This window comes from Lissotriton vulgaris, chromosome 4_1 (genome assembly GCF_964263255.1).
Source record: "Lissotriton vulgaris chromosome 4_1, aLisVul1.2, whole genome shotgun sequence".
NCBI classification, from domain to species: Eukaryota; Metazoa; Chordata; class Amphibia; order Caudata; family Salamandridae; genus Lissotriton; species Lissotriton vulgaris.
In genome coordinates, this window is record NC_141691.1 from 2,091,234,266 (window position 1) to 2,091,378,444 (window position 144,179).

At 47.8% G+C, this 144,179-nt stretch overlaps 2 pseudogenes across 1 annotated transcript; one reads left to right on the forward strand and one right to left on the reverse strand.

The window, feature by feature from the left end:
- Positions 1-11,206: 11,206 nt before the first annotated feature.
- On the forward strand, positions 11,207-101,967 carry LOC147725101 (indolethylamine N-methyltransferase-like; annotated as a pseudogene). The gene is made up of 3 exons (XR_015309956.1): positions 11,207-11,417; positions 66,381-66,588; positions 101,366-101,967. The product of XR_015309956.1 is annotated as an indolethylamine N-methyltransferase-like (transcript).
- A 39,455-nt stretch (positions 101,968-141,422) lies between these two features.
- On the reverse strand, positions 141,423-142,314 carry LOC147725102 (vomeronasal type-2 receptor 116-like; annotated as a pseudogene).
- Positions 142,315-144,179: the final 1,865 nt, after the last annotated feature.

Below are 144,179 nucleotides of genomic sequence, written 5' to 3' on the forward strand. Positions count from 1 at the left end.
GAGGGTAGTATGCTCAGTTCACATGGGTCAGATTTAGGCCCTAAATGTCAACAGTTTATCTATTTTTGTGTGACAAGTATTAGGATCAGCATCCGGAGCTCACAGGCGCTGAATGTAAGTTCCTGCTTAGCACTAGGCTACAACCTGCATTTTGAATTTATTTTCTATCACCTGATGTTTTCCAGCTCAAGGGCCATCTCACGACACTCAGCCCAGAGCATACAAAATGTAATCTGAATGTGAATGTGCAAACAGGTGCACCATGGTCTTGAAAATAGCTTAAAGTTGATTGTCCTTGAGAATGGATTTTTTCCGGGTGCTCTCAATAATTCACAGTTCTTACCCGCTAGTCTGAAAAAAGAGTTCATCCCTCATTGTTCAAGTAAAACAATTCAGAAATGTTATACATGAGAGAGATCGTATGTTTGCCCTAGAGAACCAGAAGAAAGTGATGTCAAGAAATATGGCTTAAGACATAAGTGATTGATGTGCTGAATGTCTCCCTGAGACTCCAAAGGCTGAGGGTCTGATGGTTTCCACAGGGTTTGGACTCTCAGACTCAACATTCCAGAGGCCTTGGAATGGTCTCCGGTGGCAGGTTGGTCTTGTGGCCTGAGGGGGTTATAAGTTTGATAGTCTTAGTGTTTGTGGCTCTGATGGTCTTCAGAGACCAATGATTCAATGATCTCCAGAGGCTATGAGTCCAATAGATTATGTAGTTGAATCCACAGCTGGACTGGGTACAGACAGTGGTCACAGTAAAGCAATGATTCAGGGCATGGGAAAGAGCTTGAGCAAAAAGACCCCAATCAGGTGAACAGAAGAAATAACTCTAACACTTAAGTCTCCTGAAGAATGTTCTATACTTTTTAAATTAAGTGGTTGCTCCTGTTACTGCATACATAACAATTATACGATTTGGGTTTTGTATCTTCTGATACATAAAAGGAACAGTTAAAAGATTTATCACCCACTAAATGTTTTCAAATCAAAGATGATGGATTCTAAAGGGAGGAGAAGGACCTGCAAAATACTGTGACATTGAGAGTTTGATAGAGTAGGTATCACAATGTGCATGTAATGTCCCATTTTAGGGGACAGTCCCATAATGCATCAACATAGTGGGGTCAATTCACCAAAGGCCTTTGTACTCATGGTAGAGGCTCTGTGGTTGTGGTGAGGGCCCCTTTCTCATGGGGGTGGCCTTGTACTCATGATGTGACCTCCAACCTCCTCAATGGGTAACTAAAGTACGGAGGTCCCGGCTGGAATGAGGAACCTCTAACATCAGCGAAGCCCACCCTCATGTCTGTGGGGCCTCACCACGAGTGGGGTGGTGATTTATGAATCAGGCCCTGTATTGTTAATTATCTGGTGTGATAATCATCACTCCTAACTGAGCAGCTCACAATGAAGAAGGCCTTATATGGAAAATTAAATCTTTTTGGATTCTATGTTGACAAACTAAATCTTATTGATGGCAAAATGATGCTGAAAACAATACATTTGAACCTATACTAGGATCTTTTGAAGATAGGAAACATTCGATCGTATAGCTTCCAAGTGCAAATGCCAAACCCATACAGGAATTTGCTCCTATAAATCATGGTCCACATGTTTCATGTGAACTAGCTACACCATTTGCTCCTTTGAGTGGGTATATAAACCACACTCAATGCTGGGGTGTGGCATGGTCTCGCTTTCTGTGGAACTTTCTTCACCATTCTCACTAACCTAAAAAATCTAGTTGGAATCAAGAAGCGCTTTAGTCTCCTTCAAGTCCAAGTTGAGGCAGTGGTTCCCGTGGGTCCAGCACCCTTGACACCTCCTTCATCTCTTCCTCCAGCACAAAAACATCTGTTCCTCTGCATCTCCCTGAGTCAAAGCCATGAGACATTCTTCAAACTCCATACAAGTGGAAAAGCAATGCTAAATACAGGTTAGTATGCACTATTCCTCCTATAGTAGAAAGCAAGATTGAGTATCTGCATCTTCAAAGACTTTTCCTCCTTGCCCTCTACGTGATATCCTCCAGCGCTTCTTGTGTGTTCATGCTCTAGACACTCCTTCCAACTGTGGTGCTTGAACTGTGATTTTGCAATAACTTAACAGTTTAGCTCTTTGTTCCTCTGATAAACAGTAGTTCCAACATAAAGCACTTCAGAGAGTGTGATATGTGTATGAACCTTGTACCAAAATGTGTGTTCCAAGTTTAATCCTCAAGAGTGCCAGTAACTCCAATTTGTGTTCCAAGTTTAATCCTTGGGAGTGCTAGTAACTCCAATCTGTGTTCTGATTTTAATAATGGGCACTACAAATAACTGCAATCTGTGTTCTGAGTCTCTTCTTGGGATTTTGGTTATTCTGCTCTGAAGCCGTGCTGCTGGTGAAACTTGTACGTGTATGCCATTGCATGACAATTGTATATAGAGGCTTGCTAGTAACTGCCTCCTCTTGTTATTTCCAATTCTAGAAATGGGTGTCTCTAGTTCGCAATGGTTTGCAAATGTATCCATATTGGAACCCTTCTTTCTAGTCAGGATAAGGAGGGTTACACTGCTGCAATAACCCCTGCTCACCCCCTTGGTAGCTGGGCACGAACAGTCAGGCTTATCTCAGAGGCAGTGTGTGATACATTTGCATATATCAAAATCAATAAGGACTAGCTATGTTTGGGGGAGGGAGACTCAATGAAGTACGTGTGCTGGCAAACCCATTGGTTTGTTCATGAAGCCCTCACCCACCAACCTAGTTGGTGGCATGCTTCATCATCGGGCCCACCGAGTGTGTCCTGGGTGTGCTTTGACGCCAGTGTTACTGCGGAGCTGGTATGTTCGCTGAGTGTGCAGTGTGGTGAGTGAGAAAGTGAAAGTTTAAAAGCTATACAGTGGGTCCCAGTACCCGAGAGAAAATAGATCAACTTTAATCACTGGGCCCCTGTTAGCAACTAAAAAGGCAGATGGACGTGTTGGAGTGAGAATTATGACCTCCTGCGTCCTGTGTGGTCTACATGTTTCAGCCAGGCCTTTTAATTTAAAACTGGCTTTCCTCAGGACCAAATGAGTATGTGAAAAAGGTGCAGATAAATAATAAAATTATAGTGATTGTGTTATTTTACTAATTTTCGCACTCCCTAAGGTGCGTTATATGTTAGAGGGGGATTCCCTCTTGCTTTACTACACATAACATATAGGACATAGACAGACGTACATGGTAGAGTCATGTTAGCATGATATGATGCTTTTCACATCCCTTGCCGACTTGTAAGGTGGGTGCTCGACCTATATTTGGCTAGGGTGTGGTCATGTCAGAGACATAACCTGCATGGGTTTTATCATAGAACCGATTGTAGTGGTGGTGAGCTAAACAGCGGATATTAGCATGGTGAGGTACAGGTAAGTAAAGTACATTATCCTCACTCAGGCTATTTGCTGTAAAATGCTTCCTTGGGTCACCTGGCAGAGAAAGAGACCCTGAAAAAAGGTTTTGAGAGTATTTGGTTACATCCGACTTGTAGGGAAAAAGATATCAACAGCTTACCCCATTTGTTGCAGTCGTGTGCTAGATTTACTCACGAAATTGCCGGTCTAGATCCTCCTTGGACCTGTCGTCCTTCTGCGGTGCCCGAATGAAAAGCGGGGGGCCGTCGGTCGTGATTAAATAGCCCCGTTTATTGCTTTCACCTGGGTAAGTGTGGAAATAGAATGAGGGATGCGCTGGTGCTAAGTGCCTCATCATGCAGCCGCGGTGCGCATGTATGAGGGAACAGTGGTTGTCGCGCATGCGCACTATGGTGTAGTACGGCCAAAGAGTGCCTCTGGGTCTGCGCATGTGCGTTGATGCATTGGAAGTCTATTGCTGGCAAGGTCGGGGGCAGAGAATACCCATTATTAAGATGTTAGCGCTATGTTGCGCCGGCAGCAAGGTGGCTTGCTCGAAAAATGTACATGACATGCAGTAGCATACCATCACTATAAAACATCTATATGTATATAATGTTTGATATAGTATGCTGTTGTTGGTATTGTACACAGAGGTGCCTACATGTATGCTAGAGCGCTGGTATTATGCACGGAGGTGCCTAACTGTATATTAGAGCACTGGTCTAGTAGTTTGGTGGTAAGCTATGCTGGGTTCCACGGTGGGTAGAGAAGAGTACGGAGGTTGGTAGGGGCACATGGCATGGTGTTCGCATTTGAGAGCTCCCGCAGGTATGACTAGTGGAAGGCTGTTTATACATGAGTGGATTGCTCAAAGAGTTAGTGAATTCCACGGAATTGAGTCGTTCAAACCCACTGTGTGGGTAGAAAGTCTGTATCTCCAGCGTTGTTCTTTTTGGAGGAGGTACTTTTCATTGGTTTCTGTTACATCAAACTGTTCAATGACAGTCCATGTGAAGCTGTTAGGGGTGTGGTTGTGGGACAAGAAGTGGTCGGTCAGTTTACTTATGTTCTTGCCGCACCGAATGGTGCTCCTGTGTTCTGTCATTCTAGTTTTGACTTTGCAGGTAGTCATCCCGATGTACCTTAGGCCACATCTGCAGGTTATCAGGTATACCAGGTTGGATGAGTTGCAGTTTATGAACTGGCGTTGCATCCATGTTTTGCCCGGTTCCAAACTGAGGGTTTTGGACGGTGATGTCAAGTGGCATACGCTGCAGTTGTTACATGGCTGGTGGCCTGTGAGTTTAGGTAGGCCCCAGGCGTTGAGGATTGTGTTATCGGCCGGGGCGGGGTTGGTCCTGGGCCTTGTCCTGACAAGCTGGTCTTTTAGGTTTTTTGCTCTTTTGTACGCAAAACGTGGTTTTTCCCAGTTTCTGGTGCCTAAGTTGATGATCTTCCAGTTTCTTTGGATAATGTTGGAAACCTGGTTTGACGCAGTATTGTATGTAGTCACACAGGTGAGAATGGGTTCCTCAGGTTGTTTGACGGTGGTTTCAAGCAGTGCCTCCCTATTTTGGTTTTGTGCTCTTTTACAGGTAGTTCTAATGATCCTGGCGGGGTACCCTCTGTCCTCCAGTTTGTGAACTAGGGCGGTGGATTGTTGCTTGTAGTCCTGGATGTTACTGCAGTTGCGCCGTAGGGAAGGTTTTCCCTCAGGGGTCTTGGGTGGAAGCTGTCAAACCTGAGGAGGGAGTTCCTTGCTGTGGGTTTGTAAAAGGTAGTGGTAGTTAAGCCGTCTTGCTCTGCTTTAATGTTGAGGTCCAAAAAAGCTAGTTCAGTTGGGCTGCTAATGCTTGTGAAGCGTTGGTAGGTATCCCGGCTGTTGATCCAGAGTAGGAAATTGTCCAGAGTATCCTGGTTGCCTTCCCAGATGATGAAGATATTGTCGATGTAGCGTTTTTATGTTGGTTGAGAACGGGTTGATAGGAGGTTGTATGTGGTTCTGTTCAGGAGTCTTGGTGTGGGCACACTGCTCAGGAGTCTTGGTGTTGTCACACTGCTCAGGAGTCTTGGTTTTGGAACACTTCTTAGGAGTCTTATATTGGACATAATCTGCTCAGAAGTCTTGGCTTGGGCTTACTGCTCAGGAGTCTTGGCTTGGACACACTGCTCAGGAGTCTTGGCTTGCACACACTGCTCAGGAGTCTTGGCTTGGACACTCTGCTCAGGAGTCTTGGCTTGGACACTCTGCTCAGGAGTCTTGGTTTGGGCACACTGCTCGGGAGTCTTGGCTTGGACACACTGCTAAGGAGTCTTGGAATGGACTAACTGCTCTGCAGTCTTGGCTTGGACACACAGCTCAGGAGCATGGGCTTGGACACACTGTTCTGGAGTCTTGGCTTGGGGACACTGCTCGGAAGTCTTGGCTTGGTCACACAGCTCAGGAGTCTTGGCGTGGGCACACTGCTCAGGAGTCTAGGCGTGGGCACACTGCTCGGGAGTCTTGGCTTGGACACACAGCTCAAGAATCTAGGCTTGGACACCCTGCTCGGGAGTCTTGGCTTGGGCACACTGCTCAGGAGTCTTGGCTTGGACACACTGCTCGGGAGTCTTGGCATGGACACAGTGCTCAGGAGTCATGGTTTGGGCACACTGCTCCGGAGTCTTGGCTTGGACACACTGCTTGGGAGTCTTGGCTTTGCACACTGCAGAGGAGTCTTGGCATGGGCACACTGGTCAGGAGTCTTGACTTGGACACACAGCTCAGGAGTCTGGGCTTGGACACACTGCTCAGGAGTCGGGGCTTGGACACACTGCTCAGGAGTCGTGGCGTGGGCACAATGCTCAGTAGCGTTGGCGTGGGAACACTGCTCATGGGTCTTGACTTGGACACACTGCTCAGTAGTCTTGGCTTGGGCTCAGTGCTCGGGAGTCTTGGCTTGGACACACTGCTCAGGAGTCTTGGCGTGGGCACTCTCCTCAGGAGTCTCGGCTTGGGCACACTGCTCAGGAGTCTTGGCTTGGACACACTGCTCAGGAGTCTTGGCTTGCACACACTGCTCAGGAGTCTTGGCTTGGACACTCTGCTCAGGAGTCTTGGCTTGGACACTCTGCTCAGGAGTCTTGGTTTGGGCACACTGCTCGGGAGTCTTGGCTTGGACACACTGCTAAGGAGTCTTGGAATGGACTAACTGCTCTGCAGTCTTGGCTTGGACACACTGTGCTGGAGTCTTGGCTTGGGGACACTGCTCGGAAGTCTTGGCTTGGTCACACAGCTCAGGAGTCTTGGCGTGGGCACACTGCTCAGGAGTCTAGGCGTGGGCACACTGCTCGGGAGTCTTGGCTTGGACACACAGCTCAAGAATCTAGGCTTGGACACCCTGCTCGGGAGTCTTGGCTTGGGCACACTGCTCAGGAGTCTTGGCTTGGACACACTGCTCGGGAGTCTTGGCATGGACACAGTGCTCAGGAGTCATGGTTTGGGCACACTGCTCCGGAGTCATGGCTTGGACACACTGCTTGGCTTTGACACACTGCAGAGGAGTCTTGGCATGGGCACACTGGTCAGGAGTCTTGACTTGGACACACAGCTCAGGAGTCTGGGCTTGGACACACTGCTCAGGAGTCGGGGCTTGGACACACTGCTCAGGAGTCGTGGCGTGGGCACAATGCTCAGTAGCGTTGGCGTGGGAACACTGCTCAGGGGTCTTGACTTGGACACACTGCTCAGTAGTCTTGGCTTGGGCTCAGTGCTCGGGAGTCTTGGCTTGGACACACTGCTCAGGAGTCTTGGCGTGGGCACTCTCCTCAGGAGTCTTGGCTTGGGCACACTGCTCGGGATTCTTGGCTTGGACATACTGCTCAGGAGTTTTGGCATCTGCACACTGCTCAGGAGTCTTGGCTTGGACACACTGCTTGGGAGTCTTGGCTTGGACACACTGCTCGGGAGTTTCGGCATCTGCACACTGCTCAGGAGTCTTGGCTTGGACACACAGCTCAAGAGTCTTGGCTTGGACACACTGCTCAGGAGTCTTGGCTTTGCCACACTGCTCTGGATTCTTGGCTTTGACACACTGCTCGGGAGTCTTTGCTTGGACACACTGCTCAGGAGTCTTGGCTTGGACACACAGCTCCGGAGTCTGGCTTGGATACACTACTCCGGAGTCTTGGCCTGGACACACTGCTCAGCCGTCTTGGCATGGACACACTGCTCAGGAGTCTTGGCTAGTGCACACTGCTTGGTAGTCTTGGCTTGGACACATTGCTTGGGAGTCTTGGCGTGGGCACACTACTCAGGAGTCTTATTTTGGACACACTGCTTGGGAGTCTTAATGTGGGCACACTCCTCTGGAGTCTTGGATTTGGGCGCAATGCTCAGGAGTCTTGGTTTGGGCATACAGCTCCGGAGTCTTGGATTGGGTACACTGCTCAGGAGTCTTAGCTTGGACACACTACTTTGGAGTCTTGGTTTGGGCACACTGCTCAGGAGTCTTGGTGTGTGCACACTGCTCAGGAGTCTTGGTGTGGGCACACTGCTCAGGAGTCTTGGTTTTGGCACACTTCTTAGGAGTCTTGGCTTGCACACACTGCTCAGGAGTCTTGGTTTGGAAACTCTGCTCAGGAGTCTTGGCTTGGACACTCTGCTCAGGAGTCTTGGTTTGGGCACACTGCTCGGGAGTCTTGGCTTGGACACACTGCTCGGGAGTCTTGGCTTGCACACACTGCTCAGGAGTCTTGGCTTGGAAACTCTGCTCAAGAGTCTTGGCTTGGACACTCCGCTCAGGAGTCTTGGTTTGGGCCCACTGCTCGGGAGTCGGCTTGGACACACTGCTCGGGAGTCTTGGCTTGCACACACTGCTCACGAGTCTTGGCTTGAAAACTCTGCTCAGGAGTCTTGGCTTGGACACTCTGCTCAGGAGTCTTGGTTTGGGCACACTGCTCGGGAGTCTTGGCTTGGACACACTAGTCAGGAGTCTTGGCATGGACACACAGCTCAGGAGTCTTGGCGTGGGCACACTGCTCAGGAGTCTTGGCGTGGGCACACTGCTCAGAGGTCTTGGCATGGGCACACTGCTCAGAGGTCTTGGCATGGGCACACTGCTCGGGAGTCTTGGCTTGGACACACAGCTCAAGAATCTAGGCTTGGACACACTGCTCGGGAGTCTTGGCTTGGGCACACTGCCCAGGAGTCTTGGCTTAGACTCACAGCTCAGGAGTCTGGACTCGGACACACTGATCGGGAGTCTTGGCTTGGGCACACTGCTCAGGAGTCTTGGCTTGGACACACTGCTCGGGAGTCTTGGCGTGGACACAGTGCTCGGGAGTCATGATTTGGGCACACTGCTCTGGAGTCTTGGCTTGGACACACTGCTTGGGAGTCTTGGCTTTGACACACTGCACAGGAGTCTTGACTTGGACACACAGCTCAGGAGTCCGGCTTGGATACTCTACTCCGGAGTCTTGGCCTGGACAAACTGCTCAGCCGTCTTGGGGTGGGCACACTGCTTAGGAGTCTTGGCTAGGACACACTGCTTGGTATTCTTGGCTTGGACACACTGCTTGGGAGTCTTGGCGTGGGCACACTGCTCAGGAGTCCTATTTTGGACACACTGCCTGGGAGTCTTGGCGTGGGCACACTGCTCAGGAGTCTTGGTGTGTGCACACTGCTCAGGAGTCTTGGCTTGCACACACTGCTCAGGAGTCTTGGTTTGGAAACTCTGCTCAGGAGTCTTGGCTTGGACACTCTGCTCAGGAGTCTTGGTTTGGGCACACTGCTCGGGAGTCTTGGCTTGGACACACTGCTCGGGAGTCTTGGCTTGCACACACTGCTCAGGAGTCTTGGCTTGGAAACTCTGCTCAAGAGTCTTGGCTTGGACACTCCGCTCAGGAGTCTTGGTTTGGGCCCACTGCTCGGGAGTCGGCTTGGACACACTGCTCGGGAGTCTTGGCTTGCACACACTGCTCACGAGTCTTGGCTTGAAAACTCTGCTCAGGAGTCTTGGCTTGGACACTCTGCTCAGGAGTCTTGGTTTGGGCACACTGCTCGGGAGTCTTGGCTTGGACACACTACTCAGGAGTCTTGGCATGGACACACAGCTCAGGAGTCTTGGCGTGGGCACACTGCTCAGGAGTCTAGGAGTGGGCACACTGCTCAGAAGTCTTGGCATGGGCACACTGCTCGGGAGTCTTGGCTTGGACACACAGCTCAAGAATCTAGGCTTGGACACACTGCTCGGGAGTCTTGGCTTGGGCACACTGCCCAGGAGTCTTGGCTTAGACACACAGCTCAGGAGTCTGGACTTGGACACACTGATCGGGAGTCTTGGCTTGGGCACACTGCTCAGGAGTCTTGGCTTGGACACACTGCTCGGGAGTCTTGGCGTGGACACAGTGCTCAGGAGTCATGGTTTGGGCACACTGCTCTGGAGTCTTGGCTTGGACACACTGCTTGGGAGTCTTGGCTTTGACACACTGCACAGGAGTCTTGACTTGGACACACAGCTCAGGAGTCCGGCTTGGATACTCTACTCCGGAGTCTTGGCCTGGACACACTGCTCAGCCGTCTTGGTGTGGGCACACTGCTTAGGAGTCTTGGCTAGGACACACTGCTCGGTATTCTTGGCTTTGGACACACTGCTTGGGAGTCTTGGCGTGGGCACACTGCTCAGGAGTCCTATTTTGGACACACTGCCTGGGAGTCTTGGCGTGGGAACACTGCTCAGGAGTTTTTGCTTGGGCACACTGCTCAGGAGTCTACGCTTGGACATACAGCTCAGGAGTCTGGGCTTGAACACACTACTGGGTAATCGGGGCTTGGACACACTGCTGGGAAAACTGGGCTTGGACACACTGCTTGGGAGTCTAGGCTTGGACACATTGCTTGGAAGTCTGGGCTTGGACACTCTGCTCAGGTGTCTGGGCTTGGACACTCTGCTCAGGTGTCTGGGCTTGGACACACTGCTCGGGAGTCTTGGCTTGGACACACTGCTCAGAAGTTTTATTTTGGAGACACTGATCAGGAGTCTTATTTTGGGCACACTGCTCAGGAGTTTTTGCTTGGACACACTGCTTGGAAATCCTGGCTTCAGCACACTGCTCAGGAGTTTTTGCTTGGGCACACTGCTTGGGAGTGTTTGCTTGGACACACTTCTCGGGGGTCTTGGCGTGGGCACACAATGCTCAGGAGTCTTGGCTTGGACACACTACTCGGTAGTCTTGGCTTGGTCACGCTGCTTGGGAGTCTGGGCTTGGACACACTGCTTTGGAGTCTGGGCTTGGACACACTGCTTGGGAGTGTTTGCTTGGACACACTGCTCTGGGGTCTTGGCTTGGACACACTACTCTGTAGTCTTGGCTTGGACACGCTGCTTGGGAGTCTGGGCTTGGACACACTGCTTGGGAGTCTGCGCTTGAACACACTGCTTGGGAGTCTGGGCTTGGACACACTGCTTGGGAGTCTGGGCTTGGACACACTGCTGGGGAGTTTGGGCTTGGACACTCCGCTCAGGAGTCTTGGCTTGGATACACTGCTCAGGAATCTTGGCTTGGATATGCAGCTCAGGAGTCTGGGCTTGGACACACTGCGTGGGAGTCTGGGCTAGGACACACTGTTCCGGAGTCAACATCCTGAAGGAGCATCACATGAAGCTCAGCACATACACAAGGAAGAGCAAACACAGCAGGATGTGACTGTGGAAACAGGTTTAGTCACGTAAACCAATGGGGAATTTGTTTTAGAAGGGAAAATGGAGAGCCCTGTGCATACATTGCCCAGGGCAAGATGCTAGCGTGTGAACTCCTCCACATATTTCAGGCACAGGTTTCTGGCTGAACAGTCTAAGTGCACATAGCACAGACAGAAGGTTGCCGAAGGCTGAGCCTGAGAAACGGACTCTGCTATGGACCTGAAGACATTCCACAACATGTATTCTCACGGCCGAAAGTTCAACGAAGAATACTTCAGCCAGTCATCCCCCTTTTTTAAGGGTGCTATTGATCTATTGTTTTCTCATTGCAACAAAAGCTTGTCATCAGGTATGTACTGGCCCCGGCGGCTGCCCCCAGAGTCAGCTCCTTGGTTATATTGTTGTTCTGAACTTTTTCACATGCTTCCGGCACTTGTGTTCATGCTTCTCTGGGCCCGAGTCATGGGTCCTCCATCTTGACGGTCCCTGACTCGCCTGTCGGACCTTTTCCCACTATTTCCTCCCCCTAGGTCCCCTTCACCCCTTCTCATTGTGTTCCATACTCCCCCCCCCCCCCCCCTCACCCCCACCTCCTTTTCCTCTTTTTTCTCCTTGGATTTGTTCTTTGTGTTTTGCTACTAATGTACTTGATGTAACTGGGACATTTTCTTGCTATGTTCCTCGTGTACAGCGCTCTGATACCTCCGGGTCTAGCCAGCGCTATATAAAAGTAAATAATACAAATGCATGTCCCTGCTCACCAGCTGAGAGTAGCTTTGTCTGTCATTCTGTTTGCAGCAGATACACTCTGGAGGAGTATCCAAATGTCCTCGAACAGTAATATTGTCTCCAAATCATTTTCAGTGAAAGGCGGGGTCTAATTGTTATGATAGAATTAATATGAAATAACCCTGGACATTGGTCGAGTGTCTCTATTTCAGATACAGGTGTTGCAGACACCACAGAGGAGGAGTACATGCCGCCCCATCAGCACACTAGTGCAAGTTCTTTTCAATATAAAGAGCAGTTATTTGGCCTGGTCACTCATAGCCATGGGTTTCAAAGAGCTTTACTGACTTCTCACACAGCGAGAATATCTGCCCTTCATCCTTCCTCTGGATTAAGAAGTGAAATGTTGCCTATGGCCCGTGTTAGGAGATCACCTCCCTGTGTATCAGGTGTATTGTGCTCAGAAATGCAAGAGAGCTCTTTAAAGATGCTTTTCTGATAGCTGAAGGATTGGACATGCATATTTAGAGCCTGAAAGGGATCTCCTGAGTTGCATCAGCACACATGACTGACCTCATGCAACTGTTAAGATTAGGCCTCGTTTTAACTGAGAGCCATTGAGCTAGATAGTCATTTAGGTAACATTAATTTGCATTGTAATGAATAAGTTCAATAACCATGAGATAATATCTCAAACGCAGCAGCTCCAAAATTAAAATTATAAAAGCAAAGGTCACACAGTCAAGTGACAATTACATTGAATTAGAATAAATTAAATGTATGCATTCATTACAGCAACACCCCCCCCCCCCCCCCGGCCACCCCCCAAAAAAATAATTGTTCTTTGGAGGAAGAACACAGAAGCTGCTTCATTACATTTGCACTCCTCCGATTCCCAGTCCAATAAGTGTTGGCTTTAGATGTGCAATGAATGCGAGGCAGAGAGAAGCAATCTGCTGTTGAGAGAGATGCTCCAATGTGGCAGCCAGGTGAAGTATCTTCATTAATACATTCAGGATACAATGTGGTTCTTGAAATGAAGTTTAATCCAGGAATATAAGATCCCATCCATATGCAAGACAAACAAGCATCAACTGACTAACATTAGAATCTTCTCATGTTTGCCTATTGCATGAGATACTAAATGACAGCCTTAATATTCTATATTAAAACATTTAAAGATACAGTGCTAAATATCGCACCAGGGTGTGTCCCAAGGAGTCAGAGCAGCAGGCCCTGCATGCAGGGAAGCCAGAACTGCACATGCAATACCTGCTCTCTCTGGAGCAAAGGAGCTATGAAGGAGCAGCTGGAGTTTATGACTCACTGCCCATCTATGGCAAGGACTGGAAAGGCAGCAGCAGGCTGGGTTGAAGACACATACAGCCCACAGCCACTGACAGCCACCAGAGTTCAGAAGACAAAGCAGGATTGGTAACACCTTGGAAAGTGTCACTAGCATCAGTGAGCATCACAAAAGAACAGCACAGCTCCCTCATTATCATCCCATCCTGGGTCTCACTGACATCACCCCAAAAGGCAGAAAAAGAAGCTGAGGATATGGCTGTTGATTTAAAGTAATTATTTACTGTATTCCTTTCTCAGATCAACAAATGTTACTGTTGATGACTTGCTCATTGGCGTTACATTTTTAATGTTATGTGTGTTTCACTTTTACATATCTCGTTCTTTCAAAAGTGATTTCTAAAGATAGCACTTCTTATGGCAGTCACATTCCTATTGTGTGGAAGCCTCTGGTTTGCCGATGGTGGTTCACTCCCAGGCAGCAGAAACCTTTGCTTGAATCATAGACAGAACCAACAACTGGACATAAACTGGGTGGGTCTTTGCCTGACTGGTGTACCTGGGCAACACTACAAAGATATGCTCTGATAAAGTAGTCTCCCCACTGAAGATAATGAAATCGCTGAAGTTGCACTGGACACTGGCATTGTCTTTTACTGGTTGATGCATTGGTCACAATCAACAAGATACTGACCCTGAACTTGGCAAACTGCTCCTCAGCTTTCTTCTTCCGCTGATCAATATCCGGATCTTGGCATGCAAATCACACATATGCCACTCCCCTTCACGGTTTGTTGCTGGACTTTGTTATCCTTTTATGACTAGTGAGATCAATTTGATATAGGATGCACCCTATGTTTCAGCAAACACTGGTGCTTAGGTTGTTGCAAGTACTACTTGTGTCTAATAACATGGAATGACAGATCGGAGCACCCTGATGCTTCCAAATAATTCTCTGAACTCTTGCATAGAAAGAGAACAATGCCATCAATGTCCCTTCCTGCACAAAAAGTATCATCCCTGCCATCCAGACACCCTTGCAAAATGGCGCATGACAGCCAATGATGTGCTAGCGATGGGGAAAGCACAGGGATGCGTCATATTTTTGTCAATATGATGCATCCCTGTGCTTTGGGAATGACACTGCATGGCACAGCTAAATGGCTGACAGCACTGAACCATTTTCTTGTAGATGAAGCCCTCAGTCTTGAGAAATGCAGATTCTGCCAGACTGCACTTAACCTATCGCCAGAATATGGGGCTGAGCCCACACATATCATCAGAGTATGTTTGCCTAATTCCTAGCTAGCTCACAGTGAACCATCCAAACCAAAAACCTTCCAGGGTACCAGATGGTATCTTCAACCTCAGAAATGACCACTCTCATTGCCCAAGGAAATTTCAGAACAGATCTACCCTTTCGTTGTCTACATTTGCATATACAAGAGACACACAAGAAAGATACAAACTGGCTTTTCAAACATTTATAGACACAATTGTATTTTTGTGTAAAAAGCGTGAGCTGCAATTATAAGTAGGATAAAATAAAGCATTGAAACAAGCATCACAAGAATGGCTTGAGAGTAGTGTGGCTCACTGGTTAGAGGCGGCAGACCCGAGAGCAGAGGACGGCCCGGGACCAGGGTTCGATTCCCGGCGCGGCAGGTTTCTGGACCAGGGTCAGCGGACTCGATAATTCTCTCGCCTCGGTGCCCACTCTGATCAGCGATCACACTCGGCAACTCTGGGCATTAGCTTGCCTCATCTTCACTAACGGCCCCACCAGACCGCCGGGGATGCCTGGTCTCACCCTGGAGATACCCATTAAGGGACCATCTCTCAGGGAAGCCAGGAAGGGTTTCGCAGCGGTCGAAGCGCCTTGGGACCCTACGGGTAAGTAGTGCGCTATATAAATGCCTATACATTTACATACATCAGGCAATAAGTTGTTATCAATATGACATGCAGCTGTGCTGGATGTGATGTAATGCCATGAGGTTGCTATGGCCAGGTCTGGGAAAATCATTAAAATGCTTCTAGGCCCACAGGTCTAGTACCTTGAAGGATCTGTTCGACCTGACTGTAATACTCCTGACTCATAAGCCTGTCTAAAATTGTGTGATCCTAGGCAAATATTTTATTTCACTGAGCCTTTCTTAGTCATTACATATAGGAGCATCTTCACAAAACAATTACAGTTATTTGATTTAATAAACTGAACGTTTGGCCCAAGGAGAATAAGACTCGATCCCACATACAGTGTACACATGACCCCCCACCTGTGTCGTAGTTAAGTAATAGCATTGCCATCAGGGCGGTGACCTGAATGCTTTTCAGTTTATTTTTGAAAACTCTCGATATAATATTGGTCTCAATACAATGATTTAATCTGAAGTGCTGAGAGGATACACTTTTGCATGTTAAATAAATACAATTTTGGGAATGCTGAAGGCCCTCTGTCATATTCTAAGATCATCTTTGGTGTGTAATTTAGATGTCAGTTCTTCTTTAAGGTTTAAGCTTGTGGACTCCGATGCAGATCTCTCTCTCTCTCTCTCTCTCTTACTCTCTCCTTTGCCACCTCTACAGTGCGGAAGGTGTGTTGGATGCAATAAAATACCAGCATCAGGGGTTGAAAAAACGCAGTTAATAGGAATTTATGGGTAGCCAAAAACAACTACATTGAGTATTTATGGGGCTGATGTATCAAGATTCTATTTTCTGATTTCTAAATAGCGATTTTTAAGGAATCACTATTTAGAAATCGCAAAATGGAATGTATGTAGAAAATCGTTATTTTTTTGCGATTTCTTAGTCTTCCTTATTTGCGAATTTGCAATTTGCGAATTCGCAATTAAGGAATCATTTCTCATGCATGGGCCAGAAGGCCAATAGGAATGATTGTGAAATATTTCTTAATTTGCGAATCTCAATTTGCGAATTCACAAATTGAGAATAATTTCAAGGGTGCAGGGGTGTCTCAAAGACACCCTGATGCACCCCTGAAATGTACATGGGTGTGCATATGGCGCACATACATGCCCTATGGGCATGTGTGTGCGTCACATGCCACCTTCAAAAATGCCAAATTGTGCGCCTTTTAAAAGAATTTGCAAATTAACATCAACTACAAGTTGGTGGTAATTTGCGATTTCTTAACCAAAATTCGCAATTGAAAAATGCTACATACATAGCATTTAAGGAATCGCAAAATTGCGATTCCTTAAATGCTATGGCAAAATAAGGAATCGCAAATTCTTGCGATTCCTTAATTTGCGAATTTTTGATGCATGCCAAAACATGCAAATAGACCGTTTGCGATTCGCAAAGGCCGAAATTCGCAGAATTTCGGCCTTTGAGAATCGCAAACGACTTGATACATCTAGGAATAAGACACATAATAGTTGTGCATCGTTATGTCACTCCATATAATAGATATTAATTTCTCTTACCCTAAACAGAGCCATGCATTGTATCCACTTCAGACGGATGAGTGGCTGTTCAGGCCACACAATATTCAGACTTGTGACTTGAAATTCGAATACTTGTCTAAAGTCTCCAGCCAGTTGTTTAACTGTAGCAGAAGGCCCTGGACACCTGTCATGTACATGCACTTTGTGTCACACCCAACATTAGAAATGTACCTAATTCTTGGGGGATGACCACAGTCAGCTCGATAGTTTTAGGACTTCACCTGCATGATTGCACTAGAGTATCCATCGCTACTCTTAGCCAGGACATACCTGTCCTGTTATTTATGTGCTATAAAAGATATTAATCTGGACCTGGCCTGGGTTCGAAGGCACAGCCATACCACTCTTATCCCCCAGGGTCTTTTATGTTCTCTTTCCCTCACTGGTGGGAGCAGAGGACGACACTCCTGGCTTGTGGCTGGACCCCCAATTCTACTCACTGTTATTCATACACAATGATGTTTCTAGTTCTCCTCCCTACTCAGCCCTTGTTGAATCACCTGTTACTGGCTACGGAGTTGTTACCATTAGTTGTTGTTTACATTTTGGTTTTGTTGGCTACCTGTATGAACGCATGGGAGAACATGCCCCGAATCACTGGACTGGGCGAGGCAGAATCTCCCATATCACATAGGGGGGGGGCTCGAAGAGGGGTGTGCACACTCTCTCTACAAACCCTCCCCTGTGTGAATGCATGGGAGAACTTGCACCCAATCACTGGACTGGGCGAGGGCAGCTTCGCCCATATCACAAAGTTAAGGGCTCGAAGAGGGACGTACACACTCTCTCTACAAACCCTCCCCTGTATAATTGCATGGAGAACATGCACACAATAACTGGGCGAGGGCAGGTTCACCCATATCACAAAGGGGGGGGGGGCTCGAAGAGGGATGTGCACACTCTCTTTACAAACCCTCTACTTTATGAATGCATGGGAGAACATGCACCCATTCACTGGACTGGGGGAGGGCAGCTTCACCAATATCACAAGGGGGGGGGGGGCTCGAAGAGGGGTGTGCACACTCTCTTTACAAACCCTCTACTTTATGAATGCATGGGAGAACATGCACCCATTCACTGGACTGGGGGAGGGCAGCTTCACCAATATCACAAAGGGGGGGGGGCTCGAAGAGGGGTGTGCACACTCTCTTTACAAACCCTCTACTTTATGAATGCATGGGAGAACATGCACCCATTCACTGGACTGGGGGAGGGCAGCTTCACCAATATCACAAAGGGGGGGGGGCTCGAAGAGGGGTGTGCACACTTTCCCCACAAACCCTCCAATGTATGAACGCAAGGTAGAACATGCTCCCAATATTTGGACTGGGCGAGGCAGCTTCACCCATATCACAAAAGGGGGGGTCAAAGAGGGGTGTGATCACTCTCTACACAAACCCTCCCGTGTATGAAAGCATGGGAGAATATGCACCCAATCATTGGACTGGGAGAGGGCAGCTTCACCCATATCACAAAAGGGAGGGGGCTTGAGGAGAGATGTGCACAGTCTCTCTACAAACCCTCCCCTGTATGAATGCATGGCAGAAAATATCCCCAATCACTTGACTGGGCGAGGCCGGCTTCACCCATATCAAAAAGGGAAGGGCTAAAAGAGGGGTTTGCACACTCTCTCTACAGACCATCCCCTGTATGAATGCATGGGAGAACATGCACCCAATCATTGGACTGAGCGAGGGCTACTTCACCCATATCACAAAGGGGGGGCTCGAAGAGGGGTGTGCACACTCTCTCTACAAACCCTCCCCTTTATGAATGCATGGGAGAAAATGCACCCAAGCACTGGACTGGGCGAGGGCAGCTTCACCCATTTCACACAGGGTAGCACACTCTCTCTACAAAACTTCTCCTGTATGAATGCATGGGAGAAAATATGCCCAATCACTTGACTGTGTGAGGCCAGCTTCACCCATATCACAAAGGGGAGCGGGCTCGAAGAGGGGTGTGCACACTCTCTGTACAAACCCTCCTCTGTATGAATGCATGGGAGAACATGCACCCAATAACTGGACTGGCCAAGGGCAGCTTCGCCCATATGTCAAAGGGAAGGGCTCGAAGAGGGGCGTACACACTCTCTCTCCAAACCCTACCCTGTTTGAATGCATGGGAGAACGTGCACCCAATCACTGGACAGGGCAAGGGCAGCTACACCGATATCACACAAGGGGAGGGCTTGAAGAGGGATGTGCACACTCTCTCTACAAACCCCACCTGTATGAATTCATCGGAGAACATGCGCCCAATCACTGGACTGTGCGAGGCCAGCTTCACCCATATCACAAAGAAGAAGGGCTCAAAGAGGTGTGTGTACACTCTGTCTATAAACCATCCAATGTATGAATGCATGGGATAACATGCACCCAATCATTGGACCGGGCAAGGGCAGCTTCACCCCTACCACAAAGGGGGAGAACAAAGAGGGGTGTGATCACTCTCTACACAAACCCTCTCCCGTATGAATGCATGGGAGAATATTCAACCTATCATTGGACTGGGCGAGGGCAGCTTCACCCATATCACAAAGGAAAGGGCTCAAAGAAGGGTGTGCACACTCTCTCTACAAACCCTCCCCTGTATGAATGTATGGGAGAACATGCACAAAATAACTGGGCGAGGGCAGGTTTGCCCATATCACAAAGGGAAGGGCTAGAAGAGGGGTGTGCACACTCTCTCTACAAACCCTGCCAGTATGAATGCAAGGGAGAACGTGCGCCAGATCATTGGACTGGGCGAGGGCAGCTTCATCCATATCACAAAGGTGGGGGCTTGAAGAGGGATATGCACACCCTCTCTACAAATCATCCTCTTTATGAATGCATGGGTGAAAATGCACCCAATCACTGGACTGGGCGAGGGTAGCTTCACCCATATCACAAAGGTGGGGGCTCGAAGAGAGGTGTGCACACTCTCTCTACAAACCCTCCCCTGTATGATTGCATGGGAGAACTTGCACCCAATCACTGGACTGGGGGAGGGCAGCTTCGCCCATATCACAAAGGGGAGGGATCGAAGAGGGATATGCACACCGTCTCTACAAACCATCCTCTTTATGAATGCATGGGAGAAAATGCACCCAATCACTGGACTGGGCGAGGGTAGCTTCACCCATATCACAAAGGTGGGGGCTCGAAGAGAGGTGTGCACACTCTCTCTACAAACCCTCTCCTGTATGAATACATGGGAGAACTTGCACCCAATCACTGGACTGGGCAAGGGCAGCTTCGCCCATATCAAAAAGGGGACGGATCGAAGAGGGGGGTGCACACTCTCTTTACAAACCCTCTCCTGTATGATTGCATGGGAGAACTTGCACAAAATTACTGGACTGGATAAGGGCAGCTTCACCCATACCACAAAGGGGTGGGATTGAAGAGGGATATGCGCATTCTCTCTACAAACCATCCCCTTTATGAATGCCTGGGAGAAAAGGCACCCAATCACTGGACTGGGCGAGGGCAGCTTCACCCATATCACAAAGGTGGGGGCTCAAACAGGGGTGTGCACACTCTCTCTACAAACCCTCCCCTGTATGAATGCATGGGAGAACATGCACCCAATAACTGGACAGGGCGAGGGCAGCTTCACCATTATCAAAAAGGGGAGGGATCGAAGAGGGGCGTGAACACTCTCTTTACAAACCCTCCCCTGTATGATTGCATGGGAGAACTTGCACCCAATCACTGGACTGGGCGAGGGCAGCTTCGCCCATATCACAAAGGGGAGGGATCGAAGAGGGGCGTGCACACTCTCTTTACAAACCCTCCCCTGTATGATTGCATGGGAGAACTTGCACCCAATCACTGGACTGGGCGAGGGCAGCTTCGCCCATATCAAAAAGGGGAGGGATCGTAGAGGGGTGTGCACACTCTCTTTACAAACCCTCCCCTGTATGAATCCATGAGAGAACATGCACCCAATCAATGGACTGGGGGAAGCCAGCTTAACCCATATCACAAAGGAAAGGGATCGAAGAGGGGTGTGCACACTCTCTCTACAAACCATCCCCTGTATGAATGCATGGGAGAACATGCACCCAATCATTGGACTGGGCGAGGGCTGCTTCACCCATGTCACAAAGGGTAGAGCTCGAAGATGGGTGTGCACACTCTCTCTACAAACCTTCCCATGTATGAATGCATGGGAGAAAATATGCCCAATCACTTGACTGTGGGAGGCCAGCTTCACCCATATCACAAAGGGGGCGGGCTCGAAGAGGGGTGTGCACACTCGCTCTACAAACCCTCCCCTGTATGAATGCATGGGAGAACATGCTCCCAATATTTCGACTGGTTGAGGGCAGCTCCACCCATATCACAAAGGGGGGGCTCAAAGAGGGGGGTGCACACTATGTACAAACCCTCCCGTGTATGATTGCATGGGAGAACTGTTAGACGGGAAACCTTAGGGTCTGCCGAGCAAGGGGGAGAGGCCTCCTGGCGAGGGTCCTCTCCTCAGATCGTACGGACGAGCAACCACCCCCCCCCCCCACAGATGGACACCACATAAAGATAGGTTCGTAACACTTTTATCTGTATTCTTTAGGCAGGTTATCTTCACGATACAGAAGGAACAGGATACTGGGATCCCTTCAATTCTAGTCTCTGGGGGAAGGGGGTAACGGGACAGTCTTAGTACCGGTCTGGTACAGGGATGCCTGACGCACAGCTCTCAATCCTCGAGCTGGAGGGTTCTCTGGTAGGGGCCGCGGCAGCGCCAGCAGGCCTTCAAGGATAGTTCACGAAGATGAGCCGCGGCAGCGCCAGCAGGACTCCAAGGATGGTTCACGAAGATGGGCCGCGGCAGCGCCAGCAGGACCCCAAGGATGGTTCACGAAGATGGGCCGCGGCAGCGCCAGCAGGCCTTCAAGGATGGTTCACGAAGGTGGGCCGCGGCAGCGCCAGCAGGACCCCAAGGATGGATCACGAAGATGAGCCGCGGCAGCGCCAGCAGGACTCCAAGGATTGTTCACGAAGATGAGCCGCGGCAGCGCCAGCAGGACTCCAAGGATGGTTCACGAAGATGAGCCGCGGCAGCTCCAGCAGGGCTCCAAGGATGGTTCACGAAGATGAGCCGCGGCAGCGCCAGCAGGGCTCCAAGGATGAGTTTGTCTCGGTGTCTCTCGACTCCAGGATACAACTGCCTTCCTGCTCTGGAGCTGCCCCAGTTATAGGTCTGGTGCCCTTTGATGTCCGGACCCTCGCACTTGGAGGTCGGGGGTCCGGGATGAGTGAGTCCAGACACCCAGCAGGGGGGTGGAGCCAGCGCCCAGGGAGGCCGAGGGCGATCAAAACCAGGCGGATGGGGGACCATCGAAACTCCTTCTCCCATTGACTTGCCAAGTGGTCTCTTTATCCCCTGGGTGGATGGTGGTGCCTCGATGTCGGGGCTTGGCTGGGCCTGAGGCTGAGGTCGACCCGAGGCCACGAGGCCTGGTCGTGGAGGGTCCAAGATGGCGGCTGGGCCGGGGACGATGGTCCGGGAAAGGGTCTGGGCCAGCCGAGTGGGTTAAGGAGATGAGGTCGAGTTCCGTCGGGGGAGAGCTGGGGGCGGCCCGGAGAGGCGGCACTCGTGGAAGGTGGAAGGTGCCGCTCTTGGCCGGGTAACAGGGGTCGAGGTAGTCCGGGACCCGCCATGCGGGAGGAGTGGGGCCACGCCACGAGGCCAGGTCCAACATGCGTCCCCCCCCAGCTGAAGGCAGGGAGAGTCACCCACCTTCTTGGGTATTCTCCTCGCCGAGGCGGAAGAAGCGAGACAGGCCGTCTGCGTTGGCGTGGTCGTTGCCTGGGCGATGCTCCACAGTGAAGTCCATCCCATGCAGGGAGATGGACCAACGCAACAGCTTCGGATTCTCTCCTCGCATCTGCATCAGCCATTGCAGAGGTCGGTAGTCCGTTTGCACCCGGAAGTGGGTACCGAAGAGATAGGGTCGGAGCTTCTTGAGGGCCCACACCACGGCGAAGGCCTCTCGCTCTATGGTGCTCCAGCGCTGTTCTCGGGCCAGCAGATGTCGGCTGATGAAGGCTACTGGCTGGTCAACTCCCTCTGCATTGATTTGGGAGAGAACGGCTCAGACGCCGTGATCGGAGGTATCAGTCTGTACTATGAATTCCTGGCTGTAGTCAGGGGCTTGGAGCACAGGGCGGTGCACATTGCTGTCTTGAGGGTCTCAAAGGCGGCCTGACACTCAGGGGTCCAGTGTACCTTCGGTGGGTGATTCTTTGACGTGAGTTCTGTGAGGGGGCCCACAATGCTGCCATAGTCTTTCACGAAGCGCCAGTAGTATCCAGTGAGCCCCAGGAAGGCCCGGACCTCTGTTTGGGTGACCGGAGGCTCCCAGGCCCGGATGGCGGTGATCTTGGGTTGGAGGGGGGCCACTTGGCCACTTCCCACCTGGTGCCCCAGGTAGGTCACGGACCCTTGGCCGATTTGGAACTTGCTGGCCTTGATTGTCAGTCCGGCCCACCGGAGGGCGGCCAAGACCTCCCGGAGATGTTGGAGGTGTTCGGCCCAGTGGAGACTGTACACGGCAATATCGTCCAGATAGGCGGCACTGAACTCCTCGAGCCCCGCCAGCACCTTGTTCATGAGTCTCTGGAACGTGGCGGGGGCGTTTTTCATCCCGAAGGGCATCACCTTGAAGTGGTAGTGGCCATCCGGGGTGGAGAAGGCAGATCGCTCCTGGGCACGCGGGGTGAGGCCGATCTGCCAGTAGCCCGTAGTCAGGTCAAAGGTGCTCAGGTAACGATCAGCTCATCAGCCCGAGGGATGGGGTGAGCGTCTGTTCGGGTGACGGCGTTCAAGCCCCGGTAGTCCACACAAAATCTGAGTTCTGGGGCGACGCCAGGGGCGGCGGCCTTAGGGACCAGCATGACCGTGCTGGCCCAGGGGCTGTTGGAGGGCTCGATCACTCCTAGAGCCATCATCTTGGACACCTCCGACTGGATGCAGGCGCGTACCCAATCGGGAACTCTGTAGGCCCGGTGCCGGATAGGGGGGCTATCCCCGGTGTCGACATCGTGGAGGCACCAGGGAGTGACCCCAGGGGTGAGGGAGAATAGATCGGCAAATTGCTGTAACAAGTCTTAGCAGCTTTGGCGTTGTGCCGGGGTCAGGGCGGAAGAGAGGTTGACTCCTTCCACGGAGCCGTCCTTTTCGAGGGTCTTCAGGAGGTCGGGGAGGGGCTCGGAGTCCTCTTCAGCCCCACTGTCGGTAGCCATCAGGAGGCTAAGTTCTAAGCGCACAAAGTGAGGCTTAAGTCGGTTGGCATGGAGGACCCTGAGGGGGTTCCTGGGGGACTCCAGGTCCACCAGGTAGGTGACGGGGCCCTTGCGCTCCACCACCTTGAAGGGTCCTGTCCATTTGTCCTGGAGGGCGCAAGGTTCGACCGGGGACATGACCTAGACCTGTTGTCCCGGCTTGAACTCAATGGACGAGGCGTTTTGATCGTACCAACGTTTCATGTCCTCTTGGCTGGCTTCGAGGTTGGCCTTGGCAAGTTCCCCGAACCGCCGAGTCTGGTTCCGGAGGGTCAAGAGGTACCTGTACACATCAGGAGGGGCCTTCTGGGGGGTCACCTCCCATCCCTCTTTGACTAGGCTTAGGGGACCCCGGACGGGGTGCCCATACAACAGTTCGAAGGGGCTGAATCCCAGGGACTTCTGTGGGACCTCCCGGTAGGCAAATAGGAGGCAGGGCAGCAACACGTCCCATTGGCGTCGTAAGGGCTCCTCCAGGCCCATTATCATACCCTTGAGGGTGCGATTGAAGCGTTCCACTAGTCCGTTTCCTTGCGGGTGATAGGGGGTCGTAAATTTGTAGGTGACCCCGCACTGTTGCCATAGGGACTTCATGTATCGGGAGATGAAGTTCGTGCCCGATCACTGACGACTTCTCGGGGGAAGCCCACCCGCGAGATGATCCCATTCAGGGCTCGGCCCACCACGGGCACTGTCACGGTCCGGAGAGGTATGGCTTCGGGATAGCGGGTGGCATGGTCCACCAGGACGAGTATGAACCGGTGACCTTGCGATGTCCGGGGCTCCAGGGGCCCCACAATGTCAATCCCCACCCGTTCAAAGGGAGTGTTGACGATTGGAAAGGGTTGCAGGGGGACCTTTAGTTTTTGGCCGCTCTTCCCGCTGGCCTGGCAGGTGGGGCAGGCTCGGCAGTGGTTGATCACATCGTTCCTCATCTTGGGCCAGTAGAAATGGGTCACCAGGCGGCTGTAAGTTTTGTCCTGCCCCAGGTGCCCAGCGAGAGGTACGTCATGAGCCAGGTTCAGGAGGAAGTCTCTGAATCGGAGGGGGACTACCAGCATCCGGCTGGCCCCTAGCTCGGCAATCTTCTGTTCGCTGTAGAGAAGCTCATTGTCCCAATAGACCCAGTGAGCTCCCGAGGCATCCCCTGCGCTCTGGGCTGCGGCTTGCTGTCGGATCCCCTCGAGGGAGGGGCAAGTTTTTTGTTCTGGTCACCCACACGCTCCTGGGCCTCCCGCCACCCCAGCCACCGAGGGCCGGCGAGCCCCCTGCCTCTCGCCACCCCAGCCACCGAGGGCCGCCGAGCCCCCTGCCTCCCGCCACCCCAGCCACCCGAGGACCGCGCCAGATTTTCCCGCCGCCCCAGCCCGAGGCCCCGCCCCCCCGCCAGCCGATTGGCTCCCGCTCCCGCCCCCCCCGCAGACCCTCCCTCCCGGCTCCCTCTTATGACGTCCCCAGAGCGACCGCGCAGCAGACGCGCGCAGCGGGAGCACCGACTGAGCGCCGAAGGTGCGCCAAAGGTAAGCCCGTCTGCGCCCATCCGCGCCTGGACTGCGCCCAGCGCCAGGACCCCTTGCCCCCGCAGACCCCAGCCCACCCGCCGAACGTACGCCGCCGCCACCCTCAACGCACTCAATGCCGGCCGAGTCCCGGGCTGCTACCGAGCCACCCCGAGACGCACCCACGGACCCTTCTGCTGCAACTCCTGCAAGTTCACCTGCATCCGGACCTGCACTACAACTACACCAACCAAGACGAGCAACAGCAGCAGCCACCTGAAATGCATCCTGCTCAACACCCGCTCCATTCACAGGCACGCCATCGAGGTCTGGAACCTGCTCAACACCACAGCCCCAGACGTCGCCTTCTTCACGGAAATCTGGATGAACGCCTCCTCAGCGCCTGACATCGCCATCGCCATCCCAGACGGCTACAAGATCATCCGAAGGGACGCATCAACCACACCGGAGGAGGCATCGCCATTGTCCACAGGAACACCATCCGCATCACGACCAACACCGATGACACCCTCGCAACCGCCGAGCACCTGCACTTCCAAGTCCACATCAACCCCAAGACCACCCTCAGAGGCACCCTCATCTACAGACCCCCTGGACAACGCACACAATTCAGCGAAGACATCGCCGACTTCATCAGCCCACACGCCCTCTGCTCCGCTGACTACATCCTCCTAGGGGACCTCAACTTCCACCTGGAGAACAACAACGACCGCAACACCACCACCCTGCTGGACAACCTCGCCAACCTGGGATTCAAGCAACTGGTGACCACCCCCACCCACTACGCCGGACACACACTCGACCCCGTCTTCTCATCCAGCAAGGACATCGCCTTCAGCCACGCCACCGGACTCCACTGGACGGACCACAGCTGCGTCCACTTCAGCTTCGCAAGGACCACGATCCACCACCACCAGCAACAGGCTGCACGCAGGAACTGGAACAAGATCACAGCCGACCAGCTCGCGTCCTCCCTGAGCATGAACCCTCCCACCAGCACAATGAACCCTAGCCAGGCGGCCACCAACCTCACGAAGTGGATCAGCGACTGCGCAGATGAGCTCGCCCCCCTGAGGACCCCGCCCAGCAGACCCGGCAGCAAGAAAGCCCCATGGTTAACTGACGAACTCAAGAGCTCCAAGAAGAACTGCCGAGCCCTCGAGAGAACCTGGCACAGAGACCCAACACCGGACAACATGACTGCCCTCAAGCTCGCCACCAGAAAACACCACCAACTCATCCGCGCCACCAAGAAAACTGCATTCAAGGAACGACTGGACAACAACGCACACAACAGCAAAGAACTCTTCAACATAGTCAAAGAGCTCTCCAACCCCAACGCCGGAAACAACGACATCACCCCTTTGCAAGACCTCTGCAACTCCCTCACCTCCTACTTCCACAACAAGATCGCGGACATACACAACAGCTTCAGCACTCAACCGACGAACACCACGACCGAACCACCGCCCCCCACCACCAACCTCCGCGCCTGGACTCCGATCAGCACCAAAGACACTGTCTGCACGATGAACTCCATCCACTCCGGATCTCCGACCGACCCCTGCCCTCACCACGTCTTCAACAAGGCCGACGCTGTCATCGCATCCCACCTGCGGGACATCATCAACACCTCCTTCGACACCGCCACCTTCCTGGAGAGCTGGAAGCACGCCGAACTCAGCGCTCTACTCAAGAAGCCATCGGCTGACCCCACCAACCTCAAAAACTACCGCCCCATCTCGCTGCTCCAGTTTCCTGCTAAAGTCATCGAGAAGACCGTCAACAAGCAGCTGGCCGCCTTCCTCGACACAAACGGATCCCTCGACCCCTCGCAGTCTGGCTTCCGGACCAACCACAGCACCGAGACCGCCCTGATCGCAGTCACCGATGACATCCGAGCGCTGCTGGACAACGGAGAAACAGCGGCCCTCATCCTCCTCGACCTCTCCGTGGCCTTCGACACTGTCTGCCATCGTACCCTAGTACAACGCCTCAGCAACGTCCAGGAGAAGGCACTGGAGTGGATCATCTCCTTCCTCGCCGGAAGGACACAGAGAGTCCGCCTCCCTCCGTTCAGATCTGAAGCCACCGAAGTCATCTGCGGCGTCCCTCAAGGCTCCTCGCTCAGTCCAACCCTCTTCAACATCTACATGAGCCCCCTCGCAGACATCGCACGCCAGCACCACCTCAACATCATCTCCTACGCCGACGACACCCAGCTGATCCTCTCCCTTACCAACGACCCCGCCACCGCCAGAGCCAACCTTCACGAAGGGATGAAAGAGGTAGCCGAATGGATGAAGAACAGCCGCCTGAAACTGAACTCAGATAAGACGGAAGTCCTCATCCTGGGATCCTCACCCGCCGCTTGGGACGACTCCTGGTGGCCCCCCGCCCTAGGCAGCGCACCCAAACCAACAGACCACGCACGCAACCTGGGCTTCATCCTGGACTCCTCCCTCTCCATGACCAGACAAGTCAACGCCGTCTCCTCGTCGTGCTTCAACATCCTGCGCATGCTACGTAAGATCTTCCGGTGGATCCCCACCGAGACCAGGAAGACGGTCACCCAGGCCCTCGTCACCAGCTGTCTGGACTACGGCAACACCCTCTACGCCGGAACCACCGCCAAACTCCAGAAGAGACTCCAGCGGATCCAGAATGCCACAGCACGACTCATCCTGGACATCCCCCGTCGCAGCCACATCTCCGGACACCTGAGAGATCTGCATTGGCTCCCGGTCAACAAGAGAATCACCTTCCGTCTCCTCACCCACGCACACAAAGCCCTACACAGCCAAGGCCCAGGATACCTCAACAGCCGCCTCAACTTCTACGCTCACAAACGCCAGCTTCGATCGACCAGCCACGCCCTCGCCGCTGTCCCCCGCATCCGTAGAGCCCCCACAGGGGGACGGTCCTTCACCTACCTCGCCACCAAGACATGGAACTCCCTCCCCACCCACCTCCGCCTGACCCAGGACCACCTCGCCTTCAGGAAGCAACTCAAGACCTGGTTGTTCGAGCAGTAGCAGATCCCCCCCCCCTAGCGCCTTGAGACCCTCTGGGTAAGTAGTGCGCTATATAAATGCAATGATTGATTGATTGATTGATTGAACTGTTCTTGAGTGGGGCCACCTTCCTGGTGCCACTGGGCCAGCTCCGGGAGGTCGCGGAGTGGCTCAGATGCTTAGTCGTTGGGCCCCGGTGGACCGGCCTCGGGGGTGGTGTCTTCAGTGATGACGGGCGGTGGAGGTTCGGGCCACTCGGGTTCTTCAGTGGAGGGGATGGCATGGGCGGCCATGGATCGGGTCATCGCACAGACCCATTCAGGAAGGCCAAGCATCCCCAGGTGCTCCCTTCGTTCAACGGCCGCCCAGGGGGAGCTCTCGAGGTCGTTCCCCAGGAGGCAGTCTACGGGGGCATCGTCTCGGACGGTCACTTTCAGCATGCCCGACACTCCCCCCCATTCGAAGGGGACGCGGGCCACCTGGCACAGGCTCTCAGAGTTGTCCGTAGACCGTACTGGGCATAGTACGTTGGGCAAGATTTGATCTGGGGTCACCAGATGGCAACGGACGGCCATCACACTGGCTCCCGTGTCGCGGAGGGCTTCGGCCCGGTGTCCATTAATGGTGACCCACTGGCTGTACTTCTGCGTGTTGGCCGGGATGGGGGCCCGTGGGACTATGTCTCTCTCCCCTAGACATACCAGGGACATGGCTGCGGGTTCCCACTCTGTCTGGTATTGTTCACAATCTTCGGCTTCTTCTTCGCCTTGTTCTTCTCCGAGGGCGACGGCGGTGATCTGGCGGTTCAGCGGACTCGGGGTATTGGCTGGCTGGTTTCTTGGACAGTTGGGGTCATTGGCGTAATGACCAGGTTGCTGGCATTTGTGGCAGACAACGTTGGAGCGGAATCCTGGCTGTGTCGGATGGCTTCCTCTTCCGGCCGGGGACGGGGGGTTGCTGGTGGGGGGCACCGTGGCGGTGTCCCTGCCCCGACCCTGGCCTCCTCCTCCTCCTCGTGGACGGTGGGACCTCTGGGAGGCTCGGCCTTGGTCGCCCGCCCAGTTCCGGGGGACCCGGGTGCTCTCCCATCGATCCGCTTCAATGGCGAGTTTCCGGGGCTCGGTCAGTTTGCTGTCGAGGAGATGCTGCCTTAGTTCCACGAAACAGTTATTGGAGAGGTGTTCCCACACAATGAGATCGACCAATTGTTCGTAGGTGGTGACCTGGCTGCCCTTGATCCACCCCTCTAAGGCTCTGCTAAAAAAGTTCACATATTCCACCCAGGTGGTACCGGGGATCCTTTTACAGTCTCGGAATCGCTGCCGGTACATCTCGGGGGTGAGCCCATAGCGAGTGAGAAGGGCGGCTTTCATATGCTCGTAGGAGGTCATCTCAGCATCGGGGAGCTGTAGCAGGGCATCTCTTCCTTCATTGACGAATCTCCCCCACAACCCGGCCCCCCAGTCTTTTCGCGGGACACAGTGGCAGGTCATGGCTACCTCGTAGGCCTTGAACCATTGCTGGATGTCGTCGTTCCGGTAGTACTCTCGGACGACATCTTTGGGAATGTGGACCTTGGTGTCCGTAGAGGGAGTGGAGCTCTGGTTCTCGGAGATATCAAAGTCCCTGTTTTGTTTCCTAATTTCTAGTTCTTTTAAACCGCACTCGTGTTCGTACGCGAGCTTCTTCTCCTCCAGCTCCCTCTGGCTTTTTTTTTCTTCCCATTCTCCCTGTAATCGTAAGTGTTCAAGGGCTATCTTCTTTTCCGCTAGTTTCAGTTCCCCATGTAAGCGGAGTCTAGCCAGTTCCAACTCGTGGAGCCGGCTCCTTTCTCGTTTTCGGGCCTCCTCGGGAGAGAGGCCTGCGCTTCTCTCCTCCTCAGGGGTTGCAATTGTTTCCGTGGTCGCGATGTTTTCGTTTTGGGGTGGTGACGCTCCCGTCTCCACCCAAGTCTGCAAAGCGTGTTTGAGATCGTCTTTGGTGCTTAGTCCCGTGGTAGCGATACCTAAGTCTATGCAGAATTGCTTCAATTCCTTGTGACTGTAATCTTCCAGCCGTTCCATCTGGAATTTCGCGGTTGTTCCGGTTTCTTTCGTCGACATGGTCGCTGTGTGTTTTTTCGTTTGTAGTGGGGTGAGTTACTCTCCGTACGATTTACGTCGGCTCGAATCGCGCCGCTGGCCACCAATGTTAGACGGGAAACCTGAGGGTCGGCCGAGCAAGGGGGAGAGGCCTCCTGGCGAGGGTCCTCTCCTCAGATCGTACGGACGAGCAACCACCCCCCCCACAGATGGACACCACACAAAGATAGGTTCGTAACACTTTTATCGGTATTCTTTAGGCAGGTTATCTTCACGATACAGAAGGAACAGGATACTGGGATCCCTTCAATTCTAGTCTCTGGGGGAAGGGGGTAGCGGGACAGTCTTAGTACCGGTCTGGTACAGGGATGCCTGACGCACAGCTCTCAATCCTCGAGCTGGAGGGTTCTCTGGTAGGGGCCGCGGCAGCGCCAGCAGGCCTTCAAGGACAGTTCACGAAGATGAGCCGCGGCAGCGCCAGCAGGACCCCAAGGATGGTTCACGAAGATGGGCCGCGGCAGCGCCAGCAGGCCTTCAAGGATGGTTCACGAAGGTTGGCCGCGGCAGCGCCAGCAGGACCCCAAGGATGGTTCACGAAGATGAGCCACGGCAGCGCCAGCAGGACCCCAAGGATGGTTCACGAAGATGAGCCGCGGCAGCGCCAGCAGGACTCCAAGGATGGTTCACAAAGATGAGCCGCGGCAGCGCCAGCAGGGCTACAAGGATGGTTCACGAAGATGAGCCGCGTCAGCGCCAGCAGGGCTCCAAGGATGAGTTTGTCTCGGTGTCTCTCGACTCCAGGATACAACTGCCTTCCTGCTCTGGAGCTGCCCCAGTTATAGGTCTGGTGCCCTTTGATGTCCGGACCCTCACACTTGGAGGTCGGGGGGTCCGGGATGAGTGAGTCCAGACACCCAGCAGGGGGGTGGAGCCAGCGCCCAGGGAGGCCGGGGGCGATCAAAACCAGGCGGATGGGGGACCATCGAAACTCCTTCTCCCATTGACTCGCCAAGTGGACTCTTTATCCACTGGGTGGATGGTGGTGCCTCGATGTCGGGGCTTGGCTGGGCCTGAGGCTGAGGTCGACCTGAGGCCACGAGGCCTGGTCATGGAGGGTCCAAGATGGCGGCTGGGCCGGGGACGATGGTCTGGGAAAGGGTCAGGGCCAGCCGAGTGGGTTGAGATGAGGTCGAGTTCCGTCGGGGGAGAGCTGGGGCCAGCCCGGAGGGGCGGCACTCGTGGAAGGTGGAAGGTGCCGCTCTTGGCCGGGGAACAGGGGTCGAGGTAGTCCGGGACCCACCATGCGGGAGGAGTGGGGCCACGCCACGAGGCCAGGTCCAACAAAAACATGCGCCCAATCACCGGACTGTGCGAGTCCAGCTTCACCCATATCACAAAGAAGAAGGGCTTAAAGAGGTGTGTGTACACTCTGTCTATAAACCATCCAATGTATGAATGCATGGGAGAACATGCACCCAATCATTGGACCGGGCAAGGGCAGCTTCACCCCTACCACAAAGGGGGAGAACAAAGAGGGGTGTGATCACTCTCTACACAAACCCTCTCCCGTATGAATGCATGGGAGAATATTCAACCTATCATTGGACTGGGCGAGGGCAGCTTCACCCATATCACAAAGGGAAGGGCTCAAAGAGGGGTGTGCACACTCTCTCTACAAACCCTCCCCTGTATGAATGCATGGGAGAACATGAAGACAATAACTGGGCGAGGGCAGGTTCGACCATATCACCAAGGGAAGGGCTAGAAGTGGGGTGTGCACACTCTCTCTACAAACCCTCCCCTGTATGAATGCATGGGAGAAAATGCACCCAATCACTGGACTTGGCGAGGGCAGCTTCATCCATATCACAAAGGTGGGGGCTCAAACAGGGGTGTGCACACTCTCTCTAGAAACCCTCCCTTGTATGGATGCATGGGAGAACATGCACCCAATCACTGGACTGGGCGAGGGTAGCTTCACCTATATCACAAAGGGTTGGGCTCGAAGAGGGGTGTGCACACTCTCTCTACAAACCCTCCTCTGTATGAATACATGGGAGAACATGCACCCAGTCAGTGGACTGGGCGATTGCAGCTTCACCCATATCACAAAGGGGGGGGGGCTTGAGGAGGGATGTGCACACTCTCTCTACAAACCCTCCCCTGTATGATTGCATGGGAGAACTTGCACCCAATCACTGGACTGGGCGAAGGCAGCTTCGCCCATATCACACAGGGGAGGGGTGTGCACACTCTCTTTACAAACCCTCCCCTGTATGATTGCATGGGAGAACTTGCACCCAATCACTGGACTAGATAAGGGCAGCTTCACCCATACCACAAAGGGGTGGGATCCAAGAGGGGTGTGCACACATTCTCTACAAACCATCCCCTGTATGAATGCATGGGAGAAAATGCACCCAATCACTGGACTGGGCGGAGGCTGCTTCACCCATATTACAAATGTGAGGGCTCGAAGAGGGGTGTGCACACTCTCTATATCAATCAATTAATCAATGCATTTATATAGCGCACTACTCACTCGTAGGGTCTCAAGGCGCTTGGGGAAGGTTGGTCTGCTACTGCTCGAACAGCCAGGTCTTGAGCTGCTTCCTGAAGGCGAGGTGGTCTTGGGTCCGGCGAAATTGGGTCGGGATGGAGTTCCATGTCTTGGTGGCCAGGTAGGAGAAGGACCTCCCTCCTGTGGTGGCTCTTCGGATGCGGGGGACGGCGGCGAAGGCGTGGCTGGTAGATCGAAGCTGGCGGTTGGGAGTGTAGAAGTTGAGGCGATCGTTGAGGTATGTTGGTCCTTGGTTGTGTAGGGCTTTGTGTAAATGGGTGAGGAGACGGAAGGTGATTCTCTTGTTGAGCGGGAGCCAGTGCAGGTCTCCCAGGTGTCCGGAGATGTGGCCATGTCGGGGATGTCGAGGATGAGTCTTGCTGAGGCGTTCTGGATCCGCTGGAGTCTCTTTTGGAGTTTGGCCATGGTTCCGGCGTAGAGGGAGTTGCCTTAGTCCAGTCGGCTGGTGACGAGAGCCTGGGTGACCGTCTTTCTGGTCTCGGTGGGGATCGACCAGAAGATCTTACGTAGCATGCACAGGATGTTGAAGCAGGACGAGGAGACGGCGTTGACTTGTCTGGTCATGGAGAGGGAGGAGTCCGGGATGAAGCCCAGGTTGCGTGCGTGGTCTGTTGGTTTGGGGGCGCTGCCCAGGGCGGGGGACCACCAGGAGTCGTCCCAGGCGGAGGGCGAGGAGCCCAGGATGAGTACTTCCGTCTTGTCTGAGTTCAGTTTCAGGAGGCTGTTCTTCATCCACTCGGCTACTTCTTTCATCCCTTCGTGTAGGTTGGCTCTGGCGGTGGCGGGGTCGTTGGTGAGGGAGAGGATCAGCTGGGTGTCGTCGGAGTAGGAGATGATGTTGAGGTTGTGCTGGCGTGCGATGGCCGCAAGGGGGCTCATGTAGACATTGAAGAGGGTGGGGCTGAGCGAGGAGCCTTGAGGGACGCCGCAGATGACTTCGGTGGCTTCTGATCTGAACGGGGGGAGGCGGACTCTCTGTGTCCTCCCGGCGAGGAAGGAGATGGTCCATTCCAGTGCCTTCTCCTGGATTCCGACGTTGCTGAGGCGCTGCACTACGGTGCGGTGGCAGACAGTGTCGAATGCCGCGGAGACGTCCAGGAGGATGAGGGCCACTGTTTCCCCGTTGTCGAGCAGGGCTCAGATGTCGTCAGTGGCTGCGATGAGCGCGGTCTCTGTGCTGTGGTTGTCCCGTAAGCCAGACTGCGAGAGGTCGAGGGATCCGTTGGTCTCGAGGAAGGCGGCCAGTTGCTTGTTGACGGTCTTCTCGATGACTTTGGCCGGAAACGGGAGGAGCGAGATGGGGCGGCAGTTTTTGAGTTCGGTGGGGTCCGCTGATGGTTTTTTCAGTAGAGAGCTGAGTTCGGCGTGCTTCCTGCTCTCCGGGAAGGTAGCGGTGTCAAAGGAGGTGTTGATGATGTCCCGCAGGTGGGGTGCGATGACAGCGTCGGCCTTGTTGAAGACGTGGTGAGGGCAAGGGTCGGTAGGAGATCCGGAGTGGATGGAGTTCATCGTGCGGATGGTGTCCTCGGTGCTGATCGGGGTCCAGGCGCGGAGGGTGGTGGTGGGGGGCGTTGGTGCGGTCCTGGGGTGCGTTGGTTGTGGGCTGAAGCTGTTGTGTATGTCAGCGATCTTGTTGTGGAAGTAGGAGGCAAGGGAGTTGCAGAGGTCTTGTGATGGGGTGATGTTGTTGTTTCTCTACAAACCCTCCCCTGTATGAATGCATGGGAGAACATGCTGCTAATATTTGGACTGGGCGAGGGCACCTTCACCCATATCACAAAGGGGGGTGCACACTCTCTCTACAAACCCTCCCCTGTATGAATGCATGGGAGAACATGCACCCAGTCACTGGACTTGACTGTGCGAGGCCAGCTACACCCATATCACAAAGGGGGGGTGGCTCGAGGAGGGATGTGCACACTCTTTCTACATACCCTCCCCTGTATGATTGCATGGGAGAAATTGCACCCAATCACTGGACTGGGCAAGGGCAGCTTCGCCCATATCAAAAAGGGGACGGATCGAAGAGGGGGGTGCACACTCTCTTTACAAACCCTCCCCTGTATGATTGCATGGGAGAACTTGCACAAAATTACTGGACTGGATAAGGGCAGCTTCACCCATACCACAAAGGGGTGGGATCGAAGAGGGATATGCGCATCCTCTCTACAAACCCTCCCCTGTATGAATGCATGGGAGAACATGCACCCAATCACTGGACTGGGCGAGGGTAGCTTCACCTATATCACAAAGGGTTGGGCTCGAAGAGGGGTGTGCACACTCTCTCTACAAACCCTCCTCTGTATGAATACATGGGAGAACATGCACCCAGTCACTGGACTGGGCGATTGCAGCTTCACCCATATCACAAAGGGGGGGTGGGCTTGAGGAGGGATGTGCACACTCTCTCTACAAACCCTCCCCTGTATGATTGCATGGGAGAACTTGCACCCAATCACTGGACTGGGCGAAGGCAGCTTCGCCCATATCACACAGGGGAGGGGTGTGCACACTCTCTTTACAAACCCTCCCCTGTATGATTGCATGGGAGAACTTGCACCCAATCACTGGACTAGATAAGGGCAGCTTCACCCATACCACAAAGGGGTGGGATCCAAGAGGGGTTTGCACACTCTCTCTACAAACCATCCTCTGTATGAATGCATGGGAGAAAATATGCCCAATCAATTGACTGGGCGAGGTCAGCTTCACCCATATCACAAAGGGGGGGGGGCTCAAAGAGGGGTGTGCACACTCTCTCTACAAACCATCCCCTGTATAAATGCATGGGATAAAAAATGCACCCAATCATTGGACTGGGCGAGGGCTGCTTCACCCATATCACAAAGTGGGGGCTTGAAGAGGGGTGTGCACACTCTCTCTACAAACCCTCCCCTTTATGAATGCATGCGAGAAAATGCACCCAATCACTGGACTGGGTGAGGATAGCTTCACCCATATCACAAAGGTTAGCGCTCTAAGAGGGGTTTGCACACTTTCTCTACAAACCCTTCCCTGTATGAATGCATGGGAGAAATAATGCCCAATCACTGGACTGGGCGAGGGCGGCTTCGCCAATATCACAAAGGGGAGGGATCGAAGAGGGGTGTGCACACTCTCTTTACAAACCCTCCCCTGTATGATTGCATGGGAGAACTTGCACCCAATCACTGGACTGGGCGAGGGCAGCTCCGCCCATATCACAAAGGGAAGGGATCGAAGAGGGGTGTGCACACTCTCTCTACAAACCATCCCCTGTATGAATGCATGGGAGAACATGCACAGAATCATTGGACTGGGCGAGGGCTGCTTCACCCATATCACAAAGGGTAGCTCTCGAAGATGGGTGTGCACACTTTCTCTACAAACCCTTCCCTGTATGAATGCATGGGAGAAAATATGCCCAATCACTTGACTGTGCGAGGCCAGCTTCACCTATATCACAAAGTGGGGCGGGCTCGAAGAGAGGTCCTCCTCTGTATGATTGCATAGGAGAACATTCACCCAATCACTGGACTGGGCGAGGGCAGCTTCATCCATATCACAAAGGTGGGACCTCAAACAGGGGTGTGCACACTCTCTCTATAAACCCTCCGCTGTATGAATGCATTAGAGAACATGCCGCCAATCACTGGACTGGGCGCGTGCAGCTTTACCAAAATCGCAAAGGGGAGGCTCAAAGAGGGATGTGCACACTCTCTCTACAAACCCTCCCCTATATGAATGCATGGGAGAACATGCACCCAATCACTGGACTCGGCGATGGCAGCTTGTTGCTTGTTGAGGGTCTTCTCGATGACTTTGGCCGGAAACGGGAGGAGCGAGATGGGGCGGCAGTTTTTGAGTTCGGTGGTGTCCGCTGATGGGTTTTTCAGTAGAGCGCTGAGTTCGGCGTGCTTCCTGCTCTCCGGGAAGGTAGCGGTGTCAAAGGAGGTGTTGATGATGTCCCGCAGGTGGGGTGCGATGACAGCGTCGGCCTTGTTGAAGACGTGGTGAGGGCAAGAGTCGGTAGGAGATCCGTGCGGATGGTGTCCTCGGTGCTGATCGGGGTCCAGGCGCGGAGGGTGGTGGTGGGGGGCGTTGGTGCGGTCCTGGGGTGCGTTGGTTGTGGGCTGAAGCTGTTGTGTATGTCAGCGATCTTGTTGTGGAAGTAGGAGGCAAGGGAGTTGCAGAGGTCTTGTGATGGGGTGATGTTGTTGTTTCTCTACAAACCCTCCCCTGTATGAATGCATGGGAGAACATGCTCCTAATATTTGGACTGGGCGAGGGCACCTTTACCCATATCACAAAGGGGGGTGCACACTATCTCTACAAACCCTCCCCTGTATGAATGCATGGGAGAACATGCACCCAGTCACTGGACTGGGCGAGGGCAGCTACACCCATATCACAAAGGGGGGGGGGGGCTCGAGGAGGGATGTGCACACTCTCTCTACATACCCGCCCCTGTATGATTGCATGGGAGAACTTGCACCCAATCACTGGACTGGGCGAGGGCAGCTTTGCCCATATCACAAAAGGGAGGGGTGTGCACACTCTCTTTACAAACCCTCCCCTGTATGATTGCATGGGAGAACTTTCACCCAATCACTGGACTAGATAAGGGCAGCTTCACCCATACCACAAAGGGGTGGGATCGAAGGGGGATGTGCACATTCTCTCTACAAATCCTCCCCTGTATGAATGCATGGGAGAACATGCACCCAATCACTGGACTGCGGTAAGGCAGCTTAACCCATATCACAAAGGGAAGAGATCGAAGAGGGGTGTGCACACTCTCTCTACAAACCATCCCCTGTATGAATGCATGGGAGAAAATATGCCCAATCAATTGACTGGGCGAGGTCAGCTTCACCCGTATCACAAAGGGGAGGGCTCGAAGAGGGGTGTGCACACTCTCTCTACAAACCCTCCCCGGTATAATTGCATGGGAGAACATGCACACAATAACTGGGCGAGGGCAGGTTCGCCCATATCACAAAGGGAAGGGCTAGAAGAGGGGTGTGCACACTCTCTCTACAAACCCTCTACTTTATGAATGCATGGGAGAACATGCACCCATTCACTGGACTGGGGGAGGGCAGCTTCACCCATATCACAAAGGGGGGGCTCAAAGAGGGGTGTGCACACTCTCTCTACAAACAATCCCTGTATGAATGCATTGGAGAACGTGCACCCAATCATTGGACTGGGCGAGGGCAGCTTCACCCTTATCACAAAGTGGGGGTCAAAGAGGGGTGTGATCACTCTCTACACAAACCCTCCCGTGTATGAATGCATGGGAGAATATGCACCCAATCATTGGAATGGGAGAGGGCAGCTTCACCCATATCACAAAAGGAAGGGGGGGCTCGAAGAGGGGTATGCACACTCTCTCTACAAACCCTCCCCTGTATAATTGCATGGGAGAATATGCACCCAATCATTAGACTGGGCAAGGGCAGCTTCACCCCTACCACAAAGGGGGGGGCACAAAGAGGGGTGTGCACACTTTCCCTACAAACCCTCCCCAGTATGAATGCATGGGAGAACATGCACCCAATCATTGGACTGGGAGAGGGCAGGTTCATCCATATAGCCAAGAGGGGGGCTCGAAGAGGGGTGCTCATACTCTCTCTACAAACCCTCCCCTGTATAATTGCATGGGAGAACACACACCCAATAATTGGACTGGGCGAGGGCAGCTTCACCCATATCACAAAGGGTTGGGCTCAAAGAGGGGTGTGCACACTTTCCCTACAAACCCTCCCCAGTATGAATGTATGGGAGAACATGCACCCAATCACTGGACTGGGGGAGGGCAGCTTCGAACATATCACAAAGGGTAGGGCTCAAGAGGGGTGTGCACACTATCTCTACAAACCCTCCCCTGTATGAATGCATGGGAGAACATGCACCCAATCACTGGACTGGGCGAGGGTAGCTTCACCCATATCACAAAGGGTTGGGCTCAAAGAGGGGTGTGCACACTCTCTCAACAAACCCTCCCCTGTATGAATGCATGGGAGAACATGCACCCAATCACTGGACTGGGCGAGGGCAGCTTCACCCATACCACAAAGGGGTGGGATCGAAGAGGGATGTGCACATTCTCTCTACAAACCCTCCCCTGTATGAATGCATGGGAGAACATGCACCCAATCACTGGACTGGGCGAGGGCAGCTTCACCCATACCACAAAGGGATGGGATCGAAGAGGGATGTGCACATTCTCTCTACAAACCCTCCCCTGTATGAATGCATGGGAGAACATGCACCCAATCACTGGACTGGGCGAGGGCAGCTTCACCCATATCACAAAGGGGGGGGCTTGAGGAGAGATGTGCACACTCTCTTTACAAACCCTCCCCTGTATGATTGCATGGGAGAACTTGCACCCAATCACTGGACTGGATAAGGGCAGCTTCACCCATACCACAAAGGGGTGGGATCGAAGAGGGATGTGCACATTCTCTCTACAAACCCTCCCCTGTATGAATGCATGGGAGAACATGCACCCAATCAATGGACTGGGGGAAGGCAGCTTAACCCATATCACAAAGGGGGGATCGAAGAGGGGTTTGCACACTCTCTCTACAGACCATCCCCTATATGAATGCATTGGAGAACATGCCCCCAATCAATGGAGTGGGGGAAGGCAGCTTCACACATATCACAAAGGGAAGGGATCGAAGAGGGGTGTGCACACTCTCTCTACAAACCCTCCCCTGTATGAATGGATGGGAGAAAATATGCCCAATCACTTGACTGGGCGAGGCCGGCTTCACCCATATCACAAAGGGGGGGCTCAAAGAGGGGTGTGCACACTCTCTCTACAAACCCTCCCCTTTATGAATGCATGGGAGATAATGCACCCAAGCACTGGACTGGGCGAGGGCAGCTTCACCCATTTCACACAGGGTAGCACGCGATGACGGATGTGCACACTATCTCTACAAAACTTCTCCTGTATGAATGCATGGGAGAAAATATACCCAATCACTTGACTGTGCGAGGCCAGCTTCACCCATATCACAAAGGGGAGCGGGCTCGAAGAGGGGTGTGCACACTCTCTGTAAAAAACCCTCCTCTGTATGATTGCATGGGAGAACATGCCCGCAATCATTGAACTGGGCGAGGGCAACTTCACCCATATCACAAAGGGGGAGGGCTCGAAGAGGGGTGTGCACACTCTCTCTACAAACCCTCCAATGTATGAATGCATGGGAGAACATGCACCCAATCATTGGACTGGGCGAGGGCAGCTTCGCCTATATCACAAAGGGGGGGCCTCGAAAAGGGGTGTGCACACTTTCCCTACAAACCTTCCCCTGTATGAATGCATGGGAGAACATGCACCCAATAACTGGACTGGCCAAGGGCAGCTTCGCCCATATCTCAAAGGGAAGGGCTCGAAGAGGGGCGTACACACTCTCTCTACAAACCCTCCCCTGTATGAATGCATGGGAGAACATGCACCCAATCAATGGACTCGGAGAGGGCAGCTTCACCCATATCACAAAGGGGGGGGCTCAAAGAGGGGGGTGCACATTCTCTGTACAAACACTCTCCTGTATGATTGCATGGGAGAACATGCGCCCAATCACAGGACTGTGCGAGGCCAGCTTCACCCAGATCACAAAGAAGAAGGGCTCAAAGAGGTGTGTGTACACTCTGTCTATAAACCATCCAATGTATGAATGCATGGGAGAACATGCACAAAATAACTGGGCGAGGGCAGGTTCGCCCATATCACAAAGGGAAGAGCTAGAAGAGGGGTGTGCACACTCTCTCTACAAACCCTGCCAGTATGAATGCATGGGAGAAAGTGCGCCAGATCACAGGACTGGGCGAGGGCAGCTTCATCCATATCACAAAGGGAAGGGCTGGAAGAGGTATGTGCACACTCTCTCTACAAACCCTCCCCTGTATGAATGCATGGGAGAACATGCCCTCAATCACTGAACTGGGCGAGGGTAGCTTCACCCATATCACAAAGGGGGGGGAGCTCGAGGAGGGATGTGCACACTCTCTCTACAAACCCTCCCCTGTATGAATACATGGGAGAACATGCACCCAATCAATGGACTGGGCGAGGGTAGCTTTACCCATATCCCAAAGGGTTGGGCTCGAAGAAGGGTGTGCACACTCTCTCTACCAACCCTCCCCTGTATGAATGCATGGGAGAACATGCACCCAATCACTGGACAGGGCGAGGGCAGCTTCACCCATATCACAAAGGGGGGGCTCGAGGAGGGATGTGCACACTCTCTCTACAAACCCTCCCCTGTATGATTGCATGGGAGAACTTGCACCCAATCACTGGACTGGGCGAGGGCAGCTTCGCCAATATCACAAAGGGGAGGGATCGAAGAGGGGCGTGCACACTCTCTTTACAAACCCTCCCCTGCATGATTGCATGGGAGAACTTGCACCCAATCACTGGACTGGGCGAGGGCAGCTTCGCCCATATCACAAAGGGGAGGGATCATAGAGGGGGATGTGCACAATCTCTTTACAAACCATCCCCTGTATGAATGCATGGGAGAACATGCACCCAATCACTTGACTGGGCGAGGCCAGTTTCACCCATATCACAAAGGAAAGGGATCGAAGAGGGGTGTGCACACTTCTCTCTACAAACCATCCCCTGTATGAATGCATGGGAGAACATGCACCCAATCATTGGACTGGGCGAGGGCTGCTTCACACATATCACAAAGGGTAGCGCTCGAAGTGGGGTGTGCACACTCTCTCTACAAACCTTCCCATATATGAATGCATGGGAGAAAATATGCCCAATCACTTGACTGTTGGAGGCCAGCTTCACCCATATCACAAAGGGGGGCGGGCTGGAAGAGGGGCGTGCACACTCTCTCTACAAACCCTCCTCTGTATGATTGCATGGGAGAACATTCACCCTATCACTGGACTAGGCGAGGGCAGCTTTGTCCATATCACAAAGGGGGCGGGGGGGGCTTGAAGAGGGGTGTGCACACTCTCTCTACAAACCATCCGCTGTATGAATGCATGGGAGATCATGCCCCCAATCATTGGATTGGGCGAGGGCAGCTTCGCCCGAAGAGGGGTGTGCACACTCCATCTATAAAACCTCCCCTTTATGAATGCATGCGAGAACATGCACCCAATAATTGGACTGGGCGAGGACAGCTTCACCCATATCACAAAGGGGGGGGGGCTCGAAGAGGGGTGTGCACACTCTCTCTAAAAACCCTCCCCTTTATGAATGCATAGGAGAACAAACCCTCCCCTGTGCCAGGCTCAAGATATTGGAGGCTTGTTGATGGAGGACAACAAGGAGGAAACAGGAGGCTCCTCTAACGATAGTTTCCTTGAATGGCCAAGGTTTGAACTCCCCGATCAAGCCCAGACCCATCCTTTAATGGCTCAAAAGCAAAGAGAAGGCAGGACACTCTGGGCCATATTATCAAGAAAGGGCGATACATTATCGACGCTTTTATCGGCAGGAATTTGCCAGTAAAGCGGCGGTAATGGGCTTGATAATAGGCCATTGTGAATTCCCATAGAAGCCCAGGTTCTGGTGTTAACCTGGGCTGCTATAGGAATTCTCAAGGGTCTATTATCAAGCCCATTATTGCCACTTTAGCTGCAGTTTTCTGCTGATAAAAGCGAAGATAATGTATCGTCCTTTCTTGATAATATGGCCGTCTGTTCATACCGGTTTCCTAACCAGTTACGTGCATCCTACAGGACTAAGACCAGAGGGGTCGCCATCCTTCTTTTAAAAAGCCTGGATTTCTTTATTAAATAGCCAATATATAGACCACGAGGGGCCTTTAGTGGGGCTGAAGTATAGAATAAGTCAAAACCCAATCATCCTGAACTTTGTGCATGCCTTAAATGAGCGTGAGGAAAGATTTGTTTCATTTTTTACTAGCAACATGTTCTAGGCCTTAATAAATTGGGAAGATTTTAATAAGCTCTTAAAGGTGTGCACATTCCTCTAAAGACCATTCCCTGCCTCCGCCATCCCTGCCCCAGGTCAGCCACAATGTAAACCTTCTAGACATGTGGTGACGTCATTGTATAGTATGGTCCATGAATCATATACGAAATGGATATTTCCTTTAGCTGTTTAAAAGAATCCTGACTCCCTCCCCTGGTGGCCCTGAGAGCTCTCACCTCAGAGAGCGTGTTAGTGAAGCGCTAGAATGAGACTGCTCGACGGTATAGGGAGGGAGATGGGGGTGATCTGCCATACTACACACCAGCTACATTCGAAAAGAGCACCTTCACCCAGAAGGGCATCTTGGTGCTAAACAACAGATGCTTATTGTTATCCAAATCAATGGTACTCATTGTATTGACTTTTGAAGAATGAAAGTCTGAGTGGGCCCACCAGGATTTGAACCGTGACCATGAGGTCAAAGACATTCCCCTACAATAGGTGCATTACTCCCATAAGCCACCAGACCGGACCCGCATGGATTCCTTCCCCTGCATCAGAAAGCGGATCTGGAAAAACAGCTTAATACAGAGGGGTACAGGGAGGTCCCCTAGGTAACCAAAGAGACACAGCAGCCATTCCTCTATCTGCATACATGTAAATGTAAATGTAGTAGTATTTGTATAGCGCACCGTAAATCGACCCCCGAAGGGGTATCTCAGGCACTTGTACGCATACCGCTGTGGAACCCTTCCTGGATTTTCCCTGTGAAGTGCCCACTCCTGGGCACCCCCAAGGTGAAGCCAGGCATCCAAGCACTGTTGGGACTTGCTGTGCTCTCACTGCCTAGAGACACCAATTATATAATCAACATTCAGAGCAACCAACGCTGTTCTACAATGTTAAGCACCAGCCTGAAGAGGTTGTTGCAACCCCCTTGTCCTGAAAAAGGGCCTTGGTGACAAAGATGACGGATTTCTGCTCATATGCAGCTGTCCTACCCTCAAGGTATGATACTGTTAGGTGTATCTATACCCACTGTGAGACGTTGGCCTGGTATGTGATGCTCACTAATTCTAGTGATCACCCTGTACCATGCCAAGGAACCCTTATGATGATCGGTTGTAAGTCAACCTTATAGACCAGTTATCCTAGTGGTAACGTGGACAAAGCAGTCTTAGGCTAAACTCTGAAAGGCATGTAAAGCCAGCTGTATTACCATACACAACCCCCTTGAATACCAAATGAAAGGACATCACACAGATATATATTGAAAATATATATATATTTATTAACTACAAATATCCCCTGAACTCCTTATGAGCGCAGAAGCACAAGAGTTAAACAAAACACAGTTTAAAATACACAAAAGTTGCACAATATGGATGAGTCCTAGGGGCCACCTAAACCATATACTAAGAAAGTGGTATAAGAGATACCAATCGATAGAGAAACAGGCCTAGGGCCTTGGGAATCGCTGGAGCTGATCGGGACTAGCAGTGACTAAGTCGGGAAAGGCCCGCGGGACTCGGGTGCAGTGTTTAAAGTGCACGCACTCACCAATGTTAAGTTCATGGTGCGTAAAAGTTAGAAGGTTAGTTAGTTCGGAACCTTCCGAGTGACCTAGAAAGCTGAAACTTGAGACACAGGCCCTAGAGGTGTGTACCAGTGTAGGAACACCGGCGTTGCTGATTTACCTCACCCACAGGAAGCGGGTGCACAGGGTCGAAGTAGTGTTGTGTTTCGTCACGCTGGTCGATGGGGCTTGGAGCAGAAGATGCTGCAGGTGCTCGATGTGAAGAGTTCCGGTGGATCCAAGGGTGGATCTGAAGATGTGAAGACCTGAAAGCAGAGAGGACAATGTTCAAAGTCACTAGCCAGTGACTACCGTGGAACCAGATTGGAACCAGGCAATGTCGGGTACAAACAGGCGTTGAGGTGTAGCTTCTCTCTGCAGCCAAGTAGACACCGGGGGTTGAGGACATCCAGGAGTCAGCCACGAGCTGTCCCACGCAGGTTTCTCGCTGTTGGCGGTGTCGGCAACTTGATTGAAGCAAACAGGCCTTAGCTAATGCAAGCCATGCAGGAGTCAAAAGAGGCTTGTTACTCAGACCAGCAAGGACAGAGCGGGTGCTCCTTTTTACAGGAGCTAGGGCAAGTCTGGAGCAACCAGACCTGCAGTGCAGTTCTTCGGTTTCGTCACCAAGATGGCCGCCGACCACGTGGCTATTGGCCGGGATGCCGCGTCGATTGGCACAATGCAAAAGGGCCCCACGCAGATCGTGGAGATGCTGGGGGGCTGATCTTCGGTGCAAGGGCTGCTCGGGGGTGGGGGTTCTCAGTCCCCAAAGCACAACGTCGAGGATGCCTCTGATGCTGCGCAGTCAGATCTTCGGGTGTCTTCCAAGATGTCCGGTCCCACGTCTCTCGGTACCGACACGGGTCCCTTCTTTGCAAGGACTGTGGATCGGGCAGTGAGAAGTCTGGGAGTCTGGGTCTTGTCAGGCTCTGGGCTCAGGCTCCGGCGGGAGGCGGCAGCAAAGCAGACATCGATTCGCTGGTTGGTGCCTGTGTTCACAGGGTGGCCACTCCTAGGCCACAAGGGAGATTCTCTTCAGTCTTCTGTGCAGCAGAATGTCGAAGTCCAGTCGTCTTCTTCGTTTAAAGTTGATTCAGGATGATCTCAGGTGCTCTGGCACTGCTCCCACTCTTATTCCCAATCTGAGGGGTGGATCACCTGCTAGGTCCCTCCTCTGGGTGGGACCAGGAAGGGGGGCGGTTACACCCCCTTTCCTTTGTCCAGCTCCTCGCCAGGCCTGGGTCTGGAAAGTACCAGGACCGGTTTGGACTGGCTTATGCACGGGGACACCTTGTGTGCCCCGGGCATGTCTCAATCTATTCAGCCCTGTCCTACCCAATACACAAAATCCTGTCTGGGGTGGTGCTCGCACCTCCCAAGGCAGGAAACCCTTTGTCCAAGCCTCCCTCGCTGGAAGGACTCCCAGCAGCAGGAGGTCAGACTTGTGTCTGTGGTGGCAGCATCCATTTTGTGATGCTGAGGCTCTGGTTAACTTTAACCGGGGTTAAGGCTACACACATGTCGTGTCCCTCTAGAAGGGTGGAATGCTATCCCCGTCGACAGAACTGTTGAGGGGATAGTATTCCAAATCGTATGACACCTTACTCGACATGTTTTGATAAAGCCAAACCAAAGTTAGCATATAACCGTGAGGATTATAATGCACTTAAGAGTATATGGTATGGCAATATCCCGGAACAGCTAAGGGAGTGGTTCCCGACAGCTGCAGACAGGCTCAGCTCATGCTAGAGCACCATCTCACATATTTCCAAGCACTATGCCTCCAGGATTGAAGAGGCCTTCCATAGGAGTGGCTGATAGGAACATATGTGTCCAGTTTAGGGTTAGATATAGGGATACTATATCTAAGTAAGATGTGATTACACCAACTTACCCCAGCTGAGTGATCAGCCAGTTGTGTCAAATATGGAGGCCAGGCCAGGGGTGGCACAATACATGCTGCAGCCCCTGGTAGGCCATGGAAACACCTATGCCCTGGGTACCTAGGGTACACTGTTACAGGGGCCAATAAGGTGAACCAGTTCCAATTGCATATGCACCTAAGGTACATGGTGTCCATTTTAAGGAGAGAGCAATTAGCCTGGGGCCCTGAATAGCAGGATCCCAGGCCAACTATGTCAAAAACCAGCTAACCACCAGGCAAAAAGTTTGGGGGTAACCATAGTTAGATATCTACCTTCCTACATAACCTCCCCCCCCTCCAAACGAAAGGAGAAAAGGCTATCCTTGACCAGGTAAGTCTATATTGCCTAAGTGGTCATATAAGAAAGTACCAGCTCTGGCTTGGTTACCCCCTGTCTCATGGTCCACTAAGCAATCCCTCACCCTAAGGGTATCTGAGGGTCTCCACCATAGGGAATCTCTACCTGTGGTGTGTATTTGCAAAGTCAAAGGCTGGTGTTGAGATGGAGTACTGAAGGGAGTTTCCTCTGTAGGGCTCAGCTTCCTCCAATCACTCTCCACCATATGTGCCTTTCTTTCCTTGACTGAGTTGCACTGTGCTCTCAGGGTCAACCTCTGGATACCTACAGCTGGAGGCTGGGTCCCTTTGTTTGGCTTACTGGAGGGACAGTTCAGGTTTGGGCCCTTAGGGTCCCAGGTTTGGCTGTGCCCAACAATATCCATCTGGGGGAGGTCCCCAACTACTTTTACGGGGGATCCCTCAGGAGTTTTTAAAGTTTCCACCTCACTAGGGCTACTAGTTTTGGTGCCCCTAATCTGTTGATGGGGGTGCTTTATTTGACAGGGGGCCCTTTGGGGCTCCCTGTCCTTCTTGTCCTCTGCAGCCCTGGGCTGACTAAGGCAAGGTGGAGAGGGGCAGGTTACCTGCTCCAGACTGGGTCCCACCTGAGAAGGGTCCACTGCCATCAGAGGCTCTGTCAGGCCAGGCCTAACAACCTCTGGGACAGTTCCTTCATCAGGGTTAAGATCAGTTCCCTGAGGAGGCTGATCATTTCCTAAAGTCTGGTGGGGGGGAGATTTCTCTTCCTCCTCAATGCTCTCAGTTTGGGTGGAGTGATCCATCATCTCAGGCTTCACTACCCATGTATCAGTTTGAGTTTGGGCTGTGGCCATCACAGCCCCACCAACCTTTTCAGGAGGAGACTCAGTTTGGGTATGGGCTGTTACCATCACAGCCCTGCTACTCTTTTCAGGAGGGAAGTTAGCTAAAGATGGGGCTGAGGTTTGCTCAGCCCTCCAAACCTTTTCAGGAAGGACATCTTGGATTGGGTCTGTAGCCATTACAGCCCCACTTACCTTTCCATTGAGATTTACCATTCTAGAATGGGCTTGCTGTTCAACCTCAGCCCAGGCTGAGATTTCCAAATCATTACCAAGTAGGCAATCTACAGGCAAGTTTGCTGACACTGCCACTCTCTTTGGGCCAGTGAGACCTCCCCAGCTAAGATTGACTACTGCCATGGGATGATTGGTTTCTATGCCATCAATGTTTGTCACCTGATATGTGGCATCTGGTAAAAGTTGCCTTGAGGGGACTAGACATTCAGCCACCATGGTGATGCTAGCCCCTGTGTCTCTGAAGGCCTCAACTTTCAAACCATTGATGAGGGGCTCCTGTCTATACTTGCTCAAAGTGTTAGGGCAAGCAGTGAAATTGGCAAACTCCATGCCAGTCTCATAGACAAGAGAATCTGAGTTAGGGGACCTGGATAGGCCAGAGTCCACCTGTCCTTCAAAAGTAAACCCACCCAAATTCTTGGGGGTGCTCCCACCACCTGGGGGACCACTGCTAACAGTGACAGGAGGTGTTGGAGCCTTACCTGGAGGTATATTCTCTTTATTGCCATTCTTGGGACAACAGCGTCTGTTTTGTAATGCCCAACCTGTTTACAGGCATGACAATAAAGCTTTTTCTGGGTTGAAGAAGTATCTTGGGACCCACTCCCATTCTTGGAGTTTTGGGGCCCTGGGGAAGTCTTTTCCTTACATTTATCACCCCCCTTTTCTTGAGGCTTGGTAGTCTCTTTCTTTTGGTCACCACCCTGGTTCTTAGGCCTGATCCTGGTTCTGACCCATTTGTCTGCCCTCCTACCCAATTCTTGTGGGGAGGTCAGATCAGAGTCAACCAGGTGCTGATGTAGAAGCTGATTTTGACAATTACTTAAGATTTGCTCTCTCATAATTAAATTATACAATCCTGTATAGTCAGTAACCTTACTTCCCAGCAACCAGCCCTCCAGAGCCTTGGTGGCACATTCAACAAATTCAGACCTGTCCTGAGTCTGTGTCTTCTGGGTGTCTCTGAACATTAACCTGTATTGTTCAGTGGTTAAGCCTAACCCATCAATCAGAGCACTCTTCAGGACCATGTAGTTTCTAGAATCCCCATCACTAACTGTGAGGAGTCTGTCTCGGCCTCTACCTTCAAAGGAGAGCCACACGATTGCTGCCCACTGCTCCTCAGGGATCTGCTGTACCTTGCAGGCTCTCTCAAGTGCAGTCATCCATTTGTGGATATCATCCCCAGCTTTGTAGGGGGGCACAATCTTACTCAGGTTTCTGGTATCAAAAGACCTGTCTTTATCCTCAGGGATAGTGCTGCCACCAGTGGATCCCAATCCACTCTCTCTAGGCTGTCTTGCTCTGGCAAGTTTCTCTTGGGCCAGGGCAACCTCTAATTCTTTTCTCTGGATCCTCAATTCAGCCTCTCTCATTTTGGCATCATGTTCCCTTCTCTGAGGGCTAGTCATCTCCCTTCTGGAGTGACCATGAGAACCTCTAGAAGCCTGGGAGGTATTGTATTCACCTGAGTGATTCCTCCTCCTCCTATGCCCCTGGTTAAGTCCACTTGGGTGCCTGGGCAAGGTCATCCTTGCTTCAGTCCCAAATATACTTAAGTTAGCCTGGTTAAGCCTACTGACTAGCACCTGGCTATTTCTACCATCATCAGAATCACTGCTCCCCCCTTCTGTTTCTTCTTCCTCTTCCTCCTCTGGATCTACCTGAGAAGCTCCGGTGATGGGGACTTCCTCATCTACAAGGACTATAGGGAGAGGGGCATCAGCATTGTCATCCTCAGAAGGAGAGCCTCCTTCAGCATTCCCTGTGGGGTCTGCTTTAGAGGTCTTTATAGTCTCAGATTGATCCAAGATCTCTCTAAGGTGGTCTGTAGTAGGGGAAGGCCCTGTCTTCAGACCCCTTAAGGCACAAAGCCGCCTTAATTCCTTAAAGGAAAAGATAGCAAATTTGGATGGTGCCCTTGGAGGTCACTCTCAACAGGAGTAAGTCCATTGGACCCCTCTGCTCCAGACATTGCTCTAGTGTGGTGGATGTGTTGCAATCTACCTACACTGGTGTTTACCTACTAAACCTATCTAGTAGTTGTAGTCAGGGTGTGCTACTCCCTATCCTCTACAACAACTAAGTTCAGTAGAACTTATGTATACTAGTCTTGTTTTATATGTACCTAACAGGTACCTGTATGATCTTTCAAATGATACTCTCAAAGATTGTAATGGTAAAACAACAGCAAGCTCAGATCCCAATCCGCTGCTCACCAATGTGAGAAGTTGGCCTGGTATGTGATGCTCACTAATTCTAGTGATCACCCTGTACCATGCCAAACAACCCTTATGATGATCGGTTGTAAGTCAACCTTATAGACCAGTTATCCTAGTGGTAACGTGGACAAAACAGTCTTAGGCTAAACTCTGAAAGGCATGTGAAGCCAGCTCTATTACCATACACAACCCCCTTGAATACCAAATGAAAGGACACCACACAGATATATATTGAAAATATATATATATTTATTAACTACAAATATCCCCTGAACTCTTTATGAGCGCAGAAGCACAAGCGTTAAACAAAACACAGTTTAAAATACACAAAAGTTGCACAATATGGATGAGCCCTAGGGGCCACCTAAACCATATACTAAGAAAGTGGTATAAGAGATACGAATAGATAGGGAAACAGGCCTAGGGCCTTGGGAATTGCTGGAGCTGATCGGGACTAGCAGTGACTAAGTCGGGAAAGGCCCGCCGGACTCGGGTGCAGTGTTTAAAGTGCACACACTCACCAATGTTAAGTCTATGGTGCGTAAAAGTTAGAAAGTTAGTTAGTTCGGAACCTTCCGAGTGACCTAAAAAGCTGAAACTTGAGACACAGGCCCTAGAGGTGTGTACCAGTGTAGGAACACCGGCGTTGCTGATTTACCTCACCCACAGGAAGCGGGTGCACAGGGTCGAAGTAGTGTCGTGTTTCGTCACGCTGGTCGATGGGGCTTGGAGCTGAAGATGCTGCAGGCGGCTCGATGTGAAGAGTTCCGGTGGATCCAAGGGTGGATCTGAAGATGTGAAGACCTGAAAGCAGAGGGGACAATGTTCAAAGTCACTAGCCAGTGACTACCGTGGAACCAGATTGGAACCAGGCGATGTTGGGTGCAAACAGGCGTTGAGGTGTAGCTTCTCTCTGCAGCCACATGGACACCGGGGGTTGAAGACATCCAGGAGTCGGTCACGAGCTGTCCCACGCAGGCTTCTCGCTGTTGCCGGTGTCGGCAACTTGATGAAAGCAAACAGGCCTTGGTTAATGCAAGCCACGCAGTAGTGGAAAAAGGCTTGTTACTCAGACCAGCAAGGTCAGAGCGGGTGCTCCTTTTTACAGGAGCTAGGGCAAGTCTGGAGCAACCAGACCCGCAGTGTAGTTCTTCGGTTTCATTGCCAAGATGGCCGCTGACCACATGGCTAGTGGCCAGGATGGCGTGTTGAGTGGCACAATGCAAAAGGGCCCCACGCAGATCGTGGAGATGCTGGGGGGCTGATCTTCGGTGCAAGGGCTGCTCGGGGGTGGGGGTTCTCAGTCCCCAAAGCACAACGTCAAGAATGCCTCTGATGCTGCGCAGTCAGCTCTTCGGGTGTCTTCCAAGATGTCCGGTCCCACGTCTCTCGGTGCCTCCATGGGTCCCTTCTTTGCAGGGACTGTGGATCGGGCTGTGCGAAGTTTGAGAGTCTGGGTCTTGTCAGGCTCTGGGCTCGGGCTCCGGCGGGAGGCGGCAGCAAAGCAGATGTCGATTCGCTGGTTGGTGCCTGTGTTCACAGGGTGGCCACTCCTAGGCCACAAGGGAGATTCTCTCCAGTCTTCTGTGCAGCAGAATGTCGAAGTCCAGTCGTCTTCTTCGTTTAAAGTTGATTCAGGATGATCTCAGGTGCTCTGGCACTGCTCCCACTCTTATTCCCAATCTGAGGGGTGGATCACCTGCTAGGTCCCTCCTCTGGGTGGGACCAGGAAGGGCGGCGGTTACACCCTCTTTCCTTTGTCCAGCTCCTCGCCAGGCCTGGGTCTGGAAAGTCCCAGGACCGGTTTGGACTGGCTTATGCACGGGTACACCTTGTGTGCCCCGGGCATGTCTCAATCTATTCAGCCCTGTCCTACCCAATACACAAAATCCTGCCAGGGGTGGTGCTCGCACCTCCCAAGGCAGGAAACCCTTTGTCCAAGCCTCCCTCGCTGGAAGGACTCCCAGCAGCAGGAGGTCAGACTTGTGTCTGTGGTGGCAGCATCCATTTTGTGATGCTGAGGCTCTGGTTAACTTTAACCGGGGTTAAGGCTACACACATGTCGTGTCCCTCTAGAAGGGTGGAATGCTATCCCCGTCGACAGAACTGTCGAGGGGATAGTATTCCAAATCGTATGACACCTTACTCGACATGTTTTGATAAAGCCAAACCAAAGTTAGCATATAACCGCGAGGATTATAATGCACTTAAGAGTATATGGTATGGCAATATCCCGGAACAGCTAAGGGAGTGGTTCCCGACAGCTGCAGACAGGCTCAGCTCATGCTAGAGCACCATCTCACATATTTCCAAGCACTCTGCCTCCAGGATTGAAGAGGCCTTCCATAGCGGTGGCTGATAGGAACATATGTGTCCAGTTTAGGGTTAGATATAGGGACACTATATCTAAGTAGGAGGTGATTACACCAACTTACCCCAGCTGAGTGATCAGCCAGTTGTGTCAAATATGGAGGCCAGGCCAGGGGTGGCACAATACATGCTGCAGCCCCTGGTAGGCCTTGGAAAGACCTATGCCCTGGGTACCTAGGGTACACTGCTACAGGGGCCAATAAGGTGAACCAGTTCCAATTGCATATGCACCATTGTCCTATAACAGCCACCTCTCGCCAATACTCTCAGGCAGGGCTCCTTGGGTTGGCGTCGGCCTGCAAATCTTTTCATTCTTGCCATCTTACATCTTAAAGATGAAGGCCAGCAGAGAGATGTGTCTTTATCTTTAGTGCTACATTGTGCACTGACTGGGGAAGGGGCAGAGGCAAGAGACCTTTGTCTCCCAGGTTCCGCTGCCCAGTTCCTCTCTGAAGGCCTCCATCCCAAAAGAAAGTCTATGGGTCAGATGTAAGAAACGTTTTTCCCGTTCCCAAATGGGCCGATTCTCAAAATTTGCCCATTTGCGAACACAAAATGTGCAATTCCCTATTTTGCGGATGCATTTAAGTAATCGCAAATTGCCATTCCTTAAATGGAATTCTGGAAGCACCCAAGTTGTGCGATTTTGCCTTAAGAAATCGCAAATTACCACCAACTGTTGCGATTTCATTGAAAAATTCACTTTTTTGCATTTTTCAAAGTGCATGTGCACCTCATGCGCAGACACATGTTTATTTCAGGGGTGCAACAGGATGTCCTTCCGGCACCCTTGCACCCTTGAAATTGCATTCACAGTTTGCGAATACCTATTGGGTACTCAGAAATTGTGAATGTCTTCCCATTAGGCCCATAGGAATGAATGGGTAGGTACTCCTTAATTGCGAATAGCAATTTACGATTCACAATTAAGGAATATGTAGGAATCAAAATTATTAGTGCGAATCCTACATACATTGCATTTTGGGAGTCCTTAATAGCGAATTGCTAACATTCGCTATTAAGGACTCGCAAACTGCAAAGATGATACATCTGCCCCTATATTCTGTGTAGTTAGCACGTAGGTCCATTGGCACTGGATTCAGAGGCCATAATGCACTGTAATGGACCTGTCAAACTGATTTCATGGCCAACATGGATGGATCTAAAGAGGGCAAAAAAGGTGAACAGACATTGAGACTCCCAGGAGCTGAAGCCTATTCATCATTTTTATGGCGAGCTCACTCCACACCAATGTGGCCTTCTTTTCAAAGGTAGTCACCCCCATTATTTCCACATCACACCAATGGTAAATGTGTTGACCGCGTGCTGCAGCTGGAAGCAATGTTCAGGGCCTCTTGCTGGAAGAGTGGTGGGGAGAGGTGCATTTTGAACAGCAAGAGATTAATTTATGAGACAGTATTGTTCCACTTTCTTCAGTGGCTGATAAAAAGAAGATATTACTGACAACTGCCATTTGAGAGAGAGAGAGAGAGAGAGAGAGAGAGAGAACGAAATTAAGAGAGATTAAGAGAGAGGAGAGAGAGAAGAAGAGAAAGAGAGAGGGAAAGAGAGAGAGATTGAGAGAGAGCTGGGGAAGAAAGAGAGTCAGAGAGAGAAAGAAAGCTAGTAAGAAATTAAGAGAGGAGAGAGAGAGAGAGGACGAGAGAGAGAGGGAAAGAGGGAGAGAGTTTGAGAGAGAGAGAGAGAGGGAAAGAGAAAGAGAGAGTGAGACAGAGAGTGAGTCAGAGAGTGAGTGTGAGAGAGAGAGAGAGAGAGAGAGAGAGAGAGAGAGGGGGGGGGGAAGAGAGAGAGAAATATGGATGCCTCCAGCCAGCAGTTTGGATACTAGAAGATTTTCTTGCACTGAATATAGACCTACGGCAGGCAGTGAGATAGTCGGATGTAACCTAAGTATCTGTTAAAACATAGGGGGAAAGAGGAGAAGGTCTTTATCAGGTTTGAAGAAAAGCAATGCCACTCTAACCCTATAGGAGGTAGAGGTTTACGGTGACTTGCTGAGTCTCCCTGTAATTAGCCCCCAGGCAGACCAAGAAACTTGCCTGAGAACCGAAGATGGGTGAACTCCACAGGACTGCAATATGAACAGGTCCAAGCATTCAAGACAAGGCGCAGGAGCAAAGGCAATTGCACAGTGAACATTGCAGACAACAGGTGAGGAAATACCAGAGCACAGTAAGGGAGGCTCTTACCAATATTTTGCCTGGATAAATACAGCTGGCTCCTAGGATTTATCCCATACATCACCGGATTTCTAAGAGATCAATTACAGTAGTTCACCTCTATGTACTGAGCATCCAAAATGTCTCACATCTTATAATCCATTGTTCCTTGTACAGGAGTATATTGAGTTGTAACAGGAGTGGAAGACACACTGTTTTCTACCCTAGAACCATAAAATAGATCATGTATTCTCCAGTGACAAGGCAGATCTAGCTTTAGTGCTGATTGCTCCATCAATCTAGTGATTTGAAATGAGTCAAGGAATAGGAAAAACACTGGATGTGACCCTGGTAGAAACAGATAATCTGTGGACAATCAGACATTATTTCCCATCTCTGTCTGTGACCTTAGCAGAGTGTAAGTGTGCAAGAGCTGACTCTTGAAGTATATGGATGTCTTTAGTACTGCTGGAACAGAAGGAACTGATGTGAGAGAAATCTGTGGGTGACAGATAGTGGAAATATTTGTATACCTGCTGCCCACTTTTAAATAGGAGAAGGTTTGCAGGTTTCCACCCCCAGAGGTGCTTGGAAAAGACCACAAAAGACTAGTGTCCAGCTGTTAGTGAGTGTTCTCAGGCAGAGGCTTTGTAATGTGCAAGTGTAGTAGGTGACAGCTCCTTCCCCTCCTCTAGTCAGAGGTGGCCCATCCTCCTGCCAATACCTATTCTCCATTTGTCTCACTGTCTGGGAGCAACAACAAAAGCCATGTGCCAGCAACACCTTGTCTAGTGACCAAGGATACAGGCTGGAGGCATTAAATGGTTGCAAATTGGTCGCCATCAGTGTTTTATTGAATGAACAGAGTAATCCCAGAAAGCTAAATAGGGCACCGTTCAATTTTGTGATCTTGACAAAGGGGAGCCCAAGCTTTACAAAAATAAAGGAGGATAAAGCCCCCCAGGACACAAATACTGTGTTTATAATCCCATATGATGGGGCTTGGGAAGGCCTCTGTACGTTCCTCAATGTAAAAGCTGAAATATTTACTGAATGATGTTCAACCCTGTGAACACATTATATGTTTTCCACTAAAAATTGAAAAATAGAAAATAACCGTCCCTGGTACTTTGATCCAAAGGAGAAGGCTGATGGTTTGAATGTTTATCCCACTGAATGGTTTTAAAAATATTTTGTGAATTTGTATGGGCGATTGTATAATTTTTTTTCTTGTCTGGAAGAAGGTGGCACCAGACCATAAATACCACCGAAATGCATCAACATATTTTTTTATACTCAGGATCCATTTGAAACTGTTTTATGTTAGATGATTATCCTTGAGAAGCATTACATATTACTTTTAATGATGTTAGCAGACCTGCACCATTTTTAAATTTTCTCCCTTTTTTGAATTATTTCTGTGATATTTTATTGCTATAAAAACAGTTTCTTCCACCGTAAGGGGAGAGGGTTAAATCATGCACAGCTGAGATCTTGTACATGTGAAGCCGCTTCTGTATGAGCATATAAAAAAATGTTTTAATACTGTCCGGAATTATGATTGTATAATAATGACTATGAGCAGTTTTCAACAATTGATTTCTGTGTGGTCATTAGTATAACATTAAAACTCTGTGCAAACTTAATATTGATGTGCTACAACTGTATGACTGTATACCTCTGTGGTATGATAGGTGGTTTATGATTGAATGTTGGAAGATCTAAAGGTAATTAATTTATTTCCCCAAGGGGAGAATTCATTTTACTACTATAGGACAGCTTTTGTTTGCTGTAACAGCTTTCTAAAGGTGGCATGTTCACAATTGTGACCTAAATTCCAACTTTGGCATTAAAGAGATGTGAGAAATTGGGCTGTTGGATGACTGGGGTGGAAGCCCTGGTCAAGCAACAGCCAACATTTCTACAGAAAGTCACTAAATTAACCTGTGCTTAACCCAGGGTAGCGTTGCACAAAAGGCAGTCAGGCTTAAAATAAAGGCAACGTTTAAAGTACTTATGCAGTACATAAACAGTCAATAAAGTGATAAAACAACACAAGTAACATCCCAAACCAATGTAAAAAATAAAGTAGGTTTTACAAAATTATTTGACACCAAAATAACAACAATCCAACCAGTAGAACTGTAGTTATGAATGCTTAACGTTTAGGGGTCAAAATAGCCCCTAAAAGATCAAAGCACTAACCACGAACATCAGGTCACACAAGACCTGGTCAAAGTCAACGGTTAAGGCCGACAGTGATGGAGAGAAGTTCGGCCTGGTCAGCGCTGCCTTTTGACTTCGAAAAAATTCTGCAGAAAAATGATTGAGAGGGTAAAGTTCAGTGGGTCAAGGCTAAAGGAGGTGTCAGAGGAGAGAGTGTGTTGTCAGACACTTGTGGGTCGAAACCGCTGTTAAGCAGAGGGCTGTAGCCAACGTCAGTACCACAAGGTCTGACACCTTTTTGACGAAGCACCGCTGAAACCGAGTTGCTGCTGCGGAGAAGAATGTAGCAGGAGAAGACACAATGTCAATCTGACTGGCGGTGCCCCTCAGGCAGATAGGGGAGCAGGTCGTAGTCTCCTCTTGGTTCTCAGAGAACTTTTTTGCCCAAATTTTAAGTCCTCAGTTTTGAACATTTGCCATCTGGCTACCTTAGGCACCACAACCAATGGTCCAGGACTGAAGAAACACCTCTTGGGGGAATCAGTTCTCAGTTAGGCTTGGCCCCGGTGTAGGTTCAAGATGGTGGGAGTCTGTTATGTCTCTGTGGCTATGAACAGGAGGCTAGCAAGGAAACCCTTGGGGCCATTTCTACCAGTCCTGGGTGCAGGTGTAGATGCAAGTCTCAACAGCAGGGCTGGTGGCTGAGTGTTTAAGACAGGCTTCAGGTCAGCAGAGCAGTCCTTCGCAGTACAGCACAAGTGTAGATTAGTTCAAAGAAGATCACAGCAGCAGCTGGTCCTCTGAGTGTCCTTCTGCAGTTTCAGTAGTGAACCTAAGAGTGGTTTCGGAGATCCTATTTTTATACCCTGGAGTATTTCTTATGGAAGGTGGGAGAAGCTTCTGGAAAGGTTCTTTGAGATGCATGGAATTTGCCGACTCCATTTCTGTGGCTCCAAGCTGGCTGCAGTAACAAGACAGGGTCTTAAGGCCTTTTGTATGAAGGCAGAGAACAGGCTATTTGGGCTATATTATGAGGCACACGTAGAAAGAGTAAAATGCCTCTGATGATTATTTTTTGGGCAGGAAGGTGTCCCTTCCTACACGAAAATATTCCTGCCTGCAATGCAGACACCATTGCACCATGGCATAGGGAGCCTGCATTGGTGTTAGGAAGCCAAAAGTGTGCCAGTGCAATGAAAGGACAGGAATGCTCAATATAAAGTTAAATGCGGCACATTCCTGCTGTTTCCCGTTCATGCAGTGCAGCAGGCGGGCTTGCTGTGTTGTGCTACATTTTTCTGAGTGAAAGTAGGATAAATATGGACTTTAGTTTTTCACTATTAGAACATGTAAAACTTAAAAGTACATGTCCAACTTTTTAACTGCATTGCACCCTGCTCTCTAGGCTGTTTATGGCTTACCCTAGGGCTGACTTATATTCATTGAAAATTAAGGTTTAAGCCAGGCAAAAGGTTTATTTGCAATTTTGAAATGGCAGATTAAAACTGCACATAATGGGCCAATTTACAAGCCCCTATCGCCACCACAACATCACTTTTAGTGATGTTGTGATGGTTATAGGGGCTTAGCCTTATTTACAAGACAGTTTTAGGCCACTTAATGTGAAAGGGTAGGGCAATGGGTGTTATGGTGGGCATTCCACCGCAACACCCATTGACTGGCATTTAGGTTCTGAGAGACTGGATTTGGTTCAAGCTGTCTCTGAAATGGAATATCCACCTAGAGGCCCTTAGGACTAGGGCTATCGCCTCCGTGAGCAGGCTGGAAAAGTCCATTGGAGATATGTCATGCAGACAAGGTCCTTACTATCACCAACAGAGCTTTCCATCATCAGGGCCCATTGTACCTGCGCAGGCATTTTACAGAACATCACCCGACACGGGAACTTAGATCTTCTACAGCGAATCCGCCCCTTGTCCCCAGATTTAGACTGACTACCAAAGGAGGCAAATCCCTAGCAGTTATCGGCGCGAAAGCTTGAAATAAACTACCCCACTACCTTCGGGAAGCCACCACGGAGCAAAAGTTCAGAAAAATGCTGAAAACATGGATTTACACACTGTCAGACACAGGCTGCAAAGCCCTGCTATGATTCCCTCTCTCCAACATTGGCAGTCCAGCTGTGGTTATCTGCTGGCAATCAGGAGTCGCAGCGCCAAGATGCTCCTTGGAGTGGTAGCGCGCTATAAAAATGTCCCATCACATCACCTGTGCTAAAAGCCTATGAAGCAATGATCCCCTGTAAAATCCCTATATGGCACTGAATTGCTATGTATTAGTGGAGAAGACAGGTGGGATGCTGAAGAGGGAAAATGTTTAAAGTATTTACTGTCACTCCCCAGTTCTGCTATGATCCAGGCAATAAGATTGGACACTGATATGATCTCATGGAATATGTTGGCTGCAAAAGCCCTAATAAGATTCTGTGGGAAACTGAATGGGGAAGATGGACAAACAATTTCTAGGTTGTGAAAGAATTAAATTGTGCACAGTGAATTAAAATGGGCAAAATGGGCTGTGGCTTACCTGGCCGCCGTCTGCACAGCTATGAAAGCTCAGCAGCTTCCGCTGTCATTACATATTGATATTTCCAAGAGTGAGTTGAAAGCGTTAGGCAAAGATTTGTCCTATGAAAAGGACTTCCAATATCTAAGAGAGAAAAAATCTGTAGATTTTATGTTAAATGAGGGGCGCTATAAAGTGAGTTACCCATACGTGAACACTTTACCAAGTTCGTTGTTGAGAAACGAAGTGCTGAGAGTAAGAATTGGTCTCAACCCTTGTAAGCTAAATAGCACAGCAAAAGTAAAAATGATTGACATAGGAGGGAATTGTTTCTGTGGATTGAACACCAAATGTGATATGTTGCATATTTTGTTGGATTGCCTAAAACTCAAACAACAGTGGAGACAATGGTTATGCCCAATATTCTTGAAATATGGAATTATGACTCGAGGGCATACCACAGAGATTTTAACTGAGATGCGTTTCTTAGATATAGCCTGTGCTATTGTTAGATTTATGAGAGCAGTTAATGCAGTGTTTATTGAAAACAAGTAGAGGTGTGGTGTATTTTTAAGAATTGTATATTAATTTTATTGAAATATAGGTTTTATCTGAACAACTTATTTATGGTTTTACCAGATGGAAATTACTATTATATATGTATTTGTTACCATATTTTAATGCTGTACTGTTTAAAGGCCAATCGTCTGAATAAACAAATCTTTGATTGATTGACACCCATTGATTTTGACGCTGCAACCTATTTATAAGGGTGCTGTAAATAGGGGGCAGCACCAGAATTAAGACTAAGGAAAATCTGGTCTGAAACAGGTGAAACAAGGAGAAATGCTTTATTTATCCTAATTTTTGCTGTTTCCATGTGTGCTGCTTTTTGCAGAGCACATAGAAACAGCACAATGCCAATGATTATTTATGTGCAGGAAGGTCTCCTTTCCTACACATAAACAATCATAAAAAATGAAATTTTGTAACCTCTATGTGTGCTGCATTTAGCAGCAAACATAAAAGTTACAAAACACCATTTAAAGATTGTTTATGTGCAGGAAGGGAGACCTTCTTGCACATAAACAATCATCCCCTCAACGCAGACACACTTTCACTATGGTGCAAGAGTGCCTGCATTGGCGCTAGGAAGCTAAATTTAGCGGCATCACGGGGGGTAATGCAAGGCTGCTAATATGGTGCATCACTGCGTTTCTAAGGCGACGTAGTGTGTCGTTAGCCTTCTTGGCTTAACGACATGCTTTGCCACTTTGCTGTAAACATGCCCCAATGTCTGCAATGGGAGGCCTGATACATGTTTAAAGGGCTACTTAAGAGGGTGGAACAATCAGTACTGCAGGCCCACCAGTATCATTTGACTTACTTACAGGGCCTTGGTGCAAGGATTGCCTTTTTACTATGGAAGTATAAGTAAATTAAATGTGTCAATTTGGTGTAAGCCAATGTTACCAGTTTTAAAAGAGGTGGTACAAGCACAGTGTAGAGTTCTAAGGCCAGCAAACATTAAGTCCCTAAAAATAGGACACCTTAAGGTAAAAAGTTGCGGGAAAACCACACCAAGGATATCATTCCAACAGCCTCCTTGACCTAATATATAGTTAATTTGTCCAAACCTCTCATGTATCATCACTCTTGAATAACTTTCCATCAACTCAAGCTGAACAGTCAGCAGACTTTCTTTTACACGCCTTTACTGCACTGCACTGCACCACTGCTGTACAACATAAGTAATCTGCCTTGTCCTACTTTGCTGCAAATCGTCCACTGCTGAGAATGTAAAATCATTGGATTTACTGCTTGATGAAACCTTACGCTACACACTCACAATAACACAGTAACTAAGTTTTTTTTTAATAAACAAATGTTATCGTGTCACTAGTCACATATAGTACGGAACACCTTATTGTAGGAGGCGACCGCCACACCGTACACCACATAATATTGATGTTGCCAATTCGTTTACATTTATCATTAGTAAGAATCAAATAAAACTTAACAACATGAACATTTTGAACACAAGCCCTCCTTGCTGTGCACTACCAAATCTCTTCTCACAAAAATTACCTCGCCACCCTAATTGAGTCATATGCAGTCCATCTACCCCCTCTGCTACCTGGTATCCCCCAGTTTCAAGGGTAATGTATGTATTCCCGTCTGAGGCATCGGCTCCAGGTATAGGCCCTGGCAATCGGCCCATCTCTTCCAGATTTTAGGGTGCTTTTGCGGGCAACCCCTAGCCTTGACTATCGGTATTTCCAAGCCCACAGAGAAATCTAGCCCGTTTTTCCAGACTTTCAACGATAGTGGGGCAGGTGCCTTCCAAAGTCTAGCGATATTTCTTTTGGCCATGGTAAGCCCCAGCAACAGTAAATGCTGTTTATAGATGTTGCCCCCAATACCCTCTGTAATGTGTAAAATTGCCAGTCTTGGTGAAACAGGGACATCCCACCCCAGGACTGCCGCGAGGCACGCCTTGACCCTCCGCCAAAACTTTGCGAGCGTCGTACAGTGCCATATTGTGAATAAGAGACCCTTCCTCATGTTTACACTGCAAGCAATCAGGAGATGATACTAAGCCCGCCCTCCAAAGTCGTTACCCGGTGTAAATATTTATATTAGATAAGGCGTAACCAAGTTCCTGTTTTCGCACCCCGTGGGGATGATAGTTCCTCTGCCCAGTCATCCCCATCCAAATGGCCCAGATAGAGCACTCACGCCTCCCTAAATTTGTCTAGTGTGATGGAGCTATTGGTCACAAGGGATTGATATAGTTTTGCAATTTTGTGCTCGTTCAGGTCACCCATAAACACCTTGGCTTCAATGGGGTTGAATTCTGGGAGGACCTCCAGTTCCAAGACGCTAGGGAAGATGGCATGTCTAAGTTGGAGATACTAGTAAAATTGGGTCTGAGGCATGTTATATACTTTTTGAAGATCTTGGAAAGATTTCACCGTTGAACCCCACATAACATCCCCTAATGTAAATATGCCAATGTTATCCCACCCAAGAAAGACAGCTAGTGTAGTCAGTTGCGGTAGTCTTCCATTGTGCCACAATAGAGTTTCCCCCGTCAGTCTGCCCCACCACCCCATCTTGCGGAGGGATTGTTTCCAAAGTTGGAATACCACCTGCATCACAGACGGCAAGGAACGGCGTTGTAGTGTAGTTCCTATATTCCCAATAGTCTCTGTGCATTGGAATAATATATCCTATAGATTTGATGTAGGACTGAGGTCGACTAGGTCTCTATTGATTATATTAAACTTAATAGTGAGTGCCAGCTAGCTCAGAGGTCACTAGAAACTTTCTCAAATTCACAAGAAGGGATTAGTTTCTGACAACCCCATAAACATGACAGCTTTGTTTCCCAAGAATAAGAAAATATATCTCTAGAGTTGTGGAAACAATAGATAAGTATTTCACTCAGTCAATCATGCATGTTTTGTTTCTAAAGAGTTGCAGAGAAATAGAGAGACGTGCGTTTTCAATAAAAAGGGTTTATTGAACAGTCTTCTTTCTCATGCAAGAGAGGTGAACTGCTACAATCGTAATGCAGACTGCAAAGTATAATGCGTACAGTGAGAACAATATTATAAAATAATACTGTAAGAGCATTGTATGGTCTCTAAGCCATATAAAAATTCCTACATAAATAACAATGACTAAAATACTCAACTGGTGCTTCTAAAATACGCATACCCCAATGTACCTAACCTAAGTCTAGTACGTGGGAAGAAGTAAGTATTGTGTAGCCTAGGTTTGGTTTTCTTTGCCAAGAATCTATCCAAGATTTCTCTTAGGTTCTAATCAGCTCCATACCTTAGTTAGAATGAAGGAGGTCTGGTGTCTCTGTCTCGGGGCTCGATTTCTCAACACCCTGCAAGGCGAGCTTGGAAACACTGCAGCTGGATTCTCAGCAGGAGAAGAGACAGCTTCCTGATCAGTGCATCAGCTGAGGGTCGTCTTCCTTCGGCACTTGCTGTAGCGAGCTGCGTCGGGCAAGTAGATAGTCGAACTGCTCCGAACCACCGTGTCTTGCTAGAGCAAGTGAAGGTATATTTATACCTTGAAGGTGTCTAGGAATACCATAGTTTGACATAAAGTCGGGCATAACAATGTCAGGAAAGAACGCCAAGGGAATAGCTGTTTTTTGCAAAGAACATGAATTCTTGGACACATCAATATTCGAGCAAAGGGAAGTTCCCTAACTGCTTAAGCCGATTTTCCAAGAAATCGTTGTGACGTTTGATACGGGTGGAAGTAGCCATGCCTGTATTTGGTCTGCATGGGCTATGTCTAGTAAGGGCTTGATTTATATGCCTATATTAGGGCAAGGTGAATTGTACCTATATAAGGGTATGAATCGGGAAAATTCACTCGGAACCCAAAACGCCACACATCAGCGTAGGGATGTTGAATATAAGATAGTGTGAAGGGTTGCACTTCACAGCGTATGCGGGGTCTTGCCTATTCTCATACTGCCATTCGTTCAGCAGTAGCATTTGCCAGGCCACATACAAAGGTTGAATATCTGCTGTGGCGAGTCCCCCGCAAAACGTAGACTAAAAGCAGGTTTGCAAAACGACCCGGGGTCAGTTAGGAAAATCAATACATCATCCGTATATAGTGCGATGCGATCTGAGAGTCCGTGTGACTATTCAAAGCTCCGTACCTGTGCGTCAATACACACCGATACAGCAAGCTCAGTTCTGCGGAGAGTTTTGCCCTGATGACCTTGAATAGTTCTTAAAGGGAATGTTTTAAAAACCATTTCACTTTAATACATTTTTTATGTGGATGATCAGTGAGAGTCTATTAGAGACTGTTTTTAGAGAAAATGTATGTTTATGTTTCATGCAACATCCGTAAAATAGTTTCTTTTAGGACAAAACAGGACCTCACATATGAGAAATGGGAAAGTGTCACAGAATTTTTCGGAGAAGAAATATTAGTGAGCTGCTTCTGTGTTACAATATTGAAAATTCACTATCCCTGAATATTGGATGTAAACCCAATTAGACAAGGGTGCAAATGCCAAAGAGGATATGAAAGAGCTGGAATTTGATCACATATTCAAACCTGTTCCGAACAGAGCCCCCAAATACGTTTGCCCCCCAAAATCCTTTAGATGTCCCTGCCCAGACTATAACTAGCACCTTTGGGGCTAGAAGATTTGGTGATGACATTACACTAATTCTGATTAAAGTTAATTGGCTTCCATGGATGTCAGTAGAATTTCAAAACTGGATTTCATAATTCACAAGGCCATGTAGATTAGATTAGATAAAAAATGTATAAAGTGTGCGATTGCCCAAAGGTGTCTTGCTGCTGGGTCCGATGGGCAAAGGATTCCTGGATATATTAGTGAGGTGCCTTAACAGGTGAAAAACACATTTTTGCGGCTTTTCTAAACAGCAAAAGTGAAGGACTGCTTTTTATCGCAATCAGGAGGAGATTGCAGTTGTTGGCAGTCCGGAACAGAAAGCTTCTCCCTCCCCACCTCACCTGCTTAAACCCAGGGACTTGTAGAAGTTTTGTGTGGGCCGATCTAGTCAGCACATACCATTTCAGGTGTAATCTCAAGAACTTTGGTCCTGACCCATGCAAGTCCTCAAAGGGCCAGGCACAGAGATTTAAACATAATCCTTTTTTCCATGGGAAACCAAAGAAGGGCCCTCAGTCTATGTCCAACTGATTCAGATCTGGGAATGTTGAGGACCAGCCTTGCAGCAGCATTCTGCAGACGCTGGAGTTTTGAAAGATGTTGGGCTGGGATCTCTGCATACAAGGCGTTGCCATAAACCAATCTGGACAAGGCCAAAGCTGTGACCAGCGTTTTACGTGACTCGAGGGGAATGGCGGCTCATTCCAAATTAAAGGCACCCAATTTAATCTTCTCAGGAGGTGCCTGCACACTCCTATACAGACTCTCTATACCTAGCTATTTAAACAGTCAGAAAAAAAAACTAAAGCAAGCTTTCTCGGGACGTGTTACCCAAATATGGAAGGACCACCATAGCACCTGCAATTAGGACCAATGCATCTCATGAATCATTGAAGAGTGTTACAAATCCTTTTCACACCATCATCTCCTTTGCATAATAGATTCATGCCACTATTCAGATGCTTGTGGCACAGATGTTGTTCTTAGCTACAGCAGAGGATGACAGGAGATGAAAGTAATGGTGCGAAGTAGATAAATAACCATTTGATAACAATCCAACCTGGTCAATTCACAAACATTGGTTATTAAGATAGTTCTAGCACAAGTACAAGCTAAGAGTCATGCAGGGACTGGTGGAAAGTAGCCTGGAGAGCAGTCAGACACATCTTCTGCCAGGAATACAGACTAGAAGAGATCTCAGAAGTGCTTCATAGACATGAAGTAACTTGCAGGTGAGTGGAGACAGCCCAAAAGAGAGCTGCCTATTGTCTGAAGTGAGAGACAGTCAGCCATCTGTTGTGATGTCAGTACTGAGAAATGAGGATGTGTGGATTGAGGCCATAGACAAAGGGAGTGTATGTGACCTGACATTGGTGTAAGCAATGTGAGGGGCAGATGCAAGACTCACTCATAATGTTTTCTAGTCTGAAGTCCTGGAGTAAAACTATTACCTATAACCCTAAAAATAAATGCATCCAAGGGAAAAAAGCACACTCCAGAAACTCTCATGGTCAACAAGGGAGGTGAAGGGCCCAACGAGACAAGAACGAAAACTAACCCTTCCCCACCAAAGAATGAAGAAGAAAGACATAGATGGAAGGGATAGCGTTCCAACTTCCCAGATACCACAGCTGCACCCCAAATAAGAGGCTGTAGGGCATTGACTCCAACATAGGTCTGGGAGGTTATGAGGTTCAGAGGAGAGCCCTAGAGGGGATGTGGTATACTCTTGTGTGGCGAGGAAATCACAAAATGTAATATATAATTGATAATGATGGGCCTACTGGACATGTCTATTCTTATTTGCTGATATGGAAGACATGTAACATGTTGTTGGATTTTCACTTCACTCAAGTATGATCTTTTTTCTAAACAGGTGATGTTAAAGGAGACTCCCTCATTGGACTTTCCTTTGGCCCCTTTCTCTTTTACACAATCCCCTTTTGTGACTATTTCAACGAGATCACCTTTGCTTGCCCATATGACAAATCCATACAGGACACACAGAAATGGCTGAAGAACGAACCTGATGCCATGGACTTCAGTGATGTTACAAAAATTATCTGTGAGCATCAGGGCTGTAGGTAAGGATTCTGATATGCACTGTAACTCCACTGCATTGTTTTCCTATTCAGATAATCTTTGTTTAGCTCTAATAAAGAATATACATGCTTAAAGGGAAGAGTAAAGATGTTGGTTGGAGAGGTAACAAAATGAAAGTTTAAATGTCACTTCTAAACGTGTTAAAGAAGATATAATCCTCGATGCACTATAATTGAGCTTCAACGATACATCGACTCAGTTACTCACAACCACAGTTAACCTTGATTCTACTTTGTCATAACTTCCCTCATATAAAAGCTTAAATACCATATCAATTTAATTCCAGGTTCTGATTTTGAAAGTTCTGATGTAGTCCACCACATACATACATATGTATATGTACTGATACATTCATGTTCTCAGGTTGTGTGATGTTGGATACATTTGAGAAAAAAAGTGACAGGATATTGTGGATTGTTTACGTTCTCAATAGTTTTTAGAGAACATACAAGTACAACTCCCCTCTTGGTTGCTGAATCTTTATGGGATTCCCATCTTATGACAGGCATCTCTTTGGTTAAGGAACTCGTACTTACATAGTGTGGTATGCTTCATCACTAGGTTAGACATCTAGCACTTGGAAGGATTCTATGACTGAACAACTCATGCTTTTAACATGCACCCATTACCACAAAATGCCTTTACCATGCATTGCCTTTTCAAAGCAAGCCTTCACCATTCATCAATCAATCAATCAGGGGCTTTTAAAGCACGCTACTCACCCGCGAGGGTCTCAAGGCCTTAGGGGGTGCATCTGCGGGTCTGCTGAAAAGCCACATTTTGAGGCTCTCCCTGAAGGTATACAGGGTAGTGGAGCATCTGATGTTGACTGGGAGCTCCTTCCAGGCCTTGGCTACAACATAGGAGAAGGATATTCCACCTGCTCTGGCTCTGTGGGTGCATAGGCTCACTGCTAGGGCGAGGTAGGCGGAGCGGAGGTTTCCTTTGGGTGAGTGGAAAGAGATTCTTTTGTTGAGGTATTTGGGTCAGATGCTGGGCCTCTGTCTCCTTCCAGTTGAGCTTTAGACAGCTGTTGCTCATCCAGGCTGTGCCGTCTTTAATTCCTTCCTGGAACCTGAGTCTTGTGTCTTCGGGGTTCTTTATCAGGGAGAGAGTGAGCTGGCTGTTGTCGGCATATGATACTATGCTGAGCCCATGATGTCTGATGATGTTGGTGAGGGGGGCAATGTAGATGTTGAAGAGCATGGGGCTGAGCGATGATCCTTGGGGTACTCTGCAGCTGATCTCTGTGGGTTCGTAGAAAAAGGGTGGGAGTCTGATCCTTTGGGTTCTGTCGGGAGGAAGGAGCAAATCCAGTCTAGGGCGGTTCCCTGTATGCCAGCGTTGTGGAGTCTAGCTGCCAGAGTGCAGTGGGAGACGGTGTCAAAGGCTGCAGAGAGGACCAGCTGGATAAGGGATGCGGTGTGGCCTTGGTCGACTAGCACATGGAATGTCGTCGGAGGCAGTGAGGAGGGCGGTCTCAGTGTTGCATTTGCTGCAGAATCTGGACTGGGAGGAGTCGAGGATGGATTTCTCTTCGATGAAGGTGATCAACTGGGTGTTGACAAGTGACTTTGGCTGCAAAGGGAAGGAGAGAGATGGGCCGGTAGTTTTTCAGGTCTGCCAGGTCAGCTGTGGGTTTCTTGAGGAGGGGCTTGACCTCAGCCTGCTTCCAGTCATCGGGAAAGATGCCGGATTCAAAGGTGACGTTGATGGTGCGGAGTAGTTCAGGCGCAATGGTGGCAGCAGCTCTGTGGAAGATATGGGGAAGGCACGGGTCCATGGGTACTTTTTGTGGTTGTGGTGGTGTCTTTGGTGGTGATCGACGTGTGTGAGAAAGTGCACTCTTTCTGCATGGTCGCCCCCACTTTTTGCTAAATTGCTGATGTGATTTGACTGAGTGTGTCCTGGACTCCTGCTAATCAGGTACCCAGGGCCTATGTTCTTTCCCTAAAACTTCATTGAAGCCTAAACCCAATTGACATTTCTGGCCACATGTCAGCCCCTTATAAATGGTTGCACAGGTACCCAGGGCACTGAAAAGGCCCCTAAGGGCTGCAGTTATTATGCCACACTTAGAGGTGATGTACCATTACACTCACACACTGCCTTTGCAGGCTGTGAGATTTGGTGCAGAACAAAGTAAAGAGTCCACATGACACACAACTCTGTGTGTCATGCCTACAACCCACTGCCCTGACATAGATCAATCACCCCTCTAGCTGGATGCACTATACCAGTGGTGAATGTACAGGCGCATGAGCCATGTACCCCTACAGTGTCTAAGGCCATTCTTAGACATTGTAAGTGCATTGCTGCCATTAAGAGTATATGGTGCTGGTAGATTGTCATTACGAACTCCACAGCACCATAATGGCTACACAAAATCAAACTTCTCAGCACATTAAACCCAACCGGATGCCAGTGTGGGATTTAATGAACAATGTACACATAGGGTATCTTAGAGATGCCCCCTGAAATCTAACCTACCACTAGTGTACAGGCTGAGTGGCTGCCTTCAGATGCCACCACCAGACATAATTCTGGACCCCTGGCGTGAGCTTGATGCTCTCTGGGGCCTGAAACAATTCACATACTGGTACGAGGTGCCAAGCCTCCTCCACCAGCAATGGGCAGGGTTCATGAAGGGGAATCTTCATAGGCTTGCCGCCTTTGTGAGCTTCCCCAGGCCACTTACTGCTTTCAGCAACTGGTCCCCACTGGTGCTGACCTCCGCCTTTGGTGGAAGATTTGGCAGGAAAAACAAGTGAGAAAGAGAGGTGTGCCCACCTCTGCCAACTCCACCCTTCAGGTGGGGGAGGCGAGTTGAAGCACAATGCTCAGTCCCCGCCATCTTGCATATGGGGGACTCTATGAACCAAAGACAAGCTCATGCCCCCCTTCCATTGGAGGGTGGCATAATACGGGGCGTACCCACCCATGGGAAAGGTCCCATTGGTTCCTGCCTTTTACCTACCTGTAACACCCATAAATCTAGTATTTAGTGGCACCCCTGAACCTTGCTTCCTCAGAAATGAACCTGCAACAAGAAAAGAAGATGGACCAAACAGCCATGCCAAAGCTAACAATAGGAAGACACCCACTGACTTGGTCACTTGGCTTCTCAGTGGAAGAACCTGGAAAGTTCCTCTGCATTGGCATGGCAGTGCCAGGTCTGTGTTTCACTACAAAGTCCATTCACGATAGGGAGATGGACCAGCTCAACAGTTTAGGATTTTCACCTTTCATTTGCATTAGCCATCTGAGAGGTCTGTGGAAAGTTTGAACTAGGTAGTGAGTACCAAACAGTATGGTCTCAGCTTCTTCAGGGACCAAACAAAAGCTAAGGCATCGCTCTCAATGTCACTCCAACACTGCTCTCTGGGGAGAAGCCTTCTGCTTATAAAAGCTACATGTTGGCCTTGGCCTTCATCATTGGTCTGGGATACGAGCCCTCCTATCCCTAGCTCAGAGACATCAGTCTGCACAATGAACTGCTTGGCATAGTCTGGACCCCAAAAGGCACCCCTGCACCCGAGGCCACACGGCCTTGTGTGGCCAAACCATCAGTGCGTAACCAACCCCTAACTTTCTATCTTACCTCTCTAAGTGGTGGTAGCACCCAGAAGGCATTGGTCCCCAAGCCTACAGTGCCTTTGTAAACCTGAGGTTTCCTATTGTGAACAACAGGGCGCCCAATGCGAAACAGCACCCTGGACCCGGCCGCCCTAGTGCGGCTGAGGGTGCACCTTTGGTGCTACTTTGTTTCCCCATTTGCCCTGAGCTAAAGTACAGGAGTTTTGCTCCCACAACCAAATGGCCTGCACGTCAGCAGCCACTAACCGGAGGGCCCATGTCCGTCATGTGATAACATTGGGACTCAGCACTCTGCCACCCTAGTGCTCCTGAGGGTGTAACTAGAGTGTATCCTTGTCCCTGGGGGACCCCTGAGTATATCCCCAGAACCTCAACTCCCATTAACAAATACTTACCTCCAGATCGATAACACTATTTTCCTCCATAGGATAACATTACCTGTTTTTCTGTGAAAAGTTTCTAAGTGTGGAGTTTGAAAACCTAAAAAAATTCTTACCTGTTTACATGAAATGTCCCAGAGTGGTATCCAGGAATACTACTCTGTGTGAGAAAGGTAATCTCAAAAGTAACTTACTGAAAATCCCATTCAAAGTATATGTAGTGTATTCTGAAAAGCATTGCATTATCACTACTGTACATTTACAATTGCAATTTAAACTGTGTTACAATTTGTATATTTACTGCAAAGTACTTATCACTTACCGATATTGACTTGCTTGGTTCCAGGAAATAAAATAACTAAAGGAGTATTGTTATACAAAAACAATTGGTCTGAAGTTCAGTCTTTGAGTGTGTTTATTCATTTGTGTGTAGAACAAATGCTTAACACTGTCCTCTGATACTGCCTTACTTCTCGACCACACTACCACAAATAGAGAGTGAGCTACTTTCTAGCTTTACTTCTGCCTACCTTTGGGGTTCCACTGGACTCTGTGCACACTATACCTCACTTTTAGTATATACAGAGCCAGCTTTCTATAATATCCAAGTGGTGATGGTGGGCTGGCTGTCATTGTTGGAGGGGAGTGGTGTTCCTACAGTCTGTTTTCTAAAGCTGTCGTAGCGGGCTTTGAGTTTCAGGTGGAAGTAGGAGCTGAGCTTGTCGCAGAGGTCCTGTATGGTGTGATGTCCGTGGCTTCAATAGGGGGTTTTGTAAACTGCTGAATGATGTCGAAGAGTTCCTTTGAGTTGCTGGCGTTAGTGAGGCTTTTGTTGCGGATGAAGGTCTTCTTGGTAGCTTTTATGAGTTGGTGGTATTTGGTTTTGGCGTGTTTGTAGGTGGTCTGGTCTTCGGTAGTTGTGCTGTTTCTCCGTTGTTTTTTGAGCCGTCTGCAGGAGCGTCTGGCTTCTTGGAGGTTGATGGTGAACCAGGCGGCCTGCAGGGGGTGATGCCTGTCAGGATGGTGGAGGGGTGCGAGCTTGTCTGCTCAGCTGGCTACCCAGAGGTGTAGTTCTGTGGTTGCAGAGTTGAAGTTGGTCATGGCAGTGCGGGGGTCGTGGATGAGGGTAGAGTTGAGAAGCTCCTTTCTGGGCTTGCCAATTCCTTCATGGCTGGTGCGGGGGACTTTTATGCGGTGATGGTGCTGAAAGAGAAGTGTACACAGTGGTGGTCTGTCCAGAGGGTCTACGAGGTGTGCCTGAAGAGGATGTTTGTCCCTTCTGCGAAGATGGGATCCAGGATGTGTCCATCCGTGTGGGTAAGGGACGTGATGAGCTGCTTCAGTCCGAGGTTGGCGAGGTTGTCCAGGTGGGCGGTGGATGCGGGGTCGCTGCTCTTGTCAAGGTGGAAGTTCAGTTGTCTGATGAGTATGTAGTCTGTAGAGGCGATGGCGTGGGGTGCGATGAGGTTCTCAATCGGGGTGGTGAAAGGCGTGCAAGGCCCAGGGGGTCTGTATGCAAGGGTGCCGCGTAACATGGTTCTGAGACTGGTCTGAAAGTGGAGGTGTTCGGTGTTGGAGTTGGTCGCCCTGTAGGTGGAGAGCCAGAGGGAGCTCTTGTGTGCGATGGCGTGTCCTCCTCTTGGGTGGAGGGGGCAGTCCTTCCTCTGGATCTTGTAGCCATCTGGAATGACGGTGGTGATGTCAGGTGCAGAGGCGGTGTTTGTCCCGGTTTCCGTGAAGAAGGCGACATCTGGCAAGAGGATGTCAAGGAGGTCTTTATGGTGTGTCTGTGCAGGGAGCGCACGTTGAGGAGGAAGCATTACAGGGCTTCTTTGGTGCTGGGGTACGACGTTGGTGCAGAGGTTTTGGGGGTGCTGTGGATGGTGAAGGAATATCGGCAGTGTCGGCAGGAGAACAGGCCTGAGTGGTATTTGGCTTTGACAGTGGGCAGTTGTTGTTCCTTCCGGGGACGAGTTCAAGGAGGGCAGCTGAGTTGTAGTGTGGGTAGCGGACGGTAGCAGACAGACTTGCCTTCAGTGTGCCCCACAGCGGCCTCCAATAAATAGTGGAGGATAGTGCATCAGGGAGATGGGAGCAGGAAGCATCAGAGGGGAGAGGCCACAGGGGCAGCAGCTGCAGTAAAGGGAAAACGGGCAGAAAACAGGATAGACAGGTAAAAAATAATAAAAAAGACAGGAAAACAGGCACAATTATGACAACAGAAACACGGAGCAAAAGACACAAAACAGGCGCAATACAGCACAGACAGAAGTGGAACCAGCAGAAGAGTAAGGCTCTCCCACTGGACCACCAGGGATGAGAAGCAGGCAGGAGCCTGCGGGTGGTGGAGTGCCTCAAACACCTACCAGTCCAAAGTAGTGAACAGGGCAATGGCACTTAACAGCTGAGTTGTGGGGGAGAGAGCGGGTCCCTGACGAGAGGTCAGAGGTTTTGCTCGTGCTCCCTCTCAACGGTCATCATTAAATAGGAAAAAAGGGAGGGAATCGCAGCTGGGAGGCAGGACCGGGAAGCAGCAGGGGGGAGGGTCCGCGGTGACAGCAGCGGCGGAAAGGGGAAAATGAGTGAAAAACAGAGGAAGAAAAGGAAAAAAGAATAAAAAGACAGGAAACAGGCAAAATTATAAAAACAGAAAAACAGAGCAAAAGAGAGAAATATGACTGAAAAAGGGCACAATACAGCTCAGACAGGAGTGGAACCAGCAGAAGAGCAAGGCTCTCCCACTGGACCACCAGGGATGAGGCACAGGCAGGAGCCTGGGGGCAGAGGAGGGCCTTGAACGCCTAACAGTCCAAAGCAGTGCACAGGGCAGCGGTACTTAACAGCAGAGCTGCCAGAGAGAGAGCGGGTCCCTGATCAGGAGGTCAGAGGTCTTGCTTGTGCTCCCTCGCAGTGGCTGCCATTAAATAGGGAGGGGGAGGGAAGGGCAGCTGGAAGGCGGGAGCGGGAAGCAGCAGGGGGGAAGGGTCATGGGAAAGCAGTGGCGAGAATGGGAAAACAGGTAGAAAACAGAGAGAGATAAGGCACAAATATTAAAACAGAAAAACAGAGTAGAAGACAGAAAAATTACTGAAAATGGGCACAATTCAGCACAGACAGCAGTGGAACCAGCAGAAGAGCAAGACTGTCCCACTGGACCACCAGGGATGAGGCGCAGGCAGGAGCCTGCGGGTAAAGAAGGGTCTCGAACACCTACCTGCACAGGGCAGTGGCACAACAGCAGAGCTGCTGGGGGGAGAGGGCAGGTCTCTGACCAGGAGGTCAGAGGTCTGGCTCGCACTCCCTTGCAGCGGTCACAAATAAATAGGGAAGGGGGGAGCGCAGCTGGGAGGGGAAGTGGGAAACAGCAGGGGCTGGGCAGCAGCGGTTGGAAATGGCAGACTGGCACAAAACAGAGAGAGACATGCAGCAAAGAATAAAACCATGGAAAACAGGTATAAAAACAGAAAAACAGACCGAAAGACAGAAAACTGGCACAATTGAGCACAGACAGCAATGGAACCAGCCGTAGAGCAAGGCTCTCCCACTGGACGACCAGGAGTGAGGCGCAAGCAGGAGACTGCAGTTGGAGGAGGACCTCAAACACCTACAAGTCCAAATCAGTGCACAGGGCAGCGGCACTTAGCAGCAGAGCTGCTGGAGAGAGAGAGGGTCTCTGAACAGGTCAGAGGTGTTTACACGCATGGATCGAAAATGCAATGTAAATATATATAAGGTAAATTAAATCTCTACACATTGCAGATGGATGGAAGTGAGAGCCGCAAATGAAGCAGGTAACAGGATAGGTGCACTCCTGTAAAAACAGGGGTTTCCCTATCACATAGTGCTAAATTTGAGCTGTCAAGTTTTACATGAAGTTCACTTTGTTGGTTACTGCAAACTAATATATGTTAAAATGAGCCCACGCTCGATGTTGAGCGATAATGAAAAAAGATGGACATTGTTTATTTCCCTGATATTGTTTGTTAAAACAAGTCCAAGCTCAATGTTCTCAATGTAATGAAGAAAAGATCGGCACTGTTCATGTTGCTACGGATGGATATTCTTCGTTGAGACAATCTTGCACTTTATGCTCTATGTCTAATGAAAGAAAGATCAACATGGTGTGACAAATGTGCTGTATTGGGTTTAGTGCCATTTGCTCCTCAACCCTGATGTGAAAAGTGCCCGTAGGCTTTGGTGAACGCCAGTGGACTTTGGTCACTATGCAAATGCCATGTGTAAAACAGTTGAAGCACCTTCATAGGGCCTTGGTAACCTGCCAGTGTTTCTTAAATCAATCAATTAATCATGGAATTGTAAGCACGCTACTCACCCGTGAGGGTCTCAAGGCGCTGTGGGGGTCTGCAGATGTGTTTAGCCAAAGAGCCAGGTCTTGAGGGTCTTCCTGCAGGTATTCAGGGAGGAGACGCGTCTGATGTCTGCTGGTAGCTCATTCCAGGTCTTGGCTGCAATGTGAGAGAAGGATCTTCCGCCTGCTCTGGCTCTGTGGATGCATGGGGCTTAGGCCAGTGCGAGGTTGGAAGATCGGAGGTTTCTTTTGGGTCTGTGGAAGTTGATTCTGTCGTTGAAGTATTTGGGTCCGTTGTTGTGTAGGCATATGTAGCCATGAGGGAGGATTTTTTTTAAAGTGACTCTTTTCTCCACAGGTAGCAAGTGGAGACTTCGTAGGTGTTGGCTGCTGTGTGCATCTCAGGGGATGCCGAGGACGTGTCTGGTGGTGGTGTTCTTTATTGTCTGGAGTTTGCAAAGCAGGGACTTGTTGATGCCGGTGTCGAGTGCGTTTCCATAGTCCAGTCTGTTGGTGATGAGTGCGTGGGTGACTGTCTTCCTTGACTCAGGGGGGATCCACTGGAAGGTCTTGCGGAGGATACGTAGGGGGTTGAAGCAGCTGGAGGTGACGGCATTGACCTGGCGGTTCATGGTGAATGATGAGTCAAGTACGATGCCAAGGTTTTTAGCGTGGTCTGAGGGGGTAGGTGGGCTTCCAAGGGCAGTTGACCACCAGGTGCTGTCCCATGCAGAAGGGGTGGTACCGAGGACAAGGACTTCTGTCTTCTCTGGGTTGAGCTTCAGGCAGCTGTTGGTCATCTAGACTACGACGTCTTGCATTCCTTTCTGGAAGTTGAGTTTGGCAGTGTAGGCATTTAGGAGGGTGGGGCTCAGCCCTGTGGGACTCCGCAGGTGATTTCGTGGGGTCGGGGAGGAAGGGTGGGAGTCTAATCCTTTGGCTTCTTCCAGTGAGGAATGATCGGATTCAGTCCAGGGCTGTTCCTTGTATGCCTTCGTCGTGTAGTCTGGCGACTAGTGTGCAGTGGGAGACCGTGTCAAAGGCTGCTGATAGGTCAAGTAGGATGAGGGCTGCGGAGTGGCTTTGGTCCAGAAGGGTGCGGATGTCGTCTGTGCCGGCGAGTAGGGCGGTCTCTGTGCTGTGGTTGCTTCGGAATCTGGATTAGGATGGGTCAAGGACGGCGTTCTCTTCAATGAATTGTGTCAGTTTCCTGTTGACTGTTTTCTCTGCAACTTTGGCTGCGAAGGGGAGGAGCATGATGGCCCGATAGCTTTTTAGGTCGGTGGGGTCAGATGTGTGCTTCTTGAGCAGTGCTCCGACTTCTGTGTGATTTCTTGATATCGTAATATTGTGTGCGGATGATATCCCCATGTTTCCGGCTAAGGTAAAGCTCTGTGAATATGTGTTACAAATTGTGAGTTAAATGTTAATCAAGACGCCATTATTGGTGTCAGAAACACATCTGTGTGTATTCCTAGAAAATACATGTAATGAGAAGTTAGGCTAACAACTCATGTAAACTGTGATGAAGGTAGTCATTAAATAAATAATTGTATAAGTAAGCATAGGATATGAGAATAGTCGTGAGGGTCCCATACTTTAAAAAAATTCTTAGCAATTCATAGATATATTGAGGCAAATTTCGTTAAAAGTAGCAAGGTTCGATAATTATGTCTGCAAGGTAAATACATTTGGTAAATACGTTATACAGACGGTAATCGCAGAATCAATGACTCTCTAGTCGGCCAGTAAAGCTGCATGAAATAGCTCTATTGTAGTTCAATATAGTCGCCATATTGGAATGCTTTAAATACCCTGCCTCTATGTCCATGGAAATCTCTGGCCCTTGACATTGTTAAGAGCAAAGTATCCAACGAGGTGGCTGTGCTGTTGAATCTCTCTAATGAAGATAGGCTAGAGAAAATGCATTTGTTGCATGAGGGACTTCATATGCAGATTATAGAAACCTTGGCCCAACCCAAAAAGGTGAGGGAAAACTGTTCAAATCGAGCAGCATGGTATGACCTGGAATGTAGGAAGGCTAAGGGTGAGCTCCTCTAAGAAGCAAAATCCAAGCCACATCATGATTTGGTGGGGCGAAGGACCATGGACAGACAGAAATTGAACCATGCCAAGAGGCAATGGGAATGCTTGTTATGGTCTTCAATGCATAGTGCCCAGGTAGCCAAGGATAGTAAGCTTTTTGAAAGAAAGCTTCACTTTGTTTGAATAGTACCAAAACTGCCCTGGAATTTGCTGTCCAGCCTGATGAGTGGGTGTCCCACTTCGGGAGTGTGTATGCTTGTGGAAATGTTAATGAAGAGGAGGATAGCAGCCTTTTTGGATAAGCTTCAATTCAGTAAAGCTGAAACTCTTGTAATTTCCCTCAAGGAAACTCAAGATGCAATTGGCTCTTATATTCTAGCCAGATCCCCCGGTCCCGACAGAATCCCGAATGATTTATTCAGGAACGATCCATTAGTGTGGGGTACCTATATTAATTTGTTATCTAATATTATCCTCTCGGGTGAGAAGATTCCAACATCTTGGAAATCAGCTGAGATTAAACATATCTACCAGAAGAGAGATAGGGCAAAGCCGAGTAGCTATAGACCAATTTGTTTATTAGGATTCCCTGCAGAAAATATTCTGCAAATGAAGCCCCTTCTCCAGACTTTGTCTTAATTTGTATTATTAAAAGGGTGCAAGCTGTACATAGCGTTTGAGGAGCTTTTGATCTGCTCCCATAGGGCAAGCTTTGGAAGGTGTTGGCCAAGATGGGGGATCCCAGTACTTATGGGATATTCTGATGTGTTTACACAGAGCCAATAAGGCTCAGGTTAGGTGGGGTAAGGAGGGGTAGCTAAAATAACCCTTCCCAAATAGGTGTGGAGTTAGAAAGGGGTGTGTTGAAGCACCCACCCTATTTTCACTTTTCATAACTGGAGTAGTAAGGCACTTGGACGGGGATGTGTACATTGCCCCTACAGTCGGAGAATGAAGGCCCATGGTCCTTCTCTTTGCCGATGATATGCTATTGTTATCTAAGTCTCCCCAAGGTTTCCAGCAGCTATTAATTGATTTTACCACTTTTGTGATGAGCAAGGATTAGTTAAGCGATTCAAAAACAAAGCACATGGTTTTTTCCAATGGTACTCAGAAGACATCCAAGAGATGTATATCTGTCGGGGATCGCCAATTGAATTAGTTTCCACTATTGAATATTTAGGAATATGCTTAACCCCAAGCTTGAGCTGGACACCACTCCTTGAGAAAGTCCATCCTTGCTCATCCAGCAAACCACCCACATAATTAAGATTCACAAAAGACTGTATCAGGTAAAGTGTGTCCAGTAGTAGACATTTATAACACTAAAGCCGTAGGCCCAGTCATCTGTGGATTAGGATTGTGGGGTAGTGGGAATATTGATTGCCTTTCTGTGACAGTACACCATTTTGTAAAATCTATCCTCAACCTTCTAGAAAGTTCCCCCGATTCCAATTTTTCTCAACCTGGCTCAAAGTAAGATTGCCAACAAAATGGAGTGTAGGCTTCTAATGTTTCAGCATTGACCGTAGTCCAATGAAGTGCCTGCCCCCTATTGAGTGGACCAATTGGACCTCATGGTATCCCAAAGGGTTCACAAGATCTCTTGGTTTTGTTCACTTAGGGCACTCTTGAGGAAATTGGGATAACAATCTTATTGGACTGATCGAGAGAAGATGCTCTAGATTCTCAGAGATTCTGATGAGGCAGTTTACTGGGAATTTACTATGGTGGATAATGTCTCTAATGTTAGGGGATCGCTTACTCAGTAGTTTGTTGCTTTTAAAGATTTCCCCCAATCTCAGATACAATATTAAGATACAATCGAAGAGATTGCCCCACCTTTGGCTTGGGAATTGTTTCTACAATTTAAGTATACATCTCTCCTACTAAGGTGTTCTTTTGCAGATGGCAGAGCCAGGCTCTCCTTGGTGACACGTGCCCAGCATGCAAAGAAGGTCCCGAAACACCTGGTCCATATTAAGGTCTCGTGTTTGGCAGCGCACGCAATGCGCTGGCTCAGCGAGACCTAAAGTAATCTCTATGTGGGCTTAAACTTCATGTAATCTGTTTATTTGCTTGCTATTGGCTTACTTGTAGTATTGTTGTTGTTAGCTTACTTTCTGTTGGCTGTTGGTCATTTGCAAACTTCTGTGTAGTCCAGTTTCAGCGGTGACTACTACAGTGTTAGTCCGCTCTGTTTGCACTTCTTGCCCTCTGTTTTTCAGGCTGTTTCAAGCTGTAGCCTGCGTCTGTAATTGGACTCTACTCTACTTAGGAGCGAGCCCGCCTCCTCTTGCCCGATGGCTGTGCTCGTGTGTTCACTCTTTCTGATCTGCAGGAACACCAATGCACAAAGGCAGTGGCAGGAGGGGGCAGGGGGGCTTAAAGCGCTCCAACACTGGGGGAACCCGGTCTTTCATTGCGCTGTCTGGGGGCGAAAGCCGAAAGGAGAGAGCTTGGCGCATCCATGTGGGGGGCAGCCCAGCTAAATAGTGTCCCACGATGTGGCATGCTCCTGGAAATGGAGTCCTCTACTTGCCAGCCTGCGCAAGTTTGCCCCTTCTCATTTCGTGCACCCGAGAACCTCTGCTCGTCAGTGTGCGATGTTTGGACCCATGGGGGCCGTCCTAGAGACACACGGAGCCGCCTCCAGGATCTTGTTCTAGTCTTCATCTGTACGTAGGGTAGTGACATGCTCCCATCCCTCCCCCCCCCCAGAGAGTTCGGTGGTCCTGTAAGTCAGGGCTTGAATTGGGGTACCAGGCGGGTGGACGTCGTCCCCCCCACTTAGTTTATCAGAAGCTTGATTACTTTAGAAAATGGAGCCACTCATTCACTCTTTGGCCTCTCTGGGGCGAGATTGGAGCTCATTCAGAACGCTGCTCACGCGCTGGCTTCTCTGACGCAATCGCATCCAAGGGGTGAGCGAGGGGAGGCAATGGGGTTTGATGGTGCAAGCCACCTTTCGTGGCGTCACTTCCTGTCGTGACATCAGCGTTCCCCCAGTTCTTTTTTTAATACTTGCGCCCTGCTGTAAGTTTATCTTAGCTTGTTGTACCAGCGCATTATTGAGGGGTTCGTTATCTGAGGGGCTGTATCTTGTGGTGAGCGTCTTGGGTTTGTTCCTTAAACCTCAGCAGTGGGGTGGGGATGGGATCACATCCTGCCAGTGCAATGAAAAAATAAGCACAATTAGCACTTCAAACGGATACGGCATTAATACGCATGCAGCGTCTGATTCGAACACCCGTGGTGACACTTGTAGGATGGCACCAGCTTTACGAGAAGGCTCAGCTGCCCTATCGTGGGCTCCTGAGCAAGACTTGTTCTTTGTGCCGTCTCCTCGCCAATCGTGGCTGCAGGGCGCTGCCTCTATACCCTGGCTGTTCCCCTTAATCCTCCTGTGCCTTCCCCAAACACCTCCTGCATTCCGATCCGCAGCATCTGTTATTATTTGTTCATGATTTTAAGCGTTTTTAATTATTTATGAACTGTGCCACTTTAACTTTACATGTAAGGAGCTAGCGCTGCGCAAATCGAGCTGGAAGAAGGTGGTATTTGCAGGCGCTCCAGAGGCTGAATATTTGCCTTTTTGGAGCACTTCATAGCTGTGCTCGTGTGTGTTAATGTTGTGGTTTTTTTCCCGCCTCCCGAGTCCCCCCATAATGCAGTACTTTGTGTAGAATAATGCACAGAACTCTGGACTCGGCTGCACCCATCGTTTGACCTTCTGCTTTCAAAACCAACGATACCAAAGCTTGGGTGCTTGCCGTCAAATGTCGTGGTTAATGATTGTAAATACATAAGGGCCTCCTGTCTTTAAATTCTAGCCGGGGAACTGGTTGAGCTGGGGAACAAAAACAAGCCAACAATCAGCAAGATAAGAACAACCATGCCAGATTCCACCAATGGCAAGTGACAAAACAAAGACGAATGCAATGGGTGGAGTTTCAGTAGTAATGCTGCTTACTTGATGCCTCGCAGAGGCAGCGCATGCGCTGCTCTATAAGAGACCTAACAATGATCAGCTCCAAGACACGTTCAGCAGTGAACGTATGTTTCTGAAGGACGGCCATGCTGAGGTCAAAGGGCTTGTGTCCAGTGGCCTCTATTGCACTGGGGAGGGGAGGGGAAATTAGGATCTGGAGCATGGACTGTGTGTCAGACATGAAGCTCTCAACCCCCTCCTACACCCACCAATAGGGGAGTGTCTCTCTGTCAGGTGGGTGCTAGCATTGAGGGCTCTGTTGCCCTCCGTTTGACAGGAGGTGGGGCCTAATATTGACCTCCACAGAGTTGACCTGTACATTGACATGCAGTCCCACATTTATTTTTATGTTTGTGTTCTCTTTGCAAAATACACCGGCACCTAAGAGTGACATACCACAGTTTTACAAACGCATTCTTGCCTCACATCTAGCAGACCTTATATGGCAAAGAGGGTACAAGTTCTTTGTTTATTTGTCCTCCTGTTGCTCCATTAAAGTCCAGGTCCTCACTAATATTATTACTGCATGGTCCTCCATCGTCTTAACACAGATTACTTTCTAAACTCCACACACACACACCACACATACAACTACACACACACAACCACACACACGCCCACACACAACCACAAACAACCACACACACACAACCACACCCCCACACACACACAACCGCCCGCACCCACATACACAACCACACACACACACAACCACACACACAACCCCACACACAACCCCACACACAACCACACACACAACCACACACACAACCACACACACAACCACACACACCCACACACACAGGACCACACACACACAACCACAACCACACACACAACCACACACAAAACCACACATACAACCACACACACACACACGTCAGTGCACACTTTCACCAGACACAAACACCACCAGCCGTCAGTGCACGCTTCCACCAGGCACACACCACCAGACGTCAGTGCATGCTTTCACCAAGCACACACACCACCAGCCGCCAGTGCACGCTTTCACCAGGTACACACACACCACAGTCAGTGGTGCACGCTTTCACCAAGCACACACACACCACCAGCCGCCAGTGCACCCTTTCACCAGGCACACACACCACCAGCTGTCAGTGCACACTTCCACCAGGCACACACACCACCAGCCGGCAGTACACACTTCCACCAGGCACACACACAACCAGCCATCAGTGCACACATGAATTGTTAACGCATCCACAATTAACTATTGTAGCAATCGTAGTATGGCACACTTTATTTTTAAACATATTCATCTAAAGCGCAGCATGCCACCATTGCTACAAAAATAAATACACATTTTTTTGGCCTACAATTTATAGACTTTTGTTGCAATTGGTGTTGCAATATTTAGCAATGCCAATAGCTCAAACTTAATTAATGCGAGACCTATTGCATTGCAAATGCTTGTTTTATCTTTTGTCCCTACTACAAAAGTTTGAGGGTCAAGTGGATTATTCCTCTATGTAGTTGTACTGGCCATAGACATTATTTGAAAGTGCTTAGACTACTTGGACAGACACAAGGAGAATAGTGAAATTTGGCTCAGCACAATTCCTAATGGCCCTATGGATCAGATGCTCGAAGTGCATTGTGCGATATCTTTGCATCGTTGTTTTAATGGATACACAACCTTTAGTATTGCCTCCTTCTCTATCTTTTATTGTGTTTTGATTACTTAATCACTTATAATGAAATGTATAGTCTACTTTAGGCATTTTGTGTATATATTTGATTATGTGCTTTTATTAGATTACTGCTTTAATATGCACAGCTGTACTCCTTGTTTACTGTTTATCAGCCTCCGAGTTAGGTAGATGGCAACTTTGCCATTTTAAATTATTCTTTTTTGGTGTTGTATGTATGTGTATGTATTGAGATGTAGTTTATAAGATATTTGTGATCGAAAATAATGCTTTATGAGGATTGTGATGTCCATAGAAAAAAGACTAACCTAAAAAGTACATTTGCTTGTTACCATGTTTATGTGTTTCTGGATTTTATTTTCATATGTATTCAAAGAAACAATCTGTGTGAGACTCAGTGTGTTGAAATCAGTATGGCTGGACTAGGGACATTGTATTTGGAAGGGTCTTCAATGATGTATGATGCCTGAGGCTTGGAATGTAAAAAATCCTTTTAGGAAAAAGCACGTCAAACAGGATATTAACATTAAAACCCTTCCTCATGGAAAATTGTTTCTAAACAACTGCAGGCAGATATATCCACTCTAAGATGGCGACTCTATGCCTACATGAAAAGCCTAAAAATGTCAAAAGAGTCCAATACAAGACCAGCTAATATAAAAGGAACTCTCAGAAAGTGTGTACACGGTTAGTAATTAGCTTATTTCTGTTAACAATTGTGGCTAACATGGTTGCAAAAAGGCAGCTGAAAGACCTACTTCAAGATCCAATGGGAGGAGAAGCAACAGCTGGAGGAAGGTGAGGGGCAGAGATCTGCAGGCCACCGCGCTGACATGTTCAGTAATGTTTGAATAAGCAGCAAAGCTGCAGGGAACAGGCACACTGTGGAAACAGCGTCTGACAGTTGATCTCGGTCTTTCAATGCTACAAAAATGTTAGGAGATAAGAACATGTTTTACAGTCCTGTTTACAACTGCGCTCCTGATGACGAACCCACCAAAAGTAAAGCATCACAAAACATGGGCAGGAAACTAAGAAAAAAATAGTGCTCCAAAATGAACACATAAGAACCAAAGTAGAAAAAAAACAGTAGTTATGCTCGGCTCCATGGGAGGAAACAAATGACAGCAAGGAGGGACAAAGAGCAACTATTAACCACTAGCAACTAACCCATAGATTCATCAAAGTCATGTTTTGCGAGTCCTTAATAGCAAATTTTAAGGAATCGCTATTAAGGACTCGCAAAACGGGATGCATGTAGAAATCGCAATATTTTTTGCGATTTCTACTGCTTCCTTATTTGCGATTCGCTAATTGCTAATCGCAAATAAGGAATGGCTTTCCCATTCTTTCCATTTCTTTATTTCGGCAATTGCCATAAAAGATTGCACAAATACATACATAATGATAAAAAGAGAACATGCCAGTTATACTAATATACAATCATTTAAAATTTGACGCAATGAATAGGATAAATAACAACACATGCCTGCATGGTTGGATATGCTACCGTTGGATCGTAAGAGTAGGTGGTAATGCATTTATAATTACAGTTTTAAACCTATTTTGATCCTGGCAAGATAAACAGAACGAAGGAATCTGATGACAGTAAAAACAATGATCTGAGAAGTATCGGACTTAATTATTCTATCTGCCACATTACATGACCTAATACCCAAAATGTTACACAAGGGTTTGATCGATTTGTTCCTGGCTTTGGAATATGCTTAACAAAAAAACAATATGTGAACCTCATCCTCCTTGTAATTTCCTTCACACATTAAGCAATTTCCATTTGCTACAGGTGTTTCATCCTTATTTTTCCTAGACCAATATTCCTTAATGTAGTTGGTCATAAGGTTTCCATACCTAAACATCAAAAATAGGGTTTTTGCTAGGGGGGGCTCAACTTCATTGAGGAAGACCTCAAAAAGGGGTTTGTCCTTAAAAGTAAAAAAGTTGTTCACTAGAGTCCCATATCTGTTCCCATTAACTAATTGGTTATTGTAAAGGACCAAAAGACATTTCTCACCATGATTTTTGTGTTATGTGGTAGCCTTTCGGGATACTTCCATAACTGTTGGAGGCCTAAGATAGAAAACCATGTTTTAATATGTTTGAGCCAGGGAATAGAATTCACTGAGTCTAAGGCCATTATTTCTTGTAACCCTTTCCTATAATCATCCAATTCTGGTGTCTGCCACAATCTTACCCAGAACATTAAGGGCCTCAGAGTGGTGTAATGATCTGTCCGCTTAAAGTTCAGATCCAATTGAAGAGGCACTAAAGGGGTACTTGTAGGAACCCTTACAGTGCTTCGCATAAATTTGTTATCCATGGTGGAAAAGGTGTCCTTCGCCGATGGCCCCCAGATCTCAGCCCCATAGAGAGCGGCAGGTTGAACTTTAAATTTAAAGAGTTCCATAAAAGGTGTCACTGCCTTACTTGTACTTGCGTTAAGCTTACTAATAATTGGTGTAATGTTTTGGGCAAAAATCACCTTACTTTTCTGAATTTGGGGTTTCCAAGTAAATTTCGAGTCTATCTCAACCCCCAGGTAAGAGAAGTGGTCAACTAATTCCAGCTCCTGGCCATCTAAAGTTAAGCACCCTTTATCCGGCCTACTTGGATTTAGGGCCATGCACTTTGTTTTATTTACATTCATTTCCAGCCCTTTCTTGTCGCAATATTCACTGAAGGAGTTAAGTAGCGCCTGGAGACCTTTCTTAGTTTGCGAAATCAAGATGGTATCGTCCGCGAAAGGTAACGCAGGCACACTTTCTACATTAAGTCGGGGCGAATCATTAGTGCAGCCCTCCAGATGAGCAGGGATGTCATTCACAAAAAGTGAAAATAGGGTTGGAGCCAGGACGCATCCTTGACGAACGCCACGCTCTATTGGTATATTTTGGGTCAGTTCGCCATTAGGACCCCATCTCACTTTAACGAAATTCCTGGCATGCAGCTCAATTATTTGAGCCAGATGGCATCCTGGCATCCCAGCCTCGTCAAGGCACCTCCAAAGGAGTTCCTGTGGCACTAAGTCAAATGCCGCTCTCAGATCTACGAAAGCGACATATAAATGCCCTTTCCTGATTAAAACGTATTTCCAGTAAAGGCAGCAAAACCTAAAAACCTGGTCGATGGTACTGACCTTACTCCTGAACCCAGCTTGCAATTTTGTAAGTACCCTTTTATCCTCTAGCCAATGATTTATTCGGGTTAGTATGTGCCTTGAATATAATTTCTGCAGGATGTCTATTAGGCTAATCGGTCTATAATTAGAGGGTTCAGACCGATTGCCCTTTTTGAAAACTAAAACAATCTCGGCACCCCGCCAGCTGTCTGGGAAGTTGCAATTACTAGATAAAACATTAAATAAAAAATGTACATAGGGTGCCCAGACCTTTATGTCATGTTTATACAAGTCCCCGGGTATTTTATCAAGACCCGGGGCTTTGCCATTTTTCAATGCACTAATTGCCATTTCTGTTTCATCAATAGAGAAGTCTAGGTGCTCAATCTGGGGAGGGGCCCATGATGCTAACTTACTACACTTATCTATACCCCTATCAAATTTTTGATATAGAGTCGTGAAGTGATTCACCCATGTGGATTCATCGAGATATACATCTTTCACTATTCTACCTACATGGCTCCCGTTGGCGACTAGCCCCAGAACCCTACAGTGTCCTTTGCTTTGGCAGCAACCAACAGTTCTGCCCAGCTCGCCTCCTCCCATGCCTTCTTTGAGGTCATCTGAATGTGCTTGTATGCCTCCCTTGCCAGTTTGACATCATTTTGACCTTTGTTTTTTATGGCAATCATAAGCTCCCCCTTGGCTAGCCTACAGGATTTGTCGTACCATGCTTTACCATGAGACAAGTTCCTTACATTTTGCTGCCTCATCTTTGGCATTTCGGTTAATAATGTTTTCAATGTCATAAAAAACTCCTTGTGCAATTCCATAAATTGATCTGTGGTGGTATCACACCCTAACAGGGGTTCAAAGGTCGACTCAAACAGTGAGTATATTGCCTAAAGGCCCATAGGAATGAATGGGGAGTATGATTGTTGTTTTTATTACACCCTATGCATTGTATGTTGTCTTTTATGAATTTTATTTCGAAATAAAGACATAATGAACTGAATGGGGAGTAATTCCTTATTTACGATTAGCAATTAGCGAATTGCAAATAAGGAAGCAATTTCAAGGCTGCCAGGGTGTCCAAAGGACACCCTGTTGCACCCCTGAAATGATAATGTACACTGGTGTTGCGCACACACATGTCCAAAGGACATGTGTGTGTGTAACATACAACTTAGTAAAATGCACTATAGTGTATTTTTCTACGTTTTTGCTATTTACCACGTCGTTAGACTTCGCGGTAAATAGCTGCCCCAGATTGCGAATTCGTAATTTTGAAATGGTTCATGCATTGCATTTAAGGAATCTCAAATTGAGATTCCTTAAATGCAAATAATCGCAATGTAGTGATTTCTAAAATTGCGATTTTTACATTTGGGATGATGCATCCCAAATGCAAAAATACCGCTCGCAAAGGGCCAGATTCTCAGAATCTGGCCATTTGCAAGCAGATTTTAGTTTGATGAATCTGGCTGTAAGTCTTTTTAACCCCTTCCATGCTGATGACGAACCCCAGCCGTCATGCACTACAGTGCTCGTGTGCTGATGACGGCTGGGGTTCGTCATGACCCGCCCCTGTTCATTTGTTTACAGCACAGGGGCGGAATCGGGCCAGCAGTGAAGGGGTTAAAGGACAATCGAAGTAACAAATAAAAAGGCAATGGGTGGATTGTAAGCCCACAAAGTGTACACAAAATGTCTTGAAGAGACAGCGCTAGTGCTGCCTAGGTTCAACCTAAAAATAGGACCCTCAGACCAACTCTTCAGTTCACTTTTCTGGACCTGCCGAAGGGCTCCCAGAGGACTGCCTGCTGCTGTGTCCTGCAGTGTTCTTCAGGGACTGCTTTGCTGCACCTAGAAGCACTGCTCCGCTGCCTAAAGTGTGCTTTGAACCTTCAGAGGCATCAACTGCTGCTTGAGCCATGTTCCACTTCTTCAACCGAAGACAACCACAGTAACTTCAAGGGCTAGTTGGCTGGACAGGGACAGAAAATGCTCCAACCTTCTTGAATCTGAACCTGGATCTAGCCAGAGTGAGGGTTTACCCACAAGTGGTGCCCCTCCAGTCCTGAGCACTTGCTGGTGGTGTTCAAGTCGTCCAGCTAGCCAAAATCCAAAAACTTTTGGCTAAAAACTGCTCTGAGAACTGAGAGGAGACTGGGACCTACCAGCTCGTCTATGTGCCCAAGGTACATCACAGCTCCCTCTATATTCTTCCCCCCAACAGGAAATCCTTTTTAGCGGTCCTTTGCTAAAGCGGTATTTAGCCTTGTGGAACTCTCATCAGCTACAGCATCTAACATTGTCCCAATGGAGATTTTAAACTTCTAACAAGATACTAAGCCCGAATGTAGAAATCTTTACTGTGAATCTGTCAAGCTGCTCACCAGAGATGACCCATCCTATTCAGACATCACCTGCAGCTTGTACTGAACTTTACCTTTCCAGACAACGTTTTTCTAAAATTTCTTCAATGTCTGATGGTAAGTGCCAATTGGGCCCAATCCATTTCCTATATCCGACTTTCGATCCATCACAGGGGCCATATTTTTTGCCTTTGACCCAGTCTTTTACAACTATATATCCATGGTCTGGGCTTTGATCTTTGGGGGCTAATTTCAAACTTTAAAAAATCATGCCTTTGATTCTATTGATTGAATTCTTGTTGATTTTAGTTGTTTTGGTGTTAAATAATGTATTACAGTTTACTGTATTTTTGTAGATTGGTGTGGGATTTTTCATGTGTTGTGTTTTCATTTTATTGCTGTTCGTGTGCTGTAAGAATACTTCATACATTGCCTCTAAGTTAAGCCTGACTTTTTTGTGGCAAGCTACTAGAGGATTAAGCACCGGCTAATTTAGTGAATTTTGTGGGTATCACTAACAAAGATTGTGGTTGTTGACTGAGCAACATACAAACAGTACTAAAGTGAAAATGCAATACAGTGAAAATACCAAAGCAATTTAGAAAAATAGTCTTAACCCCTTCGCTGCTAGGCCTTGCCCCCCGCCCCCCCCCCCCCTCTGTGCCAAGCCTTTTTTTTTGGCTATTTGGAGAAGTTTGCGCTTAGGCCCTTGTAACTTTTTGACCACATAAGGTATCCACACCAAACATGCGTTCTTTTTTTCAACATCATGAGGATTCTAAGGGTACCCAGGGTTTGTGGATTCCCATGTAGGAGACCCTAAAATTAGCCAAAATACAGCTAAATGTGGGGTTTTTGGGGAAAATGGGAAAAAAGTGCTGCAAATAAAAGCGTCTGTTTTTTTCCCTGGTATGGTATCAACAAATGGTTTGTGGAGCTGAAATCACCATTTTCCCAGATTTTAGAGACTGACAGCCTTTTGTGTGAAAACCAACATTGTTTACACAGTTTTCTGGGTTATAGACTATTTCTGCTATTTTTTGTGCTTTCAACCTTCTTCCAGTTAATAGTAGAAATGGGTATGAAAGCAATAATGGATCCTGAAAAGCTATACATTTTAAAAAAGTAGACACAATTCTGAATTCAGCAAGGGGTCATTTGTGTAGATCCTTCAAGGTTTCTTTATAGAAACTAATAGTTAAATATTGGGAAAAGTTGAAAATTAGTTGAACTGCCATTTGTGCCAACGTTTTCACCTGTAACTTCTTCTAATTGTGACAGCTGTTTGAAAGCAATATACTGTTACATCCGCTGGATCTTTCTGGTTGTGAAGATATATAGGATTGGTAGGTTTACCAAGAACCCAACAAACTCAGAGTCAATAACTGAGCAGCGTCTTGCAATGGTTTTTCATTATGTACCGAGTATGTAGCAATTCATTTTGGAAAATATATACATGGAAAAATTGGCATGAAAGTCGCCTATGCATTTCTGAGATTGGAAACAAATATAGAGTTTAGAAACAGTAGATATTTGCACATTTCCGAAATTGTGAGTACCCATACTAGCATGAGAATTATAGGTCGTTTTTCAAAATGACTTATTTTTTACACATTGTCTTTCATTTAGAAGGTCTCAATAGGTAATAACAGTTGCTCTACAATTCTGTGTTACCCAAAGTCTCCTGATAAAAATAGTATCTGACTTGTGTGGATAGGCCTAGTGCCCGCGACAGGAAACGGCCCAAAACGCAACTTTGCCACACTTTATTTTAATAGTGACAAATGACCCTTTTTTTTGCAAAGTGCCTAGCTGTAGATTTTGAGCCATAGCTCTGCCAGCACCTAGGAAAACCTAGGAAACCTATACATGTTTAAAAACTAGACACCCAGGGTAATCCAAGATGGGGTGATCTGACTGGCTCTCACCAGGTTCTGTTACCCAGAATCCCTTGCAAACCTAAATTTTTTTGAAAAATAGCAAATTTTCCTCACATTTCTGTGAAAAAAAGTTCTGGAATTTGCCTGGATCCACAAAATACCACCCACCCCGCGTCCCCCAAAGTCTTCCGAGAAAAATGGTACCTCACTTGTGTGGGCAGGCCTAGTGCCCATGGCAGGAAACGGCCCAAAACACAAGGTGGACACACAACATTTTCACAGTGAAAACTGACCCTTTTTTTGCAAAGTGCCAAGCTGTAGATTTTGAACCCTAGCTCTGACTGCACGTAGGGAAACCTAGCAAACCTATACATTTTTGAAAACCCAGGGAAATCTGGCATGGGGTGATTTGACTGGCTCTCACCAGGTTCTGTTACCCAGAATCCCTTGCAAACCTCAAAATATGGCACAAAAAAAACACATTGTCCTCACATTTCTGTGATTGAAAGTTCTGGAATCTGCGTGGATCCACAAAATTCCACCCACCCCATATTCCTCAAAGTATTCCAAGTAAAATGGTACCTCACTTCGAGGTTGGGTCAAGTACCCGTGACAGGCAAGGGCCCAAAACTTATTGAGGCAACATCAAAATTACCTATTGCAAAACATCCTGCTTTTGCAAAGGGGGTCCCATGAGTTTTTGGCCCCGGGCTCGGCAGCCATCAGATAAACCTACCAAACTCACACATTTCTGAAAACTACATACCCAGCGGAGTCCAGTGAGGTATGGCTTGTGTGACTCCCCTAAAATTTTCCTACCCAGATCCCCTGCAAACCTCACATTTAGCTAAAAAAATCACTTTTTTCTCAAATTTCTGTGTGGGGAAAGTTCTCGAATATGCGTGCACGTGCATCAACAAACTTCCTCCCACCCAGCGTTCCCCCAGGTCTCCCGTTAAAAATGGTACCTCACTCGCATTTATTCTTTTTTTTATTTGTGCAATTTGTATAGCGCACAACTACCCGGAGGTGTCTCAGCGCTGAAAAGATAGTAGAGCAGACAGTCGGAATGAGTAATTACTGGTTGAAAAGCCAAGTTTTTACTAGCTTCCTAAATGTAAGAAGGGAGGGATTAGCATTGATGTGAAAAGGGAGGGTGTTCCATAATTTTGCCGTAGCATTTGTAAAGCGTCTGTCTCCCCATGATGATTTCTTCGTACGTGGGACAGTTAAGAAGTGAGCTGACGAGGAGTGCAAGGGTCTGTTAGTAGTGTATGGGCATAATGACCTTCTTAGGAACTCAGGTCTAGAGTTGGTAATTACCCTGTATGCAATGCAGAGTGCCTTGAATTTAGTTCGGCTCCTGACCAGCAGCCAGTGAAGTTGGCGTATAACTGGAGAAATAGATTTAAACTTGGGCGTGCCAGACAATATTCTGGCCGCTGACTTTTGAACAAGTTGCAGCCTATTTAGAACTTTCTCCTGGGCATTTAAGAAGAGGCCGTTGCAATAATCGATCTTAGACTAGACCAATGTGCACATGAGGGTTTTTCCTGCGCTCAGAGGGAGTAAAGGAAGGAGTTTCCTAATCATTTCGAGGGTAAAAAAGGATGAAGACACCACCGAGTTTGCGTGGTGTATGAACGAAAGCTTGTCATCAAACATCACTCCCAGATTACTAACGCTAGTGACTGTTGTGGAGGCGGTACCAAATCGGTTGGCCACCAAGTTGGGGACCAACTGGGGGATAAACTACCAAAAGTCATTACCTCCGTTTTATCGGAGTTCAACTTCAGGCAGTTGCGTGACATCCAATAACTGATGTCTCGCATCCCCTCTTGAAAATTCGCTGCAACTTCTAGTCCATGATTGTGGACTGCCAACACAAGTTGGGTATCATCGGCATCAGAGGTTAACCTCATCCCATGGGTTTTAATGATCATGGCCAAGTCCGACACGTAGATATTAAATAAGGTCGGACTTAGGGAGGATCCCTGAGGTACCCCACAGTGGAGGGAAAAGACTGGAGAGTAGAATTCGCCAAGCTTAACAGAGTGTGATTGGCGAGGTAAGAAGTTAATAGGGCTCTGGCCTTTTGCTCAATGCCAATGGCAGAGACACGGTCGATCAAGATGGCACGATTGACCATGTCATGGGTGGGTCAAGTACCTGCGAAAGGCAAGGGTCCAAAACCTATTGAGGTGACATCAAAATTACCTATCGCAAAACAACCTGGTTTTGCAAGGGGGGTCCCATGAGTGTTTGGCCCCGGGCTCGGTGGCCATCTAGTAAAACGTACCAAACCCACCCATTTCTGAAAACTAGACACCTGGGGGAGTCCAGTGAGGTATGGCTTGTGTCGGTCCCCCAACATTTACCTACCCAGAATCCCCTTCAAACCTCAAATCTAGCTGAAATAATCAACATTTTCTCAAATTTCTGTGTGGGAAAGTTCTGGAATCTGTGTGGATCCACAAATTTCCTCCCACCCAGCATTCCCCCATGTCTCTCAATAAAAATGGTACCTCAGTTGTGTGGGTAGGCATAGTGGCTGCAACAGGAAATGGCCCAAATCATACTGTGGAGACTTAAAAATTACCTGTGACAAAACTACCTGGTTTTGGGGTGTGGGCACCGGCGGTTTTGGCCCTGGGCTCGCCGCCATCTAAGAAAACCTACCAAAACCACACATTTCTAAAACCTAAACACCCTGGGGAGTCCAATAAGGCATGGTTTGCATGGATCCCCCAATGTTTCCCTACCCAGAATGCCCTGCAAACCTCAAATTTAGCTGAAAAAAAACAAGTTTTCAACATTTTTGGGTGCTGTGCCGGTACAAATGTCCTACCCTACAGCGTTCTTCTTAGTGTCCCGAGTAAAATGATACCTCACTTTTGGGCCCTTGTCTGTCGCGGGTTCTTGACCCACCCATGCAAGTGAGGTACCATTTTTATTGGGAGACCTGGGGGGATGCTAGGTGGGAGGAAATTTGGGACTCCACGCAGATTCCAGAACTTTCACACACAGAAATTTGAGAAAAAAGTGATTATCTTTCAACGAAATTTCAGGTCGGAAGGGGAACCCACGCAAGCCATCAAAATGAACAATTCCTTAAGTACTCACACATACTGGTTTGATTTGGAACTAGGGTGAGTGAAGGTTCAGAGCTTAAAATTCTATTAACAAGAGATTTCACAAAAAGGAAATGCACTGTTAATATTTAAAGGGGTAAAAACCTGAACCAATGACTCACAGCTCATGAGCTATAAAGCTATGGCAAGGCACAAACCTCTTTACAGACCACTTACAAACCTTTCATAGGTGACACACAAGACCATTCACACCGCCAGCCACGGACCCAGCACATTACAACATTCACATCAACATACAGCACCATTCAAGGGCCCATCACTTTCATACGCCCACATGACTGACAGAGCAATCATACCGGCTGGGGGTTGACATAGTGTCTGCAGTGACTAGCAGAGTGTGTAAGCAAGCAAGCAGCAAGTCACTACTCACATACTGCCAGCTAAATGCCAGCCCACGCACACCCTCAGCCAAGCACCCTCTCACCCACACTGCCAGCCAAGCACCAGCCCACTCACACCACCAACCAATCGCCAGTCAGCACACACCACCAGCCAAGCACCAGTCCATGCATACTGCCAGCCAAGCACAAGTCCACGCACACTGCCAGCCAAGCGCCAATCCACACACAATGCCAGGTAAGTGCCAGTCCCCACAAACCCCCAGCTAAGCATAATTCACACACATTGCCAACCAAGCGCCAGACCATGCACACCGCCAGCCAAGCACACCGCCAGCCAAAAGCCAGTCCACACACATCACCAACCAAGAGCCAGTCCATGCACACCACCAGCCAACTGCCAGTTCATGCACACCACCAGCCAAGCACAAATCCATGCACACCACCAGCCAAGCGCCAGTCCACGCACACCGCTAGACAAGCGCCAGTCCACGCACACCGCCAGCCAAGCGCCAGTCCACGCACACTGCCAGCCAAACGCCAGTCCACGCACACCACCAGCCAAGCACCACTCCACGCACATCGTCAATTTTTTTTAACAAGGAAGAAAACACAAACCAATTGCACTAGATACAAAACTATAACTACAAAAACAACAGCAGTAACTAAAGACATCATTCTATTGCCAAACATGAAACTGAACAACTATATAAAACTATATATAGACCAGGCAGTACACGATTAAACTCACGGTTGCTCCCAAAAACTGTTTTGAGTGTGATACAATCTGAAACATGTGGGCACACACAGCCCAGGATTAGAAGGACAAATGGCACTGTGCATACAAATCTCTTTCATCATACCTCTTTGCAAGCAGACTCTACATCTATTTTTGTTTTTTTGGGGCGAGGGAGGAATTAAATCAGGAAACTGGTGATCTTTCAATATAGCAACATCCTCCACCACTCCAACTCTAGGAACACTTGCCTGCTCTACAACAACAAGGAGGCTTACCACAGTCTCCTGAAACTGAACAAAAGTATTCTTTGATGCCAGAGAACAGTCCTTGAACACAACAAAAGCATTGAAAGTTGATAAATTGAAGAGATGGATGGACAACTTCTTATACCAATTGTAAGCCTTACGAACAGCAGTGTAAGGTTCCTATCTCTGATCTACTCTATCGATACCACACGTGTGCTTATTGTAGTCTACAATGCACACAGGTTTGCGCACTTTAGCAACCTGACCCCAAATAGTAACAGGTGAAGTACTCTCTTCATGAATGGTAGTCGGCATGTACATATCCCTCCTGTCCACAAATTTCACAGTTAGTAGTTCATCACTACACAAGGCACTGTATTGTCCCCTCTGAAGCTTTTTGCAAACAAGCTCTTTTGGGTAAACTTTACGGTTAGAGCGGATTGTGCCACAAGCAAAAGTGTCCACTTTGAACAATTCCTTAAACAATTGTACAGCAGTGTAGTAGTTATCAAGATACACAAATGGTGGCCTCTGTTAAACAGCACTCTAGCAAGATCCCACACAATTTTCTCTGAAACTCCAAAAGTGGACGGACAACCAGGGGGGTCACTAGTGGAATCCCTACAAATGTACACCCGAAAATTATAGACATATCCTGTCCTACTCTCAGACAATAAAATACATCTTAATTCCATAACGTGCCCTCTTTCTAGGAATGTACTGCCCAAAAACGAATGGGCCCTTGAACAGGACCGAAGACTTATCAACAGCTACTCCTTTCCCTGGAGTATAGATCTCTGAAAATCGATCTACAAAGTGATCAAGAACAGGCCGAATCTTAAAAAGTTGGTCACAGTCAATGTGATCTGAAGCAAAAGTAAATACCGATCATGACTCATAATTGAAGGAAATATGGCCGTTGCCATCAAGGGAGTTCTAGACTTATATGAAGCCATGGATGGCTTCCTGATGAAGCCCATCAATAAAGTCAAACCCAAAAAACATCTTTATCTCATCCAGATTTGTGGGAGTCCACCGAGTAGCTCTAGAGCGGGCCTAAGTCTGGCACTGTTGTCCCTCAAAAACTTTTCAGCATACAAATTAGTCTCCTCAATAATCTCAACCAAAAATACATCATTTATAAACAACTGAAAAAACTTTATAGGCGAAAAATGTTCCCAATTCACTCTACACCCTGCATCCCCACTAAAGGCAGGCAACACTGGCTGTATCAAGTTTGGATCAACCCAGAGTCCAGCACTTCCAGTAGGAAGCCTTGCAGCCTCAGGCTACAATACAGATGTCTCTTGCTGCACCATCGACACCTCAGTGTCCTCCTCTAAAACAGGCCCTACATCCGCACTGAGAGAAGCTTAATCCGCACTGAGAGTAGCATCATCATCAGATGATTCCTCATGGACAGAATCATAATCCTGCTCAGGGAGGATTCAAAAAGCATACCAACCACCTGCTGAGCAGTAATTCTACAGCTAGACATAATTCTTACTAATAAAGGTAACTTTTCAAACAAGTCAACAACAACAAACCATAATAAAATAAGTAATAAACAAAATGTGGCTTTATCACAAAGACCTATATACTCCAACACTATACCACTCACTTGCCAGAAGCAGCTAGACTCACCACTGCCTACTCTGCACAGACACAGCAAGGACCAACAATATCCCACTAAAAAAGAAAAAGAAAATTACACATGAGACAAAGCAAAACACATCGCAAAGAATTTCATGCACAAAACACTAACTAAATATGCTGCTATTATGACACCACTTACAAAACATTCATTCATGCATGAAATTAATACTCATTTGGAGTAAACACTATACAAATGTTTTTCTTATAAAATAAATACAACTACGAAAAAATCTGCAGATCAACCACTGCCTAAACAGCAAACAAGAATCAAAAACTTTGCACTAGAACATAAAGGAGAAATAAAACATTACAATCAAATATGCAAATAATGCACTAGTCCACACACTATCCACCAGCCTATCAAAAGTGGTAGGTGGGCCTAAAAGCATAAGGCTGATCTGCCCACACGAGGAGCAGAAACAGCTAATACATTCACCCTTATAAAGAGACCCTTGCCCAAGGGGTCACTCTCCAACACCAACATTTAAAAGCCCTGTTGCCTCCTGCCCCCCTAGGGGACAGATGGGGCAGAAATAGCCACAATAAATACCCCATAAAGGGTATTTATTTTGCCCAAGGGGCCACTCCCAACAACACTGAGACAGTCTGGTGGCCTAGTGGGCAAACAATACAATTAATTGTTTACTTGGGCCAATATGCCCTCCAAGGGGAGCCCAAGGGGCCGCTTCCCAACAACTAAAAAATCCCTGGTGTCTAATAGCTTCTGCCCCCTTTGGAGGCAGATGGGCCTAGAATAACAAGGCTGATCTGCCCCAAGGAGGTCTGAAATGGCCAAAATAAATGATTCCCAAAGTTGAGCGGCCTTTGCCTGAGGGGCCGCTCCTCAAAAACTTATTAAAAAAAGAATCCCTGGTTGCCTAGTGGGCTCACAGTGACTTAATTTTAATTTATATACATTTGATCTGTCCCCCCCCCAAGGGGGCAGACCCATACAAAAAAATTGATCTCCCAAGGGGAGCGACCCTTGCCCAAGGGGCCGCTCCCCAACACAAAGACCCTTTAAAGAAAAAAAATCCCTGGTGTCCTAGTGGTCACATATGGCCATTTATTTTTTTAAATAGATCTCCCCCCCAGGGGGGCAGACCCATCCACAAAAGTTGCTCCACCAAGGGGATCGACCCTTGCCCAAGAGGCTGCTCCCCAGCACCAAGGCCCTTTAAAAAAAATCCCTGGTGGCCTAGTGGTCACATATGGCCATATATATATATATTTTTTTTAATAGAAAACGAGACAAAGTCCCATTAAAAAAAAAAAGAAAACAAGCTTTCATGCTGCACGATCGCGCCCAATGTGCGATCCTGCAGGAGGGATGCTTAAAAAGACATTGGAGGAAAGGAAACCACTTTCCTGTCCTCCAATGCCTTTTTAAAATACCCCCCACCCTCCCCGAGGACAAACTTACCTCTTCCTTGCAGGACGCACTGGATGCAAATGGCTTCCAGTGCAGCTGATATCATGTAATGATATCAGCTCGCGAGGTGCGCTGAGGTCATTATTACATGATGAGGTAAATGATGAGGTGGGGTGGAGGGAAAAGCAGAAGGACTTCCCCTGTTGTCGGGGGGGGGCATATTTGAGGGCAGCCCACGGAGGGGAGCACTAGCGCTTCCCACATGGGTGTTAGGACGCCTGGGAGCTGTCCCACGCACACCATGCGTCAGACGGCTCCCGGCCGTCCGACACACGCAAGGGGTTAACTTTGATAAATACAATGACACCAAAAGGACAACATCTAATAAGTGGAATTTGAGGCATGCAATTTCCAACTTTTTGTCAGGTATTGAGCCTAAATGCACAAATTGCCTCTGGCTGTCATCTGGTCATGCTTGACTGGGGGACAGTCGCACTTTCAGGTGGAAAGCGTTGGAGCAGTTCAGTCCCACAAAAAAAGTTACCTTCTCAAAGATTTGCACAAAGAAATCCAGTTTGTGGTGAGGAGGCCGAGAGGAGTAAGGATCCCATCACGGTTGGTCATCACTGTAGGGAAAACAGCAGGTCTTTCATCCTGGGCAGTTGCCGCTGCAGCTCGATGATCCGGTCCGACGTCGCTGTAGTGCGAAGTGCAGATATTTGCAATGTAGGTACCTGTTTCTTGACATGCCATGGGAACCCTTCCCCCACCTTAGTCTGGGACCTCCTTGGACCTCCTACTCAATCTTATTGGGAGTACCTGAACCACCCTTCATTTGGTCATTCCCAGATGCTGAGCAATTGATCCACTACCTTAGCAAACTCACAGTAGTAAGTGAGCTTAGAATACACTAGGAATGTATAAGTGCATCTAGAGAATTTCTCTCCTCATTGGGTATGTGTCTCCAGAGACTGACTACCCAATCCTCCTCAGGGACCCTGTGCATCTCTAGGGCAACTTCATTAGGCGTGAACTACTTGTCTGTGTCATCCTCCACAACAATGTTAGGCATCAGTTCTTTGAGGATGTGGACCCTCCTGTCTCCACTGGACACTAGATTGTGGCTACCACAATTACTGCTGGGTAAGAGGTGCTGCTTGGATCTGAGGCCCAGCTCCTTTGACCTTACTTACTGAGCCAACAAATATTTTTTCTGCTTCAAGGCCCTTTCTGCCTCAGTCATTTTCTCCTCTGCAGCCCTCCTTGCAGCAGCCACCTTTGTAGCCCTCTTTTGAGGAGCCTCCCCCTTGGCTGCTTTCATTTTTAGCTTGAACAGCTGCAGCCTGAACTCCTTTTTAGCCCTCCTGTCCTCCGGTTCCTCGGGGGACTGGTTGCAGGAGGATACACTGCTTCCTGCTTTGGATCTAGACGGGAACTTCACTCCTGCAAGTCCACCATTTTCTCTGAGGCCTTGATCAGAGGGTTGTCACCCTCCCACGCTATTTCCTCACTCTTCTCCTTGTTCCTTGAACATGGTGTACATTGAAAAAACAAGAGGTGTTTGGCAAAACTGGAACAGTTCATTTAATTAAATAATGCAACCAGGAGCACAGTCACAAGTAAAGGGGCTGGAACTGTCTCAATTTACAGTCAATCAAACACAGACGTATGTTCAGTCCATTGAATGTAATGAAATGAATCTGGTGATCATTTGTTGTTAAGGAATGTGTACCTCTGTCTTTGGAGTCATAAATTAGGATATTGGATAAGGAATCCAGGTAGGCCTCGACTTGCATGAACACAATGCCGCCAGTGGGTAAAGTGTCCAGATGTTTGGCATGGGAAGCATGTAATCACTGCATATACAGTGTGTGCTGTGTCTAAATTGGCTAAGTGTTCCTACCTTCATGTGGCATCTGACTTTATATTGTTTCAGAATGCGTGCACCCCTCTTGCCATGTGTGCTTTATTGGGGTCAATCTCACAGGAGCATTGTGGTTCCATGTTTGTGCATTTGTATGATGTCTATGTGATACCGCACTTGTGATCTTTCTGGCCTTTGTCCTAACAATATATTTCTGAGTACGGGCTGATATGGAGTTCACAGAGGGTGAATTTGTTAATAAAGATGCAATTTGGTTTTTATGCATGAATGCATCATTATTCATTTTGACTTTGACTTTCTCAATATTAACATTCCCCCCCTCGTTGAATTTTCAACCACCCTAACTAAGCCTTACTTCGTGAAAGTCACTTTACTGGGGGACTGTTGTTCTTTGGGTTCTGACAATTATTACTTTCTTATTTACTTGCATTTAACCCAATTTGAGGACTGAACGTTTACAGCAGGAAATCCCCAATTGCACGGAGCCACAAACAAATAAGTACATAATGAAAACTGGCAGCAATGGTATGCTCAATCAGGAAAGTGGAGCTCGCAGAGTGCAGAAAACTCGAAGGGAGTTTCTTCCTCGCTCGCAAGCGCAAACTGTAAGCTCGCGAGTTGCTGCTCGGGTAGAATTTCTACCCGAGCTGCAGGAATATCTGCACAAACTGCAGTTTGCACTGCACTCCGCCACTTGAGGAACTTCGCAGAGTTTTTTTGTAACTTTGCGAAGTTCCACGTAGCAAAACTCTGCTAACTACGCCCAGGCCTAATATTATGAACACTTCATTCAAGACTAAGAACTATACAAGATATACTATTGCTTGCATTGCCCGAGCAGAGACAGCTTCTAACATCTAGACACATCATTACATCAGAGCTGTACCTCTAACACAGTAGGTTTGTTACATAACCCTTTAAGGGTCAGAGGGGCACGCCAGACACAACGGTCCTAGAATGAATGATATGTTCGACAAGCAGTTCTGTTAATGCTGATCTTCCATCCTGATCCTCCAGAGGGGGATTGTCAATCCCACTCGAGACCATGTCATCCAGGTATGGGGTTACAGGCTAACCTAAGACCCCAGGCAGAGGTTACACCTACTATGCTCTCAGAATAGAGGTAGACCTGGGTAAGGATATGTAGAAACCAGACTGCCATTGTTGGACAGTTTATTCTTTTCACCATGTTCATAATGCTGGTTACTTTGCTTTGCTTTACCTGACTAATAATTGCAGCTCATTCTCTCTATGTAAGATTATGATGATTTCAATAAATGACACCAAAATGACAAAAATCTAATGTAGGGGACTGGAGATATGAACTTTTAAAGATTAAGGGCCACATGTATGACCGCCAGATTTTGCAAGTTGCTAATTAGACTTTTTGTTACTCGCAATTAGGAAGTCACAAAATTCAATGTACCAATGTGTCACAGAAACATCTAGCGATTCCTAATGAGGGCATAATTGATCTACCTCATCACTTTTCACGTGGTAGGTTGCAATTAGCGACCCATTGAGAATCGTTAAAAACACAATGCAATACAGCCGGTGAAGAACATGCTAAGTGTGCATGACGGTTTGGCTGGCTGGCCCAAGACGGCTGTCCAAACCGTCATGCTCACTTATGGTTCAGCAACCACTCCTCCTCACTCTAAGGTCACACAAGCCCAGCCCTGGCCCACCCTAACCTGGCTTCAAGCTCCATACTAAAAATAAAATAAATGATAATGTTGTGTTATTATCAGTTCCTTTTTCCTTTGCACTGCTCCTAGAGCACTGTGACGATGCTCCTCAGACGAGGAACCACCTCTGGATAGGGTTGTACAAAGTGCACAGCACGGATTATGTCTGTGGGGGTCATATTGAACACTTATTTTGAATTGTATGTAACAGCTGTGAAGGTAATTATCTTCACATTACAAAATATCTGTCATTCAACAATCAAACGCATGTCAATCCTGTTTTCTTTTGCTTTCAGTGAGACATGGATTGAGAAGCAAGACACGTTAAAAAGTAAGATCAAAACAGTTCTGAAATATGATGCGGCGTGCAGTGAGCCCTTCTCTCCCGTCATCCATCCGCAGGCTGACTGTCTGCTCCTGGCGCACGCCTTGGAGGAGCTCGTCACAGACAAGAAGTCCTACTGCGACGCTCTCAAAAATGTCTCCTCCCTCTTAAAGCCTGGAGGGCATCTAATAATGATTGTTGCCCTCGAAACCACATTCTACATGTGCGGTGACTTCAAGTTCCCTTTTCTCTGCATAGATGCAGATTTTCTGAAGGAAGCTGTCACTGGGGCTGGTTATGTGATCGAGGAAGATCACATTTATCCTCGGGAAATAGAAAGTTTGTATGATGTAACCGACTATAAATATCTTGCCTTTATAAAAGCACGCAAACAAAAAGACAGGCAGTAGATAAAGAGGAAACTGTAATTGGCACAGCATTAGTAATCTAATCACTGGGACTCCTGTCTGGCTGAGGTGGCAGTATGTGGGGCGGAGCCTGTGTCCTGTCCTAATTGTCATTCCCTCTTTCCAGATCAGCCGAGCATTAAAAGCTTTTCTTTTCCCTTTTCAACTTGATGTCTCTAGTGCTTTCTCTTTAATTATAATGAAATGTTGGCTAAAGATGAAACTGTTCCATTAAGCTGAGCATGCAATGTTGAGTAACAATTTGTGATTTAAACAGCTAATGAATAGTAGATGCATAAATCCAATCAATAAACAATAATGGCATTCTACCGCCTGGACATGACTTTAATTTTGAGAACCCCAGACTCCTCTGTTTTGTCTTTAATTGCAAACCCCAAGGGTCTGTATCTTCATGGAGGTGACTATACGCATAACACAGAGGCCTGTCTGCACTGGTCCATGTTAACTCAATTTCACCTCTGAAAATAAGTGGGGCAGGTTGAGCCAACACTCAGGATTTCTCTATAATCATCTTGGAAATGAGCATGTTAACTCATACTACAGCAATGAGTGACATATATTGAAATTCATTATTTTCAAACATAACCTATAAGTATTCCGAAACAAAATATCATGAGGATGTTTTTAAGAGTTAGCCAAGTGATAATGACATGTTTGTGCATTCTGCTTCGACTATTCTAGATTTCTTCATCAGGCCCCTGAGCACACGAGCCCAGATTTACTGAATCATCATGATGCGTGAGAAGGAGAGAGTGTTGCAGGGATCCTGCTGAGCCACAGATCTATGCTTGGGATCATGAAACAGGGACTGAGTCATCCTACCACCTGAGTACCCATGAGCCCAGGAACGACTAGCTACAGTGTCTCATTTCGCCCTCATACTCACAGAAGAACAAGTGATTAGACACCCCAGAACACAACACTCTCAACCCTCTCAGGAATCGTGGTTTCAGGCCACACCCTTTCACTCTCACACTCGTACTAGTCCACAATAAGTTCTGATAGAGACACAATCAGAGTTTAAAATGTTCATTTTAACTATCTTGCTCTAGTATGCAGTATACAGGCCACAACAAGTAGGAAAATGCCTAACACAAATACGGTTAGCACAGCAAGTAGTCCGTAAATCATAAATGGAGTAGCATAACCTCCCTCCTCTTCTACAGAAGCAAAATGATGATATTTCAGAGGATCTTTGAGTGTTAGCAGAAGATCTTTTCCCAGTATGTGTTACCTATATGTGTATATCTATTTGACAAAAGTGCATGTTCCCAAGCAAAAGCTGCATTTGTGTGTTTTGTATAGGTGCCAGGGCCTGACCAGAACAGAATAACAAGGGGCATTGTTGTTCGACCTTGTTTACATGTTCAGACTAAATTCCAGAAAAGAACAGAAAGCAAAAAAACTGTGTGTTCTGTGTGAAAGTACAGTGTGGCACAAAGCAAAATATATCTGTAGAGTAACGTGCGCTAAGCAGGGGACAGTCTGAAATGTGCTCATTCTAACAGAGGGAAAACAACAATGGGCATCCAAGGGACATATGGCATGATCACGAGAGCACCTTATTAATATAAATATGGCACTCTCTCCCCTCTCCCTTCTCCCTACTGCTACTGCTGAAATCAGCTGCTGTGCACCATGGATACACCTTTGGACAATAATAATAATAATAATACTTTATTGTTTGATTTATTAAAACCATTACAATATAAATGCGTTCAATTCATTCATACAAATTATAAAACTGTGTTTTTCTTTCAGTTCACTAAAACAATGCAGGCAGTTCAAATTCAGCTAAAAGTCAGATTCAGATCGGCAATTATTGACAGTCGAGGATTCTGTTGTGGGACCTGTAGACAAAATGCTGCTCTGCTGAAGTAAGAGAGATTTAGCAGCTCTAGTATCTTGCAACAGTTTTGACGATTTACTGATAAATTTGGTGAACCCAATGTTCAGCTTCTTGTTGTCCGGATTTAAGGCACTAAGGAACTACTAGCCTGTTCTATTCTTCTCGCAATAGAGACCGTCTGACTGTAAGTGTTGCGGGACATACACAGGCCATGTGTTCAATGGATTCGGAGTAATAACCGCACAGACTGCATTTATTACTATTGTCAGAACAACTCCATTCAGGAAGGTTCTTCAAAAAAGGCCATTCACCCATCCTTAGTGCTAAAAACCTTTGTTTCCAGTAAAGTGCGAACGTGCTTGCTAAGTAGGGTGACTCCACGTCTGGTTTATAACTGGAAATCACTGCCCATGCGTGCTTCCTCTTTGACAAAATTGCCCTATCCGAATGAAAGAACCAGTGCCAGTACTGTGCTCTTCTTGATGATCACCTTTAGCGCCAGCTCTAAGGGGTTTGTTCCCCAGAATTCCTTGAGTCCAAGTAATTGTAGGCTGTAATCCAAATGACGTAGATATTTCTGGCTAGTAGGGCTTTTCGATATTTCCTTCCAAAGTCTGGCCTCCAGGGAGCCCTCCCGGGCCTGGCACAATAAGTCGCAAACCTTTATAAACGCACCAGCCTCTACGCCGTGATGGTCTGCTAGGCCTAGTTCGAGACGAACTTGGGCTGGCGAGGCTGATTTTGGCTGACGGAATGCTCGTTTATAGATTTTGATTGTTAGTTTATTTAATAAAGTGCCTGTCGAAACCCTCATGATCTCGTGCCTGTACAACCGAAAATTAGTTATATTTGCCTTCATTACTTGATCCACCCACAAAAGTGATATATAATTTTTATCGGAAGACTCTGTGAAATGCGGGGTGGGGATCCACACAGATTCCAGAACTTTCCATCACATAAATGTGAGGAAAATGAGTTTTTTTTACAAAGTTTGAAGTTTGCAAGGGATTCTGGGTAAGAGATCCCGGTGAGAGCCACACAAGGCACCCCATCCTAGATTCCCCTGCATGTCTATGTATACGTTTGGTAGGTTTCCCTAGGTGCCGGAAGGGCTAGAGTTCACAATCTACAGCTAGGCACTCTTCTAAAAAGGGTCAGTTTTCACTGTGTAAAATGTGGTGTTTCCATGTTGCATTTTGGGCCATTTCCTGCTTCCGAAAATAGTTTGTGGCGCCAGCACAGGAATTTATTTATCAAGATGTTTTTCATATTAAGATTTGTGTTGTTAATACTAACAAAATCTATTCGATTCAATCCACATCTGTTTCATTCATTCATTCATTAGATTCTTTATTTCGGCTAATATGCCATAAAAGACAGTGCATACATTACATTGCATTTCATTAGTAGTTAAAAACATGTTATCACTTACATACATAAAACACAGGATATAAAATACAATACAAGTTGGATAATAATTTGAGCAGGAACATGCATTCGTAAAAGATACAATGGACCATCATGTCAATCCCAAGCATCGGTTCGATTACAATTGATGCCCTATTTTTTTCCTTTGATAAAAGATAGAGAGCAAACATCTACTGACACTAAATATTATTTGTTGAGATGTATTTGTTGTTAGGATTCTCAGAGCCTGAGAGCATGACCTCAAGCCTAAAAGTAAGCATATTGGTTTAATCCACTTCCTTCTAGCCTGTAGATAGAAGGGACAGAAAAAAAGAATATGCTGTTCATTTTCGGTCTGGTTTTGGTCACACATAGGGCAAATTTCATCCATTACTAGGGATGCTGGGTCGCGATTTCTAGCCCACCGTGCCAAAGTAGTTTTAATCAATAGATTTTCATACCGGAATTTTAGGAATAAAGTTTTGGCAAGTGGCGGCTCTATCTCGTCCATAAACATCTCATAGAGCGGTTCACCCTTAAAGTTTAGGAACTTTGCAACTAAGGTACCACTGGTTGTAATATTTACAGTCCTACTTAACATAAAACTCCAAAAGGCTCTTTTTAGGATTAATTTGGGGTTAGCAGGTAATTGCTCAGGATTCTCCCAAAAGTGTTTCAATCAATCAATCAATCAATCAATCAATGACACTTATAGAGCGCGCTACATACCCGTAGGGTCTCAAGGCGCTGGGGGAGGAGGGTGCCGCTACTGCTCGCACAGCCAGGTCTTCAGCTTCTTCCTGAAGGAGAGGTGGTCTTGGGTCAGGCGCAGGTCGGTCGAGAGGGAGTTCCAGGTCTTGGCGGCCAGGTAGGAGAAGGACCTTCCTCCTGTAGTCGCTCTTCGGATGCGGGGGACGGCGGCGAGGGCGTGGTTGGCTGATCGGAGGTGGCGTTTGGGAGCATAGAAGTTGATCCGGCTGTTGAGGTAGCTCGGGCCTTGGTCGTGTAGGGCTTTGTGTGCGTGGGTGAGGAGGCGGAAGGTGATTCTTTTGTTGACGGGGAGCCAGTGAAGGTCTCTCAGATGTCCGGAGATGTGGCTGGTTCGTGGGATGTCGAGGATGAGTCTGGCTGAGGCGTTCTGGATCCGCTGGAGTCTCTTCTGGAGCTTGGCGGTGGTACCGGCGTAGAGGGCGTTGCCGTAGTCCAGTCGGCTAGTGACAAGGGCCTGGGTGGTCTCGGTGGGGATCCACCAGAAGATCTTCCGTAGCATGCGTAGGATGTTGAAGCACGCCGAGGAGACGTTGTTGACTTGCCTGGTCATGGAGAGGGAGGAGTCCAGGATGAAGCCCAGGTTGCGTGCATGGTCTGTCGGTTTGGGTGCGGTGCCCAGGGCGGGAGGCCACCAGGAGTCGTCCCAGGCTGAGGGTGAGGAGCCCAGGATGAGGACCTCCGTCTTGTCCGAGTTCAGTTTCAGGCGGCTGGTCGTCATCCACTCGGCTACCTCTTTCATCCCTTCGTGCAGGTTGGCTCTGGCGGTGGCGGGGTCGTTGGTCAGGGAGAGGATCAGCTGGGTGTCGTCGGCGTAGGAGATTATGCTGAGGTTGTGTTGGCGTGCGATGGCCGCGAGGGGGCTCATGTAGACGTTGAAGAGGGTGGGGCTCAGAGAGGATCCTTGAGGGACGCCGCAGATGACTTCGGAGGCCTCTGACTTGTACGGTGGTAGGCGGACTCTCTGTGTTCTTCCGTCGAGGAAGGAGATGATCCATTCCAGCGCCTTGTCCCGGATTCCGACGTTGCTGAGGCGCTGTACTAGGGTGCGGTGGCAGACAGTGTCGAATGCCGCGGAGAGGTCTAGGAGGATGAGGGCCGCTGTTTCTCCGTTGTCCATCAGGGCTCGGATGTCATCGGTGGCGGCGATGAGGGCGGTCTCGGTGCTGTGATTGGCTCGGAAGCCGGACTGTGAGGGGTCGAGGGAACCATTCGTCTCGAGGAAGGCGGCCATCTGCTTGTTGACGGTCTTCTCGATGACTTTGGCTGGAAACGGGAGGAGCGAGATGGGGCGGTAGTTCTTGAGTTCGGTGGGGTCCGCTGTTGGTTTCTTGAGTAGAGCGCTGAGTTTGGCGTGCTTCCAGCTCTCAGGGAAGGTGGCGGTGTCGAAGGATGTGTTGATGATGCCTCGCAGGTGGGGTGCGATGACAGCGTCGGCCTTGTTGAAGACGTGGTGAGGGCAGGGGTCGGTTGGTGATCCGGAGTGGATGGAGTTCATCGTGCGGATGGTGTCTTCGGTGCTGATCGGGGTCCAGGCGTGGAGGGTGGTGGTGGGGGGTGGTTGTTCGGTCATGGTGTGCGTTGGTTGGTTGTTGAAGCTGTTGTGTATGTCCGCGATCTTGTTGTGGAAGTATGAAGCGAGGGAGTTGCAGAGGTCTTGCGATGGGGTGATGTCTTTGTTTCCTGCGCTGGGGTTGGATAGCTCTTTCACGATGTTGAAGAGTTCCTTGCTGTTGTGTGCGTTGTTGTCCAGCCGGTCCTTGAATGCAGTTTTCTTGGCGGCGCGGATCAGCTGGTGGTGCTTCCGAGTGGCCAGCTTGAGGGTGGTCCTGTTGTCCGGTGTAGGTTCCCTTCTCCAGACTTTCTCGAGGGCTCGGCAGTTCTTCTTGGAGCTCTTGAGTTCGTCGGTGAACCACGGGGCTTTCTTGCTGCCGGGTCTGCTGGGCGGGGTCCTCAGCGGGGCGAGCTCGTCCGCGCAGGTGCTGATCCACTTCGTGAGGTTGTCGGCGGCCTGGCTGGGGTTCGCTGAGCTGGCAGGAGGGTGCTGGCTCAGGGAGGTGGCGAGCTGGTCTGCTGTGATCTTGTTCCAGCTTCTGCGGGCGGCCTGTTGCTGGTGGTGGTGGGTCGTCGTTCTCTTGAAGGTGAAGTGGACGCAGCTGTGGTCCGTCCATTGAAGCTCTGTGGCGTGGCTGAAGTCGATGTCTGTGCTGGAGGAGAAGACTGCGTCGAGTGTGTGTCCGGCGAGGTGGGTGGGGGTGGACACCAGCTGCTTGAGTCCAAGATTGGCGAGGTTGTCGAGCAGGGTGCTGGTGTTGCGGTCGTTGTTGTTCTCCAGATGGAAGTTGAGGTCTCCCAGGAGGATGTAGTCAGCGGAGGGGAGGGCATGCGGGCTGACGAAGTCGGTGATGTCCTCGCTGAATGGGGTGCGTGGTCCTGGGGGTCGGTAGATCAGGGTGCCTCTGAGGGTGGTGTTCGGGTTGGTGTGGATCTGGAAATGCAGGTGTTCGGCGCTGGTCAGGGTGTTGTCGGTGCTGGTCGTGAGACGGATGGTGTTCCTGTGGATGATGGCGATGCCTCCTCCCATCTGGTTGGCGTTGCGGTCCCTCCGGACGATCTTGTAGCCCTCTGGGATGGCGATGGCGATGTCGGGAGCTGAAGAGTCGTTCATCCAGGTCTCCGTGAGGAAGGCAACGTCAGGGGCTGTGGCGTCTAGGAGGTTCCAGAGTTCGATGGCGTGCCTGTGGACGGAGCGGGTGTTGAGCAGGATGCACTTGAGGTGGGTGCTGCTGGTGTTCGACTTGGCGGGTGCTGGTGCGAGGCAGGTCCGGATGGAGGTGAATTTGCAGGCGTGGCAGCTGAAAGGTCCGTGGGTGCGTCGTGGTGTGGCTTGGTGGCATCCTGGGAGTCGGCCGGTGTTGAGTGCGATGAGGGTGGCGGCGGAGTACGTCAGGCGGGTCGGTCGGGGTCTTCGTGGGCCAGGGGTCCTGGCGCTGGTCGCGATCCGGTCGCGGACGGGCGCAGACAGGCTTACCTTTGGCGCGCCTTCGGCGCACAAGCGGCGCGCCCGCTGCGCGTGACCGCTGCACGTTCGCACGGTCGCCATATACATAAACAGGCACGAATGGAGGGCAAAACAAATGGCGAAAACAGGAAGAGAAACGATATCACGGCACAAAAAAATACAAGCACAAATGGAGGGCAAAACAAATGGCTAAAACAGGAAGAGAAACAATATCACGGCACAAAAAATACAAGCACAAATGAAGGACAAAACAAATGGCTAAAACAAATGGGGAGCGACCAAGGCGGCAGCGAGGCCGGCGGCGAGGCAGTAAGGCAGGCAATGGGGCACACGCAGCAGCTGGTGGCCGTGCGGCGCGGGGGTGTCCCACAAGTGGGTCACACTCACCTGCGTCGCACGGTCGCCATATAAGGCCAAGTGCGCGGGTGGGCGGAGCAGCTGGGAGGCGGGAGCGGGGAGGGAACAGAAGAGAAAAGGGGCGGGGCAAATGGCGGTGGCGGGAAGCGGGGAGGGAGAGCGGAGGGCGGCGAGGTAGGCGGGCAAGCAGGAAGGAAACTGTAAACACGGCACAGAGATTACAATAAATGAAACAGGCACGAATGGAGGGCAAAACAAATGGCGAAAACAGGAAGAGAAACGATATCACGGCACAAAAAAATACAAGCACAAATGGAGGGCAAAACAAATGGCTAAAACAGGAAGAGAAACAATATCACGGCACAAAAAATACAAGCACAAATGGAGGGCAAAACAAATGGCTAAAACAGGAAGAGAAACGATATCACAGCACAAAAAATACAAGCACAAATGGAGGGCAAAACAAATGGCTAAAACAAATGGGGAGCGACCAAGGCGGCAGCGAGGCCGGCGGCGAGGCAGTAAGGCAGGCAATGGGGCACACGCAGCAGCTGGTGGCCGTGCGGCGCGGGGGTGTCCCACAATCCTATATTGTTCACCCATGTCTTAATGTGCCTTAGCCATGGAGTGGTACTCTGGCTGTCGAGAATCATAATTTCCTTTAACCCGTCTCGATAGTCTTGTAGTTCGGGCACTTGCCATAGTCTCACCCACAGCATTAGAGGTCGAATCAAAACTTGGTGATCTGTCCTTTTGAAGTTTAAGTCAAGCTCCAGGGGAACTAATGGGGTGCCTCTAGGGACCCTTACCAAGCTACGCATAAAATTATTGTCTAAAACACTAAAAGACTCCCTGGACCCAGGACCCCATATTTCAGCACCATAAAGAACAGATGCTTGGACCTTAAATTTGAATAATTCCATCACTGGGGATACCGCTTTACTAGTGCTCATACTTTGCTCCCTAAGTATTGGTTTAACATTTTGCACAAAGGTTAATTTGCTTTTATCAATTTGGGCTTTCCAGGTAAAGTTTGAATCCAAATTCACCCCTAAATAAGAAAAGTGTGGCACTGATTCAAGCGTAACTCCTTTTAATGTTAAACAGCCCTTGTCTGGTTTAATAGGATTTAGGGCCATACATTTGGTCTTCTTACCATTGATCTCCAACCCCTTTTGGCTACAATATTCATTGAAGGTATTTAATAATGTCTGCAACCCATTTTTTGTTTGGGAGATCAAAATGGTATCATCAGCAAATAGCAAAGATGTCACCTTTTCGCCATTCAGTTTCGGAGAATCGTTTTTACATCTCCCTAAAAAAGAGGGGATGTCGTTTACAAAAAGGGAAAATAACGTCGGGCCAGAACGCAACCCTGGCGTACTCCACGTTCGATGGGTATTTTTTGAGTTAATTCACCATTTGGACCCCATCTAACTCTCGCGAAGTTCCCTTCGTGTAACTCTTTAATCTGGATGACAAGATTTTTTGGCATACCTGCTGCACTCAAGGTTTTCCATAAGAGACTGCGAGGCACCAAATCAAATGCGGCCCTTAAATCTACAAAGGCAACATATAAATGGCACCTCTTAATTACTACGTACTTCCAGTAGAGGCAGCAAAATCTAAAAATTTGATGTATTGTGCTGACCTTAGGTCTGAAACCGGCTTGGAATTTGATTAAAAAGGAATTTTCATCTAGCCAATTACTCACTCGTATTAAAATGTGTCGTGAGTAAATTTTCTGTAAAATGTCCATTAGACTTATTGGCCGATAGTTACATGGGTCCATCCTATCTCCTTTTTTAAAAATTAAAACAATTTCCGCTCCCTTCCAACTTTCTGGGAATTCTAAAGTGCAAGAAAATGTATTGCACAGATAATTAATATAAGGTGCCCATACTTCGAGGTTGTGCTTATACAGGTCCCCTGGGATTTTATCCAAACCTGGAGCTTTCCCGGATTTGATTTGTGATATTGCCAGCTCTGTTTCCCCTATAGTAAAAACCAGTTGTTTGGCTGGGGATTCAGGGTTTTCTACACTCGTGTTCATGTATGGGTCTTCATATTTTTTGTATAGGTTCGTGAAATGTGTGACCCATGTTAGCTCATCCAAGAAAACATCTTTAGTTACCCTGCCTACGTGGTTCCCATTTGCGACCAGCCTCCAGAAGGCCACATTGTCGCGTGACTTGGCGGCTAGCAGCAAATCAGCCCATTTATCTTCCTCCCATGCTATCTTTGCGGCCCTTTGGACAGATTTGTAATCGCTCCTTGCTCTTTTTACGTCTGTTGGAGATTTGGTCTTTATTGCCAGTAGTAATTCCCTTTTTGACTCTCTACAGGATCTGTCGTACCATGGCTTACTATGGGACAGATTCTGGGTCTTCTGCTGTTTTTTTTTTGGCATCTTAGTGACCAATAACTTTAGGTCAGCAAAAATGTTTTGGTGAATTTGGAGAAATGAAATGTTACTTTCGTTATCACCTATTGTTTCTAAATAAGGACCAAAAGTGCTTGCCAAAAGCGAGTATATTTCACTTAAAATGTCACTATGATCCAATATAAATGGCCATTTTAAGGATCTTCTATTATTGCTGATATGGATCTCACAGTTGGCAACTTCACCTTCCTCAGATGTTAGTTGTTGGACCATGTCATTAAACAAATAAGCATCCAGCATCAAGTTTAAGGGAAAATGATCACTTTCAAACCGTTCCATTACTTTGAGGTCTAAAAGATGAGGCCAGAGGGGAGTAGAAGCAATCACAAAATCTAAGTTGCTTTTATAGTTGTTCCTGGTGAATGTTGGTTTTTTTGAGCTGTCGGAGGGTAACCGTCCGTTACATGCCCTAAGGGAGTGTTCCGTACATAGATTAATTAGTTGTAAGCCCAATGTTGTACATTTAACCTGTTTAACATTCTCCAGGATAGGGATTTTGTTTGCTTGATCTTCATCATTAAAGATTTCGCTAAGGCCCAAGACTGGCTCAAAATTACAATTTAGATCACCAGCCAAAATAACAAAATCCTCCCTGGGATCTAATCTACTTAGAAAACAATCTAGATTAGCAATGGTCGGTGTTTCAGTTTAAATCATATTGTTATTTTCTGGCAATCAATATGGCAACAAGACTAATCAAATGATATAGTCACAATAGAGATGAGAAACAACACGGAATAATCTTTTTAAGAAAAATATTTTTTATTTATATCAGTATTTGATTCATAGGGTACATATCAACAATTTACGTTGATTACAATGCATTACAAATGAACAAGGAATTTCATAATTCTTCCTATATTTCATCTGAAGAAAAGTCCAATCCTGTATAAAACAGAAGGTGACCTTTAGCTTTTTTAAATAAAAAATCACCTATATAAATTTTCAAAAAGAAAGAAATGGACTAGACAGTCAACGTTTCGGTCTTCAGTTGTGTTAATCCATAAGACCTTCTTCAGGACAACACAGTGTGCACTTAGCAGTGACCCCTAAAAACATAATGCAACACTTTACATTTATGTCACCAGAACTTTTCAGTCTCTAGACAATTACAGATTATCGGTGTATTTGAGAACATCCTTCCATCTCTAAAGAATGCTGTTCTCACATCAACTTTTAAAAAAAGAACATATTATTTAAGTAAGGATTATTATGCTGTGTTCATCAGCCCCAGTATGCCCCCAAGGGGGGCAGAAATACTGTGGCTATTTGTTTTGGGTTTGTGGGGACATTGAGATATTCATAATGGACAGCCCCACCCCTATGTATAAAAAATCCAGCACAATTGTTGACAATTCGTGGGCTCTCATCCCTCGCCAGTGGGCATATCAGGGGATACTGCCCCCATCTGCCTCCTGGGGTAGAGCAAATATACTTTGCCATTTTTTGGGGGGGGTGGGGGCATTGGTATGCCCATTCTGGGCAGCCCCCATCTCTCAAATTAGATATTTATTTTACCCCTGGTGCGTAATGGGCTTTCTGCCCCCGATGGGGCAGATAATGGGCTATTGCCCCCATCTGCCTCCTGGGGGGGCAGAAAGACTGTGGTACTTTTTTACCCCTATGTATAAAAAGAACAAATCCTGGTGCCTAGTGGGCTTTTTGCCTGCTGTGGGGAGAAGATCAGGTGCTACTGCCTGCATCTGCCACCTAGGGGGGCCAACAACCTGTGGATTTTTTTTGGGGGGGGGGTTATGGCATTGGCATGCCCATTCTGGGCAGCCTCCACCCTGAAGTTTAGGGAAAAAAATTCCTGGTGTAAGGAGGCTTCTGCCCCCCAGGGGGTAGATAAGGGGCTAGTGCCCAATCTGCCTCCCAGGGGGGCAGAAAAACTGTAGCATTTTCTGGGGGTGGAGACTTTGGCATGCCAATTCTGAACAGCCCCCACCCTTATATATATATAAACAAATCCCTGGTGCCTTGTATGCTTTTTGCTACCCCCCAGGGAGAGATCAGGGGCTACTGCTCCCATCTGCCTCAGGGGGTTGGGGGCAGACAAACGGTGGCATTTTATGGGAGGGGTGAGGGCATTGCCATGCCCATTCTGGTCTGCCCCCGCCTGAACTTTGGGAAAATAAATATCCCTGGTGTCTAGTGAGGTTTCTGCCCCCGGGGGGGGGGGAGAGGGGATGCAGATAAGGGTAATAGTTCTGTCATGAGCACAGGAGCACTAGTGCACAAGATGGAACTATTCTGTCATGAGCACCAAAGGGGTTAAGTTAAGCCTGTTTGCTTTTGTGCCAAGAGATTTAAACACAGATTAATGTAGTGACTTTATTGATTCATGCTGACAGGGATTGTGGCTGCTGCTGGATATGGGTTAAAAAGCAAAAGACACACAATTGATGGACGGAATGCAGAACAAATTCATACATTCACCACAGTCAAGATATCTTAAATACATCCATCATTCTTTTGCTCACCATGCCACCCCAGTTTAGAACTGGCCATATGCAAATCAGTCTTGACACTGTGCCTCATGGGAACAGTCCAGCCCGAACTACCAAGCCAGGTCCTCCCTGGACCAGAAACAAGCATCCTAGGACCGGTTTCGGGGTTTCACCCCTCTTCAGCCAGGAGAGCTTGATTCCAGTGGCACAATGAGGGCATACCTGGCGCACTTAAGGTGAGAAACCAAAACCAAAAGACCACAATTGATGGACTGATGGACGGAATGCAGAACAAATCACCCCCAGTCAAGAGATCTGGGTTAAATTCATCATTCTTTTGCTCACCATGCCAACTGGAATGAAATGGTGAGCAAAAAAGCTATTGCTTTAGGCCCAAATCACTGTACTGGGGTGAATGTATGACATTGCTCTGCATTCTGTCCATCACTTGTTCTTTTTGCATTTATCACCCTGATTGGGACGGGTATGCCCAGACATGGGTCCCGTGCTCTCCATGTCACTGGAGTGTTGTTTGCAGTCCGGTGAGGACCTGGCTTGGCAGGTCGTACTGGACTGTTCCCATTGGGTGCAGGGTTAAGACTGATTTACATATGGCTGGGTCCACACTAGAATGGCATGCTAAGCATAAAAAATGGATTTAGGCCCAGATCTCTGTACTGGGGTGAATGTATGACATTATTCTGCATTCTGTCCATCAATTGTTCTTTTTGCTTGAGAAGGGTTAACATGTTACTCACCCAACAACCCAATCAAGGCACAGAAGCATGAGAATTAAGACCAGGACTACATGGACCAGGGGACCAAGGTCAGGCAGATTAAGAACAGGAAAACCAGGGGACTATATAAACAGCAGGGATGAAAAGGTCAAGGACCGGGAGCCTGTGAAACAGGAGATAAAGGTCGAAAAGTCTAGGAACAGGAGTACATGGAATAATGACCAGACAGACCTGGATCAGGCAATACAGGGCCAGGAAGTTTTTAGACTAGCATGAACTGAAGGTCAAGGAATCTTACCTAGGAAAGGCTAGGTTGATCTATGACAGAACAAGTTACTGCAGAAACATGACAGCAAGGAGCAGAATGACGAAGTCTTAGAGGACCAGGACCAAATTGAAGAGTACTAAAAAGGTCAGGACCTGGAAGGCAATAGCCAGTATCCAGGATGCTACCACAGCAAGACAGGGACCAGAAAGACCAGGCAGGGCACTGTCAGCAATACCCAGAAGACCAGTTCAAGTGGACTTACTGCACTAAAAGTGTCATGTGGTCACATTTAGATTCGAGCCGGAACATCACCATTTTACATGCTCCTGTTTAGACTAGACATCTTTTCGTCAATGTTGACACTTGACACACGTTTTGCTTGCATGCTTGTATGGATGATGCTCCATGAAGTAACTTTGCTTACATTTACACATCTTCGTAGGTACATTATCAGAGCTTTGAACATTCTGTCTGAAAGCTAAAGTGCACTACGCAAAATTAAGTTGTTCATTATTGTTTGCTCAGCAACAGCTTTGTCAGGATGGAATCAATAATGGTATCCTGTCTGGGACTTTGACATGGCACCATGGGTGATGTTTATTATTTGAACAACATCACTCATTTGTTTAGTTATAGGAGCATTTAGCTGGCACTGTTAAGTCACCCAATTAAGTAGTTCCAGACAAGTTGATTCCTGTCTGCCTCCTGTGAGGGATGATGCCCAGCTCTCCACCAACTCTCCACCAAAACAGGCTCCTTAATTAAACGTACCCACAGGTAACAGGGGAGGTAAATCAACCTACAGGGATTCTGGCAAAATCACCCACCCAAGGTACCCTAGGATTGGTAGAGCTACGTAAGAGTACGGAATATAAGAGTACTTATATGCAAGCATGTATTCTGTGTTACAGCAAAATGGATGAATTGGTTATCTTATTCACCATTCTTGTGATGGTGATAATTTATTCTGTTTCCTTCAATCAATTATTGCAGCTCAAGTATTTTACAAAGGAATTGCTATGCTTCAATACATGGTGTGTCTTTCTTGTGTATTTCTTTGGGTATGCATGAGTTACCAAACAAAAAGTTTCTAGATCTGTTTCCACGATTTTCTTGGGGAGTCAGGGTTGTTATGTTCTGAAGTTGCACCTTCCCCTTCTTCCCTTGGCAGGTTTGGAGGACAGATGGTGCCCTGTGAGCTAGCAGAACAAGGGCCAAAATATCCTGATGGTGTACATAGAATTGTTCTTGCCGTTTTTACGTTTATGTTGTCTAACAAGCACACAGTTTTACTGAGAAAGTATAAACCGTAGAACAGGGTGCTGCCTATGTTCTAGCTTGGGTTCTTATGGAATGGATCGCTCAAGTAGTTTTCTTTTGTGTATCAAAAGATCCCCATTCACCTATTAACGCGAGATGTTGGTGGTGTTAAGGAAAGTCCTCCTCAGGTGAGTAGGAAACCCCATCGTATTGGCTGTAGGTTGTTCAAACTTGAACCTTTAAAAGGATCGCCCTACAGAGGTACACTTTCCGAATTCCACATATTCAAATGACCATCGCAGCACCAGTTAACATACAAATAAACTGTAGATATGAAGTCACAAAAATGATGCAACAACATGGGATCCCTTTTATGAGTGGAAACGTTACCTTTGTGGTAAAAGCCCATATTACAACCAGGACAGAGGTATTCTGTTCATGGGTTACATTCCCAGCAGTGAATACACAATCAAGACTTTTTCACGCTTACACTGAAGCTGCAGTTCTTAACAAGTACACAGCGTATGAAGCACTAGAACTACTACTTACACTGCAAGAACACCAAAATTGGCATGAAGACACCCTACCACGCCTAACAAATGATGTTTGACTCAGCAATGAGGGAGCAACATGGCCAGTCTTAGCCTGGTATACACCCTACTCAGATATAGCAAATCTGACAGCACCAGAACTATGTGCACTATACACAGGTCTAGTCAGAATACTCAGATGCTTGACACAATATGTCATGCAAACAATGACAATAAATCCAGCAAGGGAAGCTCAAGCTGTAAAAAAAAACAGAATTGGCAAGCATGAAATTAGTTCAGTGACCATCAATGCAGTGATGGGTAAGGTTCCTTGTAGACAGGAAGAGATATTCCGTACTGGATTGTACACAAAACTAATCAGCTTGAAGCCGTTTTTCCACATATGGACCCCAAGAAAAACATTGCAATTTCACATTATGCTTCCCAAGGGGGACGGCTACCCCAGTGGAAGACTGTGCCACTTGGGGCACAGACTTTGCTACAGTACATACAAGTACACACAGAACACCGTCATTAGCTGCTTTGCCAGAGGTGCTCAAACAGATAAAAAATTAGTACAGGCTAGCCCCTGACCTTGATTTGGGGATGAGACCGATGGGCAATTGTGCCACAGTATCCACAATAATGCTAAGTAATATAAAAGGGGAAGCAGCAAATTGATTCATGAGACCAGGAGCTATTCAACAATCTCTTCAACATCGTCAGTGAGTTCACCTGCCGAGCAGCTGCCAAGAACTCGATCCACCCTCCTCAAGCTCTCTGCGACACCCTGTCAGACTACTTCCAAAACAATATTGCTGACATCTACTGCAACTTTGACCAACAACTCACCAACATCGGCCACCTCCTGACTCCAACAGCCGCCACCCACCACAACTTGCTCACCTCATGGAAACTACTCACAATGCCGGAAATCGCGGCCAACGAGTCTTCATTCCAATCTGAAGCACTGACTGACCACTGCCCCACCATGTCTTCAACCTGAGACACAAAGAAATCAGCAGGTTACTCACCATTGTCCTCAACACTTTTATGGCAATGTCCAATGTTCCCAACGCATGGAAACAAGCAGAGGTAAATCCCCTCCTAAAGAAGCCTTCCACCAACCTCAGCAAACTCAATCAGGCTTCTACACCAGCCATAGCACCAAGACCACCTTGATCGCTGGAACCAACGTAATCAAAAACCTCCTCAACAATGGTGAGATAGCTGCCCTGATCCTCCTTCACTTCTCAGTGTATCTCACCACATCTTCATCACAAGAATGGCATCTGGGGGGAGACCCTTAAATGCATCAGATCCTTCCTTGCAGGATGCAATCAGAGAACCCGCCTACCACCATTCACCTCTGAGTCCAAGAGCATCATCTGTGACATTCCCCGAGGATCCTCCCTCAGCCTGACTTTATTTAACACCTACATGACCCCACTGGCCAGTATTGTATGCACTTATGAACTCAACATCATCTCATACGCATATGACACCCAACTCACCCTCTCGCTCACAGAAGACCCCACTAACACAAGAGCCGACTTCCGGGATGCCACAACCAACATCTCAGACTGGATACAGTCGAACTGCTTGAAACTGAACATAGACAAGGCTGAAGTACTCATCTTCGGGAGGATCACCACTCCATCAGACAACACCTGATGGCCAACCGAGCTTAAACCCACACCAACCTTAATGGACCTAAGCATCAACCTGGACAGCAAACTCATCATGAAGTGCCAGGTCAATGCAGCATCCTCCTCATCTTCCAAAAACTTTGAATGCTTTGAAAGATTTTCAGATGGAACCCCATCAGCACCAGGAAAACAGTCACACAAGTCTTCATCCAAGTCCTCGTCACAAGCCAGCTGGACTATGGAAATCCCCTCTACACCGGGACCACCACCCAACTCCTAAACTGACTCAAGACCGTACAGTTTAAGCAAAAAATGGGTTCTGTTGGGTAGAACAAGAATACAATTGAAGGAGCTAATAATGTAATCAAAGAACATGAGACAGCTCTCTCACACACATAGGGTTACTTCTTAGCACTTAATGAATAAGCATTACTTCATTCAATGATATATACATTACATATGCAGACTGTCAAAACAAAAAGCATCGATATAAAGTGCGAATGGGTGACATAAGCGCATGGTGCTTAACCCCTTAAGTGCTGCTGACGGCCAATGGTCGTCAGCAGCGCTACCTCCCCAGTGCTGCGCACGACCATTGAACGTCCATTCAACACTAGTTCTAATGGACAGCGCAGCACTGGGGAGAAATGTTTACACGCAGCTAAGGTGTTAAATAGTGAACATTATATACAGTGAAAACAATTCCATATATACAAGTTTTTGGGGTAGGCCAGATACAGAATTCAGTCGAGAGATTCCTGTCTTTACTAGTATGGCATCCTGGTGATACTGGTCCTAGAAAATAGCATCAACGTTTCGACCCTATGGTGCCCCAATGGGTGGGCACAATGGGTCTTCCTTAAGACAGGTGTGATAGGGATATTGTAAAGACAGTCCTTTGTGTAGGCCGCAAGTGTCTGGTGGCAATAACAATGAGTGACTACATCCAGGTGGAAACACTGGACAAGAGACTGAGTGTTCCTAGTCAATTATATGAACTGCAACTCTAAATGGAGAGGGATATACCATGTACCATAACTGTTCTCTTTTGGAAGAACTTGTTATTCAGCTAGGACATCTTATTGGCTAAAAAGGTTTGGCCACCAGAGTTTGTCATCGATTTCCCCAAATGAGAAAAAGTAATTTTACCAGCCTTTTCTGACCTCGTTCCCAAATCGGTTAAACATTCATACGCCAAGGAGTGGGCCTTAGTGCAAGCTCCAGCATTATACCCCAACCATGTGGGGTGAGATGATGGTTCCCCTTATCAAATCATACCTCTTCAAGACAGACACCCACTACTATAATGTATTTGTTAACTGTAATAAGCATGTTTTAATTTTTTCTACATGTTTTTCTTTAATTTATCTTGCATATGTTGTTAAGAGAGGGTTTTATTGCAGTTGTGTGAGAATATGAATGCAAGAAGGAGTAAGTGGATGGATTCATAGACGCATGACTCAAAGATAAGTGATACAGTGCATCTGGGATGACTTATTGAGTGGCAGCTAAACCCTTCAGTGACACAAAAGAAACATTCACTCGTAAGCCAACCTATTGACATTACCAATGCTTGTTTCAAAATGTTTGTAGGAAGGTGTACCCTGAACGTAAGTTATAATTAAGATCGGTACAAAGACTGATGTAAAAGCAAAACAGATTCAACAATAATAATAAGTGTAATTAGTGTATGTCATGCATGCAGTGCTGGGTACTTGGATGCATCAATGCTGCAAATAAAAAAGTGTGTATGTTACATATCAGAGTAAAGAGAATGTTTGCAAATAGAACATTATAACCCTACATTATCATAAGTTACACTTTGCATACTGTTCTTGTCAATATCTGTGTCTTTATTAATCAGCCAAAAGAAGAACTGCGATTTGCAAAAATTCAATGAATGTAGAGGGACACACAGGAACACCTAAAATAAGCATTTTACAAGAACAGGTAGTGAGGTACATACAGTGCATGACCCAAGCAGTGACTATATAGGATAAATATATTCATGAGCGGCATCAAGGGGGACCAAAGACAGCGATCCCCAACACTGTAAAAACAAATAACAACATGAATAATTGTTATTATAACTTTGAACCCAAAGAGGAACCCAGAGCAATTAAGAGTTATTCAAAAAATATAAATAAAGAGATTTATGCTCAAATCAAGTGTCCACAGAAATAAGCAGTGTTAGAATTGGGGGTCTCTAGTAGGCAGAGGTAGGTACATTGTACCATTGTCCAAATAGGGACCCTTGCTTCTAGTCAGGGTAAGGAGCTACACTCCGAAAATAACCCCTGCTCACCCCCTTGGTAGCTTGCACAAGTAGACAGGCGTATCTCAGAGGCAGTGTGTAAAGCATTTGTGAACAAATACATTAATACAGTGAAAACACTACAAATGGACAGCACAACAGATTAGAAAAAGAAGTAATCTTTACTAGACTTAACACACAACCAAACCACAAAAACGCACAATACGGTAATCCAAATATGTCTTCGAAATGATCGAATTAGCTTAGTTCACTTTAGATTGTAAATGCAACATTTTACTCACAGTACCTAGGATATATAAAGCAAACAGACAAAAAGGGTCGCTGGGAAGGTGATGCGCCTTCCTTACACTCATGGGAGTGGATGTGTCAGTTCCTTACTGCAGCACAGGGAGTTGAGGCTCGCTTCCTTACTGTGTGGAAAGTTGACGCGCAGGTTTCCTACTGTGATCTGATACGATGATGCTCCGATGCAATGTGACAAAATTGTGTCTTTGTTATGGTGTGACAATGTAGCTGCGATGCGTGCACGTCCAATGCCCCTGCAGCAACTCGATGAGCTTCTGAGCCGCGACAGACCCTGCAACACTCTTCTTTGGTGATGCAACGAAGACCTCTGCGTTGGTGACACGCTTCTCCGGTGATGCGACGTGCTTCAGTGATGCAATGGCGACAGCGGATGCATGCTACTTCGGGGATGCTACGGTAACTGCTGCGGCGTCGACACGCTTCTCTTCGTTGAGTCATGCTTTTAGCTCCTAGCTCAACAGCAGGCACTTCCACACAGTTCAAGCCACTGGAGATTCTTCTTCAAGATGATGAAAGCACACAGTCCTGTTTGTCCTTTCATTGGCAATGAAGCAACCACTGCAGGCCAACCCCCAAACAACACAGAGCAAAGGGGTAGTCTCCTCCTTCAGTTTTTCTGGTTCTTCTCCTTCTTCTTCTCCTCAGCAAAGGTTTGTCACGATTCCCAGAAATGATCTAAAGTTCTGGGGTGTGGGTCCCCCTTTTTATACACACAAATCTTTTGTCTCTGAAGGCAGAAAGTGTCTGTCGTATTCCAAACTAGTCCTGGGTGCATTCTGCCAGTGCAGAATTTCTTCCTTTGTCAGTGTGGGTCAGAATCTTCAGATTTACCACAGGAGGTGGAGCCAGCATTGTGGAAGGCAGGCACAGCTCTATTCAGGCCCATGTGATACTCCTTCCACCACTCCCATTGCACATATGTCTATTCAGCCTTGTGCAGACTCACCCTGTCTCACACAAACTAAGTATGGGCGAAATTTGCGAATTCGCGTTCAGCGAATTTGCGCGAAATCGAATTTGCAATCCGCAAAATCCGCGAATTTGTGCGAATTTGAGGATTTTTAGTTATTTGCGTGTTTGCGTGCTTTTTTGCGTGTTCGCTGGGTTTTTTGTGTGTTCATGGGGCTTTTTGCGTGTTCGCAGGCCGCTTGCATGGCGTAGTTTCCCATGCGGTCGTGTATGGGCACAGAGGCCTCTGGTTCAACACTGTCTCCCTGTGGTTCATCACTGCCACAGTCTGGTTCACCACTGCCACCCTCTGGTTCACCCCTGCCACCCTCTGGTTCACCCCTGCCACCCTCTGGTTCACCACTGCCACCCTCTGGTTCACCACTGCCACCCTCTGGTTCAGCACTGCCACTCTCTGGTTCACCCCTGCCACCTTCTGGTTCAGCACTGCCACCCTCTGGTTCACAACTGCCACCCTCTGGTTCATCACAGCACCTCTGGTTCACCACTGCCACCCTCTGGTTAACCACTGTCACACTCTGGTTCAGCACTGCCACCCTCTGGTTCAGCACTGCCACCCTCTGGTTCACCACTGCCACCCTCTGGTTCACCACTGCCACCCTCTTGTTCACCCCTGCCACCCAATGGCTCAGCACTGCCACCCTCTGGTTCATCACAGCAACCTCTGGTTCACCCCTGCCACCCTCTGGTACAGCACTGTCACCCTCTGGTACAGCACTGTCACCCTCTGGTTCACAACTGCCACCCTCTGGTTCACGACTGCCACCCTCTGGTTGATCACAGCACCTCTGCTTCACCCCTGCCACCATCTGGTTCAGCACTGCCACCCTCTGGTTCACCACTGCAACCCTCTGGTTCACGACTGCCCCCCTCGGGTTCATCACAGCACCTCTGGTTCACCACTGCCACCCTCTGGTTATCCACTGTCACCCTCTGGTTCAGCACTGCCACCCTCTGGTTCACCACTGCCACCCTCTGGTTCACCACTGCCACCCTCTGGTTCACCACTGCCACCCTCTGGTTCACCCCTGCCGCCCTCTGGTTCACCCCTGCCGCCCTCTGGTTCACCCCTGCCGCCCTCTGGCTCAGCACTACCACCCTCTGGCTCAGCACTACCACCCTCTGGTTCATCACAGCAACCTCTGGTTCACCCCGCCACCCTCTGGTACAGCACTGTCACCCTCTGGTTCACCACTGCCACCCTCTGGTTCACAACTGCCACCCTCTGGTTCATCACAGCACCTCTGGTTCACCCCTGCCACCCTCTGGTACAGCACTGTCACCCTCTGGTTCACCACTGCCACCCTCTGGTTCACAACTGCCACCCTATGGTTCATCACAGCCACTCTGGTTCACCACTGACACCCTCTGGTTAACCACTGTCACCCTCTGGCTCACCACTGCCACCCTCTGGTTCACCCCTGCCGCCCTCTGATTCACCACTGCCATCCTCTGGTTCACCACTGCCGCCCTCTGATTCACCACTGCCACCCTCTGGTTCACAACTGCCACCCTCTGGTTCACGACTGCCACCCTCTGGTTCACGACTGCCCCCCCCTGGTTGATCACAGCACCTCTGGTTCACCACTGCCACCCTCTGGTTAACCACTGTCACCCTCTGATTCAGCACTGCCACTTTCTGGTTCACCCCTTCTGCCCTCTGCTTCACCACAGCACCCTCTGGTTCACCCCTGCCACCCTCTGGTACAGCACTGTCACCCTTTGGTTCAACACTCCCACCCTTTGGTTCATGACTGCCACCCCCGGGTTCATCACAGCACCTCTGGTTCACCACTGCCACCCTCTGGTTAACCACTGTCACCCTCTGGTTCAGCACTGTCACCCTCTGGGTCAGTACTGCCACCCTCTGGTTCACCACTGCGACTCTCTAGGTCACCCATGCCATCCTCTGGTTCACCACTGCCACCCTCTGGTTCACCCCTGCCACCATCAGGTTCATCACTGCCACCCTCTGGTTCACCCCTGCCACCCTCTGGTTCACCCCTGCCACCCTCTGGTGAAGCACTGCCACCCTCTGGTTCAGCACTGCCACCCTCTGGTTCACCCCTGCCACCCTCTGGTTCATCACTGTCACCCTCTGGTTCATCACTGCCACCCTCTGGTTCATCACTGCCACCCTCTGGTTCACCACTCCCACCCTCTGGTTCACCACTCCCACCCTCTACCGAGACCTTTTGTGACGCAGCGGCAGCACAAAAGATGCGCCATGGTACTGGGTATTAACAACGTGACGCATCTGAGAGATGCGGGCCGCTTGCATGGCGTAGTTACCCATGCGGTCGTGTATGGGCACAGCAGCCTCTGGTTCACCACTGTCTCCCTGTGGTTCATCACTGCCACAGTCTGGTTCACCACTGCCACCCTCTGGTTCACCCCTACCACCCTCTGGTTCACCCTTGCCACTCTCTGGTTCACCCCTGCCACCTTCTGGTTCAGCACTGCCACCCTCTCGTTCACCACTGCCACCCTCTGGTTCACAACTGCCACCCTCTGGTTCATCACAGCACCTCTGGTTCACCACTGCCACCCTCTGGTTAACCACTGTCACACTCTAGTTCAGCACTGCCACCCTCTGGTTCAGCACTGCCACCCTCTGGTTCACCTCTGCCACCCTCTGGTTCACCTCTGCCACCCTCTGGTTCACAACTGCCACCCTCTGGTTCACAACTGCCACCCTCTGGTTCACAACTGCCAGCCTCTGGTACACGACTGCCAGCCTCTGGTACACGACTGCCACCCTCTGGTTCACGACTGCCACCCCCTGGTTGATCACAGCACCTCTGGTTCACCACTGCCACCCTCTGGTTAACCACTGTCACCCTCTGGTTCAGCACTGCCACCCTCTGGTTCAGCACTGCCACCCTCTGGTTCAGCACTGCCACCCTCTGGTTCAGCACTGCCACCCTCTGGTTCACCCCTGCTGCCCTCTGCTTCACCAGAGCACCCTCTGGTTCACCCCTGCCACCCTCTGGTACAGCACTGTCACCCTTTGGTTCACCACTCCCACCCTCTGGTTCATGACTGCCACCCCCGGGTTCATCACAGCACCTCTGGTTCACCACTGCCACCCTCTGGTTAACCACTGTCACCCTCTGGTTCAGCACTGTCACCCTCTGGTTCAGCACTGTCACCCTCTGGTTCAGCACTGTCACCCTCTGGGTCAGCACTGCCACCCTCTGGTTCACCATTGCGACTCTCTGGTTCACCACTGCCACCCTCTGGTTCACCCATGCCATCCTCTGGTTCACCACTGCCACCCTCTGCTTCACCCCTGCCACCCTCTGGTTCACCCCTGCCACCCTCTGGTTCACCCCTGCCACCATCAGGTTCATCACTGCCACCCTCTGGTTCACCCCTGCCACCCTCTGGTTCAGCACTGCCACCCTCTGGTTCAGCACTGCCACCCTCTGGTTCAGCACTGTCACCTTATGGTTCACCCCTGCCACCCTCTGGTTCATCACCGTCACCCTCTGGTTCATCACTGCGACCCTCTGGTTCACCACTCCCACCCTCTACCGAGACCTTTTGTGACGCAGCGAAAGCACAAAAGATGCGCCATGGTACTGGGTATAACAACGTGACGCATCTGAGAGATGCGTCACGTTGTAAAGCTCTGCGGCATCACGAGGCGTTCCAGTGCAGGGGAGGGCGTTCCTGCGCAGGAAGGCCTCCTAAAAGTGGCTGAGTGAAATCTACAAGAATTCACTCAGTCACTTTTAGGCCAATGCTCCAACAAAAACCTGCGCCTGCTTGAAGCAGGCGCAAGGCTTGATGCAGCATTGGGGAGATAGGGCCCCCCAGAGCATTGCTGGAGCTGCGTCGCAAGCTCGACGCAGCTCCAGCAATGCGCTGCTTTTACGGCACAGGTGCGTGACGCATCTGTGCCGTTTTTGCCACATGGTGCGCCGCATTGTAAATGCGGCGCACCATAAGTGGCGGAGCTGCGGTGCACATGCGCCAGTTATTGTAAATGGACTTGTAGTAATACCTGTAATTGTTTAATGTGATTTTATGTCTGTACTTTTATGATATATTTCATCGAATACCTGTCATTGTTTAATGTGATTTTATGTCTGTACTTTTATGATATATTTTATCGAATAAAGTATTACAATAATAGTAAATATGCCCCTATACATTTAGCCAATGAGGGAGCACTTACTGATTAGACAGTAGAAAGTACTCCAGTTGAGTAGAGGTATTGCACAAAAAGGTGGCATCTTCGTGGACAAACACGCAGGGCCGGATTCATTCTGCCCACTGTTAGACTCATTTTTTGTGCCCTTCTGCCCTCTGTTAGACTCATTTTTCCCTTGTTTTTCTGCCCTTCTGCCCTCTGTTATACTCGTTTTTCCCTTGTTTTCTGCCCTTCTGCCCCCGTTGGACTCGTTTTTTGTGCCCTTCTGCCCTCTGTTAGACTATTTTTTCCCTTGTTTTTCTGCCCTTCTGCCCTCTGTTAGACTCGTTTTTTGTGCCCTTCTGCCCTCTGTTATTCCCCTGTTTTTGTGCCCTTCTGCCTTCTGTTAGACTCGTTTTTTGTGCCCTGCTGCCCTCTGTTAGACTCGTTTTTCTGCCCTTCTGTCCTCTGTTAGACTGTTTTTTTGTGCCCTTCTGCCCTCTGTTAGACTCGTTTATCCCTTGTTTTTTTCCCTTTGTTAGACTTCTTTTAATGCCTTGATGCCCTCTGCATCACCACATCATCAGTCGTCGTTACCCCAGCATCACTCAGCACCACCACATTTTCACTTAGCACCAACACATTATCACTCAGCACTACCACAGCACCACTCAGCGCCACCACAGCATCACTCAGCGCCACCACAGCATCACTCAGCGCCACCGCATTATCACTCAGCATCACTACAGCACCACTCACCACCACCACAGCATCACCCAGCATCACCACAGCATCACTCAGCACCACCATATCAGCAATCAGCACCACCACTGCACCACTCAGCACCACCACAGCATTACTCAGCACCACCACAGAATCACTCAGCACCACCACAGCACCACTCAGCACCACCACAGCACCACAGCGCCACTCAGCACCACCACAGCGCCACTCAGCACCACCACAGCACCACTCAGCACCACCACAGCATCACTCAGCACCACCACAGCATCACTCAGCACCACCACAGCATCACTCAGCACCACCAAAGCACCACTCAGCAACACCCCAGCATCACTCAGCACCATCCCAGCATCACTCAGCACCATCCCAGTATCACTCAGCACCACCACAGCACCACTCAGCATCACCACAGCACCACTGAGTACCACCACAGCACCACTCAGCACCACCCCAGCATCAATCTGCGCAACCATTCAACAACAACTGGTTCAAATATGTTCTCTCAATGTTTCAATCTTTGTTACAAATGTCACAAAAAGATGTTAATATTTCACTTCTGTTCTTGGATTTTCGTCACAATAAAATACACTGAACATAATCTTCACGAAGTTATTTACAAAAGTTTAAGCTATTGCCATTATAAATTAAAATCACTTTTATTTAAGTATTAATTATTTGAAAAAATTAAAAGCCGTTGTAATTTGTAATATCAATACAGCTAAGTCACGTAAATACAAAACATGTTGCATTACAAATGCTATAGGTGTCACATTTGCGAAAGTTATAACTATTGGCATTGTAAATGAAAAAGCTATTAATTTAGCTATTTTCAAAACCAACATATAAATTTAAAAAAATTGTCATTTACAAGACCAATAGCTCAAACGTTCCTAATGCGAGACCTATTGCATTGCAAATGCTTGTTTTTATATCTGTCAGTGCTTCCTGTTGAGGTTTAATTTTCGTGACCGGCGCCTCATTGCCTTCTAGTAACTATTCTCTGACCCTGCTTCAAGGGTCAGAGCAGGGTCAGAGAATAGTTGCAAGTAGGCAACGAGGCGCCAGGAAGCACTTACAGGCTTACAGCAGCAGGTGCCCAAGTTGAAGCTAATTTCTTTGTAACCAGTTTGTAAAAGGTGACAAAAAATTTGCTTCAACTTTTGTACCTGCTGCTGTAACCCTGTAAGTGCTTGGCTGAAAATTCGTCCCCGCTGATTCGCAGATTTTACCGCGATTTTGCGATATTCGCGGATCGCGAAATCGCAGAAAATACGCAAATTCCGCGAGCGGAAAAAATTTTCAGCCCATGCTTAACACAAACCAGACATGGAATACACAACCTAGCAGAGGCAGGCTTGGATGGTTAGGCAAGAAAATACCTACTTTCTAAAAGTGGTATTTTCAAACACAGAATGTTAAAACCAACTTCACTAAAAGATGTATTTTATCATTCTGAGTTCAGGCATTGTAAACTCGAATTTCTTCCTAGGTCCCTGAGTCAGTTAGGATTATAAGATGTTAGAATCAAATTGCCCATTCTGGCCTATCGGAACAGTTAGCCTTGCAATAGTGAAAAACTACATTGGCTGTAATTCACTATCCGGACATGCCACACACATCAGGTCATGTCCTACCTTTAACATACAATGCACACTGCCCGCGGGGATCCCTTGGGCCTACCTTAGGGGTGACTAATATGTAGAGAAGGGAAGATTTAGGGACTGGCAAGTGGGTGCACTTGCCAAGTCGACATGGCAGCCCAAGGCTGCACACAGGCTCTGAAATGGCAGGCCCGAGCCACAGTTTACAAGCTGCTCCAGTGGGTGGCAAAATCAGTGCTGCAAGCCCACCAGCAGCATTTGATTTACAAGCCCTGGGCCCACACAGTGCACTGTACTAGGGTCTGACAAGTAAAGCAAATAAGCCAATCATTGAGTCAGTAATTCATTACAATACTTTACAATGGGGAGCACTTGCAGTTTGGCACTGATTAGCAATGGCAAAGTGCCTAAAGCATCTCTTCATGATCTAGTCTATAGCCAGCAGAAAGAGATGAGGCAAGAGCAAACTACCCTGGTGGGCAGCAGTGCTTACTTGGAAGGCTTCCATGAGTGGTCCTTCTTGGACTATCTTGCAGTTTATTCCCTCGGAAGAGTTCATATTGATTCTTACAAGTTTATCTGGCACACAATAGTAGCAGAGGAGTTTCCAAAGGGTCTGTCTGTGCATGCTGTTGAATATCTTATTATGGTTGATGAAGTTGACAGAGAGAAAGGAGTTCCATTCCATCGACTGCTCAGTGATAATGTGCAGTGTTGCAATCTGGTCTGTGCAGGATCTATCTTTACGGAAGCCAGCTTGCTCGTCTCACAACTGAGCATTGACTTGTTCCTTCATTCTGTTCAGGATGACTCTGCTGAACACTGTGCCTTGGATTGATAAAATAGTGACCCCTCTGTAGTTTATCCAGTTACTCAGGTCACCTTTCTCAGGGATCTTAATAAGATATCCCTCCTCCCAGTCTGATGGCACCTTTTCCTCTTCCCAGATCCTTTATATTATGGGGTAGAACATGTCTACAGATATTTTAATGTCTGCCTTTACTGCTTCTGCAGTAATGCTGTCAGGTCCTGCTGCCTTTCCATTTTCCAGATATTTGATTGCGTGCCGTATTTCATCCTTGGTTAGTCTGCTGCGGTCAATTGGCAAGTCTTTGTCAGCTGGCAGTATGTCTGGTGGAGACTGTGTCATAGGCTGGTTCAGCAGTTCTGCAAAGCGCTAAACCCATCTTATTTGTTGGGCTCATTACTCATTATTGTTTTCTCAGCTAACAGGTCTTTTTGGCTTGCTGTTTTTACTGGAGAATTTCCTTGTTATGTTAGAGAGTTGTTTCAATTTTTCATAGCGTGCTGCTTCCTGAGCTTCTGTGGCAAGACCGTCGATGAATCTTCACTTGTCTGCTCTTACGCTTCTTTATGCTACCTTGTTGGTTTTGATGTATTTGCTTTGAGATTTTTGTTTTTCTGCTCTTGCTCAACTGGTGTTGCCTGTAACTTTCTTCTGCTTCTCCCCTAGTTTTTACAGAGGGTCTTGGTGGAAATCTATTCTCTATTCTGGTGTTTCTTGGGCCCCAGCAGTTCCTTACAGGTTTATGTTGCTGTTTCTTTGATCTTCTCCAACTGACTTTCTACTACGTCTCTGTCATCCTCTAGTTCTTGCAGGACTTAAAACATGCTACTGAGGGTGATTGAGTATTCATTCCATTTCTGTGCATCCTTGAGTAGGTCAAACCGCTAGCATTGGTTTGTCCGTTCCATCCATGCTTTCTTCAGCTTTAGCTTTAGTCTGGCCACGACAAGGTGAAAGACTGACACCACGCCCACTCATTTCATCCGTCTAATTACCTGCAGGGACCTCTGGAACTTCTTGACAATGCAGAAATTGTTGACCTGAGTCTCCGTTGAATGATCTGGTGACACCTACATTGTCTAGTCAGTCAGTGAGTCAGTAATCACTTTATTTCGATTAGCATCAAAATCATGAAAGTACAATAAAAACATCAATACATTTCAGTCCATAACATAAAATTCAATATAAATACAGTGTCAAACATAAGCAAAATTCACTCCTGTTAAAAATCTGGATAAATACCAGCAAACAGTAAAATTGTCTAAATATTGCATTCATAAAGTAGCTGGTTCTTGCTTGATTAAAATTCAGGGGCACAAGTAATGGGAGAACATATTTATGTTGCATATTGGCCCATTTAAGGCAAATTAAGACAATATGGAAAGTGTCAAGTACAGTGAGCACATTCCATCTGCAAATGGGAGGGTCTGATGGCTTATGCCAACCCATTGGTAATTGGGGGACATGTTCAAATGAAAGCATGTTAAAAATATATGAATAACCAGCATATCCAATGTTAAATAAAATTAAATTTAATCTATGGATTTCGCCATGACATAATGTGTATAGCAATGTTTATGCTGTGATTCTAGAGTTCTAGCTTCTTGGTTATAAACCTTGAATGCTTTCTTAACCCATACAATATCTGATTTAGAGATTAGCTCTGGTGAATTAAAAAGATGATTTTTTGCCCAAATTTGTCAGGTTGTTTTTACATAACTCAACCATGGTATGTGCAAGCTATAGTCCATATTCAGACTCTCTCTCATTCAAAGTCGTTTTTGGGCCATCTGGAACACCATAAAAGTATAGGACGCAAATGTATGTAGTCAGGAATAAAGCCTACCCCTATCTCATTGTGTAATATTTCTGCAGGGACATTCTGAGGAATTTGTAAAAGTTTTCTTCTGTTTGTATAGAAATGGTAGATTTATAACCCCAAATCTCCACTCCAAAAACTACGATTGGAACATACTTAGCATTATAGAGGTGTAACGCATATTTTATATGGCAGTGGCCTAAACGCCTGGAAAAGACATCAATGCTAAAGGCGAACCAATTAAAGGATTGAATATGTGATTTCCATAAAGGGTCCCAGGACAATTTATCATCCAGCATGATGCCGAAATAGTTAAACATGTCCTGCTTACCTATATTATGATCCTTTATCGCATACGTTTTAGTCTTGGTATTTCTGGGTCCCATTGTCATGGTATATGAATTAAACAAATTGATTTTTAGGCCCAGATTTTCCATAAAATCATACAATTGGCGTAGTAAAAATTGCAAGGGAGGCAGGGGAGAAAAGAGACATGGGTCAATTTTGGAGGCTTGTTAACAACCTTTGTTTTCAGGATAGTAATACCCCAGAGATTGGAACACACATTTTACCAGAAGAGTGGTGTCTCACTTTCAGGGTTTGTACAATCACGACCAGGAGTTAGTGCCGGAAAGGGGGTGGGAAGATCCACTGGGGTCAATTATTGAGTTCTCCCGAGCGGATATCACACAGGGGATAGAGGGTCTGTACAAACAAAGCTCCAGGCCCGGATGGTACACCCCCAGATTTATACCTGAGTAATGTAGACCTCTGGGCCCCCATTCTCACTAGAGTGCTAAATGCGGCAGTACAGACTGGCCTACCATGTTCCTGGTCAACAGCAGTTATTATCCCCATTTTCAAGAAAGGTAACAGGGATAATCCGCAATGTTTTAGACCAATCTCCCTGATAGATTTATCTGCCAAAATCCTGGGTCGGGTAATCCTGCAGCGGTTGATGGAATGGACAGAGGATAATCATATAATCACGGATATCCAATATGGCTTTAGAACCGGGAGTCCACTAGTGACCAATGTCTTAATCTTTACATGCTGGTTGCAAAGTACACTAAAGCCAGAAATGAAGCCATGTATTTGGGGTTCATGGACCTTGCAGCCGCTTTTGATAATGTTAACAGAAATAAGTTATGGTGCCTTATGAGGGACATGGGTATTGATTTGGGCTTGATCAAAATTCTCAGGGAGCTTCACCAGGACACAACAGCTAAAGAATGCTATAACCTAGAGGGGGAGAACACCAACTCCTTCCCTTGTACGAGCGGTGTGAGGCAGGTGTGCATTCTTGCCCTCTTTATGTTCTCGTTATATATTAACAACTTAGAACAGTCTCTGTTAGATTTAAATATTGACTGCCCGAGAATAGGAACGCCCCAAATACCGGTGCTCTTATATGCGGATGACGAGGTGTTGCTTGCCGCACCCCGAGGAGCCTGCAAAGCCTGCTTGATGGATTTGTGAAATTCATGGACACCTTGGGGCTGGCAGTGAATTTGAACAAGTCCTTTGTGATGTTGGCAGGTCCCAAACCCTGCAAGAGGTTTGTATACAAAATTGGGAACCACCAACTGGAAACAACTCCCTCTTTCACCTACCTGGGGTTGCTTTTTGATGGTGCACTCAAATTTAGATCCCTAGTGGAGGAACGATGTACAAAATTAATCTCCACAAATGGGGCTTTACTAAATTTTGGCCGAAGGTTGGGCCGGTGGTCCCCAGAACAGGTTATGAACCTGTATGGCTCGATTTGCTGGTCTAAAGCCACGTATGGCTCAGAAGTCTGGGGTTATGTCAATCTAGAGCAATTGCAGCTGATGGAAAATACATTTATGCGAAGGATTCTAAGGGTCCCCCAGAGTTTCCCAGCTGTAATTGCACACTAGGAATTAGGGAGACCCTTTCTAGAGGACGAACTCAAGTCAAGACTGATCATGGCCTGGCTAAAAATCTGGGTCAACCCGGAGGCAGACTTAAATAGACAAATTCTGAGAGACTGCCTGTCCAGGGACAAAGGATTACAAATACCTTGGCTCAATTATGTTAAGGTAACTCTGGAGGGCATTGACCAGAGGGATCTTTTCTCTAACTCTAGTCCTATTGTCACTTCTAATAAAAGGAAAATTAAAAGGTTGTTGATTGATCAATTCTCCACACTTAGAACAAATCGGGAGATGTTAAAACACACTGTACTTGCATATAGCTCCATCAAGAATTTAGAGGGTATGGAGCCATACCTCTATCTGATGTAAAATGCCCAGGATAGGTTTTTAATGACCCGTTTTAGGCTCAATCTTTAACCTCATATACTGGCAGATCCACCAGGTTTTACACTGACGATTGAGCAGAAGGGTGCCTGCGGCTGCGACAATTTGTCTCCGCAGGACACCCTTCATTTTGTACTTTTGTAAGTAACCTAGACGTAGATTCCTGGTAGAGATTCTAAAAAAAGAGAAGTTCCGTTACGCTAAAACGGCCTTACTGTTTTTACAAAGAGCACATGATCCACGGTCACTATGTTGTATCATGAATTTTATTAAGACTGCTGTAAAGTTAAGAAATTCAAGAGGGGAGGGCTCTTGAAGGGACCCTTGTAGAGTATACTGTTTACTTGATTTTATATTCAAACCTGCGATAGTCTTATTTAGCATAATGTAATTCTTTTTTAAAAATTGTATATATGTGTACTTCTATGATGTTTTTAACTATCGAATAAAGAATTACTGACTGACTGACTAAAGGTATAGGTTTGAATTCTGTTCTTTAGGGCCTGTACCAGGCCTGAACCTGTATTGATTTTCTGGCAAGATAGTCGTATTATTAGCCCAATCTGTTAAACGCTTCAGCAAAACCCTACCCAACACTTTTACTTCTGCATCTATCAGAGAGATTGGTTGGTAGCATGCTGGATCTGCTCCATTCCCTTTTTTGAAGATGGGTACTATGACTGATTGCTTCCATGAAGAGGGAATGTGGCTTCGCGCTGACGCATTCAGATGTTGGGTAATTAATGGGGCCCACAGATCTTTACATGATTTAAAAAGGTTACCTGGAACCCCATCCGGGCCTGGAGCTTTCCCAGTTGACAGTTCTGTTATGCTTTGCCTCACCACCTCCAATTCAAAATAGACATTGATTACTCTGCCGGACATGCAATATGATTACAATCACTGTCACCTGCATATATACAACTAAAATGGCCTTCCCACCTTTGCACAGGTATAATTACACTCAAATCCGGTGCTGTTCCCTCATTATATAGTGGCTGGTTAATGACTTTCCAGAAGGCTGCATTATTCATTTTATTACAAGCCTCCTTAAGCTTATCCCAAGCATCTCTGTTCAGGGCGCTTAGCCTATTCCTGCAAGCTAAGGCATATGCACTCCTAGCTGCTTTAATAGCGCATATATGCCTTGGTTTGGAGTGCTATCTTTGGATTTTTATAGGCCCATGAACAATTCTTATCAAATCATTTAGGACCTGGACTAAATGTCTTGCTGTTATGTATAGTCAGGGCTCGCCGGACCTCAGTACAAATAATTGAAAATAAGTCTAGAATGGTGTGATCGTGCGTTTCAATATTTAAGCAAGCCTTAAATTCACGACTACAATTCTGGACCAAATTCCTCAGAAAGTCCTCCGCAATGACCTTTCACCAACTAATACACCTCCCTTGAGTTTTAAGTGTAAGCGGGTGTTTATAGATGATGGCAGTATTACCCACAGAGTAACACCAGCCAAATTCTGCTGTAATTGAGTTGTGATCACTAAAGATACTCCATACTTTTTTAATTTCCATCAAAAACTGAGTCAAGCATGCAGATACAAAAATATAATCAATAGTTCAACTTCTTCCCTTGAAAGTTGTGCTGGCCGTGGGTGAGTCGTCTCTTCTTTAGATTAAAGGTTCATAAGGTTAACTCTGGGACCATAAGGTTAAGATTATCACCCTGACTTGAGTTGCTGAAATCAATCCACTTAAAGCCCTCCATATGTTCCTGATCCCTCCTTTTCTCAACACATGTCTCACAAGGATGTAAGTTGAAATCCCCAACCAGTAGGACTATTGTTAAGAAGGACCACTCTAGCAATGTTTTTTTGCAGAATCTTCTAAGCTCTATGTTCATTGATTATCAGCACCTTTATATAATGGGCAAAAGATAGTAGCACTCCCAAAATAATTCCAGAATCAAATGTTATAAGTTCTGTGGTGCAATCTAGTCTTAAACTTATGAATGTTGCCAGGCTCCCTTTTGCTGTACCATACGGGGAGGCCTCGGCTTTAGCTTGAAAGGCAATAAACCCATCCATAAATAAAATCCCCTCTATGTCCCAGGTTTATTGAAAGCACACTATCCCATATGCTTTGCATAGGTCCACCCACCCTTTATCAGCTAATGGTGTGCTTAACCCTGCAATATTCCAACTAAGTGCGGACAAATTGCTTTTTGTATTATTCCAGAGTACTCCATCTCCAGTGGACCTCTGTTATATCATTAGCACACAAATTAATTTCCTCTCTGGGATCAAGCTGACAGTGACCATTCTCTTCTCTAGAAAGTCAATCTACATCTGCTAGGGCATTACAATAATTATATGTAGGCATACCAGAAAAGCTGGGCATGCTCACCATGCCTTAAAGTGAAACACATTCACAAATAATACAGTTCTAAAAGTTTCTTGCGTGTATATTCCATATTTATTGCTTCCATTTTATTCTATGATCCATTATGATGCTAATATGTTCAGACTCTGAATTTCATCCACTTTTTAAACGTGCCCATCCTGGCTTTCACTCAAAACATTTGGGGATTCACCATTTCTCACACCGCAGCATGAGGTCTTTGAACCCAATATAGTTCAGGCATCAACTGCCCTTCTTCAGGGGTAACTGTGGGCAGCTGAGCACTTGCAGGAAAATACCTCATGTAGCTTGTTGAATCCCTATATCTTTAAAAGGAGGTTAGCCTCATGGCCCTAGGAGTCCACATTTTTGTCCTGGGTAGACGAGGGACAGGCCTCTATGCAATTCTCAGGTCTCGGACAGCTGGCTCAGTACTCTTCAGATATTCCACAGTTCCAGGAGTGTTCTGAAATGGGTGACAATTTTTAAAAGCTATTTTTCCAATATATTCAGTATAAATCTGATTTTACTACTAAAATGCTATTGTAGTAATATTTTCACATTTTGAAAAACTAAATTTGCAGTTGTTGCAATGGTGGAGATAACATGTATTAAATGTAATACTGTATCCTAGTGTTTTGCTATGGAACAGCCAATCTTGTTACAGTAGAAATGGCTTTTAGGGCCTCATCAAGGCAAGGGTATGGTTAACTTTAAATCTTTACATGTTCTCCTCCTGCAATTGCCATAGACTCGTGCTCATGGGCTATTTGGCCTACTTAAGGGTGACATAAATGGTTAAATGGAAGGGTTAGTCCTCTGAAAATGGGTTTTTGACTGGTCGAATTTGTACTTAAAATCTAACTAGTCAGGCTACTGGTGGCAAGGCAAAACTAATGTTTAGATTGTCACTATAGCAGATTGCACAGTGGGTGCTACAGTCTACATGAGACATTAAACGTACAGGTCTTAGTTACATCTTGGCACTATATAATAGAGCCTTATAGATAAGGTACATATGCAAATTAGGAGTATACCAATTTCATCATGTTGAAAGGAGGAGCAAAAACACTTCACCACTGGTTAATAGAGGTAAAATCCATAGTTATATAGACTGGAAAAATTGGGTTAGGCCAAAGCAAAAGAAACTCGGCAGTGACCCTACAGAAAGGGAACATTTCTAACACCATGCCTAATTGTAAATGATCCAGAATGAAAACTTAACCTCATAGCTGCTAGTAAACATCCCTCCCCAGTGCTGCGCTGTCCAATGGAACTAGTGCTGAATGGACGTCCAATAGTCGTGCGCAGCACTGGGGAGGTAGTGCTGCCGTCGGCCAACGCACCGAGGCAGCACTTAAGGGGTTAAGAATCCTGTATTTGTTACGAATTTGGTTGCCTTCTAGCTTGGTCTGAATTCTCCATGTAGCTAAAAGCACATAGATGTTTTGGTTTCAGAGCGGTAGTATATGGTGCTCTACATATATCAAACATGCTTTACTAGAACTGTTGCGCTCATCTTTCAGGTTGTCATTAACTTCTCTGGTCTTTCTACAAGAGCTGATGGATGTTAAAACATTTATGTAAAGAAAATAGTAACCGAGCAACACTCACCTTCCTCAGTCTGCTCATACAGAGAGACTGCAGAGCAAGGTTCTAATTTTCATATTAAAGACACTTTGAAAATGTTCAGTAAATGTGAAAAATTACATCAACTGTAACATATTTAATGATAAAATGTCTCAATTTCCGTTTTATGATTGTGAGATGATTGTTTTGCCCCCACATGCATCCGACTACAAGTGGTAGGTCACCACATTTTGTTTCTGGATATTTCTCTACCCCATCTACAAGCATTGAGAACTAGCTCCTCGAAAAGGCTAACACCTCTTTATAATGTGCTTCATAATGAAAGGCATGGCAGGGGTGTGTGAAATTTCCTTTAATTGTATGTGTGCAATTCTACACAATGTTGGGAAAATTCCACAAAATTAAGTATAATTACACAAGCAGTTTCTAATACTGATCACTTAACTAAATTCTCTCCTAGAACAGAGTAGGTGCACATCTGAGCTCATGAGAGTGCTTTTAGAAATCCTTCACAAGTAACAAAATGTAAACAGGATATGGACAAGGAGTTTGCTTGAGCAGGAAGGATTGAGAGTTAATATAAGTATTTTGAATTTCTCAAGGGCACAAATTTGAACCTGATTAGCACTTTTAGCCTAATTTTGTCTCTGTCCCCATTTTGGGAAATTGGCCATCCCTGCACCTTTAGCACCACAACCAATGGTCCAGGAGTGGGTGGAGACATCTTGGGGGCTCAGGTTGGGTCCAGGTGTGGGTTCAAGATTGGTGGGCGCCTTTTATGACCCTGTAGCTCTGAACAGGAGGCCAACAAACTAACCTTTGGAGTCACTTCTGGAAGTCATGGGTGCTGGTGAAGATGCAGAGCTGACTTCTGCAGGAGCAAGCTAGGCACTAGGTACACAAGAAGTCCTTTCAAATACAGCAGCGTCTGGCAGATGGCACAGCTACATGACGTTCGTTACATCTAAAGACTGCAGGCAGAAATAATTGTGCTCTAATCTGAGCTGCTGCTTTGCGTGCATGCACACACTGCCGTTCAAGCTCTGGGATTTACTGCTCGAGCAATGGCAGACTACACTTACCTGAAAGCAGGCAAAGGCAGTGCACCAATTATTATTGTGGTTACTCGTGAGTAGTGACAGGCAAGTGCTGAGCGGCAAGGAATGCTGACAGGAGAAATGTGGGACTTCTGGAGTACAACTGGTAAGATTAGAGAAGTAGTGTACAAGATTAGGGCGGTCACAGTAGCAGGCAGGCCTATGAGACTCCTTTAGAAGATCCAGTATTGAACTGAAGAGTGGGTCAGAAGGTTCTATTTTTATACCCTCGTGCCTTTCTTCTGGAAGGTGGGAGAAGCTTCAGGAAAAGATCTTTGAAGTGCTTGGAATTTCCTCACTCTCCTGCCCTGGCCAGAAAGATGGTTGCAGTGACAACAAAGGGTCATTTAGGCCCTTTGCGTGAAGGCAGAGCACAGGATTTTTGGGTGTCAGTGGAGCTGTACTTAGCTCCGACTCCATCCTGTCTGCAGATGGCCGATTGAGGCACACTGAATCCCTCTATTAAACCCTCCATTATGTGATTGCCTGAGAGGAATTCACAACGTCCAAATGTCAGCTACACCCAATCTTGTGACCCAAGACAGGCTGCAGGCACAAAGTACAGAAAAATGCCAATTTTCCAAATTAAAATGAAGAACTTGAATTTACCATTAAAGAGAGTTTATCATTACAGTTTCATAGTTGCCAAACATGATATATAAGCCTGCTTTCAATATGTAAAACAGCATATTAATGCAGGAGATCCGCAATGTTATCCTATGGACGGGGTAGGTCTCCCAGTAGTGAAAAATGAATTTAGGAGTATTTCTCTACCAGGACATGTAAAAGTACATATCTAAACATTTAATTACACAGCCCCTGCCGAATAGGCTACATATGGCCTACCTTAGGGGAGACCTATATGTAAAAAAAGTAATGGTGAATAGCAGGCTTTTTACAAAAAACTCCATCGAGAAGAGTTTACCAGCGCCACCCAGGGGCGTAACAAAGGACACTGCAGCCCCCTGGGTTACCCATACTGGAGGGTGGCCCCCTTGGCCAACGCTGATGTTGAGTGTGAGGGGCCCCCCAGCACATCTTGCATCACGTTTTGTCACGCCACTGGTGCCGCCATCAACCCTGTGCTAAATTCTGTAGCTGTGCACCATATGCGTGCACAGGTGAGTCATTCTCAAGTCAACCACTACATGACGTTCGTCACAGCTAAAGGCTGCAGGCAGAAATAGTTGTACCCTAATTTGAGCTGCTGCTTTGCGTGCATGCACACACTGCTGTTCAAGCTCTGGGATCAACTGCTCGAGGAATGGCAGACTCCACTTACCTGAAAAGTAGGCAAAGGCGGTGCACGTATTATTATTGTGGTTACTCATGAGTAGTGACAGGCAAGTGCTGAGTGGCAAGGAACACTGACAGGAGAAATGTGGGACTTCTGGAGTACAACAGGTAAGATTAGAGAAGTAGTGTACAAGATTAGGGCGGACCTAGCGCTTTTCTCTTCTTAGTGTTCCCTTCATGCTCGTCATGTCGGACTTCTTCCTCTCTCATTTGGCCCATCTGTCTGAACTCCGCGTACCAAGTCCAACTAGGACAACTGGGTTGTTGAACTGCGTGCCACAAGGTATTTGAGTCTGACTAAGACTGCGAGCGGATAGTAAAGAAACCTGGTCTTCTCTACTACACTGCAGCTGGAGAGGTATCCACTGTATAACTTACTCCTGCCTCCCTTCTACGGACTGCCCCTTGTTATCCACACTGGGAGAACAGGACAGTCAGCAAGTGCATCCCAGCAGAGACCGGCCTTTGATTCTAGTCCAACACTGACTGATGCTACTTCAATCCATCGGCGCGTCTATGGGCTACTCGTCATGACTTGAGGCACTACATGTCAAATGAAGGCATTAGGCGGGGCAAGGTGCCACAGACACATTATTATTATTTTTTTCTAAGAGACTCCGTGTGGAGAACTCCACGGAATTATGCGGAGTTCTTATCAAACTCTGCAGAATTCCTTGAAGTAGAACTCCGCAAACTGCCCACCCTTAAATAAAAGGTGAGTTCAAGGCTTGGCGGAGGTATTTCAATGCCAGGTCGACATAGCATTGTAACACTGCATCCAGGCTGCAATGGAAGGCCTGGGACATGTTTAAAGGGCTACTTAAGTGGGTGGCACAATAAGTGATGCATGCCCAATGGTAGCATTTAATTGATAGATTCTGGGTCTATGATATTCACTCTACAAGGGACTTATAAGTAAATGAATATGCCAATTAAGAAAATGCCAACCAAGCCATGTTTAGGGCAGTAAGCACAAGCACTTTAGCACTGGCTAGCAATGGTAAAGGGCACCGAGTTCTAAGGCCATTAAAAATGAAATTCAGCAAACATTGAAGGTAAGTAAACACAACATTTGGGGGAAGATCCCCATATGGCTGACATGTCTAACAATGGATATGCCTGTTTCACACCTGCGAGGAACTACCTCCTTTTCTGCTATTTACCTATAAATAATTCTCCTGATATTTCAATGAGCAATACAAATATGTGGTTGCATGTACAGACTCATTTCCTCAAAAGCAACTCTTGGAAATATTCTGTCAGCCACCCCAAGCTGCTCGAAAACAATGCATGTTTATTTATTAAACCTGGACGTGGCATTAAAAATCCTGGCTTTTCAGAGTGAGAGACCAAAATAATATTGAACAAATAAAACCAATGGCGCTATGCAAGTACAGGATGGATTCAAAATCATCCACAGTGGCTGTGCTTAAAAACTATATTTTAATACTGGAGGTATTAATGCTTTACTGCAGGCAGTCAAATGGTTGTTCAAAAAGATGATACATTTCTTTCAAACCTCTAGAAACACAACATTTTAATATTAAATTGGTTAAATTTTGAAATCCAATATGAACCTATAAATGACTACGTAGAGCTAAATGTTCTCTGGTGTTGATATCCGGCCTGAACAGACTGATGTAATATTTGGGAATGAACAAACAGTCCAGCGCTGGAAGCTAAGATGGCGAAGATCTCCACGGCCACCATGTACCTGCCTTTAGTGCTGATATAGACTGGGAAGAAAGAGACCCAGACGCTGCAGAACACCAGCATGCTGAATGGGATGTGCTTGGCCTCGTTGAATTTATCCGGGAGGTTCCTGGGTCCTGGCTAAGAAAGCCACCATGAAGCTGACAATGGCCAACAGACCCATGTAACCAATCACACAGTAGAAAGCAGTGACAGAGCCCTGGTCACACTGCAGGATTATCTTCCCAGTCTCAGACTGTGTGTCAGTGCCAGGGAGAGGTGAGTAACCAAGAGAGACAGATTGTCACTTCTCCCAGTGTGCACAAGAGGACAGTAGAGCCGGACATTCGGGATCCCATCCATCTACTTAATCTGCTCCCAGGCCTGGTGGCATTAAAGGCAATGACAACAGTGATGGTTTTTGCTAAAACAAGACACAGCAACAGTAAAAATAATCCCAAATGCAGCTTGTTGGATCAGACAACTCCATGCCACAGGGCGCCCAATAAATAAGAGGGAGCAGAGAAAGGCCAACATTAGGGTGGAGAGGAGTGTATAGCTTAGATCACGGTTATTGGCCTTCACTATTGGTGTGTCTCGGTGTCTGAGAAACATTCCCAGCACTGCAACAGTGACAGCAGAGAAGATCATGGCCACAGTGGACAAAATTACAGCAGGTGCATCACTTTATGAGAGGAAAACAATGACCTTTGGGAGGCATCCATTCTTCTCGACATTCGGCCACTGGTGCTCAGGGCACTGCTCACAGTTTTCCATGTCTATAATAAAAATGCAATAAAAAACAAAAAAAAAAAAACAGGTGATGGACAGAATGCAGAACAATGTCATACATTCACCCCAGCACAGAGATCTGGGCCTAAATCCATCGTTTTTTTGCTCACAATGCCATTCCTGTTTGAACCCAGCCATGTGCAAATCAGTCTTGACCCTGTGCCCCATGGGAACAGTCCAGCCCGAACTGCTAAGCCAGGTCGTCCCTGGCTTGGAAACAAGCATCCAAGGACCGGTTTCGGGCTTTCAGCCCTAATCAGCCTGGATAGCTTGATTCCAGTGGTATGGAGAGCACGGGACTCACGTCTGAGCATACCCGTCCCACTCGGGGTGACAAATGCAAAAAAAAAACGGTGATGGACAGAATGCAGAACAATGTCATACATTCACCCCAGTACAGAGATCTGGGCCTAAATCCATCGTTTTTTTGCTCACCATGCCATTCCAGTTTGAACCCAGTCATGTACTGGGTTGAATGTATGACTTTGTTCTGCATTCTGTCCATCAACTGTGGTTTTTGCATTTGTCACCCCGAATGGGATGGGTATGCCCAGACGTGAGTCCCATGCTTTCCACACCAATGGATTCAAGCAAGCTGGGCTGAAGACGGCTGGAATGCCAGAAACCGGTCCTCGGAAGCTTGTTTCCGGTCCAGGGAAGGCATGGCTTGGCAGTTCGGGCTGGACTGTTCCCATGAGGCACAGGGTCAGACTGATTTGCATATGGCCATGTCTGAACTGGGGTGGTGTGGAGTGCAAAAAAACGATGGATTTGGGCCCAGATCTCTGTACTGGGGTGAATGTATGACATTGTTCTGCATTCTGTCCATCAACTGTGGTTTTTGCATTTATAATAAAATGCAAACACAGTCAGTCATTTCTACTGGATAAAACTGTTTAGAAATGTGTACTTGGTAGTGTGATAAAGCATTTATCCCCACATTATTTCAGAGGGGATGGTTGTAGTTCGACGTGTCTTCTCCTCCCTATCCCCTGCTACCTTTGTAGCTCATGGTTTACAACCCCTCTCCCATGCTCTGGGATTTCAGTGCAACACAACCCTCTTCCCCCCAGATAGCTCCTCACCCCAGGTGCCACGTATCACTTCATCAAAGCAGTATGGCTAATCCACTTAACTCTGACCTATCAGGGCAGGCGACTGGAAGGCTGAATTTTGGCATACAGACAAGAAATGTTTATAAAAAATGTTCTGTATATTATAGGATAAATCCAACCAAAGCATATTGTTGAATTATCAACACCATTTTCCCAAGCCCTTGAATGATATTTTTCATCAATCAATCAATCAAGAAATTTGTATAGCGCGCTACTCACCCGGAGGGTCTCAAGGCGCTTGGGGGAGGGGGGTCCGCTACTGCTCGAACAGCCAGGTCTTGAGTTGCTTCCTGAAGGAGAGGTGGTCTTGGGTCAGACGGAGGTGGATGGGTAGGGAGTTCCAAGTCTTGGCTGCCAGGTAGGAGAAGGATCTTCCTCCCATGGTGGCTCTTCGAATGCGTGGAACGGCGGCGAGGGTGTGGCTGGTCGATCGCAGCTGTCGGGTGGGAGTGTAGAAGGTCAGGCGGTTGTTGAGGTACCTGGGGCCCAGGTCGTGGAGGGCCTTGTGTGCGTGGGTGAGGAGTCGGAACGTGATTCTCTTGCTGACGGGGATCCAGTGCAGGTCTCTCAGGTGTCCGGAGATGTGGCTGTGTCTGGGGATGTCTAGGATGAGTCGTGCGGAGGTGTTCTGGATGCGTTGGAGTCTTTTCTGAAGTTTGGCTGTGGTTCCAGTGTTGAGGGTGTTTCCGTAGTCCAGTCGGCTGGTGACGAGTGCCTGTGTGACCGTCTTTCTGG